Source organism: Crocodylus siamensis, chromosome 8, assembly GCF_052110815.1.
Source record: "Crocodylus siamensis isolate JL-2025a chromosome 8, ASM5211081v1, whole genome shotgun sequence".
In the NCBI taxonomy this organism is placed as follows: Eukaryota; Metazoa; Chordata; order Crocodylia; family Crocodylidae; genus Crocodylus; species Crocodylus siamensis.
In genome coordinates this window covers 21,375,000-21,496,463 of record NC_143402.1, presented here as the reverse complement: position 1 = coordinate 21,496,463, position 121,464 = coordinate 21,375,000, and the positions used below count along the sequence as shown (strand labels likewise).

The following is a 121,464-nucleotide window of genomic DNA, read 5'->3' as shown; positions in this document are numbered from 1 at the left end:
CAAATGGGACACTGCTTTTACTTTCTTGTAAAATAGAAAGTAAGGTATTTTACAAGGGGGCTGTTCTGGTATCACACAAGAGCACTTTTTAGAATGAATCATTTCTGGACGATGAACTATCACTAGACATGGAAAAGTATAAAGAGAGGGTCCCCTGGCTGTCACGTGGCATCCAAGGGAGAAGACTCCCTCATCCCTTTCTGGTATGTTGGGTGGTAGAAATACTGTACTGATGTTTCTGCACATCAAGTGATAATGGTCAGATTAGACTGGAGACAACTTGGATCAGATAAAACAACTCTGGGCCAGTATCTTTACTCAGCCCCTGCCTTTGGAAGCCATTCAAAAGAGGTTATTTGGATTTTGTGCTCCTTTTCTCATACAGGCTGGAAAACCAAATCCATGCCATTGCTGAGCTCTGTATATGGACGGGGTGGATTACAACTGGAGGGGAAACAATGAGAGAGTGACAGAAGCCACCACTTTCTTAGGTCCTTATTAAAGCATAGCTGTCTTAGGGCTTTACTGTTTCTGCCCTGTATAATATTTTTCTGGCTCAACAGTTGACCTCATAGTTTCATAGTTTGTAGGGTCAGAAGGGACCTGAGTAGATCATACAATCATAGAAGTTGGGTCGGAAGGGACCTTGTAGATCTTCAAGCCCGACCCCTGCCTGGGTGGGAGAAAAAGACTGGACTCAAATGAGTCCAGCCAGGTAGTCATCAAGCCTCTTCTTAAAGACCCCCAGGGTAGGAGCCAGCACCACTTCCCTACGAAGTTGGTTCCAGCTCCTAGCCGCCCTGACTGTGAAGTAGTTCCTGCGGATGTCTAATCTAAATCTACTCTCTAATAATTTGTGTCCATTGTTCCTTGTCATGCCAGGGGGCGCTAGGGGAAACAGTGTCTCCCCCAAACCCTTCTGGTCCCCCCTAGTGAGTTTATAGACAGTCACCAGGTCCCCCCTCAGCCTTCTCTTGTGAAGGCTGAACAGGTTTAAGTCCTGCAGTCTTTCAACGTAGGATCTGCCCTGTAGTCCCCGGATCATGCGTGTGGCCCTCCTCTGGACCCTTTCAATGTTGTCCACATCCCTCCTGAAGTGGGGCACACAGAACTGGGCACAGTACTCCAGCTGTGGCCTGACCAGCATCGCATAGCGGGGGAGGATCACCTCCTTGGCCCTGCTTGAGATGCACCTGTGGATGCACGACAAGGTGCGGTTAGCCCTGCCAACCGTGACCTTGCATTGTTGGCCCATGTTCATCTTGGAGTCAATAATGACTTCAAGATCCCTTTCTGCCTCTGTGCTCTCAAGAAGGGCATTTCCCATCTTATAAGTGTGCTGCTGGTTACTACTGCCCAAGTGCAGCACCCTGCACTTGTCAGTATTGAAACGCATCTTGTTTATGTCAGACCACTCCTGTAACCTATCCAGGTCTTGCTGCAGTCTTTCCCTCCCTACTAGTGTGCTCACCTCACCCCAAATTTTGGTATCATCAGCAAATTTAAACAGGTTGCATTTCACCCCGTCGTCCAAATCGCTGATGAAGAAATTGAACAGCGCAGGCCCCAGGACCGAGCCCTGGGGGACTCCGCTGCCCACTTCCCCCCAGGTCGAATATGACCTATCCACCACCACCCTCTGAGTGCGACCCTTCAGCCAATCTGCAATCCATCTGACTGTGTAGGCATCAGTGCCACAGTCTCCTAGTTTTTTAGTGAGGATGGGGTGGGAGATGGTGTCAAAGGCCTTGCTGAAGTCTAGAAAGATTACATCCACGGCGACACCTGCATCCAATGCCTTTGTGACCTGATCATAAAAGGCAATCAGGCTGGTCTGACATGACCTGCCCCTAATGAAACTGTGCTGGTTGCCTTTGAGCATCATCCCTGAAGCTGGCCCATCACAGATGTGCTCCTTGAGGATCTTCTCAAAGAGTTTCCCAAGGATAGAGGTAAGACTGATGGGCCTATAGTTCCCTGGGTCCTCCCTCTTCCCTTTTTTGAAGATGGGGACCACATTAGCTATCTTCCAGTCATCTGGCACCTGGCCCAAGCACCACGAGCGCTCGTAGAGCCGTGCCAAGGGCCCTGCAATAACCCCTGCTAGCTCCCTCAACACCCTGGGGTGGAGAGCATCTGGACCTGCTGATCTGAACATGTCCAGCCCCTCCAGAAGCTCTCTAACCCGGTCCTCCCCAACCTGAGGTCTGGAGGCATTCTCCTTGAGTCCGTTGTGCATCACAGCAGGGAAGTCCCGGTCCCTGCACAAGAAAACGGAGGTGAAGAATTGGTTAAAGAGATCTGCTTTCTCCTCTGGCACAACCACCGGATTGCCCAGCGTACCTTGCAGGGGCCCCATGTTACCCAGTGCCTTCTTCATCCTCCCTATGTATTTGAAAAAGGACTTTTTATTATCCTTGATCTTGGACGCTAGTCCTAGCTCTATGTCTGCCTTAGCTTCCCTGACAGCCCCCCTACAGGCCTGAGCAGAGGAGGTATACTCCTCTTTGGAGATAGCACCCCCCTTCCACCAGGTGTATGCTGCCTTTTTGGCAAGCAGGCATTCCTGGACGCCCTTGGTGAGCCAGGGGGGCTTCCGGGCACTCCTGCCCCTCGAGATCATCGAGTCCGACCCCCTGCCATGGCAGGAAAGAGTACTGGGGTCAAATGACCCCAGCAAGGTGTACATCTAGCCTCCTCTTAAAGACCCCCAGGGTAGGAGCCTGCACCACTTCTCTTGGAAGTTGGTTCCAGATCCTAGCCGCCCTGACTGTGAAGCAGCACCTCCTGATACCTAGCCTAAATCTACCCTCTGCCAGCTTGTGACCGTTATTCCTGGTCACTCCTGGTAGTGCTCGGGGGAACAGGGACTCCCCCAGTGCCTGCTGGTCCCCTCTGACTAGTTTGTAACAGGCCACTAGATCCCCCCTCAGCCTTCTCTTGTGGAGGCTGAACAGGTTCAGGTCCCGTAGCCTCTTGTTGTAGGGCCTGCCCTGCTGCCCCCTGATCATGCGAGTGGCCCTCCTCTGGACCCTCTCCATGTTGTCCACACCCCTCTTGAAGTGCAGCGCCCCGAACTGGACGCAGTACTCCAGCTGTGGCCTGACCAGTGCCGCATAGAGGATCACCTCCTTGGACCTGCCTGAGATGCATCTGTGGATGCATGACAAGGTGCGGTTGGCCTTCCTGACTGCCCCCCCCACACTGCCGGCCCATGTTCATCTTGGAGTCAGTGATGACTCCAAGATCCTTTTCTGCCTCTGTATTGACAAGAAGGGAGTTCCCCAGCGTGTAGGTACGGTGCCGGTTGTTCCTCCCCAGGTGCATCACCTCGTACTTGTCAGTATTGAATCCCATCCTGTTCTCATCTGCCCACCCTGTAACCTGTCTAGGTCTGATTACAGCCTATTCCTCCCTTCTAGCGTGCCCACATCCCCCCACATCTTAGTGTCATCAGCAAATTGGAACAGGGTGCTTTTTACCCCCTTGTCCAAGTCACTGATGAAGATGTTGAACAGTGCAGGCCCGAGGACCGAGTCCTGGGGGACCCCACTGCCCACATCCCTCCAGGTTGAAAATGACCATCCACTGCCACTCTCTGGATGCGGCCCTCCAGCCAGTTGGCAACCCATCTGACTGTGTAGGTGTCGACACCACAGTCCCCCAGTTTCTTAATGAGAATGGGGTAAAAGACAGTGTCGAAGGGCTTCTGAAAGTGCAGGAAGACTATGTTCACTGCTACCCCTGCGTCTAAGGATTTTGTGACCTGGTCATAGAAGGCCACCAGGTTGGTCTAACAGGACCTACCTCTAATGAACCCGTGTTGGTTGCCCCTGAACATAGTCTCCCCTGCTGGCCCCTCATGGACATGTGCCAGGATAATTTTCTCAAAAAGCTTCACCAGGATCAAGGTAAGATTAATGGGCCTATAGTTTCTTGGGTCCTCCTTCCTCCCTTTTTTGAAAATGGGAACCACATTGGCCCTCTTCCAGTCCTCCAGCACATCGCCAGAGCACCACGAGTGCTTGTAAAGTCATGCCAGATGTCCTGCAATGACCTCTGCTAGTTCCCTCAGCACCCCGGGGTGGAGATCGTCAGGACCTCCTGTTTTAAGTATGTCCAGTCCCTCCAGAGCTTCCCTGACTAGGTCCTCGCTGACCCTAGGCCTGGGTGCGCCTCCCACAGGGCCTACAGGGGTCCCAGTGTGGGGGATGACCAGGTCCCTACTCAGAAAAATGGAGGCAAAGAAATTGTTAAATAGGTTAGCTCTGCTGTCTGGTGCGATGACTAGATTTCCTAGCAAGTCCTGCAGAGGCCCCACATTACCTGGTACCTTCTTTTTACCCTCTATGTATTTAAAAAAGGACTTCTTGTTATACTTGATCCAGGAAGCTAGTCCCGGTTCCATCTCCGCCTTGGCCTTCCTGACTGCCCCCCTGCAACCCCGAGCAACAGAGGTATAGTCTTCCCTGGTGATGGCCCCTCCCTTCCATTGGGTGTATGCCTCCTTTTTAGCTTGAAGATGTTTCCGGATACTTTTGGTGAGCCATGAGGGCTTTTGTGCCCTTTTACCCCTCCTTTGATTCGTATAGGAACTACCTCCCTTTGGGCTTGGAGGATCGTCTCCTTAAAGAACGACCACCTTTCTTGGGCACCCAACTCCCACCCCCCCAGGACCTCAGTGTCTCTCCTACTATTCTCCTTACCTCACTGAAATCTGCCCTCCTGAAGTCCAGCGCTGATGCTTTGCCACCTTGCACTGGATGGTGAATTCCAGCAGGTGATGATAGCTGTTGCCCAGGTGGTCGAGCACCTGCGGTACCCCCACCAGGTCATCACCTGTGGCCAAGTTCAGATCCAACAAGGCATCTCCGCTCATGGGGCTGTGCACCTACTGGGTTAGATGGAGGTCCTGTGTCTCAGCTAGGAACCTACATGAGCAGTCAGACCTGGCTGACTGCTCCTCCCAGCAGATGTCTGGAAAGTTTAGGTCACCCATGATGACCATGTCCTTTGACCTACCAAGACTGGACATCCCATACCAAGAATGGACTGACTGGGACGAGATGTTAGGGTCTGAAGGAAGTAAGAAACAGCCTTAAAGCATCACTCACATCTGGTACAAGGTCAAATTTCAGGAATATATTGCTAATTGTTAAGAAGGTTCACTTAGTGGGGGTTGAGGGCATTAATTTCAGTAGGAAAATGAAAGATTTCAGGCTTTCAGTTTGGAGTTACAGGGACAAGCATGGGCATGATTTGGCTCTACAGCTTGTCCAATGTGCTTTCTGAGCTTCACTCCTACCACTCAAGCTTCTCCACCGTAGCTCCCTAAGTGACTTGCCCTGCACTTGCCTTGTCATAGTATCCAACTTGGAGGCTCTCAGATGACTCAGCCTACTGACTTGCAGCCCTGCCATGACCTGCCCTACTGCTTTTCCAGGCCTAGATTCCCTCTGCGCTCTGCCAGTTCACCTCTACTCCTATTGCTGTTGCCACTGGTTTTCAGATCAACATTCCCTGCAGAGTTTTGCCAACACCCTGAGGTTCTGCAACTCCTGTCTTGGGCTTTTCTCTGTACTGGCAGCTTAGCTTGGTGATTGGCATGAACAAATGTCAAGCACAGATTAAGTTTGAAACTACTAATGCGTTCCTTTTTAACTGCAACTCAAATAAAGGTTCAGAACCAGATCCTCCACAGCTGACTTAGCACAATACTATCCCACTGCTCCAAGCTGTTTTTTGTATTGTTCAGCCACAAGAACATTTTCCTTTCAGTTTTCAGGATATTGGTATATGTGGTTATTGCTATGGAATTACACACTAGTCATTCCCAGTTAAATGTGTACAAACAGGTTGTTTTGCTTTTAAGCACTTTGGTTTGTCTAATTTAAACCTGGACAAATACAAGACTCCACTTTTCTGCTTTGAATTAAGAACTGGGCTGATAAAAACACAATGCCTTGCATTACTTGGAGATCACAGGTCAATTTTATAATGAAGTCTGAGCAGAATGGTTTTCAATTACTGGTCATTTAACAACAGTGACAACCACACGAGATGCTAAAACAGGAAGAGGACATTGGGCATTCTTTTAGCACCTAATTTCATTAAACACATTAATTTAATAAAATTCAATTTAAAAGCTCCAAAGAGACTAATATGAAAAGATTAGTCATTTCATGTATAAATGAATTAACAATCAAGATAAGGGACTATTCATTTTCCATAGTCAGATTTTAAGAATAACCCAAGCATAAAGCCTCAACTCTGGAAAAATGGCCAATTTTTTTTTTTTTTTTGGCAAGCCCAATACAAATATTTTTAACCAAATGACATTTTCCAAATGTGCATCTGAAATAAATGAAAGCCAAACACACATGCACAGACACATCAGTGTTTCAACAAACAAGGTTCTGCCTTTTATTGTATTTAGAACAACAACAGATTTCAAGATTACAAAAAGAGAGCTGAACGCCACAGTGTGAAGTTTGTCCTGCTGTACAGCATTGGCTGAGCACCCACACTGAACTCAAACATGAACTATACTGTATTATGATTGGTTGGTTGTTTATCCTTGGTATCAAAAATGTTTCTTTTTTTAGCTAATTACAAGCAAAAATAAATGATGTTCAATCTAGCATGGTAAATTCTCAGTCACTGATCTTTTGGGTAGGCATATTCAGCCACATCTTTGTGGACTGAAACTGGAAGAAGTCAGCTTCAGGCAAAATCTCAGCGATGCTTAACATAATAAGTGCCTATTTTCTTTCTTAATGTATTTAGGGCTAGATCCTTGCTCCAGTAAAGTCAATGGGAAAAAAAATCCATTGACTTCTGAAGGAGTGAAATTTAGCACTTCACACCTATAAATATAAGGGCTTCAGAATACCACTATTTAAAAAGGACTGTGGGCGCATCTACACGTTCATTAAAGCGCCATAATTAAAATGCATTAAGTTTAGTACCTATAGTTACAGGTACTACCTGAATGCGTGGTAAATGATGCTACTGTGCATTAATGCATTACCGTGGGTTTTGCCTGCCGCACTAATGCACAGTAGAATTAGTCTACTGCGCTGGAAGTGTCTTGTGTACGCACACCCTGTCTGAAAGAAATTGCAATTCTGTATGTGTAGCAAATAGTATCAGTACATTTAACTGCAAACCTGGCAGAGAATGAGAAAAGCTTAGCAAAGTAATAGCATGGGCAGACAGAGACTGAACAAAGGACTTTGATGCCATGCCTCAGAAGCCCAAGGCCTTGCTAGATCCTTGGAATCGCATGACATGGGTGAAAATCTAGAGAGAAATTGGCAATGTTGTATTTGAAAGTTGGCTCAACCAAGTTGTGGGCTGCCATTCACTTCCTTTCGGTAGCCCCACTGAATGAGAGATGTGTTTGCCTCATAAGCCTACTCACATACAGTGAGACAAAAGATTGCAGTGACTATTCTTTCTTGCTTCCACAGAGCTGTGAATTGGGAGACCACACCGGCACAGAGGCACCAGCAATAAACTTTTAGGATTATTACAAAGAAAAATATATCTATATAGAGACCCTTTAATTAAAGAAATATTAAGAAATAAAAACAGCTGTCAATTTGCCACAGTCTTTATACAACATCTCTAAGACCCAACAGTATAATGCAAAATACCAGGAAGAGCAGCTCAGTATACATTTGCTGTGGTTTTATGTGAAGGACAGGCAGGCACCTTTGCCATCTAAGAGTAGGCTTCCTTGCCCTTTCAAAACGGGAAGGACCCAGGAGGCCCATCTTCACTTCCAAGGTAGTGATTAGAGCACAGGTCAAACTTGGCTGAATGGATGGGTGTTATGTGGAGGGGATGGATTCTGTGTTCTTAAAATTAATCCTCTCTTCCAAAATAAGTACAACAAATGAGGACTCCTTTGTAACTGGAAAAGTAAATTAGCATCCGAAGAGTTTTTAGCACTAGCCTCTACATGAGTCAGTTATGGATTATAGCTTTCCACACTTCGTTATCTCCAAATTACTCATTTGCCCTCTCGACTTAGAGTGTTTGAATACAACTTGCCCACAAAACCTTCTCAGGGCTGCAGAGTGCTGAGGTTGCTGCATCGTGGGTGAAGGCACTCGGCCAGTGGAGGCAGTCCAGTTTTCACATGTACTCAGAGTGCAATTGCCAATGTACTTTCCAGGCACAATACCAGTCGCTAACTGGACACAAATCTGAAGGTGCAGACAGGGTTTAGAGGAATAGCTAATACAGGAAACATCATTTCTCTTACTCCATAAATCCATTTTGAAACATGGCTACAAAATAAATACCAGCTTACTAAGCATTTCAGCGCTATGCATTGAATTAAATCTCTATGCTATCAAAAGGTGCAAAAGTTGGGGTTTTCTCTACTGTTCTTCTAGTGTAAATATCCCCACCTAGCAGGAGGGTTTAAGGGACCTGGACAAACTAAGTGACACCAGAATAAAGGATGCCAGCATCTGCTCATGTACACTATGTAAAAATGGACCTTTTAAATCCTGGTCAGTACCTACCAGAAAAAGAGATTAAATAAATGCGTCTACTAACACATCCACAGACTTAAGGGCCCATCTACTGAAGAATCTCTCTCTTTCTCTCCCACTGAGAATGAAAAATGTCCTTTGAGTAAGGACTCAGACTAGAAATCTTGGGTAACATAAAAAGACTCTCTTTCTCTCTTTGTTTTCGCTTTTACACTTTAAGGGAGAGATCAACATCGACAGTCACAGATGTATTCTATGTAAAAATGGGGAGACCTCTTGCTGTCTGTCATAAGGTGCCCAGTGCATGGACGTTTAGTCCTTTCGAGATGACACTGTTAGGATCTCTTGCTATGGTTCAGGCTCATGCTTGTAGAACTAGGAGGCACATTACCTCACAAGGTTCAAATACCAGATAAGCCATATTCATTCATATACAGAACATGGCAACCTCCTTACAACCTATTACCAGAGCAGCAGGACAGTCCCTGGGCATGCACTTATACATGTATGTAACGGGGAATTCACCAGTATGTGATAATTATTCAGCATGTACTTGAGGAACCAAATTCTGAGGCACTTTCTGTGGAGTCTGATTCACTACTTACTTACACCGTCATAATCCTATTGGCTTTCAACATTTCTTGGATTCTTGACATTCCTGATTTACAGTTGTGTAAGTAAGAAGTGAGTCAGCTTCTTGGGTTTTTGGTGAGTCCCTACTGAGGCAAACTCAGAGGTAGTTAATGGGAGCTTTATGTGTAAGGACTCAGCAAAAAAGGAGTTAGATCCTCAGGATTTGGCTCAAAATACACACTGCAGATTCTGTAGCAGTTATCCTAAATGACACTCCCCTGGTCTTTGGCAGGGTGGTATAGTTTTGGGGTACTTGCCAAGTTAAGACCATATGCAGTTAGTGCAGCCTGGTCATGCATGTAACTCCAAAAGAAACTGCATCCTTGGATCTGAAAGGAGAATTCAGCTCAGTGTAACTAGAGAGGGGCTTGCAAGATATTTGCTTCCGTGTTATGGAAAACAATGCCAAGTAAGCAAATGGCTTCCTCTGCTTCTGGAGTGAGATAAAGCAAAAAGCTAAATGACCTGCTTAGTATGCTTAAGGAAAACTTCCACATTAGTGTATGGATTATGAGATTCCATTTGCTTTATTTAAGCAAAAGTAGAAATAAGAATGCAAACTTACTTTGCATACAAAATAAGAACTGAACTACAAAGCGACATAGCAACAGAAGCACTTTTGCACTTCTCAGGCCCTTTTCAGTTCCTGAAAGCAAACTGAAGGAGACAGTTTTAGATAGAGTTTGGACAGAGATGATACAGAAAGGGGAACAGTATCAGTGGCTGAAGACAGTATTGGATTTGTAACCTGGAGGTACCCTAATCAGCATGTTGCCAATCCTCGTTCTTTGACTGGATTCCTCAGTCATACTTTCAGTAATGCCATAACAAATCCAACTTCCAATTTAGGGAAAAAAATGGCAGAAACCTACCAAACATTTAAAAGCTACAGAATAAAACTTAACACCCCCCACCCTTCCCTAATACAGCTTGAGTGGCACAGGAGCTACTAGTAGACCTCAGTAAAGGCAATCTAGCTATGTATGTACAATATTGGACAGGCAGTATTCAAATGAGCACATTTCTTTCCTAAAGGACAAATAGTTTGACAAGCACTATACCCACACATTGCAAACGTTTTGCGGATGACACATGGACAGTATCCTCCTCCATCCCTCCCCCATTATCTATGTGGTTCCGACACCAAACAAGGCTGTTTGTCTGTAAATGTTCGGTTTGACTTTAGACATTTGCCAGCACTCCACTGACGCTCCAGAGTGGCACCAAAAGTGAAACCTTCGGATTGACTTGAGCAGTGCAAAATAGAAGCTTTCTTTAAAGGAAGAGTTTATCACCACTCTCAACATCCTTCTGTTTTACAGCAGAATGAGAATGCTGTGCCAACTCAGACCTTCAATGTATTTTTTTTTGTAACTCAACAGAAAACCCAGAGTGCTGAAAGGCAGGAGCTAGTACACGTGGATCTTTTCACTGGTGCATTCTCAAAATCAGTAGATTCCAATGAAATTTCAGTTTTTTGTAACCCTCCAAAACAATGAAAACAAATATTTATGATAGCAGAGTATATTCGTTAGCATTAAAAAAGAACTCATTGCTGTTTCATTACTCTCCAGAAGGGGCAAAGGGGGAAGGATGCAATCAAATTAATCTATCACAAGAGAGTTAACTCATCCAAAAACACTGTAAACATACTTTTTGTTCAGAGAACTCTGCACAGGACAACTGGAGAGAATCAGGGAAACTCTGCGGCCACCATCTGTGCTGACATTTACTCTCTTCAGAACCAAAACACATCACAAGGAAGCATGTGGGGCTGCCTGACTAGAAGAACAGTCATTGGCCACAATCCATGAAAGGCCCACAGAGCATCAGAATAGTGCTGATTGCTTTTGTGTGGCAGGTTTCAGTTGGAATAGGCCCATGGATCTGGGGGAGAGTTGAGCTGAAGGGGTTCCACAAGCCTGAACCTCCTTCTTCTCCTCATGTTTAAATGGTTATTTGGCAAATGTTATCAGCTGTTATCACACAGGAAATCCATCTCCTCCAAAAGCTAAGACTCTGTCTTTGTTTGGTTTGCTTTTTTGGTACAGGAATACCCGTATACCGGACTGACGAAGTGCTTCTAATGTGGACAGGACCATACAAACAAACCTGTGCTTTGAACAGTTGTAGTAAAATAACCTCCCTGAGCAAAACACAATGAAGAAAGGTGCAGGTTTGCAAGTATAAGTGCATCTACACTGGGGATTTTTTCAGGCACAGCCATGTCAATCAGGGTAGCATCTCTTCACACCAGTCACCCACACACCTATGCCAGCAGAAGTCCATAGGACAGGCTTAAATCACTAACCAGGCCTGACAGCAGGACTTTTGCGGTTCTGTTGGACTCATGAGACAAGGGGAAGTAGGACTCTGAAGTGAACTGAGAGACATTAAGGTGAAGAATTATATTCCTACATGTTCAGTACAGCCTTAAACAATAAATCTGAATAACATTCATGGGCAGAATAATAATTTCTCAGGAATACCAAGCAGAGCCTTCCAGTGGGAGGATTCAAGTCAGTGTTACCCTGCTTTGAAAAAAACAGATGTCCCTTTCTGAAACAGTCCCGACTGCAGAAAGTTGCTAATATCGAAGAAACTGAGTGTCTGATTTGTTTTGTTTTGAATAATTATTCATGTCCACCAGGCAGGTTTCTCTACCTCCACTGGTTCTGCTGCAGGATGAAACACTGTCATCAATTCAGGCATGGTCTGTGAGTTTTGTTTTGATAGTGCTGTCTTTACTGTGTCATTGGTCAGGGTGTACTCCCTTGATCTCCCTTATGTGAAGATGATCCATCCTCATCAGGGGAGTTGTGTGCACCTCAGAGGAGGAGTAGGAGTTTCTTATGTGATTTGTTTACAGTTTCCCTGAAACACTATGGAAATCTCATGGCAATTTCATGCCAGCTGCAATTGTTTCCAAAAGGAGCAGGATCGACAACAAAAGATCACTTGTCCTCACACAGTCCAAAGCACCAGAGCTCTGGTTGCTCTGCTTCTGTGATGTCGGCCTGTAGGTATCCTGAACAGTCTGCGATAGAGTTCAGAAAAAAGGCAAATGCAAAGCATAACCAGAAAAATCTAGACTTTCAGATAACCCTAGTGAGAAACCAGAGACAAGTAGAGATGCCAGACACTGAAAGGGAGCATGCCAGAGGCAGGGGTGTGAAGAGACTTCAGGCACTCATGAAAGCTGGATACAACCGAGGAAAGGGGAAAAAAATTCAAAACTGGAATGTGACATTGGTAGACATCTGGACATTCACTGGACAGGCTTTGATCCAGTCCTCAGAAAAAAAATGTCCTGGATGAAAACAGCCCTTCGCAATCTTTGAAGGTTTCCAAAGATCACAATCCTTTCCAGCCCTCCACTCAAGATTGGGCATTTCTTACAGAAGTGAGTACTTAATGTTTCTCTCAGCTGTGAAAAGACCATGGGTTGGAGGCCTGAACACATGACCAGAGCAGAGGACAAGATACATATTTTCAGCACCAGGACTGAATATTCATAAGCTAGCAGCTGTCTGATTTAGAAAGATATGATAAACTCAGCAAGTTGTGCTCTTTCACCCCTGACACCTCTCTGCTTCACTACTACTGTATTTGAATTCACCTGCCTCTTAGAGACATAATGCAAATAAAAAAACAGGAAAACACCCTGGGGAATAAGGAAAATAACCCCTTCCCATAAATGCGCAGGCTTCATTTGCTTCTTGCTTTGTTTTGTTTTAAGGTGAGAATGAAGGGTGGCATTTCTCCCAAACTGACATGGCACTGGGTCACAGGTACGTCACCATGGAAAATACACAAGCAAAAGACTGTAAACAAGTGCCACTGGACACTGTCACATAGTCATGATATGTCACAACATTTAAAGAGACACGGAGCCATCCAAACACAGGCGGAAGCCATGGCAGGTAGTTCAGTTCAGAGGTACCACAGGAAAAAATAGAAATGAAAGGAATCCCAGCAGGTAGTAGTTTGATACTGTACATCTTCTCACCAAGAGTATCTTTAGAGGGGATTCCCCAAGGCACTGCAGTACAGTAGTGCAGAGATAACAGGCAGGAGATGGCTGATAAGGGGGATGGCAGCGCAATGCGACTCTCTCCAGAATATCACTGTGCATGGAAGTAGATGGGTTTGACTTTTCCAGACAGGATCTTGGGAACCTGGACAGAGATGATTTCAGCCATCATTTCAGGGTAGTCCACGCTGACCATGTGCGCTTTAATTAAGAGGTCAAATGTAAACTGATGCAGCTCCTTGGCAATCTAGGAAAGAGAAAGGAGGAGGAAGGAAGGTCAAATGAATGATGTATCTTCTCCATCAAGTGGCTCTTTTCACACTGCTAACACTATGCAGAATACAGAGAAACCATTAGCAGGTACTACAGTGAAGTCCTGGCTCACCTACTGTGAGCCAGGGTTTCTGCTCTCTGGACATTACAAACTTTTGGTGTCTGGGAATAGCTGCCAAATAGCTGTTGTTTGTCCTGAGAATGAAAAAAAGTGAGCTAACAGGCCGTGGGCTGCATGTGTAGCAGACACAGCAATGCGCTGCTCTTATTACAAGCACACAGAGGCCTAAGAGGTGTTTCTGTTTGGAAAATGACTACATAAAAATGGTGCTTTCTTACTCACAGAGGTGTGTTCAGTAGGGCTAACCTATCATTTCTTTATCTTATCTTTTCCCTGTAAAAACTAAAGTAGCCCTCAGAAGATGCCACCTATATTAGCCTGAGTTCATATTGTTAACTAAGTCCCAACAGTAGAATTATTATTATCAGTGATGAGGTGTCAGTCAGAAAAGGCCCACTGATGTAGCATCACTGATGGAGTGAGCTCCATGGTGCTCCTGCTGACACTTTTCAAAGAGGAATTACATGGTTAGTATGGCAGTTGGCTTTGACACCTTGGGTAGAGCTGTCATCTTTTTCCAGTTCTGTAAACATAATGTACACTTCAAATCTCTCTCAGAAAACCCCTTTAAGCATGTGATGGAGAGTTAAACAGTAGGTAACATGAGGGAAAGTTTGAAAAACTGGGATGTATTCTGTTTCGATAGTGGAAGCACCAGAAAACTGTCAAAAGCTACTTAAAATGCATACCTCTATTTTGCTTTATCTACAGTACTCTCTTGTGCTTCCCTACAATCAGCCTAGCTAACTACTCATCTGGATTAGTTATCTCAGGTGATCAACCAGCTTGCTGGTACCAATGCTGTAGAGCATGCAGTTTCCTGCAAGTTTTTCCCTCTTGTTCTTTTATTAATAGTGACATTAGGACAAAACCAGGATCTATCTCAATAATTTGTTTGTCTTTGAGTCCTTGGCTACAGTGATGGGCACTACAAAACTGCCAATAAAGGAAGTATGTCATGAAACAAGATCTTGGGTTAGAATACTCTCTATATTACCACAGTCATTGCCATGGCCACCAGTTAGGAGGCCATTTCCCTATGTCCCTTACAAACTTGTTTGCATCTGACACATTTCCTCTAGCCCCAAATCCCGAGCCCCAACAGACTCTATGACACCCCAGAAAAAGACTATTAATGCTTCCATGCATCTGTCCATGCTGCTGCCCTCTCTTACAGGATGCACGGAGTCCAGGACCTTGGTGAGCTGGTAGAAGCGCCGAGAGCAGGATGTGGGATTCTTTCTCTTGTAAGCAATGATACGATCTAGTTCCTTTATGTAGTTCATTCGAAGTTCATCAAACAGCTTCTGATTCTTCAGTCCATCCACTGGAACTGTAATGGGGATAAGGCAAAGAAGCAGTAATAAATGTGGAGAACCAACGAAAAAAGAAACAACTGAGAAAATAGCTAACCCAGGTACAACAACAACAGGGATTGTATTTTTCCCTCAGCTTTGCTGGAGGAAGGGTGAGTGTCCCCATGCAACATAGCTTTTCTTTCATGTTCTGATTGTTACAAAATAGAGGCAGCATGGCGGACCCAGCACAGGCTGTGGTCAGATTTTCCTGCTCACCTGGTTCCTACTTGGAGGCCTATTTAGTAAGAACAGTTGAGTAGATGGACACTCTCTCCAGGGGCACAGCTAAGTCAACAACCAGGGCAGGACTTTGCAACAGGCTAGGGAACTACATAGGGCATTCCCTAGCCTGCAACAGCAGAGGACAGGACTGGATTGCCTTTTCTGGCCTTACTGTCTTGGTCATGATGGGATAGTTTGAAAAGAGAAAGGGAAACATTCAGGACATTCCAACAATAAGCTTTGGAGAGAAGGGTGCCAATACTTACCAATACTGAAGAGGAGTAGTGCTTTCATACAGAGAAACTCTTGCGGTGTGATCTGAAGCCACCCAAACTCTTGAGAGAGATGCCGCATCCTGACACACTGGCTGTACATTCTGGATTTGTGCATGCGGTACCTGGTAAAAAGGCACACAACATGTTGGCAAGAAGATGAAAGCACTGCCAGCATGATATATGCATGCTGCTCAGTATCTTCATTAAAAAACCCAGCAACCCTCAGTCTAGCCTAGTGCATTCTATCTAACTTATCTCTAGCAGAATCTCATGGCAGCAAAATCTGAATACGGGAAAGGAACATTTTCCAAAATACCAAGTGTAATGCAAAGGGCTGACCACATGGGATTTTAAAGGTTCACTTGACCCTCTGCTTTCTCCAAAAGTGACTGCATGTTTTACCATATTTAGCAAAGCAAAGCGGGTGTGGATTCTTGTGTGAGCTCCTGGAGGAAGGATTACAATTTCTGCTCACTCTTCAGCCCTGTAGTGACAGGAGGGGAGGCAGGATCTCTCAGGACTTTCAGGATCTCCATTTCCTGCCACAGTGTGGCTGAAGGCAAAAATGGAGTGTAGCCTGCAGGAACTCCAGATACCTTTTTGTCATCATTCTGCATTAAGACATTAATATCAAGGCAGAAATTCCCTTGCTGCTTCCTTGTAAAACCTGTGGCTTATCTCCTGCTGCTTTTTATACTCACTAGACACATATATAATGGATTTATTTGCTGTATCAGTACAGTCATGAAATGCCCCATCATGTGAAACTTGCACCCTAGCAGCTGCAAGCAGAAAACCAGGGGCTCCTGGAGGACACTGCCATGCATAGAGAGTTGGAGAGGTCAGTACCCTCTGAAGAAAGTATGCTCCAGATGAGCTGGGACCAGTTGCAGTTAGGAGCTTGACACAAGCCCTAATGGTGTCATGTGACTTTGGGATGAGTGTACTATAGAGCAGGTGAATAAAGAGGCTAGATGAAGATGTGTGCTGGGGAGAGAGAGCAAGAATAAAGCCCCAATCTGTCTGATTCCCTCATGCATAACTGTCGGTGACGTCAGAAAGGTGCAGGAATGGGTTCCTGGGAGAAGATAGAGAAGGGATATGGGAGAGAACAAAATACGTCAGGGAAGAGGAATGGAAAGCTGGGAAAGGACAGCACTAGGAAGAAAAGGAAGGAGGGAAATTGAAACCTGGACCCCAGGGAAAGGAAGGTCTGAGGGAGGAAAAGGGAATAACTAAGCAATCAAAGCAAGAATATGGAGAACTGTCAGGTGACCAATACTGTGCCACTCCTCTTCTCCTTTCTGTTTTCTTTGCACCAACAGAAAGGTAACACTCCAGGCTTTGGTAACTTTCAGAGGACTTTGGTGAAGAGAGAGCAAATCCTAGGACTGGGAGCCCTGATAGCTGATCAGCTGTAGCTGAGCAAAATGTGGTGTTTATACAGATCTCACGACCTAACCAGGAATGGGGAAACTCGATCAGAAAAGACTGCAGATGCTTCAGGCTATAAAAATACCTGCAGTTGTTAGATTTTGCCTCCTTGGAAACATTAGAGTACAAATGATTTATGACCTAACAAGTTAATTCCTGGTACACTCTGAGCACATAACTCATCCCAGACATTTGCCATAATCAACTCACTGTCAACTATGCAAAGTTCCCTTTTATTGGCATCTCTTTCCCTTTGAGACATGCTTTATGCAAGTTTTGCTCTAGCCATGAGCTCTGTGGAGATTATCAGGCTGTCACTCCAGGCAATTAACAGGTTCATTCTGCCTCCACTTCTACAAATGCACTATGAGTATGAGGACTCGAGACACAGAAGAAATGAAAGAATTCATATAATTCTGTGCTAGATGACCTCCTATGCATTAAAGAGTTTTACATACCGGCAAGAATTTTAACTATTTAGGTGCTTAGCTATCATCATCAGACAAGGCTGTTGGAGGTTTCAAAATAAATATCACAGCACAGAGCACTCTGAGCAACTCTTTTAAAAGAGCAATAAAATTGAGTAGTTAGGTTCAACTGAAAGGCATCAAAGAGCTTAGTCTAGTCAATTCATTTCTAGCTACAGTGAGAGCACCTGTGAAAGAGCAGCCAGGGTGCCAGCATTCCCAGTAGCTGACATCAGCTGCTCCCTACCTCTTTACTTTATGTCAAGTTACCTTTGCACAGCAGTGCTAAGTGGCTAGTGATACCCAGGGAGCCAAACAGGCACACTATTAAACACAGCCAGATCTGTCTGTGGGTCCTGGTCCCTTTTAGACTCCTCGGACACTTAGTAGCACCACTTCCCCTATGGCTTCTGGATCACTTCAAGGAGATCAATGCAGGTTAACACAGGAAAACGAGTTTGCCTATTGAAATTGTTGTAATCTGCTTACACAGGGATCTCCACTGGAGTGGAGATAAACCTAAAGAGCATATGGCCTCAGTGTGGGTCTCTGAACTGTTCTGACAGGTAGCCTGAGAGACAGCTGCCTCCACCCCTTCTGAGAAGGACAATGCAAACAAACCTAAATTGCTGCTATTGAACACTTACTCATTGAAGACCAAATCTGGAGCGAAGTAAAGCATTCTGGAGTTCACGTTGGTGAAAGATCTCCATCCCATGGCGAAAACCATTAGACCCATCCAGGAATACTGGATTACTGACATTTGGTCTTCCATGTGCAGGTTACAGAACCCTATGAAAACCCATAAATAGAGGTAACATTTAAATTGGATTCACCAGGGTTAATTTCTCAGCCTGCACTCCCAGGAATTTCTAGAAAGTGATGCCAAGGTGGTCCGCAGACTAATATCGATGTTTCCCAAGGTATCTGGTTGTCCATCTAAGAGCTCGAGCACATAGGATGCTTGCATATGTGGACCTATCCATGTGGTCACCTGGCAACCTAAAGCCTTGGCCCCGACATGCTGAGGTTAAATGTGAAGCTTCCAAGTCAGTGCTTGCACCTGCTGGGTTTGACTCTCAGCATAGGAAAAAAATAAAGAAGAGGTGAAAACCCAACCAGGTTGGAGGAATTAAAAAGGTTAATAATACATTGCATTATAATAGCTTTCCCCAGAATTTCCCAAAGAACTTTACAAGCAGTATTTATGTCCCAGCAAGATTGAGATGAATAAAGTTTATCCCATAAGTACGCAGACAGGGAAGGCGAGACAGAGGAGTCAAGTGATTTTCCCAAGGCAACACAGCAACTCAGTGGCAGAAAAGGTGCCCAGAGCTTCTGGCTGCCACTGCCGAGTGCCTCAGATTAACTATAGTCTAACACCCACATTTTTCGTTATTATTCTGACACATTATATTTGCTTTTTAATGCTGCAGAAATGCCTAGATGCCTCAGGCTGATGCACCACTGTGCTAAGTGCTATACTTACACATTGTAAACTTAGATAGCCTCTGCCCCCTAAAGTACACAATCTTAGTTTAACTCAGTATGTACCAGGTGGCCAAAATAAACACATGAAAAGGGGACAGGGCAATACTAACATCAAAAATGATTTCTCTCAAGCTACCATTTCACATAATTATCAGATAGAGATCTGCCGGTTGATTTGTTCTGCTAACTATTTGTAGCAGCAGTAGTTGTTATATGCTTAGCCATTCTCAGAGCAGGATTCCCTAGGCATTAGGATAGTCTTAACCAATCAATTTCTCTTAACAGGTGAAATTTTGGGCCCACTGAAGTCAATGACACCACCTCCATTGACACCGATAATCAAGTTTCCACACATCGGCTCCCATACATGCAAATGTCACACACTAAGTTTACAATCACCTATTCCTATTTTCTCTGGAGATTTACTAGTAGTTATAGCAAAAAGGCCACCTGCAGTTCTAACTTCACCTTACTATGAACTTTTCTCTTATTTTAATGAAACGTTAAAAACAATGCTAATGCCACCAGTTAGTAATTATAATTCATCATCAGTTCAAGCTCCCATTTCTTGTCTGAGAAACTGTTAATTTCATGCGAGTGCAAATCATGTTAGCACTAAACTGTAATTGTGTTACGCTTGCTTTCTTTCAGCTTTCAATTAACAGCATTAAAACACAATTCTGTTAAAATAGTGTTACTCTGAACTAGTATAGGTAATTTTCCATTCTCAGGAGTCAGGTCACATTAAGTAATTATTGACTCAATAACAACCTTAATGGGGCATGGACATAAAGAAAGAGACAATCTTTCCTCTGGGAAAGGTGTAATTTATATTTAAAACTAGATCTTGAATTTGATTTTGTAATTCAGTGGGGAGCCACTGCAGGCAATAGGGCACAGGGTGCTGTTCATCACAGCTCTTCTGCTAAGCAAGCACATGTTCTATATCAGATGAAGCTTTCACAGGCTGCTTAGCTCCATTCCTTGATATAATGAGTTGCAGTACTTGGGCCTGGAGGATACGAATGTATCAGTCATGGAGACCAGATCTGTAACTGACTGAGAACCCTGCCCCATCCTATCTAGTCACAAGTGGAAAAGAACATTTTTGCAGCTATATTGGCCTGATAGATCCAGTTTCCCCTCACACCTCTGGATCAACAGACAAAACTGTTTGGCCCCTTAGTACAGAGGCTGAGAGGAGATCTGGGCTTCACTGGACATTTTGTTCCATTTGGCTATTTTGAACATGTGTTGCCTTAGAAGGGACAGGGGTTTTGGTTTAGCAAGAAGGCTCAGGTCCATGCCAGTGGAGAAGAAACAGAAGCACAGCTGCACCTCCACAAAGGCTAATGCTTTGGGTGTCTACACTTACTGAGGAGCACAGAAGAACCACGACACTGTGAACTAACTGCATTCAGTGGGCAGCTGGCTTCCTTTGAAGGGGATCTGATAGAAGAAAAAAGTTCTTCAAAGGACTTCCCTCTTCCTTAATTCTGCGTCAGAGAATGGGACATGTCTGTATCAAATTGTGAACAACACTTTGTACAGTAAGTTCCATTTTGCATTAGGACCTCCATTTTGCAGTTTTGTGGTGATCACAAGCCTAAGAGCAAATCTTAGCCTTTTTGGGAAGATAGCTGGAAGAGGAAGATGGGAAAGATGAGTTACTAGAATTATGCAGAGAAAGGCAACTAAACTCCAAAGAGTGTAAAAGCCACACATACCTACTATTTTCAGCTAGCCAGGAAGGAAATGGTATTTCAGAACCGAGTGAAGACTTAGGGGAAGACTTAGCTTACTGGAGGAGGCAGCAGAAGTCAGTGGAGAAAGAGACATGAAGACAGGAGGAGGACCAAGAGGATTCCAAAAAGGGCATGGGAGTGGATGCTTAGAGTGCATCCAGCCAACAGAGAAACCGCCAGACCCTGTCCAGACCAAGATCCCTGAGTCAGCAGAGTCTGAAACAGAAAGTTAGAGCTTGAGAGAGAGAAGCTTGATCCAATGCAGCAGGTACTTGCAGAGTAGGAGCATCAATGCCACCAGCAGATGGAGAAACAGTGCCAGCCTGATGTGGAACTGAAGAGACTGAGTAACCAGATACCCGGTAACTTAGTAAGCGATGGGAGAATTTGGAATGCTGAGTCTATAAGGAGCACAGAGACAAAACTGTTCCCCCAGCGTAAGGAGATGCTGCTGGTGGCATACTGATTCCTATCTCAGAATCTTTGAAAGGGCTCGAGAGTCAGAAATGAGCAGTCGCTGAAGACTGGCTCTAAAATCAGCATTTACCACCCCAATGGCTGCCAGCGACTTTTTAGCAGCTGGTCAGTCAGTTCTGAATTATAATGGGGACATGTGTAAAATGAGGTCTGTCCCTTTTGTCAGCCATAAAAACAGCACTTTCAGACAGTACTTTGTAAGTAACAATGAAGGAGGGTAAAGTGGAGGCAGAAAGCAGATGCATCAAGCAAGAGCCTGCAAGGTTGGAAGTTCTTAAGAACTGGCCTGTTCCCAAGCCCGGGGAACAGGCTCAGTCTTTCAGGGATGGTAGGTTATTACAAATCTCCGCTCCCATCATTGATTAGTCAACCCTCCCCCCCCCCCCCCCCCCCCCCCAAAAAAAAAAAACCACCACAAAAACCCCCCAAAACCCACAAAAATGGGTGGTTGGGGAAGGGACCTGAAAAATTGGAATGAACCAAACAGTGTCTACAGACATTCTTTAACTTGAAACCCCTGAACAGAGATTCAGGGCTGGTAAGCCCAGACATTAGCAAACCATTAATTGTTCTACAGACACTGCAGTAGGTACTGCACTGGTTCCAGTCAGTACCACAGAGCAGAGGCATCCAGTGCTGCATACAAGCAATAATTCATTCTCCTGAGAAAGAATCTATGTGACCACTGGAAAGAAGAGGCTTGCCATGGTGTAAGCCCTTCAGTTACAGCCAGGTCTATTCCAAGTGGTGTTTCACAATGTGAAGTGACCACCTGCCTCACACCTGGCTCCATCAAATTGAAAGGTCCGATGACAAATTGCTTAAAAAAAATCTAGCATTCCAGTATTATTATATAAAGGTGCTTTTTGTTAAAGAAAATACAAAAGTCGGGAGATTCTCTCTTCTGGAAGGGGTATTAGAACTTCGTTGGTGGTACGTGGGCTCAACACTTTTAGGGCCTGGCATTAACCGCAAGTTAAGACATAACAGAGAGGTAAAGGCAAGTGAAAGATGAAGAAAATATATACATGATTTTTTAAAGTTCTGCAGTAGGAAATAATTCTATGCCTCAAACCTGGGCTTTGGGGCTGATCCTCTTAATCCTACTGAAGAGAGGGAACCTAAGCATCATAAATGAATTAGAGACCACAAACATACCTGCACTGTCACAGAAGAGGAAGAGGGCTTTTAAAGATGCTCTGGCCAAGCTTCTGTTGGTGTTGCTCCTGGTGGTGATGGCCCTGTGGTCCCCTCAGGTGTGGAGGGGAGGAGAAAGAGCCAGTGAGGGTGAAACTCTGGCCAGAAAGCCATGTATAAGATGCTGTTTCAGTTGTACTCTTGTTTTATTTTGGCATCATGTTGATCTTCTGAGAGGCTTAAGAGAGAGCTCCAAGGAGCTTGTCTGATGAGTCTTTATTTGATACCTGCCAGGGAAGCCTGCAGCATCCAGCTGACTAAGAGTCTCAGTGTCTCACTCAGCTGGGAAAGCAGTTTGTTGAAGGCATTTCAGTTTTTCTGTTCAATTCTGATGAATGGCTCATTTACATATTTGCTTTTTGACAAGGTGCTGTGTCTCAAACAGGATAGAATTCTCTTTCATTTGAAGAAGTGATGATCCATGAAGAACATGAGTTGACTTTTTAATATTCCAAAGCGAAAACATGTTTTCTGGGTTCATATTTCTAACTGCATACAGTTTTGAGTTCTATTCCCAGAAATCAAGATCCATAAATCTTCATTGACAAAACAGTTTGGATTTCCTGGCTTCGCTTTTGGCATTTCATGGGTCTAAGTAGTTGATGGATACCATCCTTCTCTGACATCTCCAGTGCTCAACAATCTTCACAAGGCCTTCTTCCCAGATCTCATCAGTTTGGAGTTTAGAACCTAGGCTCATTTTGCATGACTCTGTGTGTTTTCTCAGGTTAACATTTCTCTATCAGTAACTTTAGCCCCTTCACAAAAATGTCCAAGTTGAAGTTTACTAGTTCTCATACAAAGTCTTTCCATATTTTTGTGTGATTTTATAAACTGACCCAGTGTATTTCACAGCAATACAAAGACCCAATACAAAGCCCAATTAATGCAACACGAAGACCATGATCACTTGATTCAGCATCGGCCGAAGGAAACAGATACCTCAAGTGTCACCTTCTATGTCAGTATTTATTTAAGTCTCCTTAATTAAACTATGGGGTTGGAATCACATTGGCAGATTTCAATGTTTAGTGTTTGAATGTGTGACTCAATCAATTAATTGGCTTCTGTGGCTTTTATTTCTTATCCTACATTGTGTTTGGGTTTCCTTTAAAACAGCCTAGCTTTTATCATTAATATTTTATTAATATTATGTAAAGGTAATAATTTATTTGTTTAGCCTTAAAGACTGCTTTGAGGTCTGTTTTAATACACAGTTACCAGAAACATGGTAGCCTGTATTTTCAAAAGCAGTTACTGACCTTGTGTATCTAACATGAATCACCTTATAGGGGAGCTGAGGGAAGGTATCCAGCACTTGCTGAAAACCAGGCCCCTATAAGGTGTCTCAGTACCAGTTCTGAATAATCTGGCCATTACACATTATTAACCATTTAGTGCCCAATGTACTGCCCCCAGACTTTTAAAAGCATTCTTCAATTCCTTCCTCCCAAACATTTGTTATAAATATATATAACTTGAGTGAAACTTTGAAATTTCTTGTATTTAACATTATTTTTCATAATTTTTAATTCCTTTATTAATACAATTGATGATTTCAATTAAATTAGCTTTTTTCTCTTTAAAATTTTCCACCTTAGTACTCTTAGAGCAAATGGGATACCTTTGATTAGGCAGATTTTTGAGAAACTCCAAACAACTCTAGTCAGTGGACTACCACTAGCCCTAACTCAAAGGACTGGTATAAAGAACCTGCACTGTTTTAATATATACCTATTTTTATCTTGGGTAACATCAGGCTGATAAATGATCTCTCTGGCACAGCAGCATGTACCCTGGATCCCTGGAGAAAGGAGGAGACATGCTCACTCTGTTATCCAACTAATTAGAACTTGGGACCTGTCCCGGTGCAGACCTGCTGTAAAATGGACAAAAGGTTTCAAAGCTGGTTCTTCAACATTTCTTACGTGGAATCTTAGAGCTAATTTCCCAGCAATTTTAGGTATTTTTCTTGTAAAAATAAAGCAAATATTTTTTAAAATGATTTTTAAGCAAGTCCTTTTAAACTAAAATATTAAGCACTGATTTAAGCCAGCTGCAACTTTTTGGCTCAATTTAAAATGTATGAAAAAGGAAGGGGGGAGTATTTTCCACTGCCTACCTTTCAAAACTGGTCAGATTTCATGGATTATTTAAATCTTCTGTCTGTAACCTGTGTGCTAGAGCAGCATTCCTGCAACAACTTAAATCTTCCTTCCCACATAGACCAGGGTGGCAAACTTGCTTGGCCTCCCAGGCTGGATCTGCACACGGAGCTCCTTGCAGGCCAGATCTGGAACCACCCCTCACAGCAAAGCAAGTGACACTCTGTCACATCAGTCAAAACATGTCCCTAGTAGGCTCTGTCCCCTGGATTTTGTAAGTGCGCCCTGCTTCTGCCCATCGTCCCTAAATTCCCAGCTACCCCAGGAAGCCAATGGGCCATGTGATGTGGCTCTGTGGGCAGTATCTTTGACACTCTTGAGCTAGACCTCTACTTGGATTTCTCCTGCCTTCTGTCCTATGCACTCTTTGAACTAGGAGTCATTTTAAAACGGTGCATTGTACTTCCAGGTGAAAAGATCTTATTGGCAGGGTCCCTTGGGACCTTTTCTTTTTGGTGACTCTTCCCTTTGTCAGGTATCATGTGATTCCCTTGTCCTGAGCTAACCAACACTCACACTGAACATGCCACCTTAATGGAAAAAATAATCAGTTTGTAACAGGCAGAACCACAGAGACTTCAGCTTACTGCTGAGGTGGGACTTGGCATAGGGCAATACTGCTGTTCTAGTCAGTTGTTTTTCGGAAGGAAGGGGATGAGTCACCAAAGAGTTAGTTCTAGCTCCCATTTGTGCACTGCTTTTACAATCTTGCTGTCAGGCCTAATATACTACAATTGACATCATGGAACATTCTCTTTCCCCCCAATATTCCTAGGTTGTCTTAGGGTGCTGTCAGTTTTTCAGTCCCTCACAATTGTTCCTTATAGTCCAGTTAGCCTATCTGTCAGAGTGGCATTCTTGGTTTGTAGATCGTGGATGGCATTCTCCTGACTCCTAAATGCAGTGACCATACAAAAAAATTAGAATCCTATTCTGGTTTCATTACACCATCTCTGTAGAAATGTTTTATAAATAATCCTTTAATTGTGTTTAAACTATTTTGTGGCATTCCCGCTAAAGTGTTATCTAAACACCAGAATTTACTTTGGATGTTCTTTCTACATGACGCTGAACAGAATTATAAATTAGCAATTTAAAAGATTAAGGCTGTATTTTACTAGTCCAGTGGTTCTCAATCTTTTTAGGACTTCAGACATCCCTTGGTAAATGGCAGCTCTTATCTTTCACTCGTTTTTTGAATACAGAAAAATAATAGTACAATTTTTCTGTTGCAAAGAACTCAAAAATATCACAACAGGTCAAAATGTTTGTAATGCTATGGATTCCTATTTAAAATCTCTGGGTTTACCTTGTGAATCATATTTGCACACCTAACAGAGATAACATTACACAGCAGCCTATGGTGGCATCCTGGTTGAGAATCACTGTAATAGTTCTCTTCCTTTTAATTTTTAGGTAATAATACAAGCCGTTTCTCACGCATTTGTCAAATTTCAGTTTGCTGAGCTACATTAGTCTTATTCTTAAAGATTTATATTATATTAGCCAATATAGAATTTACTTAAATCAGATAGTAAACTTAGACAGTTGTAGGATAGTGTTTAGAAGTTCAAATGAATTAAGTCAGCTTCTATCTACATCAGATACTTACATAAACATTCATTATTTAGTATCTAAATGCCTCTTAGGCAGAGGAAAGATGGTAGTAGTATTATTATCTCTTCCTTCCGGAAGAAGTAATGCAAGGGGTGCAGGGGTGGTTAAGATTGCTGATTTTTACTATTAATAAATGTCGTTGTTGGTATGCACAGCAACACTATTGTGGAAAAGCTGAGGGAAACAGACTTAATCTGATTTCAAGAAAAGCAAGTGATCCCTGCATTCTTGCATCAACCCACACTGACCCTAGTTTCAGTGGAACACAGTTGTGATGGAAAGTCATGCTGATGGAGAGAGACATTACAATTCAGATTACACCATAATGTGCAGAGCTTTAAGGAAAAAAAAAAGAATTTTGTCTGTGCCAAATAACCTTTGTTACTGAGCTGGTTGGTAGCTATATGCTAACTACTTGCTGATTTCTCAGAGTATATGGCAGTGCTCTAAAAGAGAGAACTGCAGTCAGTTCACATTTCACCAAGGTCTGGAAATACTAGAACAAAATCTGGATTGGAGAGGGAAGAATTTTCTAGCCAGATAAGATGTTGGTGGGTACTTTTTGGCTGTCCACGTAAGCATGGTACCCTAAAAGATCCTGAGGGATAAATATAAGTAGCTACCTGAGGGCAGATGTCTTTGATGGCAAGTGTTGTAACATTAGTAGAGTCTTCCAAAGCACTCTTTTCTTCCAACAGCATTACTTCACTTTTGAAAGGGTTCAATGTCAACCAATAACTCCTTCACACCCAGGTCATTATCTTAGTTAGGAACTGAGAAAGTAAGGAGATGATATTGTCTATAGTTGAGATAAAAGATATGGATCTTAAAAGTGGCTGGCTAGCGCTGGCAGTGCTGCCCATATTTACTTACTAGCTGCTATGTAGAGACATTAAGAAAGACAGAGGAATGAATTAAGCCCCACTGAACACCACAGTTGTAGATGTGGAAGAATATTTGTCTACAGTAAGCCTCTGTGTTTAGTCTGAGAGGCAGGACCTGACCATTCAGGACATTTCTCGTCATCCTTGCAGTTTCCTAAAGATAGAATAAGACAGATTGATAGTCAGGAGCTATCAAGTGTCCCAGAGGGTCCATCAGCAGGATACTTACAGAAAAGAGGTGAACATTCATGAGAAAGCAAGCAACTAGTGTAGTCCTGTGCACTAGTCTGAAACCCTGCTAGGAAGGATCCAGCATGTTAGGAGCAAAGATGTGAGAATGAAGACTTTTAAATAGCTTCTCAAGGATCTTACGTAGGAAAGGGAAGGCAAAAAATGGACAGCAGTTTGCGAAGTTGCTCATACCAGTCAATGGCTTTGTTAGCCTTGCTTGTACTATTACTATTGCTGTTGTTTAAGAGCAGGAGATACTTCTCCTTCTTAAGAGGAGTTGACAGTTTTTATTAGTGAAGGTCCTAGCTTGTTCTTACTCCAGCTTATTAGTTAGGAAAGTTTAGCATCTTCTATCATGTCTGGTGTGCATGTGCCAAATTCTTGGAAGAGGTAGGCAAGTTTCTAGTCCTGAGTGCTGCATCTGGAGATTCATGGGGTCATCTCCAATACTGGGGATCTGAAGAAAAAATAGATCACTCCTCACAGAGATGTGAGATTCTGGGGCAAAATGGAGGCACTCTGGTGTAAGTTTAGAGAAATCCATTATCTGAGTCTCTATGCATCAGAACCTTTTTTTTTCTTCAGTAACTGTTGAGATTCCTTCTTTTACATCTGACCTCTCCAGCCATATGTTCCTATGTTTTATTGCAGGCTGTCGGAAAACCAAGAAGCTCATTATGGACTATGGGTTGGGAATAGATACACTTGTACCAAGGCATCTAATACAGCAGGGAGACCTTACTCATTTTTTTGTTCAAGGCTTCTTAGGTTCATACATTTTTTGAATTTGGAAGGAGTTTCTTGGGATGAATCACTGTGGTCATTTTGTCCTGCAATAATATATCTGCCTAAAGGACAAAGTAATCTGACCAAGACGGGTGTCTGCATGTGCGGTTGAGCAGTTCCAATGGTCACATCCGTCTGAATGATCTAACCCATGGCATATCCAGTTGTGTGTGTGTGGATGTGTGTAAATCTGGAGTTTACCTGTGTGAACCCACAGATGGCATGGCTGAATAGCAGCTCATTGCTGTTATATCTATGGCATGCACATGCAAGATGTTCTCCAAGCTCACAATCCTCTGAGCTGTGCTGTCTCTACCTGCTCTTTTAAAAAAAAAAAAAAAAAAACTGGCATGAGAGGTCTGTTGTCTAGTAAATGACTGGTCTCTGGTCTTGCTGGATGACTGAGCCTTTCCTACATTTGAGCCTGGAAGGAAATGGAACAGCTTGTTTGCATCTAAATACATTTTCTCTGGGTCTAATACACAGTAGTCTGAAGAACACTATGAACTAACACTTGCTTCTGCAGTGCCAGTCAAGCCATTAAAACTTAAGAAGGAATAAATCAAATCACAGTATGTCAGGTCTCACCAGTAGATTTTAACATTTGGCAGAAAGATTGTTTTGCCCCAGCTAAGACCTTCTGCATACATTGGGAAGGTTGTTCCCTGGGTCTTGTCAGAATGCCTCAAGTTATGACTTGAGGTAAGGATACATCTTCTTTTATTGCCCCATTTCCAGAAAGTTAATTTGGCTTCCAGCACAGCCTTGGCCTTATTTTGTCATTTCCATTTAGCAGACTAGCAGTTTATGCTGTCTGCAAGGAGCAGTTTGAATACAGGACTTGGTTGGTAGCCTCACAAACATAGTAAGTGAATTCACTTAAGTGTTTCATGAATACGGGGTACTGTAACCTTGGGGATGCTCTAAACAAAGGCAGCTGGCAATGGTCCCCAGCCTGAAACAGTATAGTCTTTACAGAAACATACAATTTGCAAACTCGCAGAGTTTATAAACAAAACCAAGTTTTTTGTACAGTGATTATCTAACTGCAATCTGCAAAGGAAAACAAATTGGCCTTTGCTCCTTTTATGAGAGACTTGCATAAGATTTCAAAATATAAATGGTAAAGAAGGATTTTTCAAAAAAGCCTGTTTAATTTGTTTTTTTCACATGCATTTTGTTTAAAAAAAACTCAGGACTTTCCTATCCTAAAAGAACCTGTGATGACTGAACAGCAAGCTACGCACGACTTGTCATCAGTAGAAAAAAAACACGTGTTCTTACCACGTCAGCTTAATAGTGATGCACTCTCCATGTGCTTACTTCCATCTACTAGGGCAAACAATTTTCTGTATACTAACTCATGATAAGAAAACAACTTGTTCCTAATGAAGATGCATTAGTGAAAGGAAAGCACTCCACCCCACCACAATCACACTGTGTAGACTTTTAAAAAAAAACCCCAAAACTTAAATACCTTCAATGAGCAATTAACATTTTGAATAATGAAAGCCTCTGCTATGGTATTACCACTCAAACACTTAAAATGTTAAGGTGTAAAAACTTATAATAAACATGCTCTTAAATACCCAAGAATTCTTAAAGCAAAAACAAGGACATTTTGTTAGAGGGAAACAAATATCAAGCTGAATAAGGAAAAGCAAAGTTAGACTTCCTTCACGCCGTAAACAAATCATTCTCAATAAAAAGTTTTTTGTAGGGTCAACCTTTAAGTTATGTTTCCTTTGCTTGCTTCAGCACCAGTCAGATGAAGAAGCTGTCTACATTTTCAGCCAGTGTCAAAACCTGTTTATTCTCTTTATTTGGGTTCTGACATGCAAATCATTTGGTTCTTTTGAGTGGTTTGTACACATACTACTAATCAAAAGCTCTTATAATGCATCTTGGATGGGTTTGCCCTTGGAGAATGCACCTTCACATGAAATTGTGTGTCGAAAAGTCAAAGCTTTGTGAAATTGTGACTGGAATGTAGGCACCTTCATATGTTATCTGTTAATTTTGCTCATTAATGAGCATTGCTTGTTTAAAATAAACCCAGTTCTCTGACACATGCCTGATCTTGTCATTCAAACCTAATCACTCCTTTTTTGTACATCTGATTCCTTTATAAAGGTAATGCTAATATTAGTATGATTATTATGCTACTATATCTTATAATGACATGGTTTCTTTCCAGTATTCATGTTTCAATGGTCTTTCCCTCGTATTCTTAAAAAAAATTCTCATTCACACAATCAACGGCAGTTTGTCCTTAGTAAGCTTTCTGTTTCTCTGCCTAAAAGTTACGCAGAGAACTGTTACAGAGAACCAGAATGCCTATTTACAAGTAACTCCTTGTCTCTTTTCCCACCATATATACAGACAAAAGGGATAATTGGTAATATTTTTTCATCTACCAGCATTGCAGAAGGCAAAGCCTTCTTTCTTAAATATTTTCAGAGTAAAATAAAACCCAAACCCCACCCAGAAAGCAGTATCTAACAATATATCGGAATGTTTTGGCAGAAAAGAACTCAGGCTTTAGGATGAAGAAAGAGAGTATGGCGACAAATAAAATTACCTGCAAGTAATTTTTCTGTGTCATATTCCTCTTTGTCCGTTCTACAGATGCTGAATGAGGTTGTTGTAGCAAGCAATACTGAAGGAAGGCTAACTTTAACATGTTGCCTTCAACAACTATTAAGCCAGCACTCTGTTTTTAGGGACCACACAACTGTCAGACACACAGCAGTGATAGATACTGCTGAGGAACACAGAAGAGAGAAGAAAATAAGCTTCCTGGAAATCTATAGAACAGAGGAAATCTGTTGAATTGGAGGACTGGGGAATGGACAAGGGAAAGATGTTTCAGGTGTCCATGCACAATTACCAGTGAAATAGCCATCTGAAGAGATGCTGCATATACAGGATGAGGTGGAATTGGCCAGGTTGTTTCTGAATGAAGAAACAGAGCTCTCAAACCCTTTTTCCTGGCGTGGGGAAGACATCAAATGTAGACCAGATGTGGGTGCCTCAACTGAGGAGAATCGACCGTTTCATGTCCCAAGGGCTAAGGGATGACCTTTCTTAGTTCCACCTGAGAGGTGCAGGTCACACAAACCCAGTAAGCTCTCACAAGAAATATCACTTCATGATCTTATAAGAAGGAAAACAAAACTATGCCAGCTTTCTAAGCAATGGGACCAAGTGAGGAAGCCAGAGTAAGTGTGGTAATATGGATACAGATAATTTTGGCTGGGGTGTGCTGATGTTTCACTGCTCAACGGCATTTAGGATCAGGAAGGAATTTGACTTCAGGATCAGATTGGCATGAGTGTGTGTGTGTTTGCCTTCCTCTGTAGCAGGGAATATGGTCCTGTTTCTTGGATCTCTTGAGTGCTCTTTAAAAAGACAGAATAAAACAAAACTTACTGTCATTGCAGTGGCAGGACCTTGACAGCACCCTTGTCTCCCTGTTTTAACTGGGGCAAATTAGGATGTTTTTGATGTTTTTTAAGCGTTATGCCTGGTAGTTTCACATAAGGGTTGTTCATACCTGTTTGTTTAGAATAGAGAGGCATTTGACTACAATGGTTTAGATAGGGATAATCCTGCCTTGAACAGAGGGTTGGACTAGATGATCTCCCAAGGTCCCTTCTAGCCCTACTCTTCTATGATATCTTTTAGTGTCCATAGTAGAGACAGCTGGGGAGATAGGGCAATGTATAACTAAGAAACACAGTTTCTTTGTCCTCCAAAAAAAAGGACAGAGACTGGCTTGGGATAAAGCATCCAATGAGGCCTTAAATCCAATGAGCATTTAAAGGACACTGCAAGACCCAAGAGGGAGTGAGTGGAAGTAAAGGTACACACAGTCCCTGGATAGGGACTTTTTCAGCTGGCCCTGGGGAGTACATCATCTACCACGGTGTCGGTGGCTGGGTTAGCTAAGGACAAAGATCCCCGTCCCTGGGCTAAATTCCAGGGTAAATATAAACACAGATAAAAGGGCCAGGAGAAGTCTACAGAGCTAGTGAGGATAAGAAGAAATACAATCACTGCTAGACCTAAGGAAGGACTGGGATCCTAGCATTTGTTGTACAAACTATAAGAGGAGAGCAACGGAAGAGATTTTATCGGTGTACATAAGAGAGCTAGAACATGGGAAAGAGCAGGCTGGGGACTGAAGAAGATGGACACGCAGACTAGAAGAATAACCATAACAGGGCAAGATCTGCTGCCAGACAAAATCTAGCATCCCTAACTCAGGGTGGGCATGAGTCAGGTAGAGGCAGGTGCAGGTAGACTGAGAGAAGAGGCCACAGGCAAGCAAACCGACATGTTCCCTTCATCAAGTTGGGAAGATCAGGGGGCTGATTCTGGGAAGCCCAGTATAGGGTGAGTTCCTAAGTCAGCAACCCCAGACTGTCCAGGGGAACGACTACTACAATGTTACAACTATGAATCATTTTGTCATCCATTCTGTGTCTCCATACACCACTTACTGGCACTATAGAAAAGAGTACCCCAAGCATTAGGCTTTACTATTTTCTCTTTTCTTTTTTCAGAAAACTAGATTAAAAGGATAAAGAGTTGATCAAGTGGAGAGTAAGAGTGCAGGATTGAGGTGAGGTCTCCATACTTCTATACAGGGAAGGAAAGAGTTCTCAAGAGAAGAGAGTTGGCAAATTAGCTTATACAAGGAACTCCTATTCACAATTCCTTTGCCTTCCAGCTTCCTGTTAAACAAAATTAGACATTCAGCTGCCTATTCTGTCTCTCCCAGATAGCTGATTATTAACACATAAAATTTCTATGTAAAGCAGTATGATGTGCCTGACTCAGACACATAACAACTAGGAACTGAAAAGGCAGGCCTCCTAGAAATAAAAAGCTACCCTCTACTTCTTCCCTCATAGGCCATACTTTGCCATTACTGTTTATTTTAATATATTTAATGTTTATAGTAATGTTAAGTATTGTTGTTAGTAATGTTAATTATTTAGCATATATTGTTCTTGTCCAGACATAAAACTCATAGACAGCCCTTTACCCCAAAAAGCGTATCATTCACCATAGAACATGCACCATAACCTCAACTTTATGTTATTTTCACCATCCTGGAGATTATTTCCTCTGAACTAGCTGGTTGTACAGAAAAATCAGTGGAATAAAAGCTTGGGTACAGAAAGATAGTGGAAGGAGTGATGGAAGGGCAGCCTTCTTAAAAAGCAGCACTGCAATTATGGTGGATGATTTGCAGTAATGAACAGAGTAGTAGTGTTCTGGGTATGTACTGCTGAGGCCCGACTGGTCATTTCCTTGCTGCTTCAGGTTTGTTTTTATCTTTGTTTTGTGCAGAAAGATCCTAAGTGAAATATTCTTAGTTATGTGATAAAATATGACCAAAAATGTAGTTCCTGACAGAAAAGAGAAAGCATTTGAAGTTTGCCAAGGCCCAAATGGTAACCACAACACATCAACCTTCTGTTATCATGGGAAAAACACAGTTAAAACAATCCAAGACCTAGTATAACAAGCTTCAGAAAACAAGATAAAAGAAGCAAGGCCCTCAGATTTACCTTTCTTTCAAGTGCTGTATACACACTACATACCCTTTTTCTATCAACACTGAAGTACAGCTGTCCAGAAAAAGTTTTAGCTAGACCCCAAATTCAAACTTCCTATTCAACAAAATGAAAAACCCCAAACAAACAGAAACCCTACACAGAAAATTTAAAGTCTGTTGTGTGAAATTACATCACAATGACTGGCCCAGCTACTTTTAGGGAGAAAACAGATATTAAGATTTAAATCTGTTCTTTTAAACCTATTTTGAGCACAATGTTCTCTATAGGTTTGCTGCTATATTTGCTAGGTATTGTAATCAGTTGGTCCCTTTGCAAAAGGCACAATGGAATACAATCTCTGATTGTTGGGCTGCTGACAATGCTGAACTTTAAAAGCGAAATGAAGGCAAGAGGCATCTGGGGAAGCTAGAGGATTAAAGAAGTTGGAGCATATGTCTGGAATTTGGATTTCGCCTCATGCTTGCCCCAGGATAACCATTTCTGAAACCTGATTATCTTCTGTTGCTCTTTCTTGCAGTACATTCTAAACTATAAAACAGTGCTAATCTGCTAACTACATAATCTACTATGCTACTTACGATACCCATCTAATGAAGTTATTACTTATTATGCCAAGTAATCCAAACTCTAAGGATGTTTGGCCTTGCAGTTCAGAGCATGATTGCTTTTCTGTAGTTGTGTGTGACAGAGATATCTGTAGTTAGATTTCCTGAATGAATTATAATATATGGAATTTCAGCACATTGAGGTACAGGCAAAACAGGCTGGGAGGAACAGAACCCTTCCTGCCAATGTATCTTACTTCTCAACTGTCTTTAGCCTGGTTTCATCAGACCTTCTCTTCCCTAAGCTACCTCCTCAAGTGGCGCTGTTTTCATTCCTTCTACCTAGAGGATTTACACCTTCCTCTCTCATAGGACTTATGTTGTCTATGGTGCTGATCTTTCATTTAAGGAGCAGTTTAGAAGCTCCAGAAGCAGAAAGAGATCACTGCAGAGAGAGGAACAGAATGGCCTCCTCTCTCTCTACAGCAAGTCATCTCTGATGGTCCAGGAAACATTCAGATACTTAGAGCCTAATACTCAGATTTGCAGCAGGGATTTAAATGTAGAAGTAAAATTTAAAAAAAAAGAACATGCTTATAAGACAACCACCTGCCATGGGTCATCAACAGGCAATGAAGCCAAATGAAACTTCTAAAAGCACAAGCTTCTACTTTTCTTGCTGGAAGCTGCAGCACTCATTTCTTTTACATGGCCACTAGAGGGAAACCCCTCTGGTGATGAGAGTTACCTTCACTCCTTTTGCGTGTGATTTCTACCCACAGAAGAGAGCTTTCTGCAAAGGTATCTACATGAATCTTGTGATATGGAGGCCCGTGATACAGGACACTCCCTCTGAAATGTATCCCTGGGATGATCTGCACAACAGGGTTTTTTAGAGTGTGGGGGAAGGTGTTGTGATGCATCATGTGCTGCCTTACCTGGCAAGGCCTTTGCCCATTTCACCACATGCACAAGCTGCCTCTCCCCAAGCTCATTCAGGCTGGTCAGGAGGTTGGAGAAGGAGTCTGGCTGGGTGTTGTCATGGCCTGAACACACCACACCAGGCTCAATGGCTTCCAGAACATTGAGGAAGATGGGCTGGCAATCGTACCCATCCATGCGTGTCATCATCATCTTGGGAGCTTGCTCTTCCATAGGGCTTGATGAGCTGGCTGCCTCCGCATCCTCTTGTACTTTCAGGTTGCCCAGCTTTTTCAGCTTGCGTGCTGTGGAAAACAGATGTTGGCACAGGTTCAAAATACAAAACAGCCAGAATAATGAGGAGCAGTACTGAGAATAAGTGAAAATAGGATACAGATATCAAGTTGCTGGGGATAGGCTGCTGAAATGAAAATACATCTACTTATTACAGTGATAGATCATTGTATCTGCTTCTTAGATGCAAATTGTATAGCTTATATATAATAAAGAGCCAGGAACTGTCTGTTATGCCTTAAGAAATTCTTTGAGATTAAGTGTTTATTTTAATTTACTTGCTGGTGTTTACATCAACCATTGACAAAAAATCATATATATGAAATCTGCTCAGGCTGGCATGCTGTTTTAGATGGCAAACTATTATATCCTCAAGAGTTCTAAAATAAAAAGTAATTAATTAGGAGGGAAAAAGCTGACTGCTTAATCCAAGCAGAAAAAATAACATGAAATCTGTTATCCTTGGGGTTTTAGCTCCATCATTAAGTGATACAGATCCAAAACTTCCTTTCAGCTGTAATTAGAAAAATAAGCCTTGAAATGTAAAAATGTCAAGTCAAAGTGCAGTTTTATAAATCAATGCAAACACTGATCTTTAAATAATATGCTTTGGATGATCTACTGTAAGTACAATTAAGGGAGTCTGCTCTGTAAAAATAAAAACAGAACAGTAATAAATATAAGAGGATAACATGGAAAACAAGACCAACATGTAGCCTGACACACTCTTGTAATAATTCACGTGCATCGCTGGCAAAACAAAAAATAAGAGATTCCTCTTCTTCACCTCCCTCACCAGTGATGGCAGCTGCACCATAGAAACTTGGGGTATTATAGCTTGATCCCCACCCAATAACCCTGCAATACCTTTCCCAAGGGATTACTGTCACAATAGAACAGCACATCTGTGCCCTACAAGCAGAGATGTGATCCAAACAGATTGGGAACCTGAAAGTATAATTGGGCAAGTCAATGTTAAGGTGAGACTCATGTCCTTTAGTTGAACTCTATAGTGTACTTTTGAAGGTCTGTATTCTTGTAGAGAATATAGAGGTCCTTTTGGTTTAATATGGGAAGCAATGATACAAAATTCTTAACAATCTTTTCAAAGATGAACAACTAATACAAAGAAACAAGGTGGCACTTATTATAGATCCTGCCTATAAACAAAATGGCAATGTAAAAACTATCAGCGTGACAAACAGAACTTGTCAAATTAATCCAATATAATTTTGGATGAAGTAACAAATTTAATTGATAAGGTGTTGATTTAATAGTTGTTTGTAAGGTACTTGACTTTTCATGATATTTTAATTTTAAAAAGCCAGAATAATACTAAAATCAATGAATTAAAATTGCCTAATGCTAGAAATCTCAAAACATAGTAGGTAAATGTGAAAATGTTATTAAGCAGGTGGCTTTCTGGAGGGGGTCCAGCAGGAGTTGTTTTTTTGCCCAATATTTATTATTAATGGCTATGAAGAAAGTATGCAATCTTCATCAGTAATGTTTGCAGATGACACAGAGGTTGAGGGAATAGTAAAAAAAATAATAATAGGGCAGTTCACTTACACATAGGGGGAGTGTCTACATATGCAATTTTACCAGCTTAAATTTACGGCACAGTAAATTACTGTACAGTAAGCAGGAATAGGCTGGTGTCTACACGTGCAGGCATTAAAGTGCATTAACGCTATGTGTGGACTAACTTGGGTGTGACTAAAGTCAGGCCACACATACAGTGTTACTGCGCAATAAAGTGTCTACCTGTGCATTACTGCGCAGTAACTAATCAGGTGTACATTTGATACCTACATGATGCAGGTATCAAATTTATGCTCAAGTCAGCATAAGTCACCATATTTACTGTGCAGTACAGGTGTGCACTGCACATTTGTATTGTGCAGTAATTTCAGTTACTGCACAGTAAATGTGCATGTGTAGATGCACCCAGTGATCTGCATCCCTTGGCAAGCTGGGAGCAACCAAATCAAGTGCATTTAATATGAACTTAGGAATTGCCATTTACTGGGTCAGACTATAGGTCCATCTTGCCAAGTATCCTGTGCCACATCACAGTGGTCGAAAGTGGATGCTGAAAGGGAGCTGGAACTGGGTATGACCAGGGTTTTGCCCCTCCTCCCCACCCCACTTGCAGCTTCCAGCATTTAGGGTTCTGATTCAGAGCTTCCTAACTCCCACGCTCAATAGCTATAGATGTCCCTTGCCTCCAAGAATTTGTCCAATCCCCTTTTCAGTCTAGCTAAACTATCAGCTTCCACATCTGGTGACAATGAGGTCCACACTTTAATTACATGAGGTGTGAAAAAGAACTTCATTTTGTTCGTTTTAAACTCACTACGTACTAGTTTCAGTATGTGACCCCCTCATTCTTGCGTTGTGGGACAGCAGATAAAAATCCTTATTTACTTTCTCTTCACCATTTCATATTTTGTAAATGCTTATCATGTCCCAAACCCTCAAGCATCTCTATTCTAAACTGAATAGTGTCTTTGGACGCCTTTACATGTGGTCTGGGTCTTGTTGGTGGTGGGGTATTTAAGTGGCTGTGAAATCCGCTCTAATTAAAGCACTTGCAGCATCTTGTGTATTCAGCATCCTGGGCTTCAAAATGGCAATGGTGGTGCTTTAACTAAAGCTCATCTGACAAGCTTTACTTAAAGCACTCTCATTACCATTTTGAAGCACGGGGATGCTGAATACACAAGACACAGAGGCTGCTGGAGCATATTAATTACCACACTCCTGCAGACTTCACAGTGTTACGCAGTAAATACAGCATGTTGGAGCAGCGTGCGTCCCTGCATGTCTACGAGCACCCTTTAGTTTCTCTTCATATGGAAGCTCCTCCATACCACTAATCATCCTTGCTGCCCTTTTCTAGTTCTTCTATATCTTTTTTGAGCTATGAGGACCAGAACTGGACACAGTATTCAATGTGTGTATGCATCATGCACTTATGAAGTGACATAATGAAATGGCTTTGTTTATAATTCCCTTCTTAATAATCCCTAACATTTTGTTGGCGTTTTTGATGGCTGCTGAGCACTGAGCTGATGTTTTTACCGAACTGCCCACAATGACTCCCAGATCTCTTTCCTGTGTGGTAACAGCTAATGTAGAGCCCATGATAGTATAGGTATAGTTTGGGTTATTTTTGTCCAGGTGCATCACTTTACACTGAACTGCATCTGCCATCTAGTTGTCCATTCACTTAGTTATGCCAGATCCTTCTATAGTTCCTCGCATGTGCTCCCAGCCTGAGACTGTGGTTAAAGGCTTAATGTGACCACTGGGTGTTTAAAGATTGAATAAAATGTAGGAATAAAAAGGTTATCTTCCCTCTGCATTCAGCATTAACACAACCGTTATTGGAGTACTATGACTAGCTCTAGCACTTACATTTCAGAAAAACTGCTAAAAAACCATGAGACTGATTAAAGGACTGAGCTATCTATCGAAATGGAAGTAAAGGGGTTATTGGAAAACAGTCAATGAATATTTCTGTGGGGAACTGAATTTTGATAAAAAAAGGATTCTGAAATCTAGCAGAAAATGAAATGGTAAAAATGATATGATCAACTAGCTAGAAAAATTCATATTGGGAATACAGTCTACATTTTTAACAGAGAGGAAAATGAACCACTGAAATAATTTACCAAGCATTGTGGTGGAAATTTTAAAATCAAGGCGGAAGGTTGTTCTAAAAGATAAGGACTAATGAATTAAAGATTAATGGAAATAGGGCTGGGTTTATGTAAGAAGTGAGGATACATTTTTACAATGGTTTATTCTGGCCTCCCACTCTACTAAACTGAATCTATTCAAGGCCTCCACGTTTGGAAGTGTCTGCTCACTAGAGAATCCAGACTGGAACACGAAGGGGTGCTGCAGTGAGGAGGGAGGAGCCTCTGAAAGCTATAGGGTAAGGATGAAATACCAGAAAAACAGAGTTTCTGAAAACTGTGCTGCCTTCAATTGTGGAGGTTTACACCACAGAACTGGAACAAAAGGACTGTGATGTAGGCCAGCACTGAAGTGCATTGACCACCTACCAGAGGGGCTCTTGACTGGATTATCAGGGCATTCTGCAGATCAGAACTATTGTATGCTAGCAGAATCATGTGTATGGTCAAGTCTAGAAAAAGGCAATATAAGCTTCATGGGCAAGGATGTTTGGGTACCTAAGAATGCAATAGCAGGAGTTACTGCAGGTTAGGCATGAAATCCATCAGCAGTGCTATGTAAATGTCCAGATCTTAAACAACAGGGGACAGGAATGAAGTCCACTGGCAGGGCTTTTGCTGAGAAGTTATTAGCTTTACCAATGACTGTGATGACTATCCCTTTTTCCATTTTTCCTGACTCTGGTGTGGTGGTGTTAATCAAGAGAGAGGATTTGGTTTAATGGATTTCAGCTTTCAGGTCAGAGTGAACTAAATCAATAATGAAGTGCTTCAAAATATTGCTGTTCTCTGCCAAAAGCAGACAGGCCTAAATAAGACATCTTCTGTATAGCCTTCTTATATCTTTACAAATACTCAGAGCTGTGGGTAGGCTGGTTACACTCAGCCCTGTATACCTAGAAGCAACTGGTAATTAAACAAGTTAATACCAAGTGTTTGAGTTTGGAAGCATTTCTGAATGCTGTGTCTTTTCACAGCAAACAGGAAAACAGCTACACATGAATTCAGTGTATGCCTGTTTTTAATAATTACTTTTAAACCAACATTAAAAACAAATGTAAAACAGACCAGGCAGAACAGGTCAGAGTGACCTGTAGAATAATAAAAAAGCAGCCCCATCATTAATGGTGTTAATTTTGTCAGTGTGTCCTACATAAGAACGCAGTATTGATGCATGGCTGCTCGTATTCAAGGGAACGTGTTAAGAATATTCAAGGAAAAAAAGCTTAAAAATAAATAAAAGGCACACTTGGTTTTCAAAACATCACAGAGCACTGTGTGGTGGGAGCAGGGCTCAGAGCTCCTATGGCTGCGCTGGAGACCGCAGCGGGATTCCCGTCCTTCCCAGGCTTGAAGGGGCTTGGAGTTAGATTCACAATGCAACTCTGCTGTTCAACAGTGACCCCCTGTGGGCAAGGAAGTGCTGCTAAGTACCCAAAGAAGCCTCCCTCCCACAAGTTTTCTGCATTCCAAGTTTGAGAGTGTTGCCATTATCTTCAGTAAGAATCAGGGACATAAGGCCAAACACCACCACTAGCAGCCCTAGTACGTGCCTGAGAAATGTCATGAGCTTTCTCTCTCATGTGCACCCATTCCACCAGCTAGACAGAAGGCAGTATGCCTTCAGCAAATCAGCACAACAGGCCATCGGACTCCTCCCAGGTTTCTAGCTGAAAATCTGATCCAGTTACTACGGGGCAAAAGCAGAGCCCCACTCTTCTATTTTTATAGAGCTGCACTTTGAAAGCGAAACATAAAGCAAACAATTTGGACCATTCCCTCATGCAGGCCCTGAGGTATACTCTCACCATTTTTAGGGTCATTGGCAACTGAACCAGCCAGCCGACTTTCCTGCCATGCTGCTTTGCCTCATGTCTTAGGTGAGATGGCAGTGCCCCAAAGTGACAGAGGTGACGTTGTTGAGGTAATATAGGAGAGAGTCTTTCTAGATGAGATCTGTTTCCAAGTTGCTCAACATGCCTCTCTCCCACCTGCGCTGTAACTGAAGAATGAGCTAGACCTTGTGCACTAATCCAGCCTTGGTTCTACGTGACAGAGGGCATTTACATTTACATGCTGTAGTTTATTTATTTTCCTACTTCCTCCCACAAAGAAATTGATGGGGGTGTCAGAATGGCTGCTCGCCTCTGCCCTACCCTTTCTCCACTGAGCTGTATCACTGCAGTCATTGTGTATTTATTATTACCTGCTGTTTTAAGAGCAGAAAGTCCAGCAAGCAACTTTCTGCACTGCTATGCATATGTACATGCTAAGACAAGAGGGGTGGGGAGGATGTAAAGAAACCCAAAAAACATTTTGGGGATAGAAAAATAAATCTAAATCATTCCCTACCAGGAGGTCAGCAAAATTGAGCCTTTTCAATTGCAAGCTCTTAGAGACTATTTCACAGCAGCCTAACAATCCTGTACAATATTATCCATCTCAGCAACAGAGAAAGGTTTGAAATTAACACATTTGTGCATTTAACAGTCACTAATGAAGGCTCCCACGCCTCATTTTGTGCTGTGCAATGCTGCCAGTCTCTTTCATTTTCATTATGCCATAGTTAGCTTAACTAGCGACATTCTTTTGCTGGCTGCTTTTCGTTACAGTCCAGGTCCATCAGTCCAGTTTTCAAGGTATTTTTTCCCCTCACCCACATCAAATACATTTCAAAGTTCACTAAGATGAGTCACCCATAATAAATTTTAAATAACAGTGTTTTCAAAAATTTTAAAAGGTTTTGAATCAGAGAAGAAACAAGGCAGTTCTTGGGCATGTTGATACTTTCATATGGAAATGAGTCCACTTACATTGAAAAAAGTGGCTTTTTGTTGGGATAAGAGAACAATCTGCACAACCTTGATTATAGAGCCTAGATTTCAAACAAAACCTTTGGCTTTGCAAATCTGGGTTTTGTCTAGGTGTCGTCAACCTGCACATTTTTCACCTTTAACTTTTTACTGTGGGTGGTCTATGAACCTAGCAAGAACAAGACAGCATTATGAGCATAAGAACATGCTTTCCCAAAAAGGAAAGGACAGAAAGCATAGCAAGAGATCGGCCTGGCTAAACCATGAACTCTTCACCAATTTGAAACAAAAAAAGGAATCTTACAAAACCCATAAATTTGGCTTTATTACTATGGATAAAGAAACAGACAAAAAAAATCAGAAAGGACAAACTAAGGTACATTAACAAAGGACATACAGAGTAATAATAAAAAAAAGCTTTCTACAGTGCCGAGTAATGGGAAGGTTGAAGGAAGTCCTGGTCCTTTACTGAATACAGGCATCTACATGAGACACTAATATCTCCACGAGTAGCCTAATAACACTGCACAGTAGCATGTCACAGCACGGACAGTGCTAATATGCTCCTGCACAGTATTATTATGCTGCTGCGCAGTAGTGTCACTAAAAAGGCATTTGCCAATGCTACAACACAGTAGCTCTGGTTACTGTGCATTTATTTAGTATTTGGTTATACTAGTACTAAATTAAATGTGCAGTAACCATTGTGCATTAATGAATGTGTAGACGCACCCACAGAAAGGAAGTTCATAATGGATTATGTGGAGAAGGCTGAAGTGTTTAATGTTTTTTTAAAGTCTTCACAAAATAATCAATTATCAGATGATTACCACAATTAGTATCAAAATGTCAGGAGTGCCAGTACTCAGCCTACAGCAGGAAAAAACAAGGGAAAGATGACTTAGGTAAGATAGATGTTTCCAAACCAACAGGTTCAAAGTTTCAGTCTAGGGTACACAAGGAAATGGCTAAAACAATTACAGAACCACTAGCTAATATCTGAACTCGAATGGAAGTCAGGTGAGGCTCCAGAAGACTGGAAAATGATCAGTATAGAGCCCAGCACTAAAAAAGGGAAAAAGGAAGGCTGACAGAATTACAGATCATATTGTCTAGCTCGTATACTAGAAAAGGTATTGGAGATGGCATCAAACAATCAATCTGTAACAATCTAGAAGATAACAGGGGGTTAAGGAGGAGTCGAAATCTATCTGTCAAGAACAAATTATGCCTAATCAACCTGATTTTCCTCTATTACAAGGTAACAGATCTGATAAAAAGGGGGAATAGGGAGGTGAGTGGGGGGAGGGAGAACAGTAAATATGATTTAAGTAAGGTTTTTTCCACATTCTCCCATAACATTTTCATGAGGCTGGAACTAAGCATACACTTTAATTTTGCAGGTGGCCCCGAGCTGGGTGAGAATACAGGCACTTTAGAGGAAAGAACTAGGATTAAAAACCACTTTGATAAATTGAAAATAAAAGGTCTGAACTAAACAGGATGAAATTCAATAGGAACAAGTGCAAACTACTGCGCTTAGGACAGAACAATCAAACACACAAATATAAAATAAGGAATGACTGGCTAGAGTGCAGTACTGAAGAAAAAGATCTAGATATTATGATGGGTCACAAGCTGAATATGACTCAACCATGTAATACTGTTGTGAAACCCCCCCAGTATCATAGTAGGGTGTATTAGCAGGAGTGTTGTGTACAAGTCACAGGAAGTGATTCTTCTACTCAGTTCATCACTGGCAAGGGCCTCAGGTTTGGGCAACATAGTTTAAGATTTAAGATTTGAGCAAACTAGAGAAAGAACTGGGGGCATCAACAAAAATGAACAGAAATCTCAGTCAGAAGAATTGTCATTATTTAATCAAGAAAAGAAGGAAGATCTGACAATGATCTTCCTACAAAAAAGGTTGCTATAAAGAGGGTAGTACTCAGGTGTTCTCTGTGTTCACCAAGTACAAGGCAAGGATTAATGGGCTTAAATTAGAAGATGTGTTTTGTTTAGGTATACAAAAATGTGGTTTCTAATTATAAGATAGTTAAGAATCAGAACAGCTCACTGAGGCTAAAAAGAGATGTTGTTTCCATTGTGGCATCAGCTCCACTGGGCTGCGTTGGCTGATCAGCAAAAACAGATGTAGCCACTGTCCTGCAGGATTGGGCCCATGATGCTTCTGGGACCTCAGGGGCCCAATCCTGAGGGAAAATGTCTGAGGGAGTTGTGTCCTGCCCTAGGGGTTCCCTGCTTCACGTCTGCAGACTGCACCCCGCAAACTCCTGGGTCGCTCAGGACTGGGACCTTGAAGCCCTTGCCTGGGGCAGCTACAGAGTAGAGTGCTTTTCCTGCTGGAAAGCAAACTGATATCTGCCACAAAAAAGCAGCACAAATTTATACCATTTATTGTCACAGCCATAGTTTTGGGCATTTGCGATATGACAAGGGGCACAGATGTTTGTCTGCTTTGGCTTTGTGCCACTATAAAAAAAAGTTATGGTGGCACTAAGGTGGCATCTATTTCCAGCCTTAGAGATGCTAAAGATTCTTAGTCATTAGAAGAGTGAAGTGCAATTATTTAACAATTACTTTTCTGATGGTTTGGACAGAGGTGATCCTTCCATGAGCAGGTGGTACTAGATGACCTCTTAAGGCCCTTTCTTGTGCTTTTTTTTTTAAGACTCTCAAACAAGATTCTTCATTGTTGGCACAACAAAGGCCCTGTTGAACTGTTCTGGCAATTCAAAGCTACTGTTGAGTGGGAGAGCACCATGTAACTTTGGTGTAAGTGACACTGGCCCGCACAACTTTCATTACATGCCCCTAAGCTAATAGGAGTTTAAATGAAAAAGGGAAGGATGTTTCCTGAAACACAAACAAAAACGTAATGAAATTTAAAATTAAAAAGCTGCCGAGGTTTTCTGAAACTCAAACATTGCCAACTCCACTTATTCAGACATTTTCTGGATTTTAATCAGTACAGTAACTTGATTAATTATGGGATCAACACTGGCTGTTACAAATTTTGCCTTGGACATACAACACAGCACTGTAAGGACTGCACTAGTAAATCAAGCAGTTGACATAGGAACACAATTCCAAGGAATTATGTTAACTAGCTTAACAGTTACCGTAGGTGGGGGCAAACTGTGTTTAACCTATTGCTAGCCCAGTAGTGATATCTCTTACTAGGTCCATCTACATGAGATGCTACTGCACAGTGGTTATAGAAGCAAGTACTAAAAAAGTGCACTGTAAGTACTAGATAAATACAAAGTAACCGGAGTTACTGGGCAGTAGTGCTGGTGATTATATTTTAAGTGATGCTACTGCACAGTAGCCTAATAATATTGTGAAGTAGTGTATTAGCACTGTGCTGTGACATGCTACTGCGCAATATTATTAAGCTACCACGCAGTCAGAATTTTGTGTAGATGCGCCCACTGACACCACACCCTGACCCACTTACTCAAAGTACATATGATGGTCATTTGCCTGTTGATTGAGAACTCTTATTAACACTGTGTTAATTAATTATTCTTTGAAGTCATACCCTAAAACAATTTCCACATTTTCTTGTGAGGATAAACTTAGATTAAGAAGCAGTAAATCCCATCGATGGGGTCACAGCAGAGTTCTCTCCCCATAAAGAGCTGCTGCCTCCTCCAGCATCCTACGAAGACTGTACAGCAGGAGAGGGAAAGTGGACTTGAATCTCTGGTTTCCTTTGAGCACCAACAATATCCTGGCACTGAGATCCTCTCTTGCTTCAAGTCCTGGGCGACTGGTGCTACCTTAGTTGGGGGGGCATGTGCCACCCCAGCAACAAGTCAGTGACTTGGAGGGGGGGCCCCCCGCAGCCAATCTCACTGATGGGGTCGGGGGTGGGGAAGAAGTTCCCCGGCGGCCAATCGCAAAGCAGCCAATTGATTGCTTCCGGAAGCGCCACTCCCCGGTTGACACTCACAGAGTGGGCACTGGCACTCCTGCCTGCCCCCCCTGCCCATTGCCTAAACGGCGAGCACAGCCAATCAGGGGGTTCACCGGCGCTCTCATGGGGTGCACATACAACCCCTACATGTCGCCACTGCTTCCATTTAACACATATTAGATCTTGGCTGGAAACATTTATCAACCCATAGACATTTTGGTTATTTCATAATTTTTTCCCACCTCAAATTGGGGCAAGACAAAAGGGTCTCATAAGCAGGCAAAGTTCTTTGGGTAGATGTGATATCTTTTATTAGACCAACTAAATAGTTGGAAAAATGTTATTTGAAAGCTTTCAGGCACAAACACCCTTCTTCAGGCACTGGGCGACTGCTGCTGTCGGAAAACTTGCAAATAACTTTTTTCCAACTATTTAGTTGGTCTAATAAAAGATATCACATTTACCCAGAGAATCTTACCTGTCTACATCCTTAGACCAACATGGCTACAACCAACAACCCTGCAAAAGTGTTTTGTGGCTTTTTCAAAAGTATCAGCTAAAAAAATCCAGAAAAATAGAGAGTTTGGATTAACTGAAATGTCTCACAATCATCAGAATAAAACATGCTATGCATGCTATTTTTTGACTATTTAATTTTTTTCAAAGTACAGTGATAATAACTTAAAATTGAAACTAAAACTTTTCATTTTAAAATTCTAAAATTTTTCCTAAAATGTGTTCATATAAAGAAATGCTTCAAAACCACCCTTGAGAAGTTTTCAGTTTTGAGAAACTGGCATATTTTGTTGAAAAATATTTCCCTGAAAAATTCTCAACCAGCTTATTAAACACATACACTTCTTTCCAAATTGCATGAGTGTCTGTTCTTCCATGCCTTCTGGTACTTTTATTTGGGCTTCAATGAATCTTTTCCTGGCATCTTTAAGTGTTTTCAGTGACTACTTGGAATATAACCCACGGTTTGAGGTTCTTGGAGCTGCCCAAGCAGTAAATAAGAGCTCTTCATAACCCTGGCAAGGCAATGCCAAGAAAGCCCTTAAAAATAAAAATCATAAAATGGATTTAGGACTCAAATGCAGAGGACAAAGTTGCCAGGCATTCAGAAAGCTTCCCTGGCTACTCCAGTGACTGCAAAAGCTTGATTTAAAAAAAATCTTAAAAGCCAATTTGTGTGCTACTTTTTAAATGGTTTAAGTGACTCCCTCATCAGTTTCCCAAAATGTAACTAAAGGTGCTAACAATGATTTAGAATTAACCTGACTTCTTTCACTAAGGGATAGTTGTTTATAAATTACAAGATCATGACAGTATCAGAAGTCCTAGTATTTTCTAAGATACACCCAGAATCTTATTTAAAGTTGTCTTGTAGTAATTAAAAATGAATGTCTTCCTATTTGTTGCCTCTGTCATGTTCTGACCACATTTTATTAGCTCTGCTGAGCTGCATGTTTCAGTGCACTTAAGAGTTCCTATGGGCACTTTATAATAATTGCTCTGTAGTTGCCACAAAAACCTGGTATGGCAAGCTATATTCAGCTGAAGTGCCACTGAAACATCTGGGTTTTGAAGGGATACTAGATACTGTACTGTGCATTAGAGCACACACATGACAGGAAGAGTGGACAGTAACATTCTTACCCCTATTCCCCTTCTCTTTCCCTATCTCCTGTTTCTAATAGTCAATGAAGGGAAAAATTTAAAAAATATGTATATTCTCTTCTTTATGGGTACATCTTTAAGGTAACCTTAGCTCAAGTTAACTAACATAAGATAACATCCCTAGTCTGTAATGTTAGGCTGCCACCAGATGTCACATTTAGGTTGGAAAAAACACTATCCTGGGACAAAAGTATAGTTGCACAGAGGTCCATGTCCATTGTCCTGGGACACATCCCAGGAGAGTTTCCCAGATAAGCAGTAGTAACTTTTTATCTTGGGATGTTGCTAAATATGTCCGTACGGTTATACTGGGATCGCATCATCGACTCAGTGGCAGAAGAGCAGCACAGCATTCAGTTGTTTACTAAGCCTAGATTAGAAGGCTATGTTTGTACACGCCCATCCCAGGATACTCTGTTCCATGACAAACACAGGCACAACTTAACGTGCGACAAGTGCAACGTCTGCTCGCAGCGAGTCAAAGAAAAGAATACGCTGGACGCTGGGCTCTACCCTGACCAGCCAACTCACCTGAAAATTCCAAATCGCTGCACTCCAGTCAGCTAACTTAATAACACCTCTTTCCTCCTAGCAAGGTCTTAATGGCCAATAAACCCAGCTGCACATGTGGATAGAGAGAAGCCTCTGGGTCTGCCACTTTTAACTGAAGTATTTTTTTTTATTATTTAACATTCAAGTTCAATGATATTGGGTCAAATTTATGCCAACAATTTGAGTTGCCTATTACAAACATACCTGGGCTCTTCCCTTTCTTCCAACATTTGAAAAACTAGCAATGTCCACCCAAGCTCAGAGGACCAGCATCTTGAGAGTTCTCCCCCAACTCAGGCTCCGACTCACTGAGAACCTTCACCTGTTAATGCCTTCTGCCCATCTGAAACAGGGGGATAATAATGCTCCTGCAGCCAGGCTTCACTGAGGATCTGAGAGGCAGTAGTCATACATCACTCTGGAGATGAAAAGGGCTAAGCGTGATTTCTGTACAGATGGGATTAATCCACTTCCATCGTGTTCCAGAAAATAAAACATAAAATATGCATGCCACCTCGATCAACAAGGCTCACTGTGAAAGTTCTTAATGGCCAGAGGTGGCACAATCAAATGTGAGCCAGCCTCACTGGGTAACAAGAGGCCACTGGTGGAGTGTCTTATTATATATTCATTTGGAAAATGCAAGAACAGAGCACACACAGCACAATAACTTCTAAAGCAGTATATCATCTCCCTTGACTTATTTTTAAAGAAAAGAAAGGCCATCACTAGTTAGGCAGAGCTTCATATGGCTGAAAAATAGGCACTTCAGGGCAAAACACCTCTTGAGAACTATACAAGTATTAAGGGGAGAGCCATAAAATAAGAAAGTCCTGGATGGAAGCTTAATGTTTCCCCATAATTACTGTCCTATTGGAGGGAGAGATGTCTTAATAAAAGCAGACCTGTTTAAGGTTCATAATCTGGATGTGTAAAAGCACTTCATAGTGCCTTTAATAACACATACCTCTTAAAAAGCCAAAGATATAATGTCCCAGTATAGAAAAGTAAAAGACAATTGGGCAATAACTTTTCTAGAGAAGCCTGTGGAAATGGTTCCTCTTAGCCAAAGGCAAACACTTAAGAACGCCTACAGCACACACTAATAATGGGGAAGGCTCTTTTGGGGATCACAGGACTCTGCAGATTAGTAAAAGAATAAATAATGCAGACAGAAAAGAGGAAGAGGTCTGCAATTACAGGCTGTGAGAATGATAAATTACTGTGGGGACAGTTATATTTTATGACAGCTATTAAAAGCCACAAGTAATTTTTGTAGAAATCTGAAAAACAAGGAAGCCCTCGGTGGGTCATTATATTTTTGCTGTGAAGCGATGGCGGACACTACTGTTACTTGTATGCATTATATAAACGCATGGATCAGCAAAGTGCAGAAGACATAGGTTTTTCCCCTGCAGCTTTTTAAAACAACAGACCCACTCTTAACTCTTTGCGTGCCATGACACGGCATCACTTAGATTATAAACTATAGGAAAGACAGCAAGACACATTGGAAATACAGAAGGGAAAAGCAGAAGGAATCTGCATTCTGTATTAAGATAATCACAAGAATTTATCTATGCCAACATATAGGTACTACAATAATGGGTGCCAATGTAAGAAGCAAGATAGAACATTAATCACTGTAAGTACGTGTGCTAAATATATACCAAACCAGTGCATCTTAACAGAATTGAAGATAGCTGTGTATAGACTACCTCCCAAAGTCATCCCTGCTTCATAGCATTTTCGAAGGCGGCAGGAAGGGCAGTTTTTCCTTCGGAATTTATCAATGGTGCAGTCATTCCGGCTGGCACAAAGGTATTTCTGTTTACCTAGAAATGTGAAAGAAAACAAGGATGGATAATGGACACATTCATTTCCACAGATCATACAAAGTGCACACAGTTTCTCATAGGGTCCACTGTATATACCCTAGGCTGTTCTACGTCAGTCTTGTAAAAAAAGTGCCTCTGAAAGTGGAATAAATAACCTCACACTTACTGCATACCAAAAGCACCTGACTAGAGAATTAGCATATAATGGTCAGTAGACAGTAAATTTGCACCTGAGCTCATGGGGCACTAACATCCTCGTGTAGGCAAACCCTAGAGAACAAACTATAGAGAACAAACCTGTATTAGTAGGGGTGGTCTGCTTGAGATTTAATGGCTCTTTCCATCTCTAAACATTCTTGACCAAATTCTACACAAAGAAGGGCTGTACCTCTTGGCTCTATGACATAACAGTCCTGTTTAAAAGGGTATATAGATAAAAGCAGCTGAAACAGGTCCCAAGAAGCTTGCTAAGAAGGAATATATGGTCACTTCCAAAGAAAAAAAAGAGAACTACAAATGACAAAGCAAGAGATCCCACTGCCAGAAAACTGCTCCATTACATACAGCTTTCTCTCTCAATTCTCTACTACCCTTTGGTGTCTATACCATATACTGTCATACAATTTCCATTCTCACAGTTTCAACATTCTTTGGAGAACTATAATGTTCATATTATGTCCATGAAGCTGACAAAATTCCCTTTATTTACATGTAGCTATCTATTCAATGGGTTGTGGAATATGTCCCCAGGCAATGCATGTCCCTAGATATTTAGCATTCTGCTTACAAGCCATTCAATAGTAGAATTTTTCATTTCATCCACCAATATTACCTGGATCTTGAAGCTACAAGGTACAGCCAGTTATCCTTAGTTTTGGGGGATGAATTTTGTAAGGAATGAATTCTGCATGTCAGGAAAGTTCAGGATTCCCATTCCCTCCCTGGATCTGCTGGGGCTGAATATACTGGCACTGCAGTCTTCCCAGGTCAATGGAGTGTATTTTTAACTGAACATATCTCCTGATTACCTTTCTCTCTGTGCAATCTTCTCTGTAGCAGTGAATTTAGGAGCATTTAAGGAGAGCTGAGAAGGCAAGCTATTTGTTGTCCATCACAGATGGCATCTTAGATAAACCTTTCCTCTTGTTTTATTAGAGGGCAGAAAAATAGCTGTCAATGAATGCATCTACACGTGCACATTTACTACACAGTAACTATGGTGACTTACACTGACTTGGGCATATATTTGACACTTGCATAATGCAGATATCAAATTTACATCCAATTAGTTATTGCACCGTAATGCTGTGTGTGTGGACTGATTTGGGATTAACTTTAGTCCCAAATCAGACCACACACAGTGTTAATGTGCCTTAAATCCCTGCACATGTAAATGCTGGCCTATTTCTGTTTACTGCTCAGTAACTTTAATGCAAAGTAAATGCATGTGTAGTTGTGCCCCCTGATATTTTTTATGCCACTTCTACCTTATTCTTTGATGTCTCAATCTTTTAATTTGGTAAGAATGAACCTTCTCACTGTGCCAATATATTATCTCTTGATTCATATTTTGTTTTCATGTCAGGTCTAAATACATTTACTAGACTGAATCTGCCTCATATGCTTCATACACTGACCATCAAACACTGGATCAGCCTCTCAAAATGAAGCCAGATATAGAAAGTAATCTGCAGCTATGGAGTAATGGAAAATTATGATTATCCCTTAATAGCTCCAGTGGTTACCTATGACATTTGTTTTTTGTATTCTTTAATCTGTCAAGCTTTCGATTTATGTAAAGACCTATTAAAGGGATGGGTCTAATCTAATGACTGCTTGTTGTAATCATTTTGACAAATGATTCATAAATGATTCACTTTGTGGCATTGATTGAACAGAGCAAAATAAAACAAAACACAACCCAAAGCCCCAAACCTTTTCTCTCAAAAAAGCCAGGAATGGGCCAAGCTAACTGGTTAGCAGCACTGGGGTCAGATAAAACATTGGGCCATCTCTGCTTTCATCAATCTCCAAGTTCCAAAAAGTTGCAGTCATTTACGTGCTTTTGTCTCTTAGGTGACTTGACCCTAAATTGGTACTCCTGCTCCTCTTCCACCACCTTACCTGTGGCCCCTAAGCCTTATACAGTTGAACTCCTTGTGTGACCTTATTGACTTCCATCACCAAAATTACATCAGTGACCTTCAATTGCGGTCTGACAGAAAAGTCATAATGAGGCTCTCTGTTACAACAATTTCCTCTCTCAAGAGGTATGGCACAAGGCTATGACAGTGAGAGAAAAAACTAGCATACTTTTAACTGACTGGTAACTGCCTTTATAAGAACCTGGTTATCACACCCCAAATCCTTGCCTGCCAAGAATGGAAACATAATGGGACTGGAGCACATTACCTAAAGCATATGATATTTCACTAAATCCTTTTAACAGCACTCTATCATTCAACAGCTGCCTCTCTCAGGACTACCCATGTTTCTTGCTTGCTTATTACTAGCTTTGAGGATGCTTAAAAATCCTCAGAAGCATAGACCTTGCAAAATCCTATAAAACTCTAATACTAGCCTCTTTTCAGCAATTCATTGAAAAGGATGCACAATGTACAACTTCAGTAGAAACTAGGTTAGATAGCATTATTTTTGCACTAATTGAACCAGGCACTGCATCCAGGCTCTCTCAGTCTGACTGCTTACATCATGAATCAAACAAGAATGAATACATTGCTTCCCATGGCATTGATATGCGGGGGTGGTAGGGCAGATCACACAGACCCTTGGTTTCTTTCTCCCCAGTTGTTTTCAGCTGTACATTTCCTGTCTTGTGGTGAAGCTGGGTATGTAGAATCCCCCCTGAACTTACCAATAACAACACAGACAGAAGAGGAAGATAGGATTAAAATGAACTATCATGTCTGCCACTGGAGAACTTCCTGTGTTAGCCAGAGGTTGCTCAAAAATTGGGCTGCACCTTGGAGAGATTACCTGAAGGCAGCTCTGTCTAAAGTGTCTTCTGGCCCCATCTTTTCACTGATTGGCTCCTGCTCCTTCCTATCTCACTTCCCTAGCCTAAACTACAGTATCTGTGTTAAAATAACAGCTCCAAAGCTTGAAAAGGCCAAGTGTCTCCCCAAGCAGTGACATTAACAAAGAGCTATAGCAAGATAACTGCTCAAGCCACACAAGGACATTCCAGGGTCAGAGACATCATTATCTAAACTCTCTCTCTGAGGCTAACCAGTTGCCACAGCACCCACCATCTTTTGAAATCCAAACACATGAATAATCTCAAAGGCAGTTCTCTCTGTTAAACAGTACTTGCTTCTTTCACTGTGCATCCATGCAGCATGAGCATGTGTGGGGAAGTGGGGAAAAACAATCCATGTAGGTGAATGGGACAGTTTAAGGGATTGCTGGTTGAATACAAAGTCTTCTAACTACTATGCTGCCAATATCATTTTACCTCAGCTCAGAGATGATTAATAACTACTGCAGTGTGATGATATTTCTGTGAGATGTATATCATCCCATTCCCTTAGGAGACCATCCGCACACTGAGATATACACATCTTCAGTGGTCACTGTTTGGTCACTCTTTGTTGCCATAGACGGGCAAAAACATAAAATGGACTTGGTGATTTATTAAGCTTCTCCCATTCAGAGGTGGAATGCTCTGTTGGCTCTCATACCTATCAATTCCAATCATTACATGTACTGTGCATGTTTTTAAAATACCTCTCTGAGATTCTGCCCTCAGATCTATGGGTTTAGTTGTATCCAGATGAGCTCTTAGTCTCATAATCAGCCACTGAGCTACTGGTCAGGATCTGGTTTTCTAGCTGTTGCAGCTGGAGTTCAATCCCGGTTAGGGAAGGCTTTACCCTTTTTATTTAGATTGTAAGACCTATGGCCAAGATTGACATTTGGTTTCATGTGGGCATAGGGTCTAGCACAATGGAGTGAAAGCTGTTAGCTGTTACCGAAAATGTAAATAAGAAGAGAAGGATAGCTGTTCATACATCTGTCTGTTCCTTCCTTGCTGGGAGATTAAGCTGACTGGGTCATTCTGCCCTTTGTACTTGAGAGGCAGAGATTTTTCCTAGTATATAAATGAAAATCTGCAATTCTCATAGCCACAGTTGCCAGAGGCTGAAAATATTGCTCCATACTATGAGTTCAGGCCCTAAGAAAGAGACTACAGCATGTGCTACCTTCTCAGCCTAGCTAAGAGCCACCCTAACAAGTTTGAACTGGCTCCTATCCAGGTCCCTTTGCCTGAAAGAAGGACGGCTGTAATTATGGATATTCTCAAGATGGATACCAATTTACAGAGCTCTTCCAGATATACTAATAATGACTCCTCCACTTTTCTATCTGTATTTGTCCTTTCCTCCCCAAAACACCCTTCATGATAAAAACAGATGTAAAGTATTTGATGTAGACACAAATCAGTTTATTTTCTGGTCCTGGATCAGGAGCAATAGTTTATCCTTGAATGGAAAGCACAGACAATGAAGAAGGGAACCTTAAATTTTAAAAAGGGATCTCACACACATAGGTACCTTTTTCTGCAATGTATTTTACTCTTTTAGGATGACTTACTTCTCTTCATTTCAAAACAAATGGACAAATTTGCAATCAACGGCTCCTCTAGACATGTGGGGACTCTGCTCTGCTGCACTAAAAATCCAGCACGTCAGAGCAGACTTGATTAATTTGGGGCTAGGGATTAATTGAGTCTGCTGGAGCACAGAAACTGTGGCACTCCAGCAGCCTTCCGCATCACGTGTATCAGCGTCCCCATAGTAAAAAAAATGGTGGTGGGGTGCTTTGAAATAAAACACATTTGATAAGCTTTAGTTCAAAGCACCCCAACACCATTTTTTTAGCACGGGGACACTGATACACGTGATGCGTGGGCACTTTTAATTAAGGCAGCTTGCCAATTAAAGCACTTGGTGTAATATCCCACAGCAAGTGTCCTTTAAACCAAACAACTGTTAATATATGCATTTTGAATTTTGGTTGGGTTTAATTTCTCATCAGCCTTTTCCTTTTCCATTTAGTAAACAATACATGCATCTTTTGTTGTTTGTTTCAAAGCCAGTGCAAACATTTATGTAACTGCAAAAATATTGTGCCCACTGAATCGTCCCATTGCTTACAAGATTAAGGCTTAATTTTGTTTATGGTAAGTTTATAGTGAGTAAAATGCTGTAACTGTGGTTTTGAAACCACCTCTGTACTGAACAGAGTCCTAATCATATTTTGCACATCTTTTCTCCACCTACACAGAAGACATGGAAGCAGTTATTTTTTTAATCAAATCTCAGGATCAAAAAATGAACTCATCAAGTCAACCCTAATTCTGTTTCCTGGAATTTGGCAAATTGCTCTAGTTGAGAATAGTAGCATATCTTCTATCAGCCTGGTCTATATTCATCCTGAAACAGAAAGGAAAATAAGAACGGATAATAGATAGTGGAATGTACACTATATGCCTTTCTCATTTATAAAATGTTCTGGATACATTAGCATCTCTACTTTGTATGCACTGCTGTTTTATCTGCTCTGACAGGGCATCTCAATTTCATTAAAAAACTGATTCTTCAGATACTCCTTCCACTAAATTCTATAGCAGAAGAGAGTGGGCCCAGTCATCAGCTGGTATCTTCCTGTGCAATACATGGTGCAGTCAGAGTACACTAACTGCAAGAGAGCTAAGCAGATTGACAACAGATGAACATTAGGGGTAGGGACAGAAATTATGCATAAAACATCATAAGTGATTGGAAACTGGTTCAAATCTGTAACACAACAAAAGTTCAGGGCAAATAAACTGCTTTCAAAATGGCTTAAACCGGTCTAAGATAGATCTGGATGGATGTAGCATCAGACTTAACTGATTTAAGCCGGTCTATCGAAATTCTGTTCTAGATCCTCTCCAGATTCAAGTTAACTCACAATCCCCTAGCATCTCACGATGTTTTGAACCTTCCTCACAAACCCACTATGTAGGGAGGGCAGGCCAGCTTTGGCCCAAGCTGTCCGCTCCAGCAGAGCAGGGAAATGTACTCTAGTGTCCCCTGGCTTCTGGCCTGAGCCACCGAAGACATGTAGCTGCATTTCTAGAATCAAAAGTGAATGATCACTTGCTTATCGGTTCAATCTATGCAGTTTAGATTAGCCTGTGAAGACTGAATCAATTCAGTCTCGAGCTTTCTGACTGTCTGTATTTAGCTCACAAATAGAAGGGTCTACTGCATTCAGCACATAGAATCATAGAAAACTGGGGCTGGAAGGGACCTCAGGATGTCACCTAGTCTAACCCCCTGCTCAAGGCAGGACCATCCCCAGCTAGATCATCCCAGCCAAAGCTTTGTCTAGCCAGGTTTTAAACGCCTTAAAAACATGACTAGGAACCAAATTAATCTTGGTTATGACACTCATAACCTGCATGGCCCTGGCCCAGACTTTTCACCTCTTCATGTCCGAGTTCTCCTCAAGCATAAAACAAAAGTAACTACTAGGGCTGTGTGAAACTTCAGTCCCTGATTTGATTCAGCAGTGATTCGGCCTGATTTTGTAGCCTAATCTCTGAATCTGAATCGAATCAGAGGACCCTCTGATCTCTCCAAATTGAATCGGAACCCTCCAAATCGATTCAGAACAATTCAGATATTCGGACATAGAGACAGCTAGCTTTAAATGTTTTTTCTACATACTTCTAGGTACCAGGAGGCTCGTGATTGCTGAGATGTTGGGGTGCATGGAGTGTCCCACAGGGGCACTGGGGGGGGGGTCCCCAGTGCACTTGGCAGTGGACCAGAAGCACTTCCAGTTCACTTCCAGGTGTGCTGGGGAGTGTGCCGGGGCCCCCCATGACCCCCCGACTTGGTGACTGGTGTCTCCTTGGTCTTGGGGGGCACCTGGGGTCCCGCTGCAACCAACTGCTGACCTGAGGGGGCGCAAGGGGAGCCTCCCTGGCAGACCTGGAAGTGGACCAAAAGTACTTCCGGTCCACTTCCAGGATTGCCACTGAATATGTGGAGGGGCCCCTCCCTGCACTCCTGTGGGATGCTCCATCTGCCCCAGTATCATAGCAATACCCTGCTACCTCACAGTATGTAGAAAAAACATTTAAAGCTGCATCTATGTCTGAATCGCTGATTCTCTGAATCACCATCGAATCTTCAGATTCGGATTTGGCCGAATCGAATCAGGGACAGTGATCTGAATCAACGAATCAAATTGCTGTCCCTGATCTAGGCTGAATCCGAATCAAATAGGGCCTGCTTTGCACATCCCTAGTAACTATATCATTTGGCTACTCATCTGGGAGAAGCATAACAATTAATGACAGTTTCTAATATATTCCTCTTAGGAGGAAAATCACTCAGATATCAAAAAAGGAAGGAGGAGCTTCTGATAATTGGAAAGGTCAGCTGAAGTAGGTTCCATTTCAAACTCTGCCAGTGACCCTCTATCTAGCCCTGGAAAAATCACTTCTCTCTGTGCCATACCTGCTCCCTCTGTAAAATGGGGACAAGAACTATAGAGGAAAGCTGAGTTAAATTAATGTTTCTAATCTATTCGGAGATCTTGAAAATGCTAGAGGGGCAGAGTCCTAATTATTATTGCTATTGTATGTGAGAAATCATTGTTTTTGTTCATTCACTGTACACTGCATTTGAGGTATTACAAGACGAGGGACCCACTTTACTAGGTGCTGAAGAATTCAAGAATCTAAACAGACAACATCAACAAAAAGTCTGCAAAAAAAGGATGTATTTTCACAAATGGATTTGTCCATCACACAGGAAGCTTAAGTTTGTAACTTGTATATCTGAGTTTCAGTTTGTCTAATGCTTCCTCTATAATAGTAGAGAGGGTTTTTTATTCTCTAATGAATGCTACTCTGTAATTTATCAAAATAACTGTCCTCCAAGATACCACGTGCCCATGCCCTTTCAGAAACAGCCATATACCAGGAAGAATAGTTTTTCCATGTAGTTAAATGGCAGAAAAACATGTGCTTTGGTGGGACTCAACCCCCTCTGCAATGACAAAATACCAGATGGTTGTGATCTTCAACTGTGGCCATGAAAACATAATTTGATCTGCATATTATTTGGTATTAAGTCTGGATGGAAAATGTTAAAAAGCCCTTTAAACTGTTCAGTTAAATGAAGCAATATGGATGTAGAAGATGGACCTCTCTATTTTTAAAGGACATCTTTTGAAGCAGTGGCGAATCTGCCAAGTTGCTGGACTGCTAACACTGCCAGCCATTCTGTATTGGCCTGCTGCTACCTCCACGTGCTGGGCATATGCCCTCCATTTCTAAATGGATGCCCTTCTTGCCTCTTTCTAGCATACCACAACAAAGAAGATGATGCAATTGTCATGGTCACCGAATTCCTCTTGGCTTATCAGCTGAAATTACAATTAAAAATCAGAACGGAAGGGGGAAGAGGGAGGACAATTCTTCAGTCTCAGATGAGAACAAAGATTAATGTTGACTGCCTAGCAGCACAAGCTGCAGCATGTTTTTTTCAACCAGAAGTCTGTCACCAAGAGTTACTGTCGTACCTAGCACAGCAGCCTCTTCCAGAAAGCAATCTATACCAACATCTGGAATAAAATTTATAACAGTAAATGCTAAAAGACATTAAACATTGTGGGGGGGCTATAAATCCTCATACTTCAGCGTACAAACTACTCTCTCATTACCAGGGGTTAGGAGCAAAACTTTCGTCAGAAGCAGATTACCCCCTTTTTGGCAGTAGCAGAGTTTCTGGCCCTTACCTTTGGAAAATCTGGTGGTGACTGTGAACAGAAACAAGACAGGGAACAGATGGGTCAGCCAGTCTGATTGTGTTCCTAATACATTGCCCCAATCAGAAAGTCATCAGCGAGACATGGCTTGCTTTTAGCATCCAATAATGTACCAGGTGACTTTGACAACTGCCATTTACACGTCATATGTTTAACTTGACTGTCAGAAATGAAAGAAAGTCTTTGATCAGCTCTAAAACCTGCATGGGAGCATACAGCCGTACAGTTAGATGCGGCCACTCTGTGTCTTACTTTCTTTCCCATTTCAACAGCTTGCCATAGTTAGAAAGGCAGGTTGGCTCAATGTGCGAATCTGGACACTGGAATGCCCACAGTGCACAGTAAATATGGTGACTTACACTGACTTGAGCATAAATTTGATACCTGCGTCACACAGGTATCAAATTTATGCACGATTAGTTATTGCGCAGTAATGCATATGCAGATGCCTTACTGCACAGTAATACTTTAGTTAGTCCCAAGTCAGTCCACACACAGGGTTAATGCACTTTAAATGCCTGCATGTGTAGATGCCAACCTATTCCCGCTTACTGTGCAGTAACTTACTCTGCAGTATATTTAAGCTGATGTAAATACACATGTAGACACACTCAGTGTCACTCAAATGATGAACTACCTCCAAGTACTGGAGTTGTAAAAGCACAGAATACCTCTGAAGAACACTGTGTAGGTGGAAAAAGTAGAATTAGAGAATTGGAGCAAGCCAGGAATGTCTAAATGGCAAGCTATAAAAATGAGTAACCATCAAATCATTTAAGCTGAAGAGGCTGTATTTTAAAGAAGCTCAAGTCCACTGAGTGGAATTTCTTTTTTTAACTATTTTACCTTTGGTAGTAAAAACATAAATACATTTTAGTTCACCTGCTTGTTTAAACTTAAAGTATTTGCTTCAGGCTTCCATCCATTAGTATCTGCTCCTGCCTTGCCTACTCTGCAGTCAATGGGTAACCTGCTTGAGTACAGAGTTTGGCAACCCCATGTAGCAGAGAGTACAGCAAGGGCCAGTGTGTAGGCTTCTCCTACAGTTCATATAGCAACAGTTTCAAGAGAAGTAAGGCTGGAGGGGACCTCAAGAGATCATCTAGTCCAATCTGTGATTGTGCTAATGAAGTGCTGTCTTCATCTCCCTACTATCGCAGTCTTGAGATCCCAAATCAGTTCCACCAGTTACTGGCAGTAATCCCTGCTGTTCCAATCCTGGGACTCTCTGGATTCTGTCCATGCACTTTCACCCACAACTTACACAATCAGATGAGTCAACATAAGACAACCAAAGGTACAAAACCTGGGATGAGATGCTACCGAGCAAAGCAGGCAGGTATTATTTGTTTTGCAATTCTAAGAAGGAAACCTTTTGCAGGCTCCTCAGGCAATGATTCAAAAACCTAGCCCAAGGAGAGAAGGTAATTTTAAACATTATGAAGACAGGGCCTGAAAACAATTCACTTCAAAACTATTATCTGTGCTAGCAGGAACCAGCAACCTGGCACTAATGCTTTTGTCTGGCAAATGGCTAACTTTTGGCAGGTCAGGACATGGTGAAGAGAGAGAATGTGTCCTCTGCTGAGAAGTACAAAAGGTGCAGGAACAGGAAACAGGAACTTCAGACCCTTTTTCATTTATAAGATGTGGCAGACAAGATGGGCAGCAAGACTGCAGCCATGACAGAGCCCAGGATGACCATGATATCATGGCTCCAGGCTCTAGAACAGGAAGGAGGAGTGCCAATGGAAAATGGAAAATAGTCTGTTTTTATGTTTCTGACTGAAAAAAAAGGCAAGTCAGGCTGGATCTGGTATGTGCCTGTGCCAAGAGATCAGCAGTCTCCAGCATGCAGTCAACACAGATCTGGTAGAAGGGGGGTTGCACATCAATCCTGCCACCAATCATATAGGGAATTTCCCAGAGAATTAGGGCTGCCTGAGGCTGTGTTAACTTTTCCATTTGAATCCCTATGAGACAGCACTCTGAGCATCCAGAACAACTCTAGGCAGAGGAATTCCTAGCAGTGTTGTTCCACTACCAAGCTGCTAGGGAAGGCTGTAAGGAGAAAGCCCCAGAACTGGTAGGATGGCCTTGAACATTTCATGAAGTCTCACAGGTTCTCGGAGCTGAACACAGGAAGACATGGAAGAGATCCGAATCTCGCCCCAGCCCAGATAGAATGGTTTTTCTGGGAGTTCCCCATGGGGAACTGAAAGAGTTCCCCTGACCTGTCTCTGTTGTGAGATGGGACAACTGGTCCATGAAGTTCACCCAAGATCACATGATGTATACAGATAACTTGCTTTTCCTGATACTTTCTTCTGGAAGGGTGTCAGTGCAAGGTGCGGGAGTGTGGCAAGTCTTAAAGCCCATAGTTCACGGCCCAAACCACCCTGACCAGATACATCAATACCTTTCATTTTTACATGAAAAAAAAAAGTCACGTAGAGGGAGGGGCTTTTTGTTGCTCTATTTTGTTTTGTGGCAGGAGGAAGGTTTGAGTGGGGAAGTATAAGGAATAAGAGAAGTCAGCTTTTTCTCTGGAAGCTGAGAACATGCCTGGTGTAGCAGTTATAGCAGCATCTTCTACTAAGAAAAATAAAACCTAGTCTGTCTGGATTCCTCACCGCTTAGGAGGCAGATCAGAACGATATTCAGAGAAAAAGAAAATCCCAGACTGTTGGGCTTCTGGTGAGGAAGCCCACGTCAGAACTGAAGAATCTGCATTCGCAGATCTTGGAACCAGTCTGTATTTAATCTGGCCCTATGTATGCCTTAAAATGTTCATAAATCCAGACTACTGATGGAGAACTGAGGAGAAGATTTATACCTGTTTATAAAGTGCCCCTATGTCTTGATATCAAGGTTACAGTTCCTGAGCAGAATGAGCTAGTGAGGATTTTATTAAGAGGAGAGTGCTTTTCTTTCCTGGAAGCACTAGATACTGCACAGACCCATTAACACTCTTTGTGCAAGGAGCCACAAACCCTGGGCATTCTTTATAATTCTTTAGGAAAATGTATCTTTTCCTCTTGAATTACTTCCGCTGATGTGTTTCTATAAATTTTTATACCCAAACATTTTTGAAATCCTGGTGGTTTGTATGCATTATTTTTCAATATTCAGTTGCCATGATAAGAAGAGTCCAGTAAGTAATCACCCCTTAGAAATAACCTAAATGTGTTGATCTTCAAGCTATGCTATACAATCTATTTCTCCTTCCTAGATTTTGTAAATAGCAGAGTTAGCTGAATACTGAGGATGGCTACCTTTTATAGCTTGGGGAAGCTGCAGCATATATAGTTTTGTTAGCCTGTATTTCTTAAAAGTGTGTCAAAGGTGACGAGAGCTCTTCAAAAAATTACTTCCCAAAATAGAGATAGCCGTAGGGTATACCCATATGCAGCAGGCTGATGCATGAAAATATTATCTTCCTCCTTAGTTCTAATCACTTGGCACACAAAATACATTACAAAAGCATTGAGGAGTCACCATAATGAGCTCCTGCTTTATATTTTCACCTGCAACTATCTGGGTTATGATCCTGGCATAGATTACCCACATTGTTTTATATTAATCCTATCCTCAAACAACCTCTATTTTAAGAGCCTGCATCTGAAGCCCTTGAACATAGAGCTTTGTAATGTGAAAATACAAAGCCCAGGAGAAGCCTCATCTAGAACTGCAGAGAACAGCAAAGATAGAAAATGAACAGCATTAGTTTACTAGCAGAACATCTTAGCTTTTCTAGACTCCAGGTCCTTCCTCTTGACCAACCAGCAGGGATTATTAACCTTCACTCACACCTGGCTTCTAACTTTTTACTCCCCCATTAAGGGTTTTCACCTGTGGTTTATTTGCCAAACTAGAACCAAACTCTAAGGCCATCTATTGACTCTGTATTTGCCAGACTAGCGTTCTTTTAACAGATTAATGGACCAGGCATTGCTATTATACTGTGATTTGCTTTTGTTTGGGGCCTACACATTTTCCCATCTGTAGACGAGGCAGCAAACATGCACATTCTCTTCCTTAAAGATATAAAGCTCCATCTTTTTTTGGTTTGGTTCCAGCCATAAGTGTCTATCTGGACTCTTTTAAATATAGTATAATAAGGAGCTTACATCTCTACTGGCATAACTGGATAAAACTCCAATAAACTCAAGCAGGCTCTACCCATTTATATCCACAGAGCACTCTGCTGAAGATATCAACATGTGAGAAGAAAGGGTGCTTCCATTATTAACACCTGATCCTATGGAAAGGTTTCAATGAAAGAGTTTATAGGTTTTAACTACAGCTATTTTACTGACACTACAGAAAAAGCCTTGCTCTTAAAAAACAAAAATGGATCAGGACCAGAAACAGAAAATACACTTTTATTTATGTGGTTGCCTTCCAATTACAGAGCCAGTACTGCTGGGGAGCTGAACATGCAGGGGAGGTTTTCCACTTGGACACCATTCCCTTTTCCTGCTCCCCTGTCCCATGATATATCATGTCAGCAAAATATATTTCATTTTCATGACTCAAGTCTTGGGAGTTGGAAGATGTGATTAGAGATAGAATTATTACTGTAGCAAATGTTATATGATCCTAATTTACAGATATTTCTGAGCTATTCATTGGTTCCTCCTCCCCCACCCCCACTGCAGAACCAAAACCAGCAATAAACTTGTTTTTAATTATTCTGTTAATTCATTCAGGTAAGGTGCTGACACCACTGTGTGATAAAGACCAAGTTTTTCATGCAGATCTCTTCCAAAGCACCTAACACCTGGTCTATAGCACCCCATATCAGGCCTAGATTTCCTGTACAACTCTAGTAACAAAACTCAGTGCCAAGTTAACAACAGCTGTTAACAAGGCTTCTGTTATTTCAGCTCTGAGTCTGGCAAAGGGGTCCCGTTGTGTAGAACTGTGGTGTCATTTTGCAATGAAACTATCTGAGGTACAACTGAGGAAATCCTCTGATCTGAAGGATCTTTATCACTTTCATTGTAGGAGGAAGTGATAGGCTGTGACACGCTCTGGCTGGTTTCCGTTACATCTGGAAATACTGAATACTGGGAGGAAGGTAATTTTTCTCTTTCCTTTTATCTGACCTACTTTTCAACTATTAGTTTAACTGCAAATTAACGAGATAGAATGTGTCCACGATGGCCAGAATATGCTTTTGTATTGCTTGACATGCTAACTTAGTTATAACATACTGCTGATCTGTTTATTTTTCTTATATAGCGCACTGCATAAATCCAGTGCTGTGCAAGCACACACTAGACCTTGATATAAACTGAAAAGGACCCACCACTCCAAAAAAGACACACTCAGAAATGGGCATCTTGGGGCTTGAGATCTCACTTACCATTGTGCACTGTGTATGTCCCTGAGCAAATGGGTTAGCTTTTCTCTGCCTCAGTCCCCTTTTGTCAAATGGGGAAAACGATACCTGACCTCAGGCTTTGAGATGGCAAAGCTTATCCCATGGTTGCAAGCTTCACTTATGAATGAATTCTTAACCAGCTGACACAAAAACAAAAAGTGAAGATGTCATTCGATAAATCCAGTCGGATCCCTGCCTCATCTCAATCAACACAGCTCTATTAATTTTAAGAAGCCCGTTTCAGCTGACACCAGCTGAGGCCCTGACACATTTCATCATATTCAAATGTATTTAAAAATGATTTATTCAGTCTTTTAACAAGGGAAAAGAAATTGTGTCAAATAGATCATCTGTTAATATTTGGCCAAGTATGATCAAATAGCAGAGAAGAGGACCGGGTACTACAGAGAGTGAAGCTCCTTGGTATAAGCGCACTGAATGGTATGGCTTGTGTTTTTCCTCTGGCTTATCCTACTGAATTCAAGGGAGATACTGGCCCACACAGCCAGAGTGTAAGGAGAATCTGACCTTGTGATGACTCTGGTGGTGGTGGGTTAGCCAAGGGGGATGGGTTTCCATCAGTTTGTTATGATGAATTAATTGCTTTTGTCAGAGTATTCAGCAGCCACCCAAACTAAACTATTACTTACTTTCCCAATCTACACAACAGTGATTGTTTCAGGCTTCTCTTAACCCAGGAGCAATTTAGTGGCACAATGTAGCATTATGATTCACAATACAGCTTGATCCATCTCCTCTGTTATGAAACACCAGTCCCATTTTGCAGATGGGTAAAGTGAGGCACAAAGACACATAGATTCAATGTCACTAGTGAGTCAAGCCAAAAGTAGAAGCTAGAGGGTGCTGGTTACTAATATTGAGTCTCACTGTTACAGGAATATCTTCCAAGCTGTCATTTGACTTACTATTACTTGCAGTTGGTTCACTGAGCAGATCAGTTTAGCATTACTGCAGAATTATGATCACTGTTGGTTACATGCCCTTCTAAAACCAAAATAACATTCCTGTGATTTATTGCAGTAAGTCCACCAAATAAACGTGACTGCTCAGCAGCCAATGTCAAACCTCTGGCAAGAGAGTGTACTTCTGACTATATTTGCAGAGCTCTAGCACACCTTACTTTCAAGGCCGAAGAAATAGCCTGACTGACTAGTTCCTTATAATTCTTAAGTATAAAGAACAGATAGCATCAAGATTCAGTTCATGAAAAGGAATGTCTGGTCCACATTTAACCCAGGGGCCTCTGGGACTGAGCAGTAATGCATCAGTAGGGATTGGTTATACAGCACATATTTTTTCCAGGAGGTGAAGGTTGGGGGATGAGGTGAGGAGGGAAAAGGCAGAGAGGACAGAGCACAGCTCCTGAACAGTGACTGATACAGGTGCTCTCAAAACACCACCATTATCTGGAAGTCAGTGGACTGTTCCATCACTGTAAGTAAGTGACACTGAGGAGGAGGAGAAAGAAAGAGTGAAAATTACTGGCTCATGATATTTGGATCTAAGATCTTTGAGGGCAGATGGGATTTTGGGAGCCTTCAGGGAGTGTTTAAGTGAGATGGATGAAGGGGAACTGGCCACTCTAGAGTTCAGCTGAGCTCACTTCCAAAAGCAAGGGTAGTTTTTTGAGGCTGGCGTGTAATGTGAAACAACAAAGAAAGGGTGAGCAATCAAACTATTTGCGGTGTTTCTCTTTTATTGATTAAGAGAATTCAGACCAAAGCAGGCCAGTGATGCTTTCCCCCCATCTGTTAGCTGGCTCCTGGACTCTGCGAAGTTCTCTCACAGCTAGCAAGAAAGACCAATCAGTAGACAGGTATGCGGGGTACATCTGTCTAGCACAAGGGAGAGGAATACAGACATGCCACATGCTACGTTCACACATGTCAACTCTGCAGCTGGAAGCAGACAAATAAACTCAGAGGGATGCCTTAGAGCACCGCAGTAACGTGACCATCCTGGTTCTTGATTCAGCTTGGCATAGTTAGTAGAGAGTATATCTGCACAGTGTTGCCTTAAGCTGCACTGGCTGATCTTACATAATCCTTCTACAAATCCATATGGATGTTTTGTACAGCTACACTGCTTTCTATTGTGAAACTTTGTCGCCCAGCCTGGAGAAACAGAACATATCAAAGCTGGAGCACTTATTTGTTACTTCTGTTCATGCTTTGAATGGAGGTTCATTACCTTCAGCTGCTCTTTTGAAGAAGACTTTGCAGCTGCCACAGGTGAGAGCTCCGTAGTGGCATCCAGAAGCTTCATCTCCGCAAATCAGGCAAGTCTTCTGTGGTGGAAAGTAATAGTCAATGGGCAAAACGTGGTCCCTTCCAGCCTCCAACCTTCAGACACAGGGAGAGAGAGACAAAACAAAGAGTCAGCAGACAGGATAGATGGACATGAGTTTGTTGCAAGCTCAGAATATTATGCTTGTGAGACTGTTCACTGCAAAAACTGGACTCAGAAAACACATATTTATTTATTTGTTGCATTTCCCAACAAAGGCTCAGGGCAGCTTACAATAAGAAAACAGAATAACTTACACAACAGGAGAGTGGCAAGCGGACAGAACAATGTAAAAGGAAACTAGGAAATCAACATAAAACAGATCTTCTGAACCAGTTGCAAGGAGGGAGTGGGCCTTTTTGGCAGGCATGCCACAAAATTAGCTCTGTACCCTCCCCAAGTGCCACTTTAATCTTCTTCCCCTGCCTCATCTGCTGCTCTGCTTTCTGCTTCCTTCCCTGTGCTCCTTGACTGATTCGGGGCTTTTGGTTATAGATGTGTTGGTCTAAGGACATAGGCAGGCAAGCTTCTTTGGGTAGATGTGATCTTTTATTAGACCAACTGAGTAGTTGGAAAAAAGTTCTTTGCAAGTTTTCGGGCACAGTCACCCTTCTTCAGGCAAAGGAAATCTCTGCTGTTCTGAGACTTCAAGGAATGAAAAAAGCTAAAAATGTGGCTGGATGTCAGTAAAAATGTAAATAGGTGGAAATTAGGAAAACAAAAGGTAGAGCAGAGAAAGGAGGGGGTGGAAAAAGCGGGGAGAAAAGGTGTGGGGAAAAAACCCAAAGGTGAGTAGGGGAGACTCTACAGTAGTAGTAATTCAAGGTAGAAAAGAGGCTGTACTTTTTCACAGACAGCCTCTTTTCTTCCTTGAATTTCTTCTATTGTAGAGTCAGCATCCCCCCCAGTACCACTACAGCCTGGAGCCACATGCCCTGCCACACCTCCCCACCACTGCCACCAGTGCACAGCCTCAGCGTGCCCTGTGCCCACTCTGGACTGACCCCAGCGGGAGCAGAGCAGCCAGACCACGCACACAGCCCTGACCTGGCCCCTGTGACTGCTCTGCATCTCCACGCTGAGCTGCCCTGTGGCTCCTCTGCGCTGCCCCTGCTGCCCTACAGAGCAGCCCAGAGGTGGTGGTGACGGTGTAAGGCAGTGCAGCATGGGCTATGCGCAGCTGCTGCAGGAAGCAATGGGCAGTGCTGAGGGGGAGGGGCTGCTTTTCCCCCTTGCCGAGCATGTTTCTGCCCCACCGGCACTGCTGTTGCTGCAGCTGTTCAGTATGAGCAGGCGAGTTTGCAGCAGCTGCAGGGTGAGTCAGGGCTGCACATGGGTCCCCGACAGCACCACAGGGTGGGAGCTAGTGGCTGCTTAGAAAGGCAGTCCAGTGCGAAGCTGCCCCAGCTCCACTGTGTGCCTAGGGGGTAGCAGGATGCACCACCGTGGGACAGTGCCAGGGCCAGGTGGGACCAAGGCACCTGCCGTGAGCCGGATAAAGCCCCTCTGCAGGTCGGAACTGGCCCGTGGACCATATTTTGCCCAGCCCTGGTTTAGGGTTTTGTAGGTCCCTAAACCATCACCCTGATTTGTGCCTGGAAACCTATTGAGAGTCAGTGCAGACTCTGGAGCTATGTGCAGCCCCCATCAGAAGGTGAACCACTTTATTCTGCTTCCAGACAATTTTAAACGGCAGCCCTACATAGATGGGTCACACATCATTCAGCAAAGCAGCAACAACGGAGCTGAACACCCACTTTGGCACACACCAGTCTCATGCTGATGTCATCCTGCTAACTAGTGGAGTTATTCATAATTTACAGTGTGAGACTGAAACCAGACTTAGCTTCTTTAAATCACTCCTTTCATGCCTAGGGCTTACCCAATGGCAGGACTGGCTTTAAGGGACTGATGAGGAAGCGCTTTATGACAGGTTTTTGTAATGCTAATGCCATTATGGCTTCAGCACTGAGGCTCATCTGATGTACTGGGTGCGTCTACACAAAATGCTAACTGCATTGCGGAGGTAGCTTAATTTTACTGAGCAGTAGCATGCAGGACAAAACCTGTGCTAATATACTACTGAGCAGTCATAGGCTACTACACAGTTAGCATAACTAAAAAGCTGTGCGCCAGCGCTACTGTACAGTAATGCCAGGTACTGTGCATTGATTTAGTCCTTGGTTATCCAAGTACTAAACTTAACGCGCCATAACTACAGCACATTAATGAACCTATATGTGTTTAGTGTGTTGCTGGGACCCTGCTTTTTCTGTACGCTACTTGGACCAAATCCACTGAAGTGAGTGTTGTTTTACTGGGGATGAATTTGGCTTTTGGATTTTTCACTTAGACCCAATTGCTGTTTACAATACAATCAAACCACCTGCAGACTACTCATTTTTAAATACTTCTTCATCAGCAGTGCTGCTACCTCAGACAGAAGAGGTCTTTCCTCTCCTCACCACAGGTTGCAAGTGGGCAGCCTCTTTAGTGCTCCTGGAGCCTACTGACTAGCAGAGCCAAAGCCTTACTCCAAAAATTAAACCTACGTTCTCTCACATAGTAGCAGCAAGGACTAATCATTGGCAAGGGGCCAAGGTGTGTTGTTTATGACCATGTTTTATTAACTGCTGAAGTTTCTATTTCTACCAGAACATTTCTGCCACTGAATTGGTATGTTCAGTGAAAACTCTCCCTATTTCCTGACTAGCATATCAAAACCATAACCTTAAAGGGGATTTGACAGCTGAGTAAAAAGCAATAAGATACAGAGCATTTTGTCATGGGTCGTGGGTATCAGCAGTGACCAAAGTTCATTGAGGTATCAGGCTAATTCCTACTAGGAGTCACAAAATACTTCACAGAAACTCAGCTGTCATCACCACTAACTGGCTCCCTTTGGCTGCTCAGCTGACAAGTTAAAGAGTGAATAGGCCAAGGGAAACAAACTCTTTTCTAAGATACAGAGATAGCTTCAGCCAGCAAAGAAGGCAAAGATACCTGCCAAGGAGAAAGAAGTGAATGACAATGCTGCTGTTTTCTACACTGAACCTCGCAGCAGACAGAAGGTCTCAGTTACAAGGGCTGTCCATCCAACATCTTTCACTTTTTATATGCCCTCAAACCCTTTATAAACCCTAGTCTTCCACATGCACATGAAATCTAGTATATTGCTCTTTCAAAATGTGACTTCCCCAAAGACATAAAGAAAATAACAGTTAGCCGCCCTGGTATAGCACTTTGCTTTGAATTCACTCTAATCACAGGTGATACACCTATAATTATAACTTTGTTTGAAAAAGCAGGACTTGATTAGAAGTGGACTTAGAGCTCGCTGCACATATGCATAAAACACTTGAACCAGTGGGAGCCTTTCCTTTAAACAAGACTATATCCTATTGCATAGGTCTCTAACAGTCTGTTGGAGCTGGTCCCTTCAACAACACAAGGAACTAGACATTATCTTTGAACCTTTCCTCCTCCAAACACCTTTCCTCCTCCCTAATACCCCCAAAGCAGTCTGAGGAATTATGCCCCTCTCCATATCTATGTCTCACTGTAAATGCCCAACCTCTCTCTGGAAGTTGCAATTGACCAGAAAGCTCCTAGAAATCCAATGTATCAGTGATGCTTCTTAAACATCCAGGAAGGACTGCTATCAAGAAACTCTTCCCTACCACTTCATGGGTTGGAATGTTGTTCCCTCTGCACTGTCAATGCACATCAGCTGGGAGAGCTGGAAACAAGGAATGGGAGTCAGACCTGAGTTTGTAGAATAGTCACACTGTTCATGGATTACCAAGGTCATTTTGTCTCCCCTGTATTTTTGTTATCCTCCACCCCCCCCCCCCCAGCTTGGCCATGATGAGTTTAGGCCAGTGGTTCTCAACCTTTCTGGACTTGAGATACCCCTCACTGGACTTGAGGCACTTCTTCCTCCGTAACTTTTGTGAACTGAGTGGCACCCAATTTCAAAAACAAATTTATATATTACAGTCCTTACTTGCAGATAGGCCAGGCAGGAGGCTGGGGGAAATCAGCCAGGGAGGGATTGGTCTGAGCTTGTGCTTCTCTGGTTCCCTAATCTCCTCACATATTGAGGCACCCTTCAAAAGATCTGATGGCACCCTGGTTGAGAATCACTGGTTTATGCTCTCTCTCTCTGGCCCAGGGCCATGGTCTTCTGAGTGCAATGCATAAAGAGCCTTCCCCTACTCACTCAAGAGCTCGTGTAAGTGCCAGGCAGAATCAAAGAACTAAGCTGTCATGTTCTAGTTTATTAGAATAAATATTAATTGTAAATTGCTTCCAATATCAGCCCCATTGTATTAGCCAAATAATGTTAAATAACTGTAATATGGAAAGGGACATTACATTTTGAACTAAAAACAACCTGCCATTTCCTTCTAGCATTACCTGAAAAGCATTACTTTCAGATGTAGTTTAATACTGTATCATCTTTACTACACAGGTTCCTGACATACAAATTATATTAATGGTGAATAAACTGACAGTAGCAAGTTAGCATGTAAAAAAATACTCAGCATTGGGTCTTTAGTATGAATAAATGATAGAGATAAATCAAAACAGAACAACAGTTTACTAAGGAAACAGATGACAGCTTGAAGCTCCTGATGAACTAATAATAAGCAATATATGTTTCAAATGTTCTGAAGCTCTCTGGATTTTCCCACTTTCATGCTCCGCTATTCTTGTAACTTATCCAGATGACAGAGCATATGAACACTCACAGCCTGTCTACAACTGAAGTTCATCATGGATTCATTCTATATTTATCTGCAATGGGACTGGTTTGGCCAGCCTTTGTCCATTGTTCCCATGTGTTATCAGAATAATGGTATTTCTGCACTTTTGTATTTAATTCAAGAGTACTGAGGAAAAACTGTCATATCAAGGTTTAATTAAGTTACTATATGTGCATTATTTGCATGTTCCCTTTCCCAACTATTCCCATATACGTTTCAACTCTTTATAATTAAGATTTGATTTATTTTTGCTGGACTTACTGTATTATCAGTCATATGAAATAAGGGAATCCTATCCTTTATATTTTGTTCTATGTGTGTTTCACACCTAATCAGGCAAAGTAGGTTGTTACTATTGGCATCTTCAAAAGCTAGAATCGATATCCCTTATTTCTGAGTCCCAGTTTGATCAATTAAGCAACTCCTATGTGTAGGGAACTACTTAAATCACTTGCGGAAACCACAAAAAACAACGGTTTCTATGATCACTGCAAAAAATGGTGTTTCCTGTGATTTTGCACAGAACCACCTGAAAAAATAAAAAGCTTACAGTGGGACAATTCCTGCAGCCATAGAGCATATGGTTTGAGAGACAGCTACTGAGAGGCTAAGCTAGTGACATAGACTCAGTGAAGGTGCCAGTCAAGAAAGCAAAAGGGTTTTGGCACCATCTTTTAAGAATCCTGGTGCAATGTTGCAGCAATGCTGCATTCTGAAGATGAGTGATTGGCCTCTCAGCCAACCAGCAGCAAGGGGGGGCTTGCTGTGAAAAGACATCAAAATCAGCTCTGTGCCCCATGAGCAACCTGTAGAAATCCCTTCATTTCACTGTGATTTAGGTGGGTCCCTACCTACGTGTATAATCTTCACTAACTCTTATGCCTCATCTAGACAGGAAAGTGTTACCACATATGGTGACCTAGTTATACAGGTATAGTTGTACTGTTACAAACTGTGTTGTGGGCATGTTACTCCAGTACAAGAGTATCTTTTTTCAGGTGAGCTTAAACCAACTTAAGCAAAGTTGCAAGAAGACAACTCTTATTTCAATTTAAATGCATCAACACGGGGGTATAGATGAGTGTCTGAACTATACTAGTATAACTATTGGTGTAAACTCACATCAATTTAAACATCAGTTAAACTGACATCATTAAATTGACATCAGTTTAAACCAATTGGTTTCAATCAAACTGTTTTGGTTTTAGCTTAGAAAAAAATATTCAGGTGCACAGGATTAATAATCATTTTCAGCCTGGAAAAATGTGGGCAGTGGCAAGGGTTCAGCCCTTGGACCAGTGCTGTTCAATATCTTATCAGTGACTTGGATGAGGGCATGGAAAGCACTCCGTACAAATTTGTGGAGGACACCAAATTATGGGGCAAAGTAAACACGCTAGAGGGCAGGGAGCGGATTCAGGCAGATTTGGACAGGTTGGGAATGTGGGCAGAACAGAATAGGATGCAGTTTAACGAAGATAAGTGCAAAGTGCTACATTGAGGGAGAAAGAATCACCAGCACACCTACAGGCTGGGAAGTGAGTTTCTAAGCAGCACAGCAGCAGAAAGGGATCTTGGAGTCATAGTTTACTCCAAAATGAACATGAGCCGTCAATGTGACAAAGTGATAAGTAAAGCCAACTGCACTCTTGTATGCATTAGAAGGTGCAGCACAAGCAGGTCTAAGGAGGTGATACTTCCCCTGTATGTGTCATTGGTAAGACTGCAGCTGTAGTACTGTGTCCAGTTTTGGGCACTGCACTTCAAGAGAGATGTGGATAACCTTGAGAGAGTTCAGAGGAGGGCTACTCACATGGGTATGGGCCTACACGTAAGATCCTACAAAGAGAGATTGAAGGACCTGAATCTCTTCAGCCTCCGCAGAAGAAGTTTGAGAGGGGATCTTGTAGTGGTCTACTAATTCACCGGGGGGGGGGGGGGGCAGCAAGAAATAGGGGATACTCTGATTACCAGGGTGCCCCTTGGGGTTACTAGGAACAATGGCCATAAACTGATAGAGAGCAGATTTAGATTAGACATTAGGAAAAATTTCTTTACGGTGAGGGTTGCCAAAATCTGGAATGGGCTTCCAAGGGAGGTGGTGCTCTCCCCTACCTTGGAGATCTTTAAGGGGAGACTAGACAAGCACCTAGCTGGGGTCATCTGACCCCAGCGCTCTTTCCTGCCCAGGGCAGGGGGTTGGACTTGATGATCGACTGAGGTCCCTTCTGACCCATGAAATCTATGAAATAACTTACAGGGTAGTTTGCTATCAGCCACAAAACTGATCTTTCTTAAAGACCAGTATCACTGCCTTTTGGCTTTCATATATTTTGGGCCCCAATTTTCAGAAACATGAACATACTTTTATTAAAATTTCACTCTTAAGGGTAAGGATGAAATCCTGGCTTGCTAAATAGTCAAGGGAGTTTTGAAATTGACTTCAACTGACTTCCGACCAAGATTTCACCCTAATAATTTATGGAACTGATTTACACTTAGTTGCACGATTGTAAATCATGAGTAACTCCTCTGAAGCCAAATGAGTCATAGAAATATAACCGAGATCAGAGTAAGGCTGCAGTCTGCTTTCCTGCCTATCTGATCTAGCTATCAGTTATCCTCCAGGAATGTCGGTCCTCATGACAGAACAACACAGAATCCTCTTGAGCAGCAGCTGATGATCAGACCCAGTGATCCTACTCTGGGTTCCAAAACCAAGTTGCACTTTTCAGCAATTATCTCTTCTTTGTAATTAGATGCGATAATCAGAAGACATTGTTCCATTGCCAGTTTTCTTAAGAGGACTCTGACTAATTCTTCCCTAACTAACTGGGTAAGCTGTCAGTCTCTAAAGTGCTACCTTGCTAGAACTTCTGCCTGGTTTCAGATTAACATGGGTACCTGCCTTTATCCTTCCCTAGGAGTCTCAGTTTACAAGGCTGGAAATTTGACATGCAGATTAAATGGGATGAAAAATGACCCAGTGAAGTATATCTGCCACAGTTCATCATGCATTCACTCATACCACAAGTATTTTGTTGTCTTCCTACCCATGTCACTCTACCTTTCTCCACTCTGTTTGTCCATTCTGTCTTCCACCTGCATCCCAACTACTTAGATAGCCAGCTCCCTGGGATAAAGGCTGCTTTCTCTGAAGTACATCTGTACAGTGCCTAGCATAATGGGGTTTGATACTCATTCAAGGTGCAGGCACTACTATTATACAAATATGGATATTCAACATAAGCAATAGTGGCACAACAATAGTTTGCTGCTCCTCTAACAATTTGTTCCATTTCCTCTGCCTCAAATAGAGTCTGGCATCACAAAATTACTTAAGTTATCCTTAGCAAATGTTAAATGCTTCCTCCCTTTGCCCTAAAGATTCCTTATAGAAAAGCAGTAAATCTGGCGCTCTGTTTACTTCTCCCTCTGCAGCAATCATTACAATATTAATGGAAATGTGCCAAAAATTTAGAATATTTTTGTAGCCTAATGGCTTCAAGCTACAAAGCAGGATGACTGAGACTGGAGAGGCATAATCCAAACCCAAGCTGCCAGATGATAAAAATAATAATTTCTCAGCAACAGAGAAGGGCATTTGTGTATACACACTCCTGCAGGGGTGTATGCATGTGGTTTTTTGGACAGTAACTTTTCCATCCAGCACTCCAATGCATTATAGATCTCTAACTGGCAAGTTAAAACCACTGAGTGCTTAGATCAGAAATGAAGCTAGTATATCATGAAGGCATATTTACATCTGTAACTACATGGCAAAGGTAGAAAAATAGTGTTCCTGCCAGCTGGAACAAGACACTAGAGCAGGATGAATCAACCAGCTGATACACATCTCATATTTGGACAATACATGTGTATTTGCACATCCAAATAATACCTTCATCAAGTGCAAGTGATACTTGAATGGCAATTTTAAGGTACGTACGCAGCAACCCCTGTAGATGACCTCACCCTACTGGGATGAAAGGAGATGAGCTAGCTCCAGCTCTGTTTACTTTGATCAGAGTAAACCCTCCCACTAGCAAGTGCCTAAATAACCAGTAGTACCCACGGGGCATGTCTACACGTGCATTTAATTGCACCTAAATTTAATGACCGTTAACTTAATGCGCATTAAGCAGGTTTAGGCAGGTGCCTACATGTGCAAGCATTAAAGCATATGGGGCATTTATACACATACTTTTTCATTTGGCGATGTACTGGAGAGCTGCTGCTTCAGAACAGACTCAGTTAAACGAGTCTCTGCTCTACCTGCGAGCGGATGTGCACTGAACTACAATGTGTGCAGTTGTATAAGCGGCAAAATACGTGTCAGCGCACAGAAAGTAGCAGTGGTGCGCTTTTGAACTAAAGCACCTCCAAGGAGTTTTAGTTTAGAAGTGTGCCATCACTATTTCTCAGCACTAACCCACATTTCACAGCTTATACAACACAAGTGTTACAGTGCAGGGTGCTTTTCAAAGCACCTGGAGCTGTGGTGCTTGCATATGTAAAAATGCCCATGAACGCTGTGTGTGTGAACTGACTTAGGACTAAAGTTAGTCCCAAGTCAGTCTACACACACAGTGTTAATGCACTTTAACACGTCTACATGTGTGTTAATATACTTTAACTATTCGTGCCTAAATTTGATACCTACATTTACAAATTTAGGTATCAAATTTAGGCGCAAATAGCCTAAATTTCCCATTTTAAGTGAGCATTAAGGACATGCACGTGTAGATGTGCACCATTAATGCACATTAACTTAGGCTAACGTGCATTAAAGTGTCACGTGTAGATGTGCCCACAGTTCCTATGCCTCTGAGAGTTAAACAGAATGAACTGGCAAACATAAAGCTCACGCTGTTACCTAGCACTTTTCCATTAAGTGACCGTCTCCACCATCATTTTGAGGCCATCCACTGCACCATGCTATCCTCCTCCAAGTATAAGTACAGAGACCCTTGCTATGGACTCTGCAGTTTGAAATATGTATGGCAAGTGTCACAGCAACTTGTAAACCCAAAGAAGGAAGATAGTGTAGTGCAAGCAGACACAACTTGTGTAGTCATGACGTGGAGCAGAGATTCCAGGCTTGGTTCATGACTAGAAGGCCAAGGTCAGAGCTGCTCACAAGGGATAACGGCTTTCAGAGAGGGATAAAAAACAACTTTGTTCTCTTTCTTCTTGGCACAGGATGGGGACACATTGTAGTGCTGAAAGCTCTCAGTGGGGGGAGTGATATACTACAGCATATAGCAAATTCCTAGAGTAGGAGCTATTTACCTGGCACATGTTTGCCAATAGTTAATTTAGTCAAATAGTCCAGCTTTCATAACACACTCAGGATAAGATGAATATTAAATCCCTCTCCGGAGCTCATACAAAAAAACATTTCCATCCACATAATAAAAAGCACAACTTTTTCAAGAACATCCAGAGCACAAAGATCTGCAGTTCATCATATGTAGTTTCAAAGCTCCTAAAAATTTTCCCCTCTCCAACCGTCAGAATTCTGTGATATTTATGATGCACCAAGAAAAAGTATGTTCACTACCCCACCACATCTGCGTGGCCCCTGCACTTCATTCCTAGCCACCCACCATCTTAATTAGACATTAAACAACTTTTTCACTTCATCCCCTCCATGCAATTTGCAGTGGCTGGAACTACTTGGATCTTAAAACACAACTACCCAGTGATCTTAAAGGAGAAGTAATGCAGTTGTGTTTGATGTGATCAAACTCCACTGACCCAAAGTTTCCAGTGTTTCATTGACCAAGTATTTGAACTGCAGTGTATCATTATTTAAAAGTGTCTATTGGAAGAGGATGTATTTCTGGATGGCAGAAAGGGCAAGAACATTGAGATGGATTTTCAGCTTCACCTAATATATAGGGGGGGTGCAAACTCATGGGTAGGCGAAAAAGGAGTTCCATGATTTCAGGGTTGCACACTGTGGCAGGGCACTGTGTGCACCTGCCACTTTAAGGCAGGTCAGCGGGACGAAGCCGGGATCGTGCCCAGCCTCCTGGAACTCCCTGGGGATCAGGGGCTGCCCATATAAAGAGTGCAGTTCCACTGCTAGGGGCCAAGCAACAATATTGCCTGGCCGGAGGGCTGCAGGTCTACATCTGGAGGTAAGGGAGGAGCTTTAGGGGATGGATAGGAGGCTCCTGGTCCTGAGTGTGACCTAAAACTGCACCCTGCTGGGAGTGGGTGGCCTGGTAGGGCTCCCAGTGGTGTGGGAGCCCCAGGAAATGCCAGGCCAGTTACCACCCCAATGAAAGGCGGGTCAGGGCGCCTTAACCCCTCGCCCCCGCTACCGGGTGGGTAATCCTGTTGTGTGTAGGGCCCAGAGGGCAGACCTCTTTAGAGAGTGAGGGGCTAGAGACTCGAACCTGATCAAGAGAGTACCTTTGACTGGCCCATGCTAGGGCCAGGACCAAAATGGTCAAGAGGGCCAGGGGCCCACCGTGAGAGACACCCAAGAGCTGAGGGCTTGGGGTCCCAACTGGCCTGGAGGTGGGCCAGGTGGTAGCCAAAGGTCCCAGGGGACCACACCGGAGAAGGGAAAATAGTTTCAGGGAGCTAGATAGCCTGATTGAAGGCGGGGTAGGTCGCCTGAATGGAGGGATCTTGGAGGGGTCCTGATAGAAGGATTTTCGGGCCCAGTGTGGGTCCGGTGATGATGAGAACACCTAGATGCCATCTGCGAGGCTTGGGCTGTGGTGTAGGGGGGAAAGGAGCCACAGACAGCACTCCCTGGCATCAGAGCAGTAAATGGGCAGCCTCCTGCTTAATTACATTTTAAACTAATTAACTAACATCAAGGTGTGGCAGGTGAGAACATGGGCAGTTAGTCCAGGAACAGGTGGGCAGGCTGCAGGGAAAGTGGCCCCAAGCAGGCCCCCTGTTACACACACCCACAATGAATCATCCATCAGATAGGAACACTAATGTGGTCTTTTGGTCACACACACTCTTGAATCTCCATCCTCACAAGGTTTTCAAGACCTGTGTGTAGACAAAGCCTTGGCTGAGACAGTCCTGCTTTGAGGACGGGGTTGGATTAGATGACCTCCTGAGGTCCCTTCCAACCCCCATTTTCTTATATGATTACATTTTCAACTGAATGCTTTGTAAAAGGAAATTCATGCCAATGAGTGTACAAGGATAAGGCTAAGCAAGGATCCATGACTCAGTCAAGTAACAGGTTTAGGTAAGAAGACTCTTGCCTTTTCTATGAATGATCCTCACATCTTTTTTTTTTACATTGGTATTTGACTGCTGATGATGCCAACAAGAGCAGGACTGAGTCCTTACCCCAAAGTCACTCAGCTGCTTTGATTTCGATAACAAGTTTTGCCTGGGAGCATAAAAGCATTCCATTCTTTAAAATGCTTTTTAATAGTTTAGTCTGTAAACACACAGCCTTGAATATTGAATTTTATTTCCTTTTTCTAAATAGCTTTGAATATGCTTCCAAACTGACTGTCCCTTGCTTTCATGTGTGGCTACCAGGAGTGGTAGAAGATAACATCTCTTAGACATCAGTAAGCATGGTACGCAATGTGAACAAGAGGGGCACGTCCATAAAAAACACATCAGAGAACACAGCCTTCATTCTGAGCTCAATAAACATTAGTAGGATTCATGGAGGAACTTCCAAATTGCCCTGAGAAAGAAGGCAAGGCAGATCCAGCACAAGTTCAGAATGAAGGATGCCAAGAAGCAATGACAGCATCCAGCTTTATAGTTGATACAGCAATTGTTGCTACATAGGTAACCTAGAAGATTTAGAATCTCCCTCCCTGTCATATTCACACCCTGATGTGTAGAAGATACTTGAATAAATCCACTGAAAAATACTCTGATTTGAATTTATTTTCCCCCAAATTTCTCTACTTTATAATCCTTTGGCCCTGTTATCCTCCCTGTACATTACAGGAATAATGCCTCTTTGTCAAAGGAATCTGCATTGTAACACATTCTTTTTCCTGTGCTTAATGAAAAAATCAAGTTTTTATAACCATCCTTGGGAAAAAGTTTTTAGCCGAGACCTCCACTTATGTGTGTGTCACTCCCCCCCCCCTTTTCTTTTTCATGACCTATGCCCATGTGGATAGGGACACCCTCAAAAAACCTTCTAGCCCAAGGAATCCATTCCAGAGGTATACCTTGGAAGAATGGAAAAGGGCTGTAACATCAACCAAACTAATGGGCCCCAACGTCCAAATTTTGACTGTAACTGTAATCAGTAATACTAATTCTTCAACCAACTTCTACATGGAACATAAAGAAGGGAAAAAAGGTTAAAAGGTTGAAATGACAGAGACATATATTTCCATACCTAAGAAACAGCAGTCTTCGCACATGTAGAGTAGCCTTTGCTTCACATATAGAACTTCTCTGTTGAATAACATACTGTGCATGCTTATGAACATGGGGGAAAAACCTGGTTTAAAATCTTAATACCTCTACCCACTGAATTCCAGGGAGCAGCTTCAACAGATCACCGAGGAGAGAGGAACAGATGAAATATCTGATACAGAATACATCCATGAAGAAAATCAGTCTCAAATACATCACAATATGACGTAGGACTGACACCTGAATGAAAAGCACTTGGACTGACAACCATGAGGTCAGCAGAGCTGTAGACAATATTGCTCTGGTGACTTGGGAGACACCTGGAATCTCCAAGGACAAGACCTTGGTGTCCTTGGTGCACAGAGAGCTCTACTTATCTCCCACGGAAACAATCTGTCCTGACTAGTATCTTCTAATTTCATTTTACCTGCACCATGATCCTCCACTCTCAACACCAATTACCATGGCAACAAAAAGAACATGTGACTGTAAAGGAGATCACAAGTAACAAGATAGCTTTAATTTATATGTTTATGCCCCTGAGCAGCACTGCCAAAATGACAGACAGAGCACTGGCTTAAAGAACATACCAAAACCATTCCTGGGCTGCTGTTTTATTTCACACTGTGCAACAGGGTTGAATTAACACTTAATAGCATACTTCTCTTATGTACCCAAAAACTATTTCATCTCCCTTGCAAAATCATTAGCACTAGCAATATTTATTTAATCATTTTGAAGAGAAGACATAAGCACCTCTCAAGGAATTACAAAGGCTGGCTACAATGTAAAAATCTCCAAAGGTAACAGGGGCTACCTATGTCAAAAATCAGCTCTAGAAACTCTTCACTAAGGTATGTGTCTAAGCCACTGGTGTCAGTAGCATGACTTTCATAAGAGAGCTTTTAATGTGATTTGCAGAATTTCACTCACTGGATGTGCCAATACTGGACTCAGTTCTCCTGGGTGTCAAGATTCATGTGTAGAAATCAGCATGCAACCAGAGGCCAAAGCTTCTCTTTGCTTATATCTGCTTACAGGCTTTTAACATTTCTGCCATGCATAGATCTTAATACCTATGCCTCACTGAAAAATTGTCAAAATGGCTTCTGTTCATAAGATCCAGTGGCAACAACCCATTAAAGTTATGTGAAGTAGTGTAGCACCAAATAAACATGACCACAGCCTTCAAGACTGTAGATATGGAGGCAGCTTGATAATAAGAAAAGAAGTGTCATGAATAGTTTATGAATACTGTCATGACAAGTGCCATCTGAAAATGCAGCAGCTTCTTTCCATTGCTTCCTATGAATCTGGTATAGATAAGCATTGGTCATCTCCATAGCTACTAGCAAGGATCAAAGAACCATTCCTGCTCTCTTATGAAATGTGGAAACTGGAAACATCCATTTCTTGCTCTGTAGGATTGTTGTTGCCCACACGTAATGTCAATATGCGCCAAGACTACGGATAAAGAGCAAGTCTGAACCGGGTACAAGCTTGATGTGAGTAACCCAGCTTCATCAGGGCTAATCAGCAAAACAGACATTGGCAGTAACAAGGTGAGAGTCCAAGCTTTGGGATAGAGATCAGCCAAAACCCTGTCATGTTGCTGAGCACTCTGTGCCAAATGTGAGCTACACTTAACTTTGCTCATATTTTCCTATCCAAATATGACCCAGTGATATACAATAGATTTCTGCTGAGGAATACGTTGATTTCTTCCCTCTTTGCCCCAGAAGAGCCAAAGCCAGGCTGCTAAACCAAAAGAGGAGCTCTCTGGACTGAAAACATAATACTCGTTCTGGAGAAGAATTTTTCATGTCTGCAATTCAGGTCTATGCACGGTGCTTATCACCACACAGACTTTTCCCCCATGTAGCAGAAGTGAAAAAGAGACTGTATCCTTCTAAATGTTACAGGTCATCAACAGACCTTGCCAGAGTAAACTGATTTAAGCCCAAGTTATCAAAGCACTCAGTTTTAATCATATTTTAAATCAAGACTGACTTAACTGGAGCAAGGCCAGTTTAAAGCTGCCTAACATCTGCTCTAAACACATACATACACAAATCACTTTGTCAACAACTTAAATGTTGTCCTGTCCATGATGGAAAGCAACAGCTGTTTAATTATCACAGCAACATTATACAACCTGTAGGGCAAGAGGTGAAGAATAATGTAAAACATATGCAACTTGAAAATGAATGGGGGAATGGACGTTATAACACCTTCACTCTTCAAGCATCTCTGTATCACCAGCATCAATTCCTGCATGTTAGTATGAAAATGATGGGGTCTTGTGAATTCAGGTTGGGCTTTAATACAAAGTATGTAAGATAATAATCCAGACTGACCAGCCATAGAAAAATTGGTGCTCTCAGTTTCACCTTCTGATTAAATTGCTACCAGATTTCCTGAAGGAAAAGAGCATCTGTAAAATATCATATTGTTATATAAACCAATTTAGGAAAAGCAAGGCACAGAATTCTGCAAGAAGCAAGATTCAAAATAGTCATAACATTATTTAAGTTAGGCTTGTCCATTAAACACATTTTCTTCAGAGTCTGACCATCTATATTTCCCTCCTGAAGTTCCCTTTCATGAATAAACATTTCCCTTCAGGTTGTGGCCTGCACAGTACATACAACATATGTTTAACATAGAACATACAATGTATTTAAAAGAGTTTTCCCTCTTATATGGACTGAAAAACAAACACAGGAAAACCCATTAACATTCTGTAAAAAGAAAGTGACGGAAAACTGAAGTGGATGGATTTATATCGAAGTTATTTAAATAATAATTTAAATCAACATGCAGGAGGCCTCAGTTTAAATAACTGGTCTTAAACTTGTTTTATGTACATTCCTTTGGGATATTTTCCTAAACAGAGCTTTATTCTAATGGGTAGGTAATCATTAGTGCTTCATTAGAATTCAGTCTATCCGTTCACTGTTTGTTTTCCCCCAGTCTACATAAATTGTATGGAATCAGATTGTAAAGAGTATAGAGAGACACAGTCACCTTGAAACATTTTATACAGGAATTTTGCACCTACAGTGGTTGTAGGTAATAGAAAACTGACTAAAACATGATGACATTAGCAAAATGAAATAATCTACTTTCACAAATTGCGATTATTGTGCTTCTAACAGCACTTTATGCGTAGTCAGCTTTCATTTACAGTGAGCAAGATGTCCTTGCCTAGCCAGAAATATTCTTTTAAACTACCAGAGAACAGTATTAAAACTCGGGCAAAAACCACTGGGGCTAAGTACAGACAGTCAAAAAGCCTGAGGCAGAATCAATTCCATTTGGGCAGTTTCTTTTAAGCTTAAGATGAACTGATAACCAGGAAAGGCAGGGGGAGGCCTGCACAGACACAAGTCAACAGGTGGGGGCGCTACAGCACATCTCCCAGCCTGATGGCCATTGCAAGCTCAGCCAAGTGTCCCAAATTAGCTCCCCAGTACATGCCCCCAGGCCCCTGGTGTCCTCCCACAGGGGTTAAGGAGCCCCCTGCCCAGTGCTAGCCCACCTTGGGGGAACCTCCCTCTAAGAAGGATTCCCCCAGCCTTGGCTCCCTGGCCCAGGCAGCCCTGGGGAGCTGAGGAGAATCCCGCCCCTCCCTTTCCACTGCCATAGGAGGGAGGAAGAGAGGAGTCCTCCCAGCTGGATGCCTGCCTGTGCAGCCCAGCCTGGGGGCACCAGGGAGCCCCACCCTTGGGGAGCTTCCCCCCACCCCAGCCCAGCACCCCGAGCCCCAGGGAGCCCCAGGGAGCTGAGGGGAATTCTACCCCTTCCAAACCCCAGAGCTGCTTCCTTAGCCCCTGCACGTCTCAGGGACAGCCTAGGGCAGCCTCAGAGTGTAGAGGGAAATTCTTCCACTCCTCTGCAAGTAGTTGTGCCTCAGACTTGCAGCAACTGATGTAAAACCAGCTGTGGAGATGCAGGGGCTAAGGCAAGCAGCTCTGGGTTTTGGGAAGAGCAGAATTCCCCTCAGCTCCCTGAGCCTGCCCTGGGCTGGGGGACCCTGAGCTGGGGTGAGGAGGAGCCCTGCAAAGCAGGGGCTCTCCAGTGCCCCCATGCTGGGCTGCATGGGCAGGCATCTGGCCAGGAGGACTTCTTCCTCCCTCTTGTGGCAGCTGCTGAAGCAATCAGCAACTGGGAGGGGGAAGGCCTACCAAAGGTCAAAAAGACCCCACCACAGGGGCTTTCCCTCCCCTCACGTGCTGTGTAGACTCTGGCTAGGGGAGGTTGGGGGTCTGTTTCCTGCCCTCCCCCCAACCCTGTGAGTTGACAGACACAGGCAGCAAGCAGGCTAAGGAGAAGAGGGGCAAGGCAGTCTTTGCTCCACTGCAGCAGACAGCATAGCTCATGGCTTCAAAGCATCCTGGGATGCTGGGGGACTGTGAGTTAACTTGAATCAGGAAGGGGTCTTGGGCAGAAATTCCATAAACCAGTTTGACCTAAATCAATTAAGTCTGATACTACATACAACCAGGTTTATCTTAAACTGTTTTTTTACATTCTGAAAGCAGCTTATGTGCACTGAACTTCTGCTCTGTTACAAGTTTAAACCAGTTTCCAATCACTTAAGCCAGTTTATATGTAACTTCTGTCCTTAGCCCCAGTTTAGACAATTTTTTTCAGGATAAATGATTTTAAAATGTGCTTGCTTAGCAATGGGATATTAAAAAAAAAAGTTAACTTAAAACATTTCATACTATTTGTATTTTTTAGAAAACCTAATTCCCAAGATGGGCACAATTCAGCTACATATCACGACACAAAATGGATTTCTAGACAAACCTAGCAGGATTCTGAGTGTGAAAAGTCATGTACCAACCGAACTACCCAGGAAGTGGAAAAATCACCATGAAACTCATGACCAGGAATGACTTGCTGGCAATGTTTCCTCTAAGGAGTAGTGGTCTGTGAGCAGGCTGCTTCAGTCCTGCCTCCCCGATTTGGTGCAGCATGGGACACTTACTGAAGGTAAGCTCCTCACTCCTCACCCAGGGCAGGCAGTGGGGGGCTGGGGCCAGGGGGCTGGCGCAGGCTCCATCAGCTCCGGGGAACTGCTTCGCTCCCCTGAATTACCTCGGGGAGTAAGGAGGCTCATGGCATCAGGACCAGGGAGTGGCAGACTCAGCCTTCATCCCTGCCTTGCCTCACCTCGGGGAGGAGCTGCTGCCTGCCCTGAATGAGGCTCCACCAGCTCTGGGGAACTCTGCCCGCTCCAGGGAAGTGCTCCACTCTCTGGTCCTGACACCACATGCCCCCTTGCTCCCTGAGGTGATGCAGGGGGAGAGGAGCAGTTCCCCGGAGCCAGCAGAGCCCACACCAGGCCCCTGCCCCTGCCTCACCTCGGAGCTTACCTTAAGCTCCTCTCCCAGTGCGCGGCCTTGAAAAGCTGGTGTGTGGCCAGACTTTTAGTTGTCCATGGCCACGCACACGCGCACCTTAGAGGGAACCTTGCTTGCTGGTATTATGGTATGGACTTCGCATAGAAAGATAAAGAAAACAACCAGACAATTGCATTTTCTGTACACACACTGCTACACATGACAATCAAAATGTAGAAGTATCCTGAGCACTATGAATATTGCTTGTGGCTTCAGCCTATACCACATCAAAAGTGTGCTAAACTCCAGTACAGTCCAGTACTTAAGATGGCAATTATTGCATGTTTAAAGTAAATGGCTGAAAGGAGATAGTAATTTCTTTTTCATATGGCAGGAAAGTTCCTGAGCTCATAGAGCTAGACTGATTTATCATAGCTTATATGGCATACATTTTCCTCTTTTAAAAGGACTGTTCTAATGATATTTTCCCTTCCTGATTTAGTCCCTTTTCCCCATATGCCAAATTTGAACATTGAACCCGTGGGTTCAAGCATACTGAATTTCCTATGATTGGTTTTCAGTTTATGGTAGTTTTGACTCAGGTAGTAAATGTCTTGTCATCTGTGTCAATAGCCACAAAGCTAAAGCAGTATTTGTTAATTAATTCTCATTGCAGAGACAAGCGTGCTGGAAAAGAACATTGGTGTAGATGGTCTCTAAGGTGCAAGCTCTGATACTTAGTTTGAGAAAGTGAGGGTGGGGCATCCAGCACTGATTCTGTGGGCCCGCTTGTACCCATCCTGTTCCTAGCTATAGCATATGTTAAAACAGTATTCCTTTAGTTTCCAGTTTGTGGGTGACAGCTGGCTCTGACAGCTGTACACCAGCACAGAGCAGCCCTCTTTCTGCCTGCCAAAGAAACACAGCTGCTTATTTACCTGACAACATGGCTTTATGTATCCAATTCTGCAACACTTATACTTAAGAATAGCTCAATATATATACAAGGGGTTCAGACATGGGCTCCACAATGCCAAACTCAGTTCACCGAGAGAAGAATACAATGCTCATGATAAAAGCCTCAAGGTATTTATGTCAATCCTAAGGGCAATTTTTAGGTCAACTCTAACTACCAGTGTAGATACAACTTCACAGATTGCTTGAAAAGCCTACAAGTTTCTTTTGAGACTGTTTATTTGGTTACAGGATCTTCATTTAACTGGGCAGTTAAATTGTTGCTGAGGAAATCAGTGTCACAAGGTCTGAACTAGGGGTGCACCAATAGAAGTTTTGGGGGCCGATACCAATAGCTGATTTTTAATGAGGCAGATTGGCCAATAGTGATCCAATTTCCGATACAGGTGTGTGCAGCTGGTAAGTTCGTTGTGGTGGAAGGGGAGTGGAGAGGGAAGAGGTGTGGGGGCCAGGGGTAGGGGCAAACACTGCCCAGCCAGGTTGTGGAAAGGAGCCACAGCTTGTCTGTAGTGGGCAGCTCCTGCCACTGCCTACACCCTGGGAGGGCATGGGGGAGGGGGGTGGGGTGTATGCTCCTGGATCTGCGCAGGGCAGGATGGGCAGGCTGCAGCTGTGGGCTGGACCCAGGGCTACACTGGGCTCTTCTTGGCGGAGGTGAGGCTTGGGGCAGGTGGTGGTGGCACTGGGATGGGGACTATGAAGGGGGCTGCAGCCACCCCAAATTTCAGCCTTACCCTGCGCTGCCACCGCCTGCCTGGTGCAGCCCTGGCTCTTCCTGGTGCATGGGGGGAGGCAGGGGTTGAAACGCATGGGCATTTATTGGCCAACTTATAGGCCACTTAAGGCCGATTTCCAATACAGCGAATTCTTTTTATATCAGTACTTACCTAATACTGGACCGATGTATTGGTGCACCTCTAGTCTGAACTTTTACTGATTGATAAAGCAAGTAAGTTAGAGAAGAGGCAAGGTCTTAGTTAAAGCATGGATTTTGGGCACTGGAGAAACATAGCAAGGAAAATCAGAAAAAAGCCACGTGTGTCTTAAAAAGCTGTGGACTATATAGCAGACTTAAATATGTACTGCAGCTACAATGTTGCAAATCAGTGAGAAAAACTATGCTGTCTATTATGGATTACTCAATGTATTTCAACCACAAGAAAAAGCAGGAGAAGGGCCTGCCATTAGTATGTTAGGCTGAAGCTATGCTAGAAGCTTTTGCCAGTGGTGTTAAGGCATGATTTTTTTAAAAATAAAACATTTTTAAACCGGCCAAAACCATAATACAAATGCAGTCACAGAAGCACAGAAATGCTTTTGCTAGCATGGTTTATTTAGTTTTAGGAAACTACACGAACTATACTGGGAAATGAACTTTCAGCTGTATTTGCAAACCCTTATAGCACACAGACGGCTTTACTTTTATACAACAATAATATCTTATGCCTCTTTGGCAGAATGTTCTTTGAGCAATCTTATTAAAGAGGATATTATCAGTTCTGATTAAACTATCCCAGCAAACTGTGTCCTTCTTTCCACTCACAATCAGCTACAGATGTAGCTGCACAGGTACAAATTCCCAAGCATCTCACATTTAAAGTCCTTTTTTCAGCAAGACCGCTGCCTGACCAGTGACCTTGCCAAAATACCCTGCAACAGTGTGTGCACATGTGTATGGCTGCAGCTGACAACTCTGAATAGCTACAGGTGTCCTATAAACGTGCAGTGCACCTACACACTTTACAATGTGTTGCAGCAGACTTGATTAATTGAGTCTACTGGAGCATGGTAATTACCACACAGACTCCAGTGTCCCTGTGTTGCAAAGTGGTGGTGGGGGTGCCTTAATTAAATGATGAGCTTTAATTAAAGTGCCCCCACTGACATTTTTCAGTGTGGGGATGCTGATACATATGATGTGCTTTATTAGTGCTTTAATTAAAGTGGCTCTCAGAGCCACTCTAATTCAAGTGTCCCCACAACCCCCACTCCCAGAGCATGTCTATAAATGCCCCACGCATTGTTACCATCCCAAAGTCTCCTGAGATCAACAGCAACTGATGGGTGTGAATATTTCAATACCCGAGTTCAGGTTAAAATGTCAGGAATACCTGATATAGGTGAACAGACCCAAACATGTGTGTTATTATATTAGCGCGCTCTTATATTGGCACCAGCCAGACAGAGGCTAAGTAGACTGAATGTCAGAAATCTAAAGTTTCTTTTGGAAACTGTAGAAAGTCCAATTCTCCTGTCTTTTAGGCCCGTGCTACAGTGGGTCGGCCTCACTGATCTTAAAAAGTTTGCTTGTGATCAACACCAGTGTGAAAAGTCAAGATGTGATTTCTCAAGCTAACCATAGCATTCAATATGCTTCAGGTTTACTGAGTGGCAAGACTGCTGGAGACCCAGACTTCTGGGTTCTATATAGCCACACCAGCCCTCTGCTCAGCCTCTCTGCTTTGTTCTTATTCACAGTCAGAGAACCAAAGCAGGCAGAAATCATTTTCTCTTAAGCTTGCCTAGAAATCAAAACACAGATGTTAGGTCTAATTTTAGGCTGCCCAGCCTTGAGAATGTTCCCTTAATGCTCTTTTAAGCAACTGGAAAGATAGTCATCTCAGAACTGTTGAAGGTTTAGAATAAAAGCAGAGAGAGGCTCTTACCCTGTCGCAAACTCGCCTAAAGTCTGAGAATAATTCAGATAGAGCCCAGTTTTCATTTGCAGCTGCTGTGCTGCTGCTCTAAGCCTCACCACCAGTAGAGTTGGGTGCAAACCTTGCACTGCTGACTCTAGAGGATCTATTCAGCACAGGAGAATTGTCCTGAGTCAGGGAGTACTGGTCCTCCTCCATTTTAAACTGAGAAAGTTTGCATGGACAGGTGGGAACACTGCTGAATGGCATGCCCGTTCCACATGTGCTACACCCCCAAGTGGATGTAATGTAGCCACCTTAAGAGTGGTACTGTGTGCACACCAATAAGCCTGAGGGACAGAGCTACTAGCACAGGCCCAGTATTGTTCCATGTCACCTGTTTTGGGATGCAGCGCATGTGAGACAGGCATGTATTGCTTCATTGCAATGCTTCCTGGCCTGGTCCAATGCCAGTGTAGGTATGACCTAAGTTACAGCTATGGACCAGTCCTGCACTAGCCTAGACAGGACTAAGCAAACCTTGGTATTTGGATTAGGCTGTTCAGTAGGGAAAAAAAGGAAAAATAATTGGTTATGATCTTCTTCCAGACTTGTCTTTTTCATGTTGTCGCTGTGAACTCAAGCAGACCAGGAAATGCTAATTTTCTTTGCAAGCATGAAATAAAAAAAAAAAAAATCAGTGAGAACTTGTTCTCCTCTCACCACAAGGGACACGTAAAGTAGCAGTGAAGTGAATATTCAAACCAAGTTGAACAGCAATGAAAGCTGACATCTTCCCTGTTCAGATAGAACAGAAGGCAGTAGGCATATATTCTTCCAAGGACATGGGCTTTTGACCCTGGGAAAGAATGGGTGAGGAAACTATTCTACTTGCAAGGTTGCAGTTGCAAGGAAATACATTCAAAGTATATAAGTTAATGTTCTTCCTGCCCATTTCAAAAGGCAGTTCATATCAAAGGTGCTTGCAAAAGAGAATAGAGTTACCCAAGCTCCAAGCCAGTGTTCCCTCTCTCAAGAAGGCAGGATCTAATATTGAAGGCTACCAGTGAGTTTTTGCTCAGTGCAAAAGAAATCTCACGATTACCTATATTTCCTGTATGCCGAAGGCTGAGATCGTGAGGCCCATCCACAGCTGATGGGTCTCAGGGTAAAAAAGAAGGGTTAAAAGCTGAAGAGGGTGGGGTTCTTCCATTTATACTTCCTTCCACACTCCTACTAGCTATTTATCTAGCTACACTTCTTCCTTCAGGCTGTTTGGCCTGGTAGGAAATAAAGTTAAAATCCTGAAGCCAAGTTCACAGGGGCCAGATGAGGAACATGAGGCATAAGTTACACTGTAGTAAGCAGAGCCAGTGGAAGAAAATGGACGGAACCATATTCCATTGGAAAAGGTAGTTTCAGAAATATTATAATGATTTAAGGGCAGATATATCAGTTTCAACAACATTTTCAACAGTGGGAACTCAAAATGAACAATTCTGACTCCCGTTTCATTGTGATAATGTCTTAATATTTCCTTTAGATAAAGCAACAATACTTATTTTAACTTTGTTGTTTTGACTAATTTCATTTGGATTGCATAGAATATGAAAACATTTCTATTTTAGAAGAAATTTTAAAATTTGTGTTCCAATTTGGTTTTTCAATCAGAAGAAATGGTATGTACACCTGATTCTAACTAAGTAACGCTTAGTTAGTTGGCTGGTATGATACACATATGGAAGGTACTGGAAAAACATGATGAAGTGTGTGCACACAACAACCTATAAACTATTTCAGTCTTCCTTAAACACTCTGGATTTTTAAAACGTTCTATTAAAACCAAACTTCCATTCTGTCTGAAAGAGACATTTCGAAAGCTAGCAGGAAAGATGACCACATAGGCTATCTAGAATGTTAATTCTAACTTTGATTTCTGTCAAAGGTATCATTTATAAGGTGATAAGGTATCATTTAAGTTAAAACTTAGAGCATACCAATTAATGCATCATGTGACATGACTGGCAACTCCAAAACCCACAGCAACACATCGTAGATGCAAACACACAAAAGCCCAACCTACAGCCACCACAGCAGCATGTGTGGTCTATCCCCCCACATATTCTCAGGCCACTGGGAAACAGCTCTGGGCCAGAAAGATGAGTAAGTCCTCCAAAAAAGCAAGACTGGCCAATTAATCCATGAGACACTAAGAAAACCTTTTAGATCAAGATAAGACACCAGAAATTGATGGAAACACAGGCTGTTAGCAGGCACCAGCTCATGGTTAAAATGTGGAGAGATGGAAATGAGCATGAGATCTGTTTCCTATCATGGGTAAAAACCCTCCAAAGGAACATCTCTCAGAGATGGGTAACATATTTTTATAAACTTTATATCCTTTACCATGTTTATACTTTTAGAATGTTTTTCTTTTTTTACTTTAATTACAAATCAGTACATAAGGAGAAGTACCAGTAATGACTACATCACATTTTTATAGACCAGGTTACATTTCCAAACCACTAGATAGATACAAAGTAATTAATCCTACATGTTTGTAAATTATGACTATGAAGTAGAACTACAATCATCATGAACTCTCTGATGCTTAGCAACCTCTTAAGAGACAGCTAATGGTCATGTACAGATGTTATGTTTGTGCTGGGTGAAAGGCCTTTCTCCCAGCACAGAAAATGTATGGTCACTCCAGGACTTTCTTTTGAATGGCTCTTCTGCATGGAAGTTCTGCCTTTTCTAACCAGAAAGATCTCTTCCTTCCTATACTAACTTAAATAGGAACAGCCTGTGTTTCCATGTTTTTCTCCCACTTTGAAGATACACAGTATCCCACAGCACTCTAATTTTCCTCCCCACAAGGCAGCTGTCAGGGAGCCATGGGGACCCTGCCCCCATGCCAATCAGCCTATAGGTGGGATGGGTTGGAGGGACCATTCTCCTGCAGCAGAAACCCTCCTGGGGATGTGGTAGGGTTCCTACTGTGGGAGAAGAGCCCTGCCCCATGCACTTGACAGGAATACCTAGGGCTGGAGCTTTCCCGGAGCCCCGGGGGTACCACCTCTGTAAGAATGCCCCTCCCACGCCAGTTCCCAGCCCCCATGCTTTAAATGCCACCTTGCCACCCAGCTGGACAGCAGGGATTGCAAAAGCTATGGAATCTGGAACCAGGGCACAGAGGCTGTCCCTGAGCCTGGTTCCCAGACCCTGCTGGCTTCTCCTTGCTGCATCCTCTGCCTAATTGGGCAGTTGGGGCAGGTACTGCAAAACCCTGGAGGCTAGGAACTGTGGCTGGGGAAGCTATTTCTACCCAGGTTCCTGGCCCCCCAATACTGCCTCCCTTGTCCAGCTGAGGAGCATAGGCAGGGATCCAAAATCTGTGGGGCCGGGACTTAAGACCCTGGAAGCTATGCCCAGCTCCTGGTCTCCGGGCTTTAAATGCCACCCCGCTCCAGTTCAGGCCCCATGGGCTCTAAATGCTGTGTATGCCCCCCCCCGTTGGGCTGCACATCTAGTGATTTAAAAGCCAGGGAGCTGGGACGTGTAGTCAGGGAGTCTCAGCCCCATTGCCATATGCCTCCAGCTTTAAGTCACATGTGCAGAGAAATTCTTATTGGTAGAAATGATCTCCCATCTGTGGCCACGTTAAAAGCAAAAGAGCAACCTCCAGCTAAGACCAGCTTAGCACAGACCCTGCTAACTTGGTCCAAATGAGACTCTATGTTTTTCTGATGTGTCATAAGCACTGCAAAAGGATGCCAGCAGGCAGGTTATTGGATTAATATAGACAATGCATATGAAGTGATTCCATCTACTGTATAGCTGGGGTCTTGCTTACCCAAGTCTTGTTTCCTGACAAACATGACAGTCCCTATCTGGTATTTAGCTATTTTTTTATGGGATTGTAAAGCTAAGACAGGCTATTATGGCTATCGAGTGTGACTACCTGCATAATAAAGATTATAGAACTTCACCTAGGGATTCCTATTTTGGCCTCTGCATCTAGCATTTTAGGCATCTGGCTCAGAAAACTTTTGAAATAGGTTTTGCTTCCTCCTACCCCTTTATTCCATAGATATTTTTATACAGAAAAAAGATCTAGACCCCTTTTTAAGAGTATACATTACTTGGGATGAGCAAAATATGATCAATCGCTTAGTAGGCCATTAGACATTGCCATTAACAAGCTGAGGACACCTGAATGTGTTAACAAACATAAGCTGATACAAATGAAATTCAGAAATCATAAGATATGCCATTGCCTCTTATGACAGCGATTCACCTTGAATGAGTTGATGAATAGGGAGCACAACAGATTGTCTTCTGAACTTCTTCATTCCCATTAACTTGCTTTAAAGAAGTTCAGAAGAACTGCAGATGAGTAAAAGAAATCTTGTTTGAATGTTTATGACTGAGTAACAATCTTTACAGAGGTAAATTGCATCTGGAAATACCTTCTCAACAAGATACTCTCTTTTTTCACCTCATGCCTCACAGCGTTCCCTTCTCATGGGCCCAGAATCCTTAGCTTTGCACCAAACTGTACCTCAAGTAACACAGGGTTCACAAGAGTCTAACCTCACTCCTCCAGAGCCAATATCCCATGGCACTTCTGAGGAAATCGATGGGTACAGCTTTTTTTCCCTGTGCTGTCAGACATTTTGCAGCTGTTGCTAGCATAGCAAGAGAAAATAGATACACAATCTGTTCTACTGTTTCTGTATAAAACAGATACACAATTAGATCTACTGTTTCTGTATGTGTGCACATGTACAGTCAAGATGAACCCAGGAACAACTGACTGAATGGCTTAAAATATTAATAAAGACAACCTATATTTTTTCCAGTTAATTCTTTGAATTGCATTGGTGGAATGAAAGAAATTAATCGGAACAGTTATTCAAATTACTTCTCTCTTTCTTTAAAAGACGAAGAGGAACTCGAAAAATATTTTGTCAAAATCCTCCCCAACAGCTTTTTATAAAGTGTGCACATTCTGATGCTTCTCATTCCAGATAGAAAGGAAGGGGGAGGAGGGGAGAATCTTAAATGGTAAATTACTGATACAAAAAACTGTTCCTGTACTCTGTTCTCAGGACAGGAGCCAAGGTCAATGTGTTTTTTTCTGGCATTCCTACCCAGCAAAGAAGCCAATGAAGCTAAAATATGTTACACCAGCCAAACTGTAGAAAAGTTTTCTAGAAAACACCAGATAATATTAAAATATCATCTTTAAAAAGACAATAATAACAACAGCCCTTTGGAGGAAGAAGTCATTTGCTCCAACAAAATGAAAAAAAAGAAAAGAAAGAGAAACTGAAAGGGAGAAGATTTTCCCAGGAAGCTACAGTCTTTTTCCTTGCACTTACAGTTTCCTAGTGAATATATGAAATATATTTTTAGAAAACCACATTTTCCCCACTGGCATTTCTGTGATTGTCTTCTGTTGATGGAAGCCATTTTGTGGAATATGTGATGTATTTAGTGGCCTGCCAGCCTGGGCAAAGAAACTAGTCACAAGGCTAGATTCACCTGGGATTCTCCTGGTACAAGCTGCCAGAACCTAACCTATATTGCCAATCCCAGCAACGATACATGAGCCCAAAAGTAAAATGCTGCAGCACAATTCCTATATCACTGCAAAATCTGCAGCTGTCTGGGAAAGACCCGAGTATGGGGGAGGGCTGATTTAGACTGGTGAAGCTTTGTACTGGCAGCTGAGAAACTTCAGATGGGATTTCAAGATGAGTTCAAATCTCTCAATTGTTCCTGTCACTTACACTGCTCGTGGCTCTGAAGTGTATGGGCACTAGATGAGAGTGAGCAGAGCCATATCAGCAGACGATCTCTCTCTGCCCGTCATCTGGGCTCTGATAGCTAGTGTGCATCCATCATATGCTATGCATTTATACAGTGTATAGGGCCAAATTAATCCTTGGTGTAGCTCTCTCCTGAAGTCACTGGAGTTGTCATATCACAAAGCAAGGCTGGTTGCCTCTTCAGTTAACCTACAAAACACCTGTTTCAAGAATTCGTCCTACATCCTCTCAGCAGAAGAAGCCTTTAAAAGAACCGAGGGTGAAATTATACATTATATTTAGTAAATATCTGAAATGTTAAAGTATTGTTGAAGTCAGAGTGTACTGTGAGCAGCTGCACATTAAGGGCCAATATTGTTTCTTGCCTGCGTAGGTCTGACCTGTTACTAGAGATCTAGGAGTCAGGAGACCTGGGTACTATCCCTGCTCTGGGGGAGAGAGAGGCTGGGAACAGTGCCTTCTGGGATGCTGGAGGATTGTAAATTGCTCATTTTATCTCCATGGATTAGACTGATGTTACCCTAATGCAAGCTGGGCAGAGTTAACCTTTGCCTAAACTAGCGTAACTCTGACATGCTCAGAGGGCATTTATCACAAGTTAACAAATTTTAACATGCAGACATTTGCCTTTAAGTGCCTTTGGTACGATCTAAATGTAATGTGTAATTTCACCTCATGCTGCTCTGAGACGGTGCTCTGTCATTTATGGATCTAGCTGTTTTTCTAGGATTTAATATATATCCTTTTCTCCTTAGATTGCACCATTGTGATGCTGTCAGCTTCCACACACACAGTTATATAATGCCCTAATATCATTAGACTGAGAGATCACTGTCAATTACTTGAGGCATGTGAGCAGAGAGACTTGGGTATCTACCTAGAGTTGGCCCAGTCCCGCCCTCTGAAAGAAAGAAAAATGCTTTGTGGAAGAAAAACAGTGGATATGATTCTTAATCAGGGATAGCTACCTATGTGCTACAGTGGGCCCAATTCTATATTCAAATGTGGATCTCATGCAGAAATTGCTGTGAGCCCTGTGTACATGTACCTAAGGGCAGAATTCAGATCTGTGGCACTATCTGGAAAGCAAGGAGAAAAGCAGTGTATTCCAGTCCTGACTGGATCAATGCCCACTGTGTGGGGGAGAAGGCTGCTGAGTATCATAGGGCATTTACAGTAATTACCTGTTGTGTCAGTTTATTTCTTTTTAGACAAGTGTAATTAGGTATAAAGAATGATAATTCAGTTCACTTTGATTGGACTAATTACCTTTGCTACCCATTGCCATTTGTTAAGATTCTACCTTGTTTGCCTTTATTGTTTAAAAACAATTTAAAGGATGGAAAATGTAGTCATTTCTAACAACAGATGAGTTACAAGGCTGATCCTACCCCTTTTGATTTGCTTTCAGGCAGCAAACTTGAAAAAACGGAAAGCTTTATAGAAATCCGAGGATGGTGCACCTCACAGAAGACACTACCTCAAGAGAAAGTGGCTTTTAGGTGGATTCGGTACCAACCGGAGGCCTGTATAAATTAGAGAAGCACTGAAAGGCAGAGACCTGTCATCTCATATCTTACATGCCCCTTCCCAATCTACCCACCTTATACTTAAGGCTGCAAAAGGGTCAGCATAGAGTCCTTCTCCTGCTGCTGTAGGAACCATTTTCTATTTATAAAGTGCTTCATAAGGAAGTGCTTTTTGTTATGTGTACATGCTCTATGAAGCGTGACAGGGCAGAGCTCGGTCTTCGAGCTTTCCACAGTGCTCTGCCCGCCCCACACAGCAGGAGGGATGAAGAGAGGGGCAGACTGTCAATGAGCACTCTTGCATGCTTTACTGTCATTTCCTGGAGCACCCCACCACAAGAACTAGGAGACTGGAGGCCCTACATCCCCTCACTGGAACCAGGAGACTGAAAACTGGGAGACTGGAGGCCCTGCACCTTTTTCTGGTTACAGTGGAAAAGCAGAGGTTAAGCACATAGGAAAATGCTTATGGAGAATCAACCCTGCTGTAGTCTCTCTGTTCTGGGAGGGGGGTGTTCCAGGAGAGCAGAGGCAGAACAAATACTGGCAGTCCACTCCGCTGCCCCTGCCCCCAGTAGGGGGTGAAGGGGAACCACAGAATGCAGAAGTCCTGTCACACCTCCTGGTTGGAGACCATATCACTGTATGCAGCTGCCACAATTTCAAAGTTTCAGCCAGCGACTGCAGCAGAGGGCTGTAGGTCTCATTATAGCTCAAGCACTTTGTTTTGCTTCTACCCTGTCTCCTCTCTACCCTACCACCTTTTTACCATAAGTCTCTTACTCCCTATAAGTTCTGGTTTTCCTCTAGCTGTAAAAATAGATAATATTCACTATTTAGGAATCCTCTAAAGGTAACTTAGTTGTCTGTAAAGCACTTTGAGATCTTTGGATTAAAAGAACTATAAAATGAGTATTATTATTTCATGGTTCATTGAAACTGATACTTCATTTAAAAATCTGACAACTTTAACAAAATGGAACCTGGGCTTTAACTGTTTATTATTACCACATGTACTCAAATACCATATGAGGTTTCTTCTGCCAACTGTCATGAGAAAGAAAGCTCCTCATCTTATAATCACACACAAAGAAATTTCACTAAATGCACTGTCTATCATTAAATTGCATCCAAAAGCGGCACATGTTCAGCAACAAAAACCAACTATGAAGTTGATTAAACACAGCCAACACTGAACATAGTTATATACAAAATGGCCTGAATTGGGCAAACATGCTGATGGGAACCTACCACAAGAATAGATTACTGCAGCCTATCTAAATAAGACATATAGCAGTGCTCATTAAGTGCAGTCCTCCTCACTGCTGACTCTTTTTCAAGTCATGGTGAGCTACAACCTTGTATACAGTTTAACCAGAATCCCTCTGTCACCTGTTCTCTCAGCCTGGCGCAGATGTTGATTATGGCTCTTCCCTCCACAAGGTTATACTGGATCAGGTTACCCTGCACCTCATCTTCATATAAATTTTTGGAGTATCCCAGGACTTGTGACAAGAACACCCAGTTCTAGTCATGACTAGGGGCTAATTAACATCTGGATCCTTTGGGAGGGGTATTTGGAATACACACGCATACTGAGTAGCACTGAGCTGTGGGGTCACCATGGCTTGAAATCCTGTTGACTCTGGTGGGACCCAGCTCAACTAACTATGTGGCACAATGCAAGCCTTTGGCTTTGGACTAATATCACACATAGTTTGTACTACATACAAATAGGTGCCAAGGTACTGTTCAAAAGCATGTTTATGGAGCAGCTGTCCTAAAACTTGCAGTAGTTTAAAAAGAAAGGTAACATGAATCAATTCTGGATGCACTAAGTGTATAGCTCCTGTATGTCAATTACTACAGCCATGTTTGATTTCAAGGTTATTGTTTTCAAATGTCTTCCTGGCTTCTATGTGCTCAGGCACAGCAGGGTCTGAAAGTAAGGAGAGGGGGAGGGAGCTGCCAGGGGAAAAAGTTGGGGGGAGGCAGAGTGCAAAGGGCTACCTGGTCCCCCAGATCTATTTTCCCTACTGTAGCAATGGGAGGGGGAAAAATTCAAGGCAAGCCTCCAGTAATTAGATTCTATACCTGGAAAACTATAACAAATTTATAAAATTTCCATATATAGAATCTAATTATTGGGAGTGCTGTCTTATAATCAGGGTCATCATCTATTTGAGTAACTACAGTAGTATTAATTTATTAATAAAACATGTATGCTTATTATTATGCTTGTTTTATTAATAAAACAAGTCCATACACGTGGTTATATTAAAATACAGACTGAATTAATACTTTTAGTAAGGGGGCATATTTCTTTAACCCATTAATGAAGAATCGTTCCATTAATTTTCTACTGTGCCCTGAATGATGCTTCATGCAAGATCACTGACTCCATATATTAAAGCAAGTTATTTAGGATCCAGAGGTGATTTACCTTAAACCGACTGCAATCTGAGGAGAGATGCCCTACATACTCTGCAACCCACTTAGCTATGTTTTTTTTCAATTTACCACTGGAATCCTGGGAAATCACTGGCATTTTTGGTACAATGCATTAAAATTAAAACATAGATTAAAATAGATTTTAATTAATAGATTAAAATAGTGAAATCACAGGCACCATGAGTGATACCACTAAGCAGAGGATGAAGAGGGCTGTTATGCCAATTTCCACTGAGCTTAAGGGGAAAAAAAGAAAAAATTTTACTGGTGGTGTTTTTGTCCTCTCAGCACAACTATTTTCCATCCTAAAATGAGCAACCAATGTTCATATAACCATCCAATTTGTACTCTACTGTGTTTTAATGGGTAATGACAATAATACATCTAGCTCTTATACAGAGATTTATATCTGTAGGTCTCAAAGAACTTTATAAAGAGGTCTCATTATATTTCCATTCAGTTATTCAGGGCCACAGCACTGTATTTTACTATATACTAGCATGAACACTTATGCAGAAGAGCTAAACTACAAGACACCTATAGAAAAAAACAAATACACTTTTGTATACTAGATAATATGACTTTGTATCCCCTTGCTAATATACAAAGTTTACTCCTAAGTTACACTTTGTACTAACTGCAGCTAGTCTCTTTGAGAACCATGATCTGCATCCCAAGGACCCGCTCTGGTTGATTTGGGGACACAGATACATTCTGCATTGTATACACTGTAAGAGCATTAATGATATTTGCTTTTACCCACACACCCAGCACATTCCTCTCATCTGCCTCCTCTTCCCATTCTCACTGCTGAAGCAAACACTTCTGAAGGAAGAGGGGAGAAGCGGGCAGCAATGTTGATACTCACATAATTCATCATTATTATAAAGTAAGCTTCTCTATTATCTGAAATAAACATGGTATCGGGTATTTGGCTGACAAAAATATTTAACAGTGAAGCCATTCTTTCATCTATCCAGGGATCGATCGATCTATACTGTACCATGCTCATTACCAAGAAGTCTGAGCACTCATTATTTGATATATGGAAGCAGTGGACAACTCCACTAAAAACACAAAGTACAAGCAATGTACATATATGTTCCTTTTTTCCCTGGAGGCAACTTCAGTAACATTCAGTCAGTTGCTCTGTAATACTTCCCCACTTCATTCCACTTGCTGCCTACTGGATTGTGAAATGATCTGGGTTATAAAAAGGCCTGGGTCCATGCTAACAGTCACCAGCAGTCTCTGGTCTTTTAAGCAGTTCCTCCATATAAGGCTTTTATTGGCCAGATACTTTTCCAGATACTGCATTTTATCACATACAACATGCATTTCTGCCCCCTCCCTCAACCCCTCAAAATTGAGGTTTAAGCAGGGAAGCTATTTTCTTTACTAAAAAAGAAGCACACCTGCCGATGCTGTGTGTGTGTGATGCAGCTGCCAAGATGGTGGAACAGCAAGTGAACTGCTGGTAGTAGTTTGATGAGGTTTGCGTTGTGAAAACAACACTTCTTTTTTAAAGGAACTTATATAAACAATTGCTTACAGTAAAGAAGAAGAACTAACCATTTTTCTATTGCTCTTGTAAGGGTCTGGGGCTTAACCTTATATGACAAAAGAGTGAGTCTGCCTGGAAACATACAGGAGACAGTCTGGGTGAGGCAGCTGACACTAGGAACTTGCTGATGCCACATTTCTGGGGCACTCTATTTTCCCAGGAGGTCTTATTCTATGTCACACAGTTGGATATGACTCTGGTAAAATCCTTTTTGTCTACTTTCTGCTTTCCAAAAACAAGGTGAGTGTTTTATTAGGCGGCATGTGATATGCAAGAAAATACAGTATTTTAGTTACCAAGCCTTGCCTGCTCTGTGGGGGACAGGCAGGGTAATGATGAGGAGACTCATCAAACAGTGCATCAGTCACAGTGACCACAACAGTCATACACCAACCCTTTATTAGTCTGGTCTTGTTTCAATGAATCGAATACTAAGTTTCCTTTAGATCCCACACAGCAGCTATGAATGAAATACTGTGATGTGATTTCCAATACAACTGCAACTACCGGAAAAACGAGGGGAACAGACAAGGAGGGCACGCCTGTGCCTACCAGGTATATAGAAATAACATGTCTGCCTCTGCTTCTTAACTGTCTATTGATTTATAAATATCTCACTGAAATGGGAGACACGACTTCTACCCTTATAACCCTGCACATGCCTGCTCAGCTCCATTTGGAAAAGAGAAACAGTAATAAAGGAAGCACTACTTGTGCAGTAAACCTTTTTCCTTCACTCCATTCACAGCCAGGTCATATGTCCTCAGGTAAATGTGGGGTTTTCAAATGTGAAAGAAGATCATCTAGAACAGATAATTGCATTTTATCTGATGACAATAGGCTGAGACGTCGTTCACCGCTGTCGCTAACTCAGTGCTAGGTCAGGTTAGCAGACAACAAAAGCAGCTACTGTATCTGAGAGCTATTTAGTAGCCTATGTGTATCAATTGAGTCTGCACAGAGCAAATGTCCACACTGCAAAAACCAGTCTCACAAACTGGCAGCAACTTTAGTGGGTGCCTTAGAACAGTAGTTCTCAAACTTTTTAGATTCAAGACATGCCTCATTTGGCTTGAGGCACCTTATTTTTCCTTGTTTCATCACTGCAGAAAAAAAAGGAGAACAATTCTTCGGTTACAAAGGACTCAGAAAGACCACAACAGCTTGGAATATTTTTAACACTATGAATCTGTATTTGAAATCTCTGGGTTTATCATGTAAATCCTATTTGCACATCTAAGAATGTAACATGGCATGGCACCCCGTAGCATTCTTGAAAAGATCTCAAGGTACCCCAGGATGCCATGGCACCCTGGTTGAGAATCACTGCTTTAGCAAAAAGGCTGAGAATTGAAGGAGCTGCGTGGTTGACGTTCCCTCTCCCTCCTCAACAACACAACTTGTTTTCTACATAGTAAAAGTGAATGGGACACCTCCTGTGTAGTGAAGTGAACCCTTGAAAAATGTGTAGTAATTTTGCTACGTGATGAAGTTACTGTATCACGTTACTTCTCTTCTAGTCAACTTCATTGTAGGTAATCATTTTTTCACTGACCAGGCACTGTACTAGTACTTACTGTGGACGGTGTGGGTAAGTTGGTTGTGTGTCCACTCCTTTAATATGGAATAGTTTATACAGTTACTATTATAAACTTACAGTTTATAAGTCTTTTACAGAACAGAACCTGGAGTAAACCACTCTGTAGTAATCCCGTGATATGCCTGCAACTTCAGAGATGATTCCATCCATATCACAGTAGAGGTACATTGACAAAGCAGTAGGCTGTGGGGGAAGACTGTATTTTAGTGCCCCATGCTGTATTAGTGCTAAAACAAGGACTGTGTTTTAGAGCTGCCAATGTGGCATTTTCAAAACACATATAAACATGGAAAAGCAGTTTTATAAGTAAACTAAACAAAACTAAAGGGAGTTGGTACTTCATGAATATATAACCACATTCATTTTACAGCTTCTTTGTGTTATCCTTGCCAGGTAAAATCCCTGTAGCATGATGCTGTACTTCTGCATCTATTCCAAAATACATGCAGGACTGCTAACACCCTGAAAAAATACTTGCATAATGTGGGACAGACCTCACTACAGGGAACATCTCTGTCATAGGTTGCCGACTTGGAACGGCTAGAACGCTAATTAAAATTCTCCTTGCATGAAATTCATCACATGCACAGAACTCCTGCACACAAGGCCTATAAATTACTACCAGTAATAATAATTACTTATTTATAGTGCAACGGTAACCAGGATTCCCAATCACAGACAAGGATCCTACTGTGCTAGATGCTGTACAAATGGAAAAAAAGAGATGGTGGCAGTCCCAAAGAGATTATAATCTACGTACAACCCAAGAAACAAGAAGTTAATACAGTACAGTTAGCCAGTGGGCCAGGGGCACAAAAGGAAATAATGAGGCAATCCCAGTCAGTACAACAGACAACAATCTCACTTTATTAAGAGCCTAACCATTGTCAAGTTTTTTGTAGTCATCCTTGCAAAGACGAGTCTTATGAACAAATCTGAGGGGCAAATTGGTAGCACAGTATAAATTTACAAGAAAGAAGTTCCATTTACATCTCCAGTCCACAAATGGAATGTAGAGAGTTAAAATTAATGCCTTGCATATATTTCAAATGTTTGATTGATAGGGGCCATTGTATCGTTCTTTGGAACCTATTAGAATAGCTCCAAAAAAAATTTTTTTTTCCTAGAGGTGTTCAAAAGTTTTATGATTGTACAGTTTTCTGTCAACACATGCTCTTTTGATGGAATCAAAATATTGCAATATTGCATGGGATAATAAAACTAAACAATTTACACTTATACAGTTTATGATGAAAACTGCCAATTACCAATTAAAAATATCAATTACAAATGAGCAATTGTAATATCAATAATCCATTCTCAAAAAGAGACTTACCAATTAGAATATGAATTTCAAAATGAATCAGTAAGTTATAAAATAAAAATATTGAAATATAAAGCGATGCATGAGCTGTTAAATAACAAAAATCAAAGTAAATAAAATGTGACTGGTACATTACATTATTGCTGTCATTTAGAGGTATTATGATATCCTTTTTTACATTAAACTATTTCACACTTATCAAAACTAAATATTTCAAGAATGTCGAAGTAAAATGGCATTTCAATTTTTTTCTAAATAAAATCTCAACATTTCATTTGGCCAGAAATTGCAAAATTTTAATTTTTTCTTCATGAAGAAACTCCTCCCTGAAATTTTGGAATTTTCTGAAGATGAGAATACCAGATTCTACCTAGCCCTATATTTTCTGTGATACTCTTCTGAACCAGTCCCCTGTAGCTCAGTAGTAGACTCCTTATTTACCACACAATGAGACCTGGGTTTGATTCCCAGATGCTTATATAGCTATAGCTATGGAGGTACCAAACATCTGGACTCAGTCTCATCTTCTGATTCTGTCTCAGTGGCCTAATGGAAGGTCTGAATAGCCTCCACTCCTCCAAAGATTCCTGCTCAGGCATATGCATCAAAGGTCTGGGTGACCCACATGCATATACCATAATCCAGGAGGATTAATGGTTGCTACCACCATTCTTCTGAACCACTCAGTCTTTTATTTGCTCCCTGGTGCTCTGTATAGTAGGGAAGTGGGTGTATTTATCAGTTAGTTACATTTCAAGATGTAGCACAATGCAAGTCAGAGGTGTGTGCATGCTAGTGCACAGGAGCCTGTGGGAATCCAGAAATATAACAGTGTTTGCCTCTGGGTTGTCACTGTTGCTCCCTCTCCTCCAGCTCTTGTCTATTTTATTTTAGTATTGGGAGTTATCTGCAGATATCAACAGTTTTGAATAGATCCTTATTTTTTGTCTTAGTTCATGTCAAATCTGACAATCTTGTCATAGTCTCTCATTCAGAAACAAGTTTCCAACTCTATGTTCAGTTTATCAGAGTAACTCTCAGGGATTATAGACTCCTTTCATAAGGGCAGCATTAGCACAAAAAGCCAACTGAATTACAGCTGATTATATCTCTTTTTGCCTCTGATGATCAGGTACCACAATCCCAAGAATGTGACAGTGAGCCAAATTGTATGCAAACATAAACCTATTCATTATGTTTATACCTTTTCTTTTGTAGTCAGCCAGTGAACAATCACAATTTCCTTCTTGTATTATAAAACATACTTAAACTTTCATTTAAAATGCATCTTTTCCGATAGATTTCCCTTCCTTTCAGTGTCCCTCTAATCTTGAAACATAAAGAAATCCCTTGCATATTTTGTAATCGACTCTCTCTTGGCTGCACTTCATGCCTTTGAAAACTGAAGATTTATGACACAGCAAAGACCAGCTAAGTGAAACATTATAAAGCACAAACCTTAGTTCTGTAGTAGAGAAACACCAAATTAATATTAAATGTGCAGAATGTGAAAAGATGTTAAATTGTATAGGTTAGATATAGCTTTCACAATCAATTTATATACTATTGCCACTATAAATGTACTGCTGAACCAAGGGCTCATGTTCAGTATCCCCGGTGCTAAAAAGGGCCAGTGTTGTTAGGCACTAGTATAAATTATTTCCCTTGTGTGTTTCCATGAACACCCATTGGCTAGCTTCTATTTTACATGCTTTATGTATGGTTAATCATTTTGATACCTCTAATACTTCAGAGCAAGCTAAAAAAAAATGGTCATTTTACGTATGAAGCATGAGTGCTCGCTTTCCAGCTGGTGTCAGAAGTCAGAAATTCAAAATATGTCTTGGGGCATGTTGCCCTTGAACATTTTTCTGACGCATCTGGTAGACAAGCAAACAGATGTTTTGTTTTTAATTACAGAACTGGATTCTTAAGAATACTAGGCAGGGAGCTCCTAAGTAATGACCGAACACAGTATGTACATGTATGTTCTATATCACACTGATTTTTTGTTCTGATGTATATATTCTTCTTAACTGGAATTTCCATATTAGCAAACTCAGAAGTCTGACTGGGAAAGAAAAAGAAAGAAATCTGTGCCATTTTATGATACCTGGTACATATCATAGTAAGATGCAAAAATCTCACAACCCATGATTTTAAAATAAAAATAATTTAAGCAGGTGGAGAATAAATCCTGGAAATAATGACTTTTCCTTCTTTCACCACCAATCATAAAGGCCTTTACAAATGAAAGCCAAATGATCCACTGCCCCTCAGCATGACGACAATCCACTAAATTGAACTCTGCATCCTCCCCTCCAATTTGTAATTGATAATTAAAAAAAAGTAGAAATCAGATTTATGTTATTAACTTAGGTGAGCAACAGGGATATCATCCTTCCGTGTTCGAAGTGTCTTCTGCAAGTGGTTCAGCTCTCTACAAAGCACAGAAGTCAATTCTAACCAAGACTGATTACTGGGTAACTGCTGCCAACAGAATTTAGGAAACCAAATGTTAAAAAATACAAATTAATGTAAAGTAACAACCTAAAGGAAGCAAAAGCAAACACATCAGAAGCGTAAAATAAACAAATGCACAAAACAGAATTAAACTGACTCAACCTACCAGGGAGAAATGAAATAAACAGGTTTTTTGCTTTGTGTGCTTTGTGGCCATAAGCCATCAAACCCAAGTCCACCAAACCCAGAAACAAGGGTTGGAAAAAATCTTGCTCCTAGCCCTGGGTAGTTCAGCCACACAACAATAACTGGAAGAACTTCAGAATCCATCCGGTTGTGCTGATCACAATGAACTATAACTAATTCTAAAAGCATTAGATTTAAACTGGTCTGTTAGCGTGTCACCCAGTCCAGCCCTCTACTCCACAGGGTCAATGGAATCATTTAACGTTTTTTTTTTAAACTCTTTATGAGTGTCTGAATACAACACCAGTGACATATCAATCTGCACTTAAATGACTAAGTAGTTCTTTATACATACAATGGTGGCTTTGATCTCCAGATGCCACTCTTACAGTAAAAATATCCTTTTTCTTGTCTGTTAGTATGGCACCTGTGAATGCCATTTTCTAAGTAACAGTGGGGGCATCTACACATGCACTTTACTGTGGAGTTGACTAATTGGCATCACTGTCTGCACATGCAGCACTATTAGGTTGGAGTAAAGTAATTAACTCTGCCACAATGTACATGTAGATGGTGACCAGGGCTGACTGGGGCACAAGGATGCTATAATGCAGAGCTAGCCAGCAGGCAGCCCCCCAGTATAGCACCCTCATGTCCCAGCCAGCCCCTCTGGAGCACAGTGAGCTGAAATGGAGCAGGTGAGGAGAGGATCTGCACACAACTTGGCTAAGGTCATCAGGGATAAGTCTGATCCAATCTGATAAATATATCAACCACTCAGTGTTGTGGTGCAGTAGTCCAGTGACCTACCAATATTACATTACAGTGTAAAATGGTCCATTTGATTTTATTCCGTTAAACTTTTTAAAGAAACAAACTAAGGACTAATTTGGTAACTGCCAATATGAAAGCAAATCACAGGATATTAATAATGAACTCCCACTTGCATTCAAATCTTCCCTTTAAAAAAAATATATTCATGCTCGCTAACAAGATCGTTAGACTTCTTTACTCCTAAAATTTCTCTCAATAAAAGACATCACCGAAAAACCCTTGTTTCTTGCATGACAGTTTGGCAGCACTTATCCCTAGAAAAATCTTCCCCTGACCAAAAAGATTTGCCAATTCCCTCCATCCCGTTCTGCAGCCCTCACTGCTATTTCAGTTCTCAGTCCAGTGCCAGACTTAGGCTTAAGCTACTTACACTGCAGTTTAGGGCCTCATAGTATGAGGGGCCTCTAAGTAAGAAAAAAACCCTGTCTCAATATCAAGTTTTATAATAATCAGTTGGTAAATAAAGGAGATAAAGGCGATATGGGCAAATGAGTCTCTAAATATGGCAATCAGGACTCGTAGTAGAGATATCTTTTATTAGACCAACAAGGTTTTTGCAAAAAAAAATTCTTTAATTGCACACTTTCTCTAAATATGGACATTTTCATTCTAATATGACAAAAATATACATACATTGGATTATTTTTATCATATGGGACATCTTTAAATGGACATAGTTATGGCCTCTGCATGTCATAATCCGGCACTGCCTCAGTCACTCCTTAGCATTAACTAAGGATGGTGCAGAAGAGTTCAGTTTTGTCATGTGTGAAAGGCTGATGATTACCATTGTGCACCTGGTTGGGATCACAAAGCTCGCTGTCACTAATGACCTGGACAAAAGCGATTCCTAGGCTTGACCCTCTGAAGAAACTGGTAAAACACTTTTTTTCCTCTCAGGCAGGACTCCCATTAAAGCAATGAGTCTAATGCCTACGCAAGGACCTAAGGATTCGGTCCTATGGATCTAATCAAACACTGAAAATATACCCGCAATGCTGCAAGATGAGAATCTGCTCCCTTCCAGAAACAAAATACTGCTGGGAGTGTCCACATGTACCCAAAAAGAGAATGTGGCCCATGGTTTTTAACTAACAAGAAGACTTAAAATGTGTTGAGGAAGGAATTACTATTTTTGGGTTGTTTCCTGGTCACTAGCAAAATAATTTAGCACATTGGTGATTTTCACAGTTACCTGGAATTCAGCTTTAATAACCAGACTCTAAAAGCCTATTAGAGAGTTAGGCAGAAGGGCAGGTTTCAGAAACGGCATTCTTCCATGCACTGCTGGCCTTCAAAAGAAATATTTACATAATATTACTATTTGCTCAAACAGAAAAGGTCAAATAGGGAGACAGGGGGCTGATCTGGCTCCTAGGAATGCCGACAGCAACACTGCCACTGAACAATTGCAGGAGCGGACTCCTCAGATACTTACATAACTCTCCTTCATAGTCTTATACACACACATAATGGAATACTTATTTCAGTTAATGAAACAGATTTTAGGAAGAGGGGAAAAGCACCTGGCTCAATGTGCTTGCTTCACCTTTGGTTGATCTTAATAATTGTCTTTGATCTCTATACCAAATATCTCAGTCTCGCTCTCCAGTTGCAATGATTATTGTCACAATCATTATTGTTACAATAATACCTGCAGGCCATAGTAAGATTAGGATCTCTAGGCAAATATACTGTAAGAGACAGAACCGGCCCAAAATAGACTACCGTCTAATTTAATACAAAATGTAACAAGTGGGTGTACCTAGCAAAAGAACAGAAATGATGGGGAAAGGAACAGGACACCAGTGATAGGAAATGTTGTTAAAGATGAACTGTATATACAGGCAAATCCTTCAAAGTAAATAATCCCTTTAATTCACTTACAGCCTTTTCTTCTTTCCCTTCAGAATTTTTTTTGTCTAAAATATTTCTGCCCAAATTCTATATTTACTCCTACTTTCTAATCTTAAGGTCTCATCTTTTGGTTTCTGAACATGCCATGCTACAGATATTTTTCCTATTATAACCGTTTATAATTGTGAAAACATCTTTTAAGTCATCTCAAAGAGTGTTAATAATCAAATAATTAAAAACACAGATATGGTTTTAAAAAACCCCTACCAGTCCATAAAGTATCAAGAGCCTGGATTCATGAAGTTGTTACTTATGAGAAAATGTTGCGGGGACAGTTTGGTGTGGCATATGAAATGCCGTAAAAGCAAACCAGATGTGTCGACTTACATTTCTCCTTTTCAGCGTTATATTAAATTTAATATATTTCAAGAGTGCCAGATGTTCAGTCCTACAGACTGAAATTCCCTTATCTGCCTAAAGTACACAACACGGGTAACACCAGCATGCCTAAATCTCAACCTCGTAGGATCATCTAGCTTGTCCCTGATGTCCTACTGTTTTGTCTTGTCTTCGAAGACGGCCAAGGAGGGAGCTTTTCGAAACATATATGTCCCAGCACCACCCTTTAGACTCTACTCACTTCACCAAATAAGTCTGAAGCCATTAGACAGTAACATTTAGACAGTAACAACATTCAGTTTACAATACATGCAAGATTCAAAAAAATGACAAAGAATTGAAAGACTCCAAATCCCATTAGCGCTCCCTTAAGAAATGCAGCCCTCCCAAGACACTTTAAAGATGAAATGATGAATATAATACAAAAGAATAAAAAATGTTAAGGGGAGGGAAAATGTGCTCCTGCTTTACTACTTATCTAAAGACTCTAAACATAAAGCATAAACCTATCCTGACTTGCCAAAAGAAAACTTGGACAACATGAGAGAGCCAAAGCAGTAAGAGTGGAATGAAAGAACCAGGGTCTGTCCCGCTGAGACACACAGGAGGAAAGAGGGCCAGTACCAAAGCATTTCAGAAGAGTCATTATTTCTCCTTCAGAAAGACTCACGTCTCCTTGGTATCTGCTGCTAACCACCAGGTCAAGAAGAAGGAACCTCACCGTTCTGCCAAAGTGGTTGACACATTAGATGGGTCCCTCATCCAATCTTAAGGAGAAAGCTAGGAGGTTATTTTACTTGCCTCAGAGTCAGAGAAGAAATTCCCTGCACAATCCATTCTTTGGTATTTTGTGCAATGCCAGGAAGAATGTTAACCTAAAGAGCTAATAATCAAACCTTGCTTGTAACTACTGTCATACTATATCAAGTGTGACCATTAAAGGGGACTTGCTTGTTGGAGTGCAAAATCGGTGAGCGGTTCTCCTAGAAAATGTTTTAACAACTGTGACTCTTTCATCACTTGAAAAAAAACGGTATATAATTTGTTCATATTAGTTCCTATCACAACTCTGATTATTTACTCATCTGTTATCTTTTCCTGTCCAGAAGTAAATGAAAAGAAATAGCAGATCACAATCAATAGGTAGCCAGTGGCAAACATCTCATCTAAATGACAAATAATGTCAGCAGTAACTAAACTGCACAACATCAGAAGGAAGGCACATCTTCTTCCTGGGTACTTGAACTTTTAAAAATTAGGATCCAACAGAATGGTAGGTAAGAGAGGCAATTTAACCATCAAACTAATAATAGGTTTCAAAGAACTACCATAAAGTAATTAAGTATTAAATACCCTTGACACTACTGGGATCCAGTCCTATTCTCCTGCCCAAAAGTATTCCTCATTCACATGATTAGTTCCCTTGTAAGGGTCACATGTGTGAGAAAGGACTTTGCAGTATTGGACCATACAGCTAAAAAGTTGGGTTGTCCACTGACAGAAAGCAGGAGAGAAAGGGCTTAATTCAGCTCTCTTGACTTTCTGCTGACTTAGATGGGAGGAAAGATGGGGAGAGAATCAAGCCTAAAATAACCACTCTCCACTTAACTCTCAACATTGGCACAACATGCACGAGTTAGCCTCACTTTATCTCAGGAATTTCCTTCCTTTCCCCCCATTTTTGTCACCTTTTTTTATGTAATACATTTAAACACATTTAACATTTGTAATAGCTGCTGCATTGCCAAAAAAAATTAAGCAGTCTTTTTTTAATCAACAAAAAATGCAGAGCAAAGTCAACCACCAAGGCAAGGACAATGCTTATCTGAATGGAGAACCTGTCTGCCCATTTTAAACCTTGACCTCACCATGTCAACAAGGGTGACAGGTTAGATGCAGCAACCTGACGGCTAGTGCCTGGACTGAAACCACAACCTCATTTTTTAGGTTACACCAAACAGCAGTGACGTGGGCTAGATTTGAACCAGCAACCACAATGGATATAATCTAGAGAGCCCACTGGTTATCCTGTCATCCACCCAATCACTTTAGGATTACCTGGATTACAGTGGGTATGTAACTGTACAGCACGTAACTAACACCTAACTACCAGTGTGATGGTACAAAAGTTTTTACCTTCTTCATACAGACTTTTTATTTCCTTCTTTGAGGAAGCTGTAACCTGATGGCAGTACCAAAAGAGAAATTACTTTTCGTGAATTCCCATGCATAAGATATATAAAATTTCCTCATGACTTGTTTTCTGGGGTTTGCATTAAAAAAAAGGGACACCCACGGAGCTAGTAACACATTAGAAAGTTATCCCTTTCTTAAAACATTTTCATTAAAGTGAACCCTCTTTTAACTGGGTGAGAAAGACCGGCGTTCAAATTGGCTGGAAGCACTTTTACTCCAACAAATGCACTTCGCTTTCATTTCTTCCAGCACCTTCATCAGCTGTTTGTTCCACTGGCCAAGGAGATGGGCACGCTGAAGATTTTTTTTTTCAATCTGAAATTTAAGCTTAGCCAGTTGCTAAAAGCGTATGGACCTGGCTGGCCCCATGTTCCTAGCCCCGGGGCAGCGAGCATGCTGGAAACAGATGCACAAGTCATTTAAAGAGAAGTTAAAAAAAAAAAAAAAGGAAAAGGCAGGAAAGCTCCGAGCAAGGGCTCCACGGGCTTCTGGTTGGTGCAGAAGGGCCAGCATGGCATCTCCTGTGAGGCGCATGCAGCTGGGGCTAAGTGTGAGGAAGACTTGTGGCTTCCTAGACCTGAAGTGGTGGAGGCTGCAAGCCAAAAGGGGGGTGGGGGTTGCCCCTGGTCAGACCCAGCTGCCTCTGCCTTCCAGCATCCCCTCTCTGCCCAGGGCCCAGCCCGCCTCGTGTCCCGCCTGTGAGCCGGGCCAGAAGAGGAAAGCCCTCGGGGCTGAGGCAGCGGCTCCTCCTGGGCGCTGCCGCCCGGGCCTGCCCTCCCTCGGGGGCGCCGGCTCCTCACCTCATGTCCCCGTAGGCGCCCGCGTAGCCCTCCATCCACGGCGTCAGCTCGGTCTTGATGCAGGCGGGCGGCGCGGGGTAGGGCACCCGGCCCACCATCCCGCCCGGGTACCACACGTCGGGGGGGAAGTCGGCTCCCTCCTGGCCCGCCGGCGCCTGGCCCCGCGCGTAGCCGAAGGGGCCGGGGGGCGTCTCGGCCACGGGCGCGTAGTGCTGCCCGTCGTCGGCGAAGAAGGAGGTCCAGGCGGGGCCCGCGCCGGGGCAGTGCGGCGCCAGCCCGGCCACGTCCCCGCTGTAGCGGCACGGCGCGCCCCAAGCGCTGCCCGCGCCGTAGTCCAGCGGGCTCTCCAGCTTGATGCGCGCGTGCGGTGCCAGCGCCAGCTGGAAGTTGTAGTAGTCGCGGCCCTGCGCCTCGTCCGCGCCCTTGTAGAGCGGCACGTCGAGGGCCAGCGCGCCCTCGGCGCCCGCCTTGTAGCCGCCGGGGGGGCTGGCGCCCGCCTCGGCCTCCAGCAGCGCGGGCGCGGGCGGCGGCTTGGCGCAGTCGGGGCGCTGCGAGGCGCCGGGCAGCGCGAACATGCAGTCCTCCCGCGGCACCTCCAGTCCGTCCACGGCCAGCCCCATGGAGGCCGACACGGCTTTGCACAGCTCCTTGGCGCTGTCCCCGAGGAAGTCCGCCTTGGCCGCCTCGGCCTGCAGCACGCCCGCCTCGCACAGCAGCTCCTTCAGCTCGCCCTGGAACGCGGAGCCCATGAGCGGCAGCCCCGGCGCGGGCGCGGGCGCGGGGGGCGCGGGCCCGGGGGAGGCGGCGGCCGCGCCCTCGGGCTTGGCCGGCGGCGGGAAGGGCGGCGAGCCGGGGCTGTGCGGGCCCCGCGCGGGGCGGCTGGGGCCGGGCTCGTCGCGCGGCGCCGGGCTCTGCAGCGCCTCGCACACGCTCTGGAAGAGGCTCTGGAAGGCGCCGCGGAAGGCCCGGGCGGGCGCGCGGGGGTACACCCTGCCCACGCCGACCTGCACCTCCATGCGCGCGGGTCGTGCCCCGGGCGGCGCTAGCGGTGGCGCGGGCCCATGGCGGCGGCGGCGGCGGCGGGATGCGCGGCGCGGCTCGGGCTCAGGAGCGCCGGCAGGTGCCGTCCAGCCCGGACCTTCGCGGGGACTGGAGCGCGGCGCCCGCCTTTTAACGCTGTGATCTGTAGCCTGGAGACAAGAGGCCGGCTCGCGGGGGCGGGGGCGGCGGGAGCCCGCCCCGCGCTGCAGGCCGCGGCCAGGGGCTCGGCCCCGCGCAACCCGGCACCTCGCGGCGGGGCGGCCGGGAGGGGTTTGCCTCCTGCTCGCCCTGTCGCCTTGCAGGGCGGCGTGCCGCGGAGTCGGGCCGGGCCGGGCCGGGCCGGGGGCTCCGGCCGCGCTCGGCGCTTCCCCCGCGCGACGCCTCAGCGCGCTTGTCCCAGCTGCAACTTTCCCCGGCGCCGCAGTGCGCCGCGCCGGTCTCCCCTGCCCCCCCGGGGCCTTGACGCCCGCTCCCCTCCCCCTGCTCGGAGCGGGGAGCTGGACACACGCCGCTCAGCTGCAGCCAGTTGCTTTCCGCCTGGCTCCCCGGCCTCGGCGAGCCGAGCTGGCAGGCGGCTCCGGGCTGAGCAGCGCGGCGGCAGCAGGAGGGGCGTCAATCAAAGCGGCCTCTGCGCTTCTCGGCCACCCCGGCCCCTCGCCTTGCACTCACACACACGTGCCCAAACCTCCCCCCAGATAGCTCTTTCACACACGTGCCCAGATCACGCAGCCGAGATCTCCCCCTGCCAGGTATCTTTCACACACGTGCCCAGATCTCTCTCTCTCTCACACACACGCTGACCTAGATCTCTCCTAGGCGCACATTCCCAGATCTCTGTCTCACACACAAGTGCCCACACCATGTGCAGCTCCATTCACAACCAGTCTCTCGCAGAGGACATAGTCCATGCAAAACCTGTAAAAAAGCCAGTGACCGGGCTTGCAAATGCAGACAGGCAGCAGACACCCCCCGAGCCCATGCCCCCTCAGTAGGCACCAGCGCGTAGGTCTAAGACTGTGAAATTCAGCATGGGTGCTAGACGCATGGTGAGGGACAAGGGTGCTTGACTGGAACTCTGCCTGTGTGAATTCATCTCTAGAGATGCTCCTACGTATGTGGCCACCTATATGCACATCCCTGTCCTTCAGCTCACCCACATTTACATTGGCTTGTACCATAACCCTGCACAAACCCAATTGTAAATGAAGCACCCCGAAGAAGGGAAACCAAATCTTTTTGCGCAGAAACTCTTGCTCTGGGAGCCAGGTGAATGGAAAAAGGCAGGAAAGGTGTTGGCAGCAAAGCAGAAGGGAGCAGGTAGCATGGGGTACAGCCCCTCACCCTGCTCATCTTCCTCCTACATTACACTTCTTTACTGTGGATAAGCTCATTTCCTGCCACCTACAGGAATTTCCTAGTTGCAATTTAGAGAGCGTGGAAAAGTCTGCGTGAACCTTCTTAAGTCCATTTTCATCAAAATATGTTCCCCGAAATACTCCCATCAGCCTTATTATTTTGGTTTTCTTCCTACCTTGAACATCTAAGCACAATTCACAGCCACAGAAAAAGTGTATGTTGTGCAGTTATCAAAGGAGTTTGCCTCTCTCTCCTTCCCCCTCATGGTCTTGGTGTCATCTTAAACATAGCACAGGTACTAATCCAGGCCCAAGCACCTGTTTTTCAGTCTCTCTCCCTGGCAAAATTAAAAAACAAATACCCAGTAATCATAAATAATGTAGGACCTACCAAAAACAGTACTTGAGCTCCCCTCACTGGTTCCCAAGCTGCAGATTCCTAACCATTTTTCTCATTTCCTAGCAGGCACCATTCCCAATGGTGTGCATATCCCGAATGATATAATTGCGGAATTGAGATATGGAAGAAAGAATCTTACTCATTTCAACTCCACCACAGATGCAATCTGAGCCAAATGGAAAAAGAGCGGAGGCAGTCAGGGAAGAAGAATCATGTTCAGAGGAGAAACAGGATAAAAATAAAAACGGAAATGCATGCAAATAACAATGCAATGGCCTTTCTATGCAAATCATGTCTCCTCACAGGGCAACTGATGGATGAGAGGAGATGCATATGGTAAGGATGCCCTCCCAGAATCCCACCTATCTCATTGCCCCTGAAAGTACCACCTTACATGGAAGTGGCTTGATGGGAAAACATAATGCACAGAAAAAGAGAGTGCAGTTTGTGCTGCTACGGGGTCTGGCCTAATTTCTTTTGCCATTTGGTGCCTAGCAGGGAGACGTGCCTTACTTAAGGGGGAGAAGGAAGCAGGAGCGGAACCAGTAGGATTTAGGATCTGGAATTCCTGAATCAGTAACTGATCAGTAGCATCACGCAGAAGAAGCATAGCTAAAGCATGAAGAAAGCTAAAGCTAAAATGGGAAAATAGAGAGAAATGTGGTGCAACGTGAGAAGATCCTAGTTCCAAGAAAACAGATACTTGAAAACCAAAATGATCCTGCCAAAATAGCTGGAAATGGGCCTGACTCAAGCCTCCGGGGACATCCTAGAGGTGCTTTTTCCTAGAGATGGAAATGAACAGAATGTGTTGTGCAATCCAGAAAGTCCCCAAAATTGATTGAGAATGTAGCACTACCCCTAGAAGTGAAAATGAACTGCCGCTAAGGGAATGAGAGAAGCTAGAACAAGGTGTTCTTTTAGAATATGCACAAGAGATCAGGAAAGGAAAACAAATGTTTATAAATCCAAATGTCCACTGAAATGTTTCAGCATGTCCCACATACAGAGGGGAAGACAAAACTGGAAAAGGCCCTGGTATTTTTAGGAAGCATTGAAAAATTGGAAATACAAGTTTACCTGCAACAACATATGTGCGTTTTGAAAAGCTTGTTTAAAGCTATAATCGTATTTTGGGTGTGGTAAGTGCCATCAGCCTGCAGAACTCTAAGCCTTTGTCCAAACATGAGCGCGTGAAGCCACGGTGGGAGCATCTACACATTCATTAATGCACTTTTGGTAACACACATTCAATTTAGTACCTCCATTGTGAGGTACTAGTAAAAAGTGAATTTAACTAAAAGTTATTTTAATGTGCATTAGTGAAAGTGCACAGTTTTTTGTAACACTTTAGTGCTAATTAAAATAGACTAATAAGCATTGAAGTGTAGTAGACATACCCAGTGTCCCTATTTTGACAGGTGAAATTGCCTGCACCCGGGAAGTTAAGAGGCAACCAAATAAAGACTGATTCATGGTCAGTGTATACCACCCTAAGCCACCTTTAAACTGTAGAGAAATCCACCCTAAAATATTTTTTTCTGTGGCCAGCCACAGGATTCAAGTCCACGGAGATGACTGGTCACTGCATCTTGACCGCAACACATTGACCACTCTGGTAACAGCCAGGTATGCCAGGTAAAAGATGCACACTCTGAAAAATAGTAAAGGCTGTGCTCCTGTATAAATGACACCATGAAACAGATTGGAAAGAGGACTGACTGGAGATACAGTGAAATATCTCTGAATAAACAGGGAATTTTCCATTTTAAACAGAGATGAGTTTATTCACGGTGCAGCCAAAAAGTCTAGTTTTCAGAAAGTGTGAGCCATCGAGCAAATAGCACTACCCCCAAAGAGGTAATAGCCTTACTTTGCACAGGCTGAAAAACTATATGATCTGAGAACTCAGTGCAAGTGAGACTCTTTTATTATGTGTGACTACTGATTTTTGAAGGTCTGGATCTGGTTTCTCATATTCTTTTTCCATGTGTATGTCTACTGTATTTTGGCTTGCTTGTACTTGTTATGCTTCTGTGGATCTTCTTATGGATCCCATATCAATTTACAAAAATTGGTTCAAACACCATTAAATCTATACATGCCACTTCTTTTTTCAGCAAATTGTAGCTTTCCCACTGTGTCTGTAAGCTGTTAATCCAATCAGCCTCATATGAAGAGAGGGTACAGGGAGAAAAGCATTCTGAAAAACTGTACTGCAGTCACAGCCTGGAGGGCCAGAACTTAGTTTGGCTTACTATCTGTACACAAAAAATGTAATATTAGAAGCAATCTGAAGTTAAATTTTCAGATGACACTGGAGAAGTCAGCTCTTTCTTCCTGAAGAAACGTCTTGTGATCAGTTTGCAGGTTTCCATTTAAAATCGTTAATGTATTATTTGTGTGTCTGTAAGCGTGTGTTTACATCTAAGGGCTTATTTTTTTTATATTTTCTTAATTATTTACTGACAAAGCCAAATATTTACTGCTACACATTTAAGATGTACCAAGAGTATTTAGTTTGTGTTTCTAAGTACTAAAATGTAACTTTGTTTTCAGTTTTGTTGCACTGTTTATATTATATCTAAGGGTAATCCTTTGAATAAAATTACTTTTCATTATTTATAAGCATAGTAGGCTATTAGTATCCCCTTAAATTCTCAGATTTATCATTTAATATAGCAGAATGTGCATATTTGTGAAAAGGAGAGTAAAAATTATACAAATGCATAATTTTACTGAAAATTAAATAACCTGCGGTTTTTTTATAGTGAATTGGAAAATAGGCAAAAATGCAATCTTGCATATGGTTCTCATAAATGTATCTGTGGTTTTCTGTTGAATAGTGTTGAAAACCTAGAGAAACTTATTGCTCAAAGGGGGGGGGGGTGCCTGTTTGAAATCTTAGAATCTAATTGATTAATGCATTTGCTACAGAATTTTCCAAGTTACCGTGAAAAAAACAACAACCTAGAATTATTGCCTCAGAGTTACTAAAATAGTTTTCCTTAATGCTTCACTGGCAGTTCTGTTTTACATTCAAATTTTATTGTTTTTATAAAATAGCTTTTCATTTTCAGATAGTACTACAATCTGATTTAGCAAAATTGGTAGGATTTGTGGTAAGGGTATAAAGCATTTTACCATCTCTTTCACATGAACCCAAACATGCACTTTGTCCACTAATTTAATATAAACTCATAGTTTTACTAACAGCATAGTAAAATTAAATAGCTTTGATAACAATTTAATAGGGAAAAAGGAAACATGGTTGTTGTTCACACAAATAGATTTCTTTTAAAGTTGGTCTGTTTCTTCTATAGAATACTGCTGAAAAAGAACCAAGAATTTGGAGTGTTTGTGCGTGTTATCATAGCTTGGAATTAGGAAAGGGACTGGAGAAGCTGGGAGAAGGGTGGGGTATGGGAGGAAGATGATGTTACAGGACGGTCTTCCTATCAGTGATTCAGGCAATAAATAAGTCATTTTCTCCATGCAATATGCAGATTAGTTTAAAACAGGTCTCTGTTAACAACAGAAACCTGCTGCCTGATGATCAGTGACCCAGCATCACTCAAGATACAAGAAATAAAACAGGTGCCTCTGAAGGAGACTTTTCTTAGGGACTTGGGACAGTTTAAACAACTGATGTCTGCCATTTTCTTTTTTGTTCATTAACGTGCAGCCATAAATAACAACTTGGTTAGGTATTAATACACAGGCTGATCCAGATAGATACATGGGCATATTTTTAAATCAGTTATTACAAAATTCATAAATGTGGGGATTTTTTCCTTAATGACATAAAGATAATTTTTTCTTTTTTATAATAATCCTATTTAGCTTTAAATTTGATATATAGACAACCTATACCAAGGCAAAACTTAATATAATCAATTAAAACTGCTTGAATTATTTTTTTAAATGTTAAGTGGTACATATTTGCTTTCAACATCTCAAAGAAAGTCAAGTCACTTAACTAATAGAAGACACTTTCTAAGCACTGCTGAGTTTGTTGCAGTCTTAAGTAAGCTTTTGATAGCGGTAGCTCCTTTTGAAGGTGCAGACAAAAGATTTCCTTCGGGACTTGCAGCCTGTTTACATCAATGACGACTTTCTAGGACAGCCAATTAGGAATCACAGAAGTAGGAAAACATGTTTACTTCTTCCAATCTATGAGTAAAAATTAGTTGTGAGAGGATGAGATCTACTACTTCTAAAACCTTGAAGGTCATAATGACCACACACAATCAGTTAACTTTTTATAAATAAATAAATAAATAAAGGATTTAGTTTTATAAACAAAGCATATTTTGATAAACTTCCTTTTTTCCTTATGCATTCAAATCATTTAGGAGAGTTTATTCATCTAATAAAAGTTTTTAAATGATTTTTTGTGTATTTTTATTGAATAACAATTTCCATCCAAAAGCAATTTGACACAAATCACAACTAAACAGCAAATCACTGTCTGGTAATGAAGACATATGGTTAACCATTTTCTAACATAATGTAAATATTAAAAGGCTGAGAAATAAAGGCTAACTTACATAATTACTTATATGAATAATTATTTAGAGACATAATTTATTCTCCTGGTTAGCGAAACTAAGTGTAAAGGCTATTGTTAGTTGCAAAAAGCATATTGTAATGATTTTACCAACCTTCCTGAGGAAAAAAGCTAAAGAACACAAACACAAAACAAATTTAAAGTCAGTTATAAAAATCAAGGTTCCCTAATACCTTATTAAAGGTATGATTAAAATCAGTGATTTCAATTTATCTATCCCAGCCTATATACAGCAGTTTATAGATCATTTTGCATGTAGGGTATAATGTTCTGGGATGAGGCAAAGGATGAATGTATACTTATCCATATAACCACATATATGCTGTTTGAATGTTTGGGGATGGGGAAGGAATGTGTGTTTTATATAAATGTATGCTTTTATAGGTTTTATTAAAGACTTTTTAGGCACAGTTTAATGGTGGAGCCCAAGGCACGAACATATATACACACTTAATATGTCCTGGTTTTACCTTTTTTCTGTTTCCATAGCTTTTTGGCCTTATAATTCAAACTGTAACACTAGTAAAAATGTTTTCTCCATTTTGACTATATATATATATACTTTAACATTAATTATATATATATAATAACTTTAAAATTAAGCATAATTTTTAAAAACTTACCTAAGGACTACATTCCAAGGGCTTCCAAGTCCCATGGCCATAGAACTAATAATGTGTCTGAATTTGTTTGAAAAATAGAACATTGTTTACAATGACAATCACCTCAGTTACAAAATCATATATACTCCACAGAGCCAGAATAAAAAGGTTTAATATCTGTGTAATAACTTATTACCTCTATTATATTAACAATTGGGTTATATAATAAAATGCAGGCTGAGTGGTATGAATTAGAATTTGATCCTAAGCAACTGCAAATACTAAAGGGCCTAAGAATCAATAATGCCTCACCTCTACTTTATTCCCTTTATTCCCTTACTCTGTTTGCTTCCTCCCTTTTAACGTATGCGTAGGATTTTCTATAAGGAAGGAGGCTAACTGTTTCTTTCTGATAACAACATGTAGTAACATATATCATTTATATTAAAGACTATTTATCGCTTGTTCTTGTGTTATTCATGTGGAAAAGTGGTGAAGCGCTTTAGCTAACTTTTAGATTTATAAACTTCTGTTTTTCTTTCCCTTATTTGTTTGCAGCTATTCTAAAATACCCCTTTCTCCTTTTCCTTGTATTTTTAGCTACAGGTGTTTTTTATTTCTAGGGAAGTCACTATTGGTTGAAGGCATGCATCAAATCCTTTTGCTTTCCTATTGGAAAGGGAGTCCTTTTGGAAGTCCCAGGGGCTCAAGTCAGGCTCATTTCCAGTAATTCAGATAGTATTGTTTCAGTTCTCAAGTATTTGTTAGGCTTTTTGCATGTATTTTGTAACCTCCCTCTATATTTTTATATGTTAGCTTTTCTGTGCTTTTAGCTGTTCTGATTTAGGGATTCCCACCATACAGCGAGTCTTACTGATTTAACTCCCTTGATACAGTGAGACTTCCTGCAAAGATCTGAATTATAACAACATTTCCAACACATCATTGTTTCCTGAGACATCCTTCTCAGTTAAGGTGAGACTTCTAGTGCTACAAATGCAGGTGGGGCTTCCAGTAATCCTGTCTTAGTCACATGCATTCAATCATTTTGACAGACTGTAAAGTTTGCTTACTACTCCCTTCAGCCTATATATATATATATATGCATACCTGGGACAGAGCTTTACTCCTAGGAATAGGTACATACCCACCTTGTGTGGTGGGAATTGAATACACATTTTTAATTATACACTTTTTACACAATATTTTTCTGAAAATGAACCACTCTGCCCAGGTGTTTCACTTTGCCTACTCGGGGGGCAGATTCTAATATCCTCACTCACATTGAGCAGCTCCTAACTCCACAAGTTCTGTTGCGGTGAAAGGGGTTACTTGTAGAAAGAATTATAATTCAGCATGAGTGAGAGAATTAATTTTTCAGTAGCCTGTCTCCTGTTCATGCAACAGCAGCTTGCTACAGGGAATCCCAGGGGTAATACAGCATGTTTATTTAAGGGAAACTTCATAGATAACTGTCTGGAAGAAATAGCTTTAAGGGGTGGGGGAGCAATTTTGTTGTGCTTGTTATTTTTACTGGGAGATGTGATGAAGATGGGCCAAAAGAATCTCCCTTGAATCTGTGGATTTTTTGTTCCCTAATTCATTGTCCAACTTTTTTTCCATTCCTTCCTAGACTATACCCACCTGGACAGCTCCTGTTTTGCATTTGCATTGCACTGTCCCTAGCTTGGCTGTAGTTCCTTTAATACAAATGTCTCTTCTGTCTCATATTGGTCCTGGGGTGGATTTTCCAGCTTAGACATTCACCTGTCCTCCAACTCCTGGTTGCCTCTGGCCATAGTCACTGAGGTTTCTGCATCTTAGTGACCCTTGAAACTTTGCGCGGCTGGAAGAACAACTAGTACCTGAAGAGGGGCCGGAAATGAACGCAGTAAAAGAGAAAAAAAGATAATCATTAAAAAGCACTGTCACGTAAGTCTTAAAAACCAATCTAATCCCTTTCCTTGTCCTATTAATAATTCCTAAATAACTACAAATAA

At 42.3% G+C, this 121,464-nt stretch overlaps 1 protein-coding gene across 1 annotated transcript; it reads right to left on the bottom strand.

The window, feature by feature from the left end:
• Positions 1-6,404: 6,404 nt before the first annotated feature.
• On the bottom strand, positions 6,405-112,640 carry AR (androgen receptor). Its single transcript, XM_090059919.1, has 8 exons — positions 111,497-112,640; positions 66,251-66,402; positions 49,681-49,797; positions 34,991-35,278; positions 17,971-18,115; positions 15,414-15,544; positions 14,743-14,900; positions 6,405-13,420 (listed from the first exon to the last, which is right to left on the bottom strand). The coding sequence occupies exons 1-8, from the start codon at positions 112,510-112,512 to the stop codon at positions 13,265-13,267; spliced, it is 2,163 nt and encodes a 720-aa protein (XP_089916045.1). The 5' UTR covers positions 112,513-112,640; the 3' UTR covers positions 6,405-13,264.
• Between the last annotated feature and the right edge of the window lie 8,824 nt (positions 112,641-121,464).

Excerpts from the sequence above, each read along its gene's own strand:
- AR (XM_090059919.1), bottom strand. The coding sequence starts at position 112,512 with ATGGAGGTGCAGGTCGGCGTGGGCAGGGTGTACCCCCGCGCGCCCGCC. Across the intron at positions 18,116-34,990 it reads ATGGGCAAAGGCCTTGCCAG|GGTTCTGTAACCTGCACATG; the intron begins GTAAGGCAGCAC and ends GGGTTTTCATAG. Across the intron at positions 14,901-15,413 it reads ACTACTCCTCTTCAGTATTG|TTCCAGTGGATGGACTGAAG; the intron begins GTAAGTATTGGC and ends TCCCCATTACAG.